The sequence below is a fragment of the Lemur catta genome, chromosome 17, assembly GCF_020740605.2.
Source record: "Lemur catta isolate mLemCat1 chromosome 17, mLemCat1.pri, whole genome shotgun sequence".
Classification (NCBI taxonomy): Eukaryota; Metazoa; Chordata; class Mammalia; order Primates; family Lemuridae; genus Lemur; species Lemur catta.
Genome location: NC_059144.1, coordinates 51,488,750 through 51,632,928, shown reverse-complemented (window position 1 = coordinate 51,632,928; position 144,179 = coordinate 51,488,750). Strand labels below are relative to the sequence as shown.

At 47.2% G+C, this 144,179-nt stretch overlaps 4 long non-coding RNA genes across 5 annotated transcripts; 1 reads left to right on the top strand and 3 right to left on the bottom strand.

The window, feature by feature from the left end:
• Positions 1–21,286: 21,286 nt before the first annotated feature.
• On the bottom strand, positions 21,287–30,567 carry LOC123622485. 2 transcript variants are annotated; one of them, XR_006729510.1, is made up of 3 exons: positions 30,472–30,567; positions 30,017–30,102; positions 21,287–21,305 (listed from the first exon to the last, which is right to left on the bottom strand). It is a non-coding gene; the product is annotated as an uncharacterized LOC123622485 (long non-coding RNA). The 2 variants fall into 2 exon arrangements; XR_006729511.1 differs by lacking the exon at positions 30,472–30,567 and adding an exon at positions 30,197–30,211.
• A 46,549-nt stretch (positions 30,568–77,116) lies between these two features.
• Positions 77,117–110,158, top strand: LOC123622817. Its single transcript, XR_006729636.1, has 3 exons — positions 77,117–77,503; positions 102,827–102,961; positions 109,762–110,158. It is a non-coding gene; the product is annotated as an uncharacterized LOC123622817 (long non-coding RNA).
• Positions 110,159–110,792: 634 nt separating this feature from the next.
• LOC123622819 lies at positions 110,793–113,497 on the bottom strand. The gene is made up of 2 exons (XR_006729638.1): positions 113,359–113,497; positions 110,793–110,962 (listed from the first exon to the last, which is right to left on the bottom strand). It is a non-coding gene; the product is annotated as an uncharacterized LOC123622819 (long non-coding RNA).
• A 1,887-nt stretch (positions 113,498–115,384) lies between these two features.
• On the bottom strand, positions 115,385–143,826 carry LOC123622818. The gene is made up of 6 exons (XR_006729637.1): positions 143,811–143,826; positions 143,132–143,281; positions 141,213–141,289; positions 141,031–141,093; positions 138,620–138,696; positions 115,385–115,744 (listed from the first exon to the last, which is right to left on the bottom strand). It is a non-coding gene; the product is annotated as an uncharacterized LOC123622818 (long non-coding RNA).
• Positions 143,827–144,179: the final 353 nt, after the last annotated feature.

Genomic DNA, 144,179 nt, shown 5'->3' with positions numbered 1-144,179 from the left:
ACCCTAAGCCTTAGAACCCTAACCCTAACTCGTAACCCTAACCCCTAACCCCTACCCTAACTCTAACCCTAAGCCTTAGAACCCTAACACTAAACCTAACCCTAACCTTTACCGCTTACCGATACCCTAACCCCAACCCCTAACCCCTAACCTCAACCCCTCACCCTGACCCCTAACCCCAACCCCGACCCCTAACACCTAACCCCAAGCCCAACTGTAATCCCAACCACAATCCCAACCAAATCCCAACCCTAACCCTAACCCTAGCCTTAGCCATAACCTTAGGCCTAGCCCTAACATCCTCTCAAACAGATCATAGTGGCCCCACCTCCTCTAACAGTGTGGCGGGCCCAATGGCCCGCCTCCTCTCACACTCAGCAGGCAGGACAGCCACACGTGCTCTCACCTGTATTCCGGGGTCCAGGTCCTCTCATGCAGGGTACAGGGCTGCAGCTCCTCTGCTGTGCGGCATGCGGTCTCCACTGTCTCCTACGATTGGTTCAGGACTCAATGCTTTTACCACATGGGGTGTGGCCACCCATCTCCCCTCATGCAGGGTGCGCTAGCCCGACCTTCTCTAATGGGGTGCATGCTTGGGCTAAAACTCCTCTCACTCTGGCCAAGTGGCCCTGCCTCCTCTCAAACAGAGCATTTTGGCCCCACCTCCTCTAACAGTGGGTGGAACACCATGGCCCCTCCTCGTCTCAAGCAGTGCACAGCAGCCACACCTGCTCTCACACTGGATTCGGGCCCTCACCTCCTTTCAAATAGGGTACAAGGCTCAATCTCCTCTTCTGCGGGTTATGGGGGCCCCACCTCCTCCCAGAATTCACTCAGGGGTCCCAAGTGCTCCCCCATAGAACACGGCCTTCCCACCTAACCTCATACAGGGTTCGGTAGCCCCACCTGCTCTAACGGCAGGGGGTGCATGGGATAAACCTCTTTTGACTCTGCGAAAGATGCCCTACCTCCTCTTCCATGGGGCATGGGTCGCACTGCCTCCCAAGATTGGCTCACGAGTCCCGGCTCCTCCCCCATAGGGCATGGCCAACCCAGCTCCCCTCACGCACAGCGCCGCATCCCCGCCTGCTTTAACAGTAGGGGGATGCATTGCCTAAACCTCCTCTAACTTTGGACAAGGGGCGCCACCTCCTCTGATAGTGGGTGGGATGCATAAGCCCCTCCTCCTCTTATGCAGGGCATGGCAGCCCCACCTCCTCTCATGCTGCATTCGGGCCTCCACCTCCTGTCATGTAGGGTACACGGCCCCACTTCACCTTTCATTGGTCATGGGGGGGCCTACATCCTCCCAGGATTGGCTCAGGAGTCCCAGCTCCTCCCCCATAGGGAATGGCCATCCCACCTCCCCTCATGCAGGGCCTGGCAGCCCAGCCTGCTCTAAGGTGGGGGGGGGTGCATGGGCTAAAACTTCTCTCACTCTGGGCAAGGGGCCCTGCGTCCTCTCACGGAGGGCACTGCAGGCCCATCTCCTCTCACAGTACATTTGGGCCCCCACCTCCTCTTCTGTGGGGCATGGGTCGTCACTGCCTCCCAGGATAGGCTCAGCAGTCTCGGCTCCTCCCCCATACGGCGTAGCCATCCCACCTTCCCTCATGCAGCATGCAGCAGCCCCGCCTGCTCTAATGCTAGGACAATGCATTGGCTAAACTTCCTGTCACTCTAGGCAAAGGCCCCCGCCTGATCTCACGCAGGGTATGGCAGTTTCACCACCTCTCACGCTGGATTCGGGCAACCACCTCATCTAATCTGGGGTACGGGGCCCCACCTCCTCTACCTTGGGGCATGGGGGCCTCCCTCCCTCACAGGACTGGCTTAGGATTCCCGGCTCCTCCCCCATAGGGAGTGTTCATCCCACCTCCCTTCATGCAGGATGCACAAACCCCACCTGCTTTAACGATCTCAGGATACGTTGGTTAAACCTCCTCTCACTCTGGACAAGGGGCCCTGCCTCCTCTCAAACTGGGCGTTGTGGCTCCAACTCCTCTAACAGTGGGTAGGATGCATTGGCCCCTCCTCTTCTCACGCAGGGCACCACAGCCCCACCTCCTATCACGCTGGTTTCAGGCCCCCGCCTCCTCTCATGTAGGGTATGGGGTCCCCACTTCCTCCCAGGATTGGCTGAGGAGTCCCAGCTCCTCCCCCGTAGGGCATGGTCATCCCAGCTCCCTTCATGCTGGGCACGACAGCCCCGACTTCTCTAACAGCGGGGGCGTACGGGGGTACGTGGGCTAAAACTCCTCTCACAATGGGCGAGAGGCTCTGCCACCTCTCACCCAGGGCATGGCAGGCCCCCATCCTTTCACGCTGCATTTGGGACCACACCACCTCTCATGTAGGATACAGGGCCCCACCTCCTCTTCCGTGGAGCATGGGGGCCCCAATTCCTCCAAAAATTGGCTCAGCAGTCCTGACTCCTCTTCCATAAGGTGTGGCCATCCCACCTCCCATCATGCAGGGCACAAGAACCCCACCTGCTCTAATGGTGGGGGTGTTGCATGGCCTAAACCTCACACTCTGGGCAAGGGTCCCCGCCTCCTCTAATAGTGGGTGGGACACATTAGTCCCACCTCCTCTCACGCAGGGCACGGCAGGCCCACCTCCTCTTACACTGCAACTGGGCCCCCACCTCCTCTTCCGTGGGGCATGGGTCCCCACTGTCTGCCACGATTGGCTCAGGAGTCCCAGCTCCTCCCCCATAGGGCGTGGCCATGCCACCTCCCCTCATGTCCAGCGACGCATACCCGCCTGCTCTAATGGTGGGTGGATGCATGAGCTAAACCTCCTCTCACTCTGGGCAAGGGGCCCCACGTCCTCTCACGCAGGGCACGACAGGCCCACCTCCTCTAATGCTGCATTTGTGCCCCCATGTCCTCTTCCGTGGTACATGGGTCCCCACTGCCTTTCAGGATGGGCTCTAGAGTCCTGCCTCCTTCCCTAGCGTGAGGCCATCCCACCTTCCCTCATGCAGGGCACAACCACCCCTCCGGCTCTAACGGTGGAGGGGGGTGCATTGGCAAAACCTCCTCTCACTCTGGACAAGGGGCCCCGCCTCCTCTCAAGCAAGATGTTGTAACCCCGCCCTTTCTAACAGTGGGTGGGACGCGTTGGCCCCACCTCCTCCCACGCAGGGCACCAGGGGCGACTCCTGTCAAGCAGGGCGTTGGTGCGTTGTTGTCTCCTTTCACAAAGGGCAGAGTCCCCGCACTCCTGTGATGCAGGCCATGAGGCCTTTCCTCTTCTGTGTGGTGGGGCGCCTTGGCCCCTCCTCCTCTCTTGCAGGGCACGGAGAGCTACCTCCTGTCAAGCACGGCACAGGTGCTCCGCGTCCTGTCACGCAGCGCTTGGCAGCACCGCCTCCTCCGATGCAGGGCATGAGGCCCCTCCTCTTCTGTGACGGAGGGCTCATCGGCCCCTCTTCTCCTCACACAGGACACAGCAACTCCACCTTGTCACGCAGGACACGGTGAGTCTCCTCACATCAACCAGTTCGCAGGTGCCACACCCCCTCTGATGCAAGCACAGGGCTCCCCCTCCTCTCACACATGATTCGAGCCCCCACCTCCTCACATACAGGGTATGTGGAACCCCCTCCTCTCTGGTAGGGAATGGCAGCCCCAATTCCTCCCATGCATGGCTCAGGAACCCTGGCTCCTCCCCATAGGGTGTGGCCATCACACCTCCCTTCATGCAGGGCGTGACAGCCCGGCCTGCTCTAACGATGGGGGCGTGCATTAGGTAAATCTCCTCTCACTCTGGGCAAGGGGCCATGTCTCCTCTCAAGCAGGGCACTGTGGCCCTATGTCCTCTAACAGTGCGTGGGACGCATTGGCCCCACCTCCTCTCCCGCTGGATTAGAGCCCCCAACTCCTGCCATGTAGGCTACGACGCCTGGTCTCCTCGTCCATGAGCCCTGGGGGCCCCACTTCCTCCCACAACTGGCTCAGGAGTCCTGGCTCCTCCGCCATAGGGCATGGCCATCCTACCTCCCCTCATGCAGATTGCGACAGCCCTGCCTGCTCTAATGGCGGATGGAGGGGGGTGGGGAAGCATTGGTTAAACCTCCTATCACTCTGGGCAAGGGGGCCCTGCCTCCTCTTAAGCAAGGCATTGTGACCCCGCCCCTTCTAACAGTGGATGGGACACATTGGCCCCTGCTCCTCTCACGCAGGGCACAGAGGGCCGCCTCCTGTCAAGCAGGGCATAGGTGCGTCGCCTCGTCTCACGCAGGGCACGGCAGCACCACCTCCTCTGATGCAGGGCATGGGGCCCCTCCTCTTCTATGTGGCAGGGGTGTATTGGCCCCTCCTCCCCTCACACAGGACACAACCACCCAACCTCCTCTCACGCGGGGAATGGAGGGCCGCCTCCTCTGATGCAGGGCACGGGGCCACTCCTCTTCTGTGTGGGGAGGCGCATTGTCCCCTCCTCTCCTCACACAGGACACAGCAACCCCACCTCTCACACAGGGCATGGAGGGCAGCCTCATATCAACCAGTTCGCAGGTGCCACACCCCCTCTGATGCAGGCACGGAGCTCCCACTCCTCTCACACATGATTCGGGTCCCCACATCCTCATGCAGGATACGGGGAACAACCTCCTCTTCCGTCGGGCATGGGGGCCCCAATTTCTCCTAGGCATGTCTCAGGAGTGAAGGATCCTTCCCCCTATGGCGTGGCCACCTCACCTCCCCCCATGAAGGATGTGGCAGCCCCGCCTGCTCTAACATTGTTGAGAGTTCATTGGCTAACTCTCCTCTCACTATGGGCAAGGGTCCCTGTCTCCTCTCAAGCAGCGAGTTGTGGCCCCACCTCTTCTGAGAGTGGGTGGGATGCGTTAGCCCCTCCTCCCTTCATTCAGGGAAAGGGTCCCCACTCCTCACGCAGGACACAGCAGCCCCACCAAGGTTCATCTGTTGGCTGTCCAACGTTCTCTAAATCCCAGGGGTGGGGACTGGCCTACAGAGCAGGGCTCATCTGTGGGCTGTGTCAGGGTCCCTAAGTCCTTGGAAGGGACTGGCCTACAGACCAGGGCTCATTTCTGGGCTATATCAGTTTCCCTAAATCCCTTGGGGTCTGGCCTACAGACCAGGGCTCATCTGTGGGATGTCCCAGGTTCCCTAAATCCCAGGGGGGCCTGGCCAATAGAACAGGGCTCATCTGTACGCTGTCCCAGGTTCCCTAAATCTTGGCGGGACTGGCCTAAAGACCAGGGCTCATCCTTGGTATATCCCCGGTTCCCTAAATCCCTGGGGGGACTGGCCTACAGCCCAGGCCTCGTCTGTTGGCAGTCCCACATTTTGTAAATCCCAGGTGTGGGGACTGGCCTATAAAGCACGGCTCATCTCGGCAGTCCCAGGTTCCCTAAGTCCCTGGGGGCCTGGCCTACCACCAGGGATCCTCTGTGGGCTGTCCCATGTTCCCTAAATCACTGGGGGGACACGGTTACAGACCAGGGTCATTTGTGGGCTGTCCCAGGTTGTCTACATTCAAGGGGAGATAGGCCTACAGGCCAGGGCTCAGGTGTCGCATGTCCCAGCTTGTGCAAACCCCTTGAGGACTCACTTACACAGCAGGGTTCATCTGTGGACTGTCCCAGTTCCCTAAATAACTGGGGCAGACTGGCCTACAGATCAGGAATCATATTTGGGATGTCCCAGGTTCCCTGAATTCCTGGGTGGACTGGCTGACCACCAGGGATCCTCTGTGGGCTGCCCCAGGTTCCCTAAATCACTGAGGGGACAAGCCTACAGACCAGGGTCATTTGTGGGCTGTCCCAGGTTGCCTAAATTCAAGGGGGGACAGGCCTGCAGGCCAGGGCTCAGGTGTGGCTGGTCCCAGCTTGGGCAAACACCTTGAGGACTCACCTACACACCAGGGGTCATCTGTGGGCTGTCTCAGTTCCCTAAATCTCTGGGGCAGACCGGCCTACAGACCACGGCTCATCTGTGGGATGCCCCAGGTTCCCTGAATCCCTGGGGGGACTAGCCCTCAGACCAGAGCTGTCCCAGGTTCCCTAAATCCCTGGGTAGACTGGCCAAAAGACCAGGGCTGATCAGTAGGATGGCCCAGGTTGCCTAAATCCCTTGGGTATGGGCCTACACACCAGGACTTAACTCTGGGATGTCCCAGTTACCCCAAATTTCTGGCAGGACTGGCGTACAGACCAGGGCTCACCTGCGGGATGTCTCATGTTCCCTAATCCTCAGGGGACTGGCCTACACACCAGGGCTAATCTGCAGGCTGTCCCAGGTTCCCGGAATCCCTTGTGAACTGGCCCACAAACCAGGGCTTAATTCTTCGAATTCCCATGTTCCCTAAATCCCTGGGGGTTTTCCTTACACACTACGTCTCATCTGCAGGATGTCCCATGATCCTAAATCCCTGGGGGTAACTGCCCTACAGAACATGGCTCATCTGTGGGCTCAACCAGGTTCCCTAAATACAAGGGGGGACTGGCGTACAGCCCAGGGCCCATCTGTGGGATCTCCCATGTTCCCTACATCGCAAGGAGAACTGGCCTACACACCAAGGCTCATCTATGGGCTGTCACTGGTACCCTAAATACTTGGGAGGGGTCTGATCTACACACCAGGGCTCATTTGTGGGCTGTCCCAGGTTGCTAAAATCACTGTGGGACTGTCTACAGACCAGGGTTCATCTGTGGGCTATCCTAGGTTCCCTAAAACCCAGGGGTGTCTGGCCTACACACCAGGGCCTATCTGTGGGATGTCTGACATTCCCTACATTTCAAAGGGGACTGGCCTAGAAACACGGCTCGTCTGTGGCCTGTCCCAGGTCCCTAAATCCTTGCGGAGGGACTGCCCTACACACCAGAGCTCATCAGTGGGCTGTCCCAGGTTCCCTAAATCCCAGGGGAGACTGGTCTATAGACCAGGACACATGTATTGGGATGTCTCAGGTTCCCTAAATCCCTGGGATACTGGCCTACAGACCAAGCCTCAACTGAGGGATGTCCCATGTCCCGTAATACCCTGGGGAGGACTGGCCTAAGACCAGGACTGATCTGTGGGATGTCCCGTGTCCCTAAAACCCTTGGGGTACTGATCTATAGACCAGGGCTCATCTGTGGGCTGTCCCAGGTTCCCTAAATCCCTGAAGAGACTGTGTAGACCAGGGCTCATCTGTGGGCTGTCCCAGGTTCCCTAAGTCCCTGGGATGACTGGTCTACAGAACAGGGCTAATCTGTGTGGTGGCCCAGGTTGCCGAAATTGCTGGGGGACTGTCTACAGACCAGAGCTCATCTGTGGGCTCTCCCAAGTTGCCTAAATCCCTGGAGGAATGGGACTACAAACCACGGATCATCTGTGGGATCTCCCATGTTCCCTAAATCCCTTGGGTACTGGCCTACACATCAGGGCTTGACTCTGGGATGTCCCAGGTTCCCTAAATCCCTGGGGTAACTGGCATACAGACCAGGGCTCACAAGTGGGTTGGCCCATGTTCCCTAAATTCCTCAGGGGACTGACCTACACACCAGGGTTCATCATCTGTGAGATGTCCCAGATTCCCTAAATCCATGGGGGGAACTGGCCTACAGACCAGGGCTTATCTGTGAGATGTCCCAGGTCTTTAAATACCTGGGGGGACTGATCTACAGACCATGGCTCCTCTGTGGGCTGTCCCAGGTTCCCTGAATCGCTGAGGGGACTGACCTACAGACCAAGGCTCCTCTGTGGGAGGTACCAGATTCCCTAAACATCTGGAGAGGACAGGCTTATAAACAAGGGCTCATTTGTGGGATGTTCCAGGTTCCCTATATCACTGGGAGGACTGGCCTACAGACCAGGGCTCATCTGTGGGTTGTGCCAGGTTCCCTAAATCCCTGGGGAGAACTGGCCTACAGACCGGGCTCATCTGTTGGCTGTCCCAGGTTACCTAAATCATAGGGGGAGACTGGCCTATAAACCAGGGCTCATCAGTGTGATGGTCTGAGGTTCCCTAAATCACAGGCGGGGACTGGTGTACAGAACAAGGATCAACTGTGAGATGTCCCAGGTTGCCCAAATCCCTTGGGGACTGATTTACAGAGCAGGACTCATCTGTGGGATGTCCCAGTGCCATAAATCCCTGGGACTGACTGGGCTACTGACTAAGGCTCATCTGAGGGATGTTCCAGATTCCCTAAATCTCTGGGGGGACCAGCCTACAGAACAGAACTGTCCCAGGATCCCAAATCCCTGACAGAACTGGGCTACAGAGCACAGCTCCTCTGTGGGCTGTCCGAGGTTCCCTAAATCCCGGGGGGGGGGGACTGGTCTACAGACCAGAGCTCATCTGTGGGCTGTCCCAGGTTTCCGGAATCCCTTGGGTACTGGCTTACAAACCAGGGCTTAATTCTTGGATGTCCTGTGTCCCTTAAATCCCTTGGGGGACTGGCCTACACACAAGGGATCATCTACGGGATGTCCCATGACCCTAAATCCCTGGGGGGAACTGGCCTACAGACCAGGGCTTATCTGTGGTCTCTACAGGATCCCTAAATCCAAGGAGGGGACTGGCCTACAGCCCTGGGCTCACCTCTGGTATGTCCCAGGCTCCCTAAATCCCTTGCAGGACTGGCCTACAGACCAGGGCTCATCTGAGGGTTGTCCCAGCTTCCCAAAATCCTGGGGGCACAGGCCTATGAACCAGGACTATCCTATGGGATGTCCCAGATTACCCATATCCCAAGGGGGACTGGCCTACAGACCAGGGCTCACCTATGGGCTGCCCCATGTTCCCTAAATCCCTGGGGTGACTGTCTATAGATGATGGATGATTTGTGGAATGTCCCAGGTTCTCTAAATCACTGGGGGGACTGGCCTACAGACCAGGGCTCATCTGTGGGATATCCAAGGTTCCCTAAATACCTGGGGGAACTGGTTGACAAACTAGGGCTCATCTGTGGGATGTCCCAGGTTCCCTAAATCTCTTGGGAGACTAGCCTACAGAACAGAACTGTACCAGGTTCCTAAATCCCTGGTGGAACTGAGCTACAGAGCACAGCTCCTCTGTGGGCAGTCTGAGGTTCCCTAAATCCCTGGGGAGGACTGGTCTACAGACCAGAGCTCATCTGTGGGCTGTCCCAGGTTTCCGGAATCCCTTGGATACTGGCTTACAAACCAGGGCTTAATTCTTGGATGTCCCATGTCCCTTAAATACCTCACGGGACTGGTCTACACACAAGAGATCATCTGCGGGATGTCCCATGACCCTAAATCCCTGGGGGCAACTGGCCTACAGACCAGGGCTCATCTGTGGTCTCTACCAGGATCCCTAAATCCAAGGGGGGGACTGGCCTACAGCCCTGGGCTCACCTGTGGTATGTCCCAGGTTCCCTAAAACCCTGGGGGGACTGTCTATAGACCAGGGCTCCTCTGTGGCCTGTCACAGTTTCCCTAAGTCCCTGGCGTGACTGGCCTACAGACCAGGGCTCATCTGTGGGGTGTCCCAGGTTGCTGAAATTGCTGTGGAACTCTCTACAAACCAGGGCTCATCTTGGGCTGTCCCAGGTTCCCTAAATTCCAGAGGGGGACTGGCCTACACACCACAGCTCATCTGTGGGCGGTCCCAGCTTCCCTAAATTCCTGGGGGGACAGTCTATAGACCAAGGCTCATCTGTGGGCTGTCCCAGGTTCCCAAACACCCAGTGGGGTCTGGCCTATGCACCAGGGCCTATCTGTGGGATATTTGAGGTTCCCTACATTTCAAAGGGGACTGGCCTAGAGACAGGTCTCATCTGTGGGCTGTCCCAAGTTCCCTAAATCCCTGGGGGGACTGTCTATAGACCACGGCTGATATATGGGATGTCCCCGGTTCCCTAAATCCCAGGGGAGACTGGGACTACAGACTAGGGCTCATCTATTGGGATGTCCCACATTCCCTGAATCCCTGGGGTACTGGCCTACAGACCAGGCCTCAACTGCGGGATGTCCCATGTCCTGTAAATCCCTCGGGGGCCTGGCCTACACATAACAGCTCATCTGTGGGACGTCCCAGGTTCCCTAAATCACTGGAGGGACTGGCTTACAGACCAGAGCTCATCTGTGGGATACCCAAGGTTTCCCAAATACCTGGAAGAACTGGTCTACAAACCAGGGCTAATCTGTGGGAGGTCCCAGGCTCCCTACATCTCTGGGGGGACTGTCTGTAGACCAGGGCTCATCTTTGGTTTGTCACAGGTTCACTAAGTCACTGGGGAGACTGGTCAAGACACCAGAGCTCATCTGTAATGTGTCCCAGGTTGCTGAAATCGCTGAAGGACGGTCTACAGACCAGAGCTCAACTGTAGGCAATCCCAAATTCACTAAATCCCTTGGAGGCCTGGTCTAAAAACCAGGGATCATCTGTGGGATGTCCCATGTTCTCTAAATCCCTTTAGGGACTGGTCTACAGAACAGGGCTCATCTGTGGGCTGTCCAACGTTCCCGAAATGCCAGGGCTGGGGACTGGCCTACAGAGCAGGGCTCCTGTATGTGCTGTCCCAGGTTTCCTAAATGCCTGGGTGGGACTGGCCTACAGACAAGGGCTCATCTGTGGGCTGTTCCAGGTTCCCTAAATCCCAGCATGGACTGGTCTACAAACCAGGGCTCATCTGTGGGATATCCCAGAGTCCTTGAATCCATGGAGGGAATGGCTTACAGACCAGGGCTCATCTATGCGATGTCATAGGTTCACTACATCCCGAGGAGAACTGGTCTACAGACCAAGGCTCATCTATGGGCTATCCCAGGTTACTTAAATACTTGGGGGAGTCTGACCTACACACCAGAGCTCATCTGTGTGGTGTCCCAAGTTCCCCAAATCCCTGAGGGCACTGTCTATAGACCAGGGCTCATTTATGGGATTTCTCAGGTTCCCTAAATCACTGGAGGGATTGGCCTACAGACCAAGGATCATCTTTGGGATGTCCAAGGTTCCCTAAATACCTGGGGGAACTGGTCTATACACCAGGGCTCATCGATGGGATCTCCCAGGTTCCCTAAATCCCTGGAGAGACTGTCTGTGACAGGGCTCGTCTATGGACTGTCACAGGTTCCCTAAGTTCCTGGGGTGACTGGTCTACAGAGCAGGGTTCATCAGTGGGAAGTCCCAGGTTTTCTAAATCCCAGGGGGTCTGTTCTACAGTCCAGGGGTCATCTATTTGGATGTCCCAGATTCCCAAAATTCCTGGGGGGAACTGGCCTCCAGACCAGTGTTCCTTTGTGCTATGTCCAAGGTTACCTACATCCTAAGCGGGACTGGCCAACAGACCAGGGCTCATCTGTGGGCTTTACCAGAATCCCTAATTTCTTGGGGGATAAGGATTTAGATAAGGATTTAGAGTGATCCCAAATCCTGATACTGCTTTACAACTATATGGTAGGGCTGATGGCAAAACCAGGGGGACCGATCTACACACCACAGTTCATCAGTGGGCTGTCCCAGGTTCCCTAAATACCTGCGGGGATGGCGTATACACCAGGGCTTATTTGTGGGATGTCCTAGGTTCACTAAATTACTGGAGGGACTTACCTACACACCAGAGCTCATCTGTGAGATGTCCCAGGTTCCTTTAGACCCTGTGCTGACAGGTATACAGACCAGGGCTCACCTGTGGGGCACCCCAGGATGCCTAAATCCCTTGGGAGACTGGCCTACAGACCATGGCTCATCTGTGTGATGTCCCAGGTTCCCTAAATCCTTGGGGACTAGCCTACAGAACAGAGCTGTCCCAGGTTCCCTAAATCCCTGGTGGGACAGGGCCACAGACCAGCGCTCATCTGTGGGATGTCCCAGGTTCCCTACATCCCAGGGGGGACTGAGGTATACACCAGTGTCCATCAGTGAGGTGTCCCAGATTCCCTAAATCCCTGGGGGGGACTGGCCTACAGACCAGGACTCATCAGTGGGCAGTCCCAGGTTCCCTAAATTCCTGGGGGGACTATCTATACATAAGGGCTCATTTTCTGGATTTCCCAGGTTCCCTAAATCACTGGGGGGACTGGCCTAAGGACCAGAGCTCATCTGTGGGATGTCCCAGGTTTCCTTAGTCCCTGCGGTGAGAGGTCTACAGACAAGGGCTCATCTGTGGGGTGTCCCAGTTTGCCGAAATCCCTGGGGTACTGACTACAGACCAGAGCTCATCTGTGGGCTGTCCCAACTTTTCTAAATCCCTGGGGGGACTGGCATGCAAACCAGGGTAAATATGTGGGATGTCCCAGGTTCCATAAGTCCCTTGGGGGACTGGCCAACAAACCAGGGCTCATCTGTGGGAGTCCCAGGTTCCATACATGGCAGGGGGGACCAGTCTACAGACCAGGGCTCATCTATGGGGACATCTCACGTTCCCTGAATCCCTGGGGTATAGGCCTACAGACCACGGCTTAACACTGGGATATGTCAGATTCCTTAAATCCCTGGGCAGACTGGCCTACAGACAGAGGCTCATCTGTGCGATTTCCCATGTTCCCTAAATCCCTCAGCGAACTGGACTATACAACAAAGCTCATCTCTGGGCTTTCCCAGGTTCCCTAAATCCTTGGGGGGTAGGACAGACCAACACACCAGAGCTTAGCTGTGGGCTGTCCCAGGTTCCCTAAATTATTGGGGGGACTGTCTATAAATAAGGGCTCATCTGTGGGATGCACCAGGTTCCCCAAATCCCTGGGGGGGACTGGCCTAAAGACCAGTGCTGATCTTTAGGATGTCCTACATTCCCTAGATACCTGGGACAGACTGGCGTACACACCAGGGCTCATCTGGGGGTTGTCCCAGGTTCCTTGAATCCCTGACGGACTGGCCTAAAGAGAAGTCCTCCTCTGCGGGCTGTCTCAGGTTCCCTAAATCCCTGGGGGAGCTGGCCTTCAACCAGGGATCATCTGTGAGTTGTCCTAGGTTCCCTAAGTCCCTGGAGGGGACTGGGCTACACACCAGGGCTCCTCTGACGGCTGTCCTAGGTTTCCTAAATGCCTGGGGGACAGGCCTAAACACCACAGTCATTTTTGGGCTGTCCCAGGTTGCCAAAATCCAAGGGGGGATAGGCCTACAAACCAGGGCTCAGGTGTGGGCTGTTCCAGGTTGCCCAAACACCTTGGGGACTGATTTAGAGACCAGGCCACATCTGTGGAATGTCCCAGTTTCCCTAAATGCCTGGGGGGACTAGCTTACAGACCAGAGCTGTCCCAGATTCCCTAAATCCCTGGGGGGACTGGCCTACAGAGCAGGGCTCCTCTGTGGCCTGTCCTAGGATCCCTAAGTCCCTGGATGGGACTGGCCTACAGACCAGGGCTTATCTCTGGGCTGTCCCAGGTTCCCTAAATCCCTGGGGGGACTGGCCTACAGAGCAGGGCTCCTCTGTGGCCTGTCCTAGGATCCCTAAGTCCCTGGACGGGACTGGCCTACAGACCAGGGCTTATCTCTGGGCTGTACTAGGTTCCCTAAATTGCTGGGGAAACTAGCCTACAGACCAAGCTCATCTGTGGAATATCCCAGGCTGCCTAAATCCATGGAGGTCTGGCCCACAGACCAGGGCTCATCTGTTGGGATGTCCCAAATTTTCTCAATCCCTGCAGGTGACACGCCTCTACACCAGGGCTCATTTGTGTGATGTTCCAGGTTCCCTAAATCCCTGTGTGGGACAGGCCTCCAGACCAGGTCTCATCTGTGGAATGTCCCAGGTTCCCTAAATCCTTGGGGGGACTGGTCTACACACCAGGGCTCATCTGTGGGCTGTCCCAGGTTACCTAAATCCTTGGGGTGTCTGGCTTTTAGACCGGGGCTCATCTGTGGGCTGTCCCAGTATCCCTAAATCCCTGGGGAGGGGATTGGCCTAAAGACCAGGGCTGACCTTTGGGATGTCCTACATTCCCTAAATACCTGGGACAGACTGGCGTACACACCAGGGCTCATCTGGGGGTTGTCCCAGGTTCCTTGAATCCCTGGGGGGGGTGGGTGCTGGCCTTCAACCAGGGATCATCTGTGGGTTGTCCCAGGTTCCCTAAGTTCCTGGAGAAGACTGGGCTACACACCAGGGCTCCTCTGTGGGCTGTCCCAGGTTCCCTAAATGCCTTGGGGAACAGGCCTGAAGACCAGGGTGATTTTTGGGCTGTCCCAGGTTGCCTAAATCCAAGGGGGAACAAGCCTACAGACCAGGGCTCAGGTGTGGCCTGTTGCAGGTTGTCAAAACCACTTAGGGCTCATTTAAAGAGTGGGGCACATCTATGGGATGTCAAAGGTTCCCTAAACACCTGAGAGAAGTGGCCTACAGACCAGGGCTCATCTGTGGGATATCTCCGGTTCCCTAAATTCCTGGGGGGACTGTCTATAGACCAGGCCTCCTCTGGGGCCTGTCACTGGTTCCCTAAGTCCGTGGGGTGACTGGTCTACAGACCAGGGCTCATCTGTGGGGTGTCTAAGGTTCCCAAAATCGCTAGGGGACTGTCTACTGACCAGGGCTCATTGGTGGGCTCTCCCAAGTTCCCTAAATCCTTGGGAGGACTGGCCTACAAACCAGGGATCATCTGTGGGATGTCCCATTTTTCATAAATCCCTTGAGGGACTGGTCTACAGACCACAGCTCATCTGTGGACTGCCCCACGTTCTGTAAATCCCTGAGGGGGACTGGCCTACAGAGCAGGGCTCATCTGTGGCCTGTCCCAGGTTCCCTAACTCCCTTGAAGGGACTGGCCTACAGATAAGAGCTGATCTCTGTGCTGTATCAGGTTTCCTAAATCCCTGGGGGGGATTGGCCTAAAGACCAGGACTCATCTGTGGGATATCCCAAGTTCACTAAATTCCTGGGTGGCACTGGTGTACAGACCAGGGCTCATCTGTGGCCTGTCCTAGGTTTCCTAAATCCCTTGGGGTCTGGTCTACAGGCCAGGGCTCATGTGTTGGGATGTCCTAGATTCCCTCAATCCCTAGGGGGGACACAACTCCAGACCAAGACTCATCTGTGGGATGTCTAAGGTTCACTATATCCCTGTGTGGGTCAGGCCTCCATACCAGGGCTCATCTGTGGGATGTCCCAGGTTCCCTAAATCCCAGCGGGGACTGGTCTACACCCCAGGGCTTATCTGTGGGTTGTCCCAGGTTACCTAAATCCTTGGGGGGCCTGGCCTACAGACCAGGTCTCATCTGTGGGCTGTCTCAGGTTCCTTAAATTTCTGGAGCAGTCTGACCTACACACCAGGGCTCATCTGCGGGCTGTCCCAGGTTTCCTGAATCACTGGTGGAGCTGGCCTACAGACCAGGGCTCATCTGTGGGATATCTCCGGTTCCCTGAATCCCTGGAGGAACTGGCCTACAGAGCAGGGCTCACTGGTGGGCTGTCCCAGGTTCCCTAAATTCTTGGGGGGGGAATGACCTAAACAACAAAGCTCATTTGTGGGTTGTCCCAGGTTCTGTAAATTATACGGGGGACTGTCTATAGACCAGAGCTCATCTGGGGTATGTCCCGGGTTCCCTAAATCACAAGGGGACTGGCCTAGAGAACAGAGCTCATCTGTGGGATGTCCTAATTCCCTATATACCTGGGGGAACTGTTCTACAAACCAGGGCTCATGGGTGGGATTTCCCAGGGACCCTAAGTCCCTGGGTGACTGGTCTACAGACCAGGGGTCATCTTTGGGATGTCCAAGGTTGCCAGCATTTCTGGGGGTCTGTCTACAGACCAGGGCTCATATGTGGACTCTCTCAAGTTCCTTAAATACCTGGGGGCCTGGCCTACAGACCAGGGCTCATCTGTGGCACTGTCCTATGTTGCCGAAATCCCTTTGGGTCTGACCAGCAGACCAGGGCTCATCTATTGTGATGTCCTAGATTCCCTAAATCCCTGGGGGGACAAAACTCCAGACCAGATCTCATCTGTGGGATGTCCCAGGTTCCCTAAATCCCAGGGGGGAATGCTATACAGACCACAGCTCCTCTGTGGGTTGTCTCAGGTTACCTAAATCCTGGGGGTATGTGGCCTAGAGAGCAGGTCTTATCTGTGGGCTGTGACATGTTCCCTAATCCTTGGGGTAGACTAGCCTAAAGACCAGGGCTAATGTTTGGGATGTCCTATGTTCCCTAAATTCCTGGGTCAGTCTAGCATACACACCAGGGCTCATCTGTGGGCTGTCCCAGGTTCCCTGAATCACTGGGAGGCCGGCCTACAGAACATTGCTCCTCTGTGGGCTATCCCAGATTCTCTAAATCCCTGGGGGGGTGCTGGGCTACAGACCAGGGTCATTTGTGGGCTTTTCCAGATTGCCTAAACTCAAGGCCAGACAGGCCTATAGACCAGGGCTCAGTTGTGGGCTGTTCCAGGTTGCCCAAACCCCTTGGGGACTGGTTTACCAACCAGGGCTCATCTGTGGGCTGTCCCTGGTTCCCTAAATCTCTGGGGAGACTTGTCTATGAACCAGAGCTTTCCCAGGTTGCCCAAATCCCTGGGGGGAACAGTGAACCGACCAGGGATCATGTGTGGGATGTCCAGAGGTTCCCTAAATCCCTGGAGTACTGTCCTACAGACCAGGGTTTAACTCTGGGATGTCCCATGTTCCCTAAATCCCTGGAGGGAACTTATTTACAGACCAGGGCTCATCTGTGTGATGTCTCAAGTTCCCTAAATCCCTGAAGGGGCTGGCCTTATGACCAGGGCTCATCTATTGGGATGTCCCAGGTTCCCTGAATCCCTGGGGTACTGGCCTACAGACCAGGGCTCATCTGTAGGATGGACCATGTTCCATAAATCCCTGGGGAGAACTGGCCTATAATGCCAGGTCTCATCTGTGGGCTCTCCCAGGTTTGCTAAATCCCAGGGGGGACTGGCCCACAGAGCAGGGTTCATCTATGGGATGTTCCAGGTTCCCTAAATACCTGGAGAGACTGGCCTTATGACTAGGGCTCATCTATTATGATATCCCAGGTTCACTGAATCCCTGGGGTACTGACCTAAAAATCAGGGATTAACTCTGGGATTTTCTGGGTTCCCTAAATCCCTGGGAGTACTGGCCTACAGACCAGGGCTCATCTGCAGGATTTCCCATGTTCCCTAAATTTCTCAGGGGACTGGCCTACACAGCAGGGCTCATCTTGGGATGTCCCAGGTTTCCTGAATCCCTGGTGTACTGGCCTACAAATCATGGCTTACCTCTGGGATGTTCCAGGTTCCTTAAATCCCTGAGAGGTCTGGCCTACAGATCAGGGCTCATCTGCAGGATTTCCCATGTTCCCTAAATCCCTTGGGGGACTGACCTACTCACCAGGGCTCATCTTGGGATTCCTAGGTTCCCTAAATCCCTAGGGGGACTGGCCTGCAGACCAGGACTCATCTGTGCGATGTCCCAGGTCCCTAAATTCCTGGGCGGACTGATCTATAGACCATGGTTGATCTGTGGGCTGTCCCAGGTTCTCTGAATCCCTTGTGGGACTGGTCTACAAACTAGAGCAGATCTGTGGACTGTTCCAGGTTGCCTAAATCCCTGGGGGTACCGGTGCACACACCAGGCCTCAACTTTAGGCTGTCGACTTTCCCTAAATCCCTGAGGGGCACTGGATTAAGGACCAGGGCTCATGTGTGGGCTGTCCCAGGTTCCCCAAATCCCGGGAGGACTGGTCTACAGACCAGGGCTCATCTATGTTATGTGTCAGGTTTCCTAAATTACCTTGGTGGAACTGGTCTACAGACCAGGGCTCATGTGTGCGATGTCCCAGGTTGCCTAAATACCTGGGATGCCTGGGCTACAGACCACAGAAGATCTGGGGACTCTCTCAGCAGTCCCAAATTGTGGGTGACTGTGACAGCCTCTTAGGTTACCTTAATGCATGTCTTTCTTCCTTTTCTGTAAGAGATCAGGAACTTGCTGGGCAAGGCATCTAAGAAGGCTTTTTCTCCCTGGCTCCTGCACATCCCAGGGTGGGAACAGGACTCAGTGATGAGCGGAGGGCCACTGGAATTCCTGCACTGACCTGGAAGGGAGGAGAAGCCATTACCCATGTCTTCTTTGTTATCAGGTGTGGAGCATGTGTGTGATGGCTGGAGCCCTTGCTGATGTGGGCCAGGAGGAAGTTGCAGCAGCAGCTGTGGTAGGCAGGAGGAAGGCGATAGGAAACCAGGGTTGGCTCTCTCTGCCCACACAGGGTACCTCAGTCATTTCTGGACACATCCAGGCTCCTGTCTCCCACCCTGAAGTCTCACTCCTCTGAGCTACCCTGAGCTCGCCTGTCTGTAATGTGGCTACATCTACCCTATATTCTGTACTGAGGGAGGTGAATTGCATTAAAAACTTGAAAAATTTTAGGTAAAAGGGCTCCTCTCCTGTTTTGTATCCAAGTGTCTTCCCCAAACTTCACTTGAATTCAGAAGAGGAACATGCACACAGCCCCCGGGCTGTCCCAACCTCACACAGTCCTGTGTCACTGCAGGTGCCCTGGGCAAGGAAGTGGCCCAGGGTGTGCAAGGTTGAGAGTGGGCCCCCCGCCTCCTGGTCACTCCCTGACAGATACCAGCAACTGCGCCTGGGCAGACTCTGCACCAAGGTCACAGGTCACAGATTGTCCTGCAAGACTCCACCAACTGTGACTGCTCAGAGTCCAGGCCAGGGTCACAGCTCATCCTGACTGCAGCAACTGCCCCTGCTCAGAGTCCACGCCAAGGTCAGAGGTCATCCGAAATTCAAATTCCAACTACAATGACATACCCACTTGCACACACTAGAAAGGCTATTGTTTAAAAAATTTAAACATATCTCCTGGCAAGGATACAGAAAACCTGGATACCCTTAAACACTGCTTGTAGAAATATAAAATGGTACAGGCTGTGTGTAAACTAGTTGAATCTTCCCTAAAAAATTTACATGCAGCATTACCATAGGTCAACAATTTCATTCCAAGGTACATACTCCAAAGATTAGAAAACAAGTGTTCAAACAAGAACTTGTACATGAATATTTATAACAGCCCTGTTCACAATAGCTGAAAGGTGCAAACAAACCAAACGTCTGTCAACAGATGGATGGATAAGCAAAATTAGGTATACCATAACCTGATATATTATTTAGACATAAAAAGGAAAGAGGAAACTGAAATGGAGCAGTAGTTACGGAACACAGTATGGCAGTACCTGAAAAATTAAGCACGGAATTCACTTACAATACAGTGATTCCACTTCTGGGTATATATTGAAAAGAACTGAAAACAGGGACTCGAACACCCACGTTCAAGGCAGCATTATTCACTGTGCCAAAAGGTGGAAGCAATACAACTGTCCAATGACAGATGAGTAAATACACAAAACGTGGTCTATCCACACAATGAAATATAATTCAGCCTTAAAAAATGAGGAAATTCTGACATACGTGACAACATCGTGCTAAGTGAAATAACCAAGGCACAAAATGACAAAGAGAGTATGCTCTACTTATGAGGTAGCTGCAGTAGTTTCCAGGGACTGAGGGAAGAGAAAATATGAAGTAAGTGTTTAACGAGTACAGGGTTCCACTTGGGGAAGATGAAAGAAATTCTGGAGATGGATGGTGGTGATAGTTACAAAAAAAATGGACGAGGTTTGTGCCACTGAAGTGTGCACTTAAAAATGGTGAATGCTGTATGTATTTAATCATACAGAAAAAAGGAATGAAGTAATGATGTGTATCGCAACATGGATGAACCTGGAAAATGTCCTAAGTGAAAGAAATCAGACACAAAAGGCCACATATTATATCAGTCCATTTGTATAAAATGTCCAGAGCAGGCAAATCCACGGTGATGAAAAATAGATTAGTGCTTGCCAGGGACTTGGGGGACAGGGAATGGAAAGTAACTTCATAACAGGCTTTGAGTTTCCTTCAGAGGAAGGAAAAAAAACATCTGTAACTATTAATAAATACATGGTTGCACAACACAGGCAATGTATGACACTCCACTGAATTATATATTCACAAGTGGTAAAAATGGTGAAATTTTAAAAGGTGCTTTCAAATATTTATATACATTGTCATAATATGGACTAGGACTTTATCAATTAACTACATCGATTGGTGATGTAAACATAAGTGTGCAAACCTGAGATACCTTGCAACTGCTGTGCATGCACATGCGCACACATATGGCTAGAGAATTACAGTAAGGTAATATGTGGTTCAGTAAACTCTTATGAAATTTTCATGATCAATTGGGCCACTTGCCTTGTATTGGACAGGGAGATTAAAATATTCTTTAGTAATTATCCCAAATATAAACCCTGTGTTTAGGTATTTCCCTGGTTGATATATAAACTGAAGGTGATTCTTACACATGATATATCAAATAATAATTTTTTCTTTTTTGGGCCAGGAGCAGTGGCTCACACTTATAATCCTACACAGGAGGAGGACGAGGTGGGTGGATTGTTTGAGCTCAGGAGTTTGGGACTGGCCTGAGCAAGAGTAAGACCCCATCTCTACTAAAAATAGAAAGAGACTGGATGGACAACTAAAGATATACAAAAAAAATTAGCCGGCTATGGTAGCACATGCCTGTAGTCCCAGAAACTTGGCAGACTGAGGCAGAAGGATGGCTTGAGCCCAGGAGTTTGAGGTTGCCGTGAGCTAGGCTGATGCCATGGCACTCCAGCCTGGGCAGCACAACGAGACTCTATCTCAAAACAAAGAAAGAAAAAAAGAATGCTTTTTGCCTTTTGAAAAATCACATCATCCATTTTTTCTACTATTAGACATTACAAACTCCTGTGAGTTTAAGGGTCTAGCTGGGCAAAGCCTTAGAAAATTTGCTAAGGGTGTCCACTGTGTGGACACTGACAGAATCCGAATAAAATCCCTGAGACACCAAACTCCTGCTGTGCACCTAAAAATGAAAGCAGAGTAGACTGCAGGCAGCTGGGGTAGACTGCATGGGAGAGGGTAACAGGCAGGACCGCTCAGGGTCTGCAGGCCATGGCAGTCCTGTGCTGCTCAGGAGGAAGCGCTGCCCATACCCACCCTGGAGTCATGCCTGCTCTTTAGATCTGCCAAGGCTGGGAAACTGAGGGATAGTCTCAGAAGCAGTTCCAGAATAAGAAAACTGGAACCGAAGGGAAAGACACATTTTTCTCCCAGTTAGGGAAGGTGGTGAAGCAGGCCTGGTGGATTGGACTGTCAGGGAGAAAGGTGTATTTCCTGATTCGGGGTTAACGGTGATGACCTGGGAGCGTGTGGCTGCTGCAAAACACATGGTAAAACACATAGGAGTACTTACCATGAAGTAGCAGACCTTACACAGCAATGACGCTGGAGACTCTGAAGGCAGGACACAGAGGACTTTGCGCTGCAACAGCACGTTCCCTGGAAGGATGATACTCCCGTAAGGAAACTACATTTATGAACAATGACCTGAACACCCTGCCAGTGAAACAGAGATGACAACAAACTCCCTCACAGAGGCTGAGCAAGACCCACGTCCAGCCAGAGTCTGATACCCCATTAGGGTGGAGAGACCACCGCTTGGACATCACACCCGTGGCCACCACGTCCTGGGCTTGGGGATCTCAATGTGGTGGAAAATGTGGGTTCCCCGTTTCCAAATATCCACAAGGAGCCCCTCCCAGTTCTCTGAGGACTGGCCGCCCCTCAGCAGGCGGCTCCGGACAGGAAGGCGGTGCTCGTGGGGCTCGGACAGGAAGGTTTAACTCACCCTCGAGGCCTCATGTCTGAGTGGGGACAAGGAGATCCCACTCGCTTCGGGTCTGAGGCAAGGCTGGCAGGCGCCAGGAAGGCGGCGCCTGCGGGGGCTAAGCTAACATGGCGGCACTGCGTCCTCTCACGGCACGTGCAATGCTGCGTACAAAGCCTCGTGAAAACCCGCAGGGCATGACGGGTGCTCCGCCCTCTGCCAGCCCGCACCGGCACTGAAGCCCTTGGTGCTCATAGGGCGGGGCCTACAGTGGCGAGCACTTCCTCCTGGCCTTGCTGGGGAACCAGTTAAATTCCAAGTTCAGCGTCTTCGGAGCCAGGATCTGCAAATTCAAACTCAGGTGGCCTCACTGTCCTGTGTCTTTCAGAAAAAAACGGGAAGGAGGGAACAATTAAGGGAAAAACATATGGAATGAAATAAGTGTAGATATAAACTTTACAACTGACATCAAAATTCATTCAAAATCATCCTCAGACTTCAACTGCAATGCAAAACTTTACAGATTCGGGGAAGAAACAAAGAAGAAAATTTACATGGCCTTGGGTTTGGTGATGGGTTTTAACACACAACAACAACAAAAAGAATCTGATCCACAACAGAAAAAATAATACCATGGCTGTTATAATGTTCAATATTTATACTCTGTGAAAGACCAAGTTCAGAGAATAAAAAGACAAGCCAAAGAATGATAAGAAATATGTGCAAGATACATACTGAAGGAATAATTCACATTCTACATATAAAAAGAAGTCTTAAAACTCAACAAGAGTTTTAACACCCCAATTAAAAAGGGGTACATATCTCAACACACACCTGACCAAAGAAGATACATACATGGCAAAGAATCATACAAAGAGATGCTCAGCATCACATATCGTTAGGGAATAGCAGATTACAGCAGCAATGAGATACCACAGCACGCCTGCTAGAATGAATAAACTCTTTAAAAAAAAAAAAAAGGACAAACCATTGCTGGAGGAAGGGCAGGAATTCTCATTCATTGCTGGTAGAATGCATAATGGTATACAGTCACTTTGGAAGCCAGTGTAGAAGACTAGAATATGTCACTCCAAGATATAGCTCTTTTTATCATTGTTAGTATTTTGGACAGGGTCTCTGTCACCCAGGCGGGAGTGCAGTGGCACAAACGCAGATCACTGCCACCTTGAACTTCCAGGCTGAAGTGATCCTCAGCCTCTCAAGTAGCTGGGATTACAGGCATGAGCTACCACTGCCAAATAACTTTGTATGTGTGTGTACAGATGGGTCCTTGCTGTATTGCCCCAGCTAGTCTTGAACTCCTGGGCTCCATGGAGCCTCCTGCCTTGGGCTCCCAAAATGTTGGGATCATAGGCATGAGCCAACATGCCCAGCCCAATGTAAGCATTATTTTGAGCTGATAATTTTGAAACACTGCACACCCAGGAGAAGCGCTGAAAACAGGCCAGAAGTTACCTTTTTGTCACGGAAATTTACATCTGTGAAGGAGACCTACTTCCATTTGTAAAGGTGTCTCCCTCTCATACCAAGAAGAGAAGAATGACTATATCATGAGGGATTCTTAGCAATGCGGAAGGCAGGCACCACTTAAGTCTGAACAACAATGCTTGCTCTTGCTTACCTTGCTTTTCCTGGTTACCTCCTCAGTACTGACCCCCATGATACCCATTCTTTCTTTGTTTCACTTGAAGATAGTATGCAAGCCTGAACTCAGAGCCACCTCTTGGTGATTTAGTCATTTTTCCTGGCTGTTTCCTCCCACGCATACATAAAGAAAGCATTACTAAATTATACTAGTGAAAGCATGGTAATGTAAATTAAAATAAAACCCTAAGCCCCATGCCAACTGAATGGACCCCTCTTAGCCAGGCAAACCTCAGAGAAACCTTACAACTGAGTTCCAGGACTTTAGATACAAATGACCAGCATTTATGTTAGGAAAAAAATAAACATAGATCATAAGACTAACAAAACAGAATCCTTGTGACCAAAAGATACTGAATTATTAACAGGACCCAACCCCAACTCTAACACTAACCCTAACTGTAAAAACCCTAAGCCCTAACCACAGCTTTTGCCACTAAGATCAGGGACAAAGCAGAGATGCTCACTTTCACCTCTGCATGCAACATTATACTGAAAAACAAATCTGGAGGTAAGACATTACATGACATCAAATTATATTACAAGGCTACAGGAACCCAAACACCATGGTACTGGTGTAAAAAACTGAGACTAATCCAAGAGAACAAAATAAAGAACCCAGACATTAAACCATCTACCTAGCACCAACTAACTGATTTTTGACAAAGCAGAAAACATGCACTGAGGAAAGGAAGCCCTATTCAATAAACAGCGCTGGGAAAATTGGATATCCATATGCAGAAAAAGGAAACAGGGTACCTCTCTCACTATATACAAAAATCAATTCAAGGTGCATTGAAGAGTTAAATGAAAAGTATGAAACCATAAAAATTCTAGGGAAAAAGTAGGCAAACCTTTTTAGACATCAGCCAAGTCAAAGAATTTATGACTAAGACCCCAAAGCCAAATATAGCAACAACAAAAATAAATCAACAGGACTTAAGTAAATTAGGAAACTTGTGCACAGCAAAGGATATAATCAAAGCAGTGAATACACAGCCTACGGAATGGGCCAAAATATTTGCAACTATGCATCTGACAAAAGACTGATATCCAGAATATGCAAAGACCCAAACAAATCAGCAAGAAAAAAGTAAACATCCTCATCAAAAAGTGGGCAAAAGACCAGAAGTTTTTGAAAAGAAGATAGACAAACTGCCAAAAAACATGAAAAACTGCTAAACATTGTTAATCATGGAGAAATGCAAATTAAAACTACCATAAGGAAGCGCCTTGCCCCAATCAGAATGGCCATTATTAAAAAGACAAAAAACATGGCCAGGCGTGGTGGCTCACTCCTGTAATCCTAGCACTCCGGAAGGCCGAGGCCGGTGGATCGCTCGAGGTCAGGAGTTCGAGACCAGCCTGAGCAAGAGCGAGACCCCGTCTCTACTAAAAATAGAAGGAAATTATCTGGACAACTAAAAATATATAGAGAAAAAATTAGCCGGGCATAGTGGCACATGCCTGTAGTCCCAGCTACTCGGGAGGCTGACACAGTAAGATTGCATAAGCCCAGGAGTTTGAGGTTGCTGTGAGCTAGGCTGACGCCACGGCAATCATGCTAGCCTGGGCAACAAAGAGAGACTCTGCCTCAAAAAAAAAAAAAAAAAAAAAAAAAACACAAAAAACAACAGATGCTGCCACAGATGCATAGAGAAAGGAACGCTGATGCACTGGTCAGTCTACAAAATAGTAGAACCTCTATGGAAAACATTATGGAGACTCCTCAAAGAAAGAAATGTAGACCTACCATTCAATCCAGCAATCCCACTCCTGGGTATCTAGCCAAAGGAAATGAAGTCATTTTATCCAAAAGACACCAGCATCCAAATGTTGAGCACAGCACACTTCACAATTGCAAAGATGTGGAATCAACTTAAGTGCCATTAAATTCATAAGGGGACAAAAATGTGTGTGGGTGTGTGTACACACACACACACAAATACATGTATAAATATCACAGTGTGCTACTCAGCCATGAAAAGGAATGAAATACCAGCCTGAACAAGAGTGAGACCCAGTCTCTAAAAAAATAAAAATATTAGCTGGGGAATGTGGCATGTATCTGTAGTCCCAGCTACTCAGGAGGCTAAGACAGGAGGATCAGTTGAGCCCAGAGGATCACTTGAGCTTCGAGTGAGCTATGATCATGCCACTGCACTCTATCACGGCCACTAGAGGGAGACCCTATCTCAAAAAACAAAAGAGAATGAAATAATGTCATTTGCAGCAATGTGAGGGGAACTGGAGACCATTACCCTAAATGAACTATCTCGGGAATGGAAAACAAAACACCCTATGTTCTCACAAATAAGTGGGAGCTACTACATGGATACACAGAGGCACATGGCAATATAAGGGACATGAAAACCTAGAAGGGGGAGGAATGGACAGTGGGTGTAGAATAAAAACTTGCCCACATGAACACTATATTCTGATGACAGACACACCACCACCTCTGACTTCAGCACTACACACATAGCCATGTAACAAAAATACTTGTACCACCTTAATTAGTATTTTGAAAGAAAAAAATAAGATTGCACTGACAGTTCTATACAGAACAATTAGAGAAGAATGGGAAATAAAAATGCATCCATACATGAATGGAAAGTAAATCTATTCACAGATTCCAAATCACATCACCTTAAATATAGAAAATCCCAAAGAATTCAAAAAATTTATTTGAACCAGCAAACAAAAATGGATAGGTAACAGAACAACCTTTCAATACACAGAAATCCGTTTTATTTCTGTACTCTGGTGATCAAGAACATGGAAATGAAATTAAGACAAAAATTCCATTTGAATTATATCAACAAAAATAACCCACTCGAGAAAAAAATTAACAAATGTGCAAGACCTGTATGTGGAAAACTACAAAACATTATTGAAAAAAGCTAAAGAAAATCTAAACAAATGTCAAGACACTCCATGTTCATCGACTGGAGACTTAATATGTTTCAAGATGGCCATACGGCACAGGTGATCTCAAACCCAATGCAATCCCTACAAAAATCCAAAAAGGCCTCTCGGCAAAAAGGGACAAACTGATTCTAATATTAAAATGGAATTTTAAGGGCATACAAATAACCAAAACCTTCTTGAAAAAGAAAGACAAACATGGAGGTTCACACTTCCCTATATTGAATGTTAAATTTTACTGCAAAGCAACAACAATCAAAATAGGATGATACTGGCATGAAGGTACGCACATAGATCAATGAAATTGAACTGAGGGTCCAGATATAAATTCATACCTCTATGGTCAATTGATTGTGTACAAGCCCTGAGGTCCCTAAATTCCACAAGCAATGTCAGACAACTATCCACACGCACAGGAATGAAACTGTACCCTGACAGCATACCAAACAGAAAAATTGACCTCAAAATGGTCCACAGGCCTAAATGTAAAAGGTGAAAACATAAACCCTAGAAGAAAACATGGAGATAAACTTTCATAACGTTGGGCATAAGAATGGTTTCTTTGATCTGACACCACAAGCACAGCCATTAAAGAAAAATTTCCTCAAAATTAAAAACCTTTGGAAATCCAAAGACACCACCCAGAAAGATGACAACTGACAGAAGCATGTTATATATCTGATGAGGATCTCCTATCCAGTATATATAAGTAGCTTTTAAGACTGAACAGGAAAAAGTCAAACAACCAAATAACAACATGGATAAAGAGCCTAAAATTCACACTACACACACACACACACACACACACACACACACACACACACACACACAAAATAACAAATTGGCCAAAAAGCACATAAGAAGATATTACACGTTATTAGTTATTATGGTAATTCAAATTCCAACAACAATGACATAACCACTCACACACACTTTAAAAGCTATTGTTAAAAAAAATTAAAGATATCTGTCAGCAAGGATACAGAAAACCTGGATACCCTTAAACACTGCCTGTAGAAATATAAAATGGTACAGCCTGTGTGTAAACTAGTTGAATCTTCCCTCAAAAATTTACGTGCAGAATTACCATAGCTCAACAATTCCATTCCAAGGTACATACTCCAAAGATTAGAAAACAAGTGTTCAAACAAGAACTTGTACATGAATATTTATAACAGCCCTGTTCACAATAGCTGAAAGGTGCAAACAACCCAAACATCCGTCAACAGATGAATGGATAAGCAAAATTAGGTATATCATAACCTGATATATTATTCAGCCATAAAAAGGAAAGAGAAAACTGAAAGGGAGCAGCTGTTATGGGCACAATATGGCAGTACCTCAAAAATTAAGCATGGAATTCACTTACAACACAGTTATTCCACTTCTGGGTATATACTGAAAAGAACTGAAAACAGGGACTTGAACACCCATGTTCATGGCAGCATTATTCACTGTGCCAAAAGGTGGAAGCAACACAAGTGTCCACTGACAGATGAGTAGAAAAATAAAATGTGGTCCACCCACACAATGAAATATAATTCAGCCTTAAAAATGAGGAAATTCTGACAAATGCAACAACATTGTGCTAAGTGAACCAACCCAGGCACACGACAAATAGAGTATGCTCTACTTATGAGGTAGCTGGAGTAGTTTTCAGGGGCTGGGGGAAGAGAAAATATGAAGTAAGTGTTTAACAAGTACAGGGTTCCACTTGGGGATGATGAAAGAAATTCTGGAGATGAATGGCAGTCACAGTTACAAAAAAACATGGACGTGGTTCGTGCCACTGAAGTGTGCACTTAAGAATGGTGAATGCTGGCCCGGCGAGGTGGCTGAGGCCTGTAATCCTAGCCCTCTGGGAGGCTGAAGTGGGTGGATCGCTCGAGGTCAGGAGTTCAAGACCAGCCTGAGTGAGACCCCGTCTCTACTAAATATAGGAAGAAATTATCTGGCCAAGTAAAAAAAATACATATAGCAAAAAATTAGCCGGGCATGGAGGCGCATGTCTGTAGTCCCAGCTACTGGGGAGGCTGAGGCAGTAGGATCCGCTTAAGCCCAGGAGTTTGAGGTTGCTGTGAGCTACACTGATGCCATGGCACTCACTCTAGTCCGGGCAACAAAGTGAGACCCTGTCTCAAAAAAAAAAAAAAAAAAAAAAAGAATGGTGAATGCTGTAGTTACTCATACAGAAAAAAGGAATGAAGTAATGATGTATATCACAACATGGATGAACCTTGAAAACATCCTAAGTGAAAGAAATCAGACACAAAAGCCCACATATTATGATTCCACTTGTATGAAATGTCCAGAGCAAGCAAATCCATGGTGATGAAAAATAGATTAGTGCTTGCCAGGGACTTGGGGGACAGGGAAAGGAAAGTGACTTTGTAACGGGCTTTGAGTTTCCTTCAGAGGAAGAAAAAAAACATCTGTAACTATTAATAAATAGATGGTTGCACAACACGGGCAATGTACGACCCTCCATTGAATTATATATTCACAAGTGTTAAAATGGTGAAATTTTAAAAAGTGCTTTCAAATATTTATATACATTGTCATAATATGGACTAGGATTTTATCACTTAACTATATCGATTGGTGATGTAAACATAAGTGTGCAAACCTGAGATACCTTGCAACTGGTGCACATGCACATGTGCACACACACGGCTAGAGAATTACAGTAAGGTAATATGTGGTTCAATAAACTCTTATAAAATATCCATGATCAATTGAGTCATTTGCCTTTCATTTGGCAGGGAGATTTAATTTTTCTTTACTAATTATCCCAAATATAAATCCTGTATTTAGCTATTTCCTTGGTTTATATATAAATCAAAGGTGATTCTTACACACGATATATCAAATAATAATTTTTTTGGGGGGGGCCGGGAGCAGTGGCTCACGCCTACAATCCTAGGCTCAGAGATGTCGAGATGGGTGGATCCTTTGAGCTCAGGGGTTCGGGACCGGCCTGAGCAAGAGCCAGACTCCATCTCTACTAAAAATAGTAAGAGACTAGCTGGACAACTGAAAATATATAGAAAAAATTAGCGGGGTATGGTAATGCATGCCTGTTGTCCCAGATACTTGGGAGGCTGAGGCAGAAGGATGGCTTGAGCCCAGGATTTTGAGGTCTCTGTGAGCTAGGCTGACACCATGGCACCCCAGCCTGGGCAACACAGTGAGACTGTCTCAAAAGAAAGAAGAAAAGAAAGGTTTTCTGCTTTGAAAAATCGCATCATCCACTTTTTCTACTGTTAGATATTACAAACTGCTGTGACTTTAAGGGTCTAGCTGGGCAAAGCCTTAGAAAATTTGCTAACGGTGTCCAATGTGTGGACAGGTTGATGGAACCCTAATAAAACCCCTGAGATACCAAAAGCCTGCTGTGCACCTAAAAATGAAAGCAGAGTAGACTGCCAACAGCTGGGGTAGACTGCATGGGAGAGGGTAGCAGACAGGACCGCTCAGGGTCTACAGGCCATGGCAGTCCTGTCCTGCTCAGGAAAAAGTGCTGCCCACACCCACCTTGGAGTTATCTCTGCTCTTTAGATCTGCCAAGGCTAGGAAACTGAGGGATAGTCTCAGAAACAGTTCCAGAAAAAGAAAACTGGAACTGAAGGGAAACACACACTTTTCTCCCAGTTGGGGAAGGCGGTGAAGTAGGCCTGCTGGATTGGACTGTCAGGGAGAAAGGTGTATTTCCTGATTCGGGGTTAAAGAGGATGACCTGGGAGTGTGTGGCTGCTGCGAAACACATGGTAAAACACATAGGAGTACTTACCATGAAGTAGCAGACCTCACACAGCAATGACGCTGGAGACTCTAAAGGCAAGGCATAGAGGACTTTGCGCTGTGATGGCACGTTCCCTGGAAGGATGAAATTCCTGTAAGGAAACTACATTTATAAACAACGACCTGAACACCCTGCCCGTAAAACAGAGATGACAACGAACTCCCTCACAGAGGCTGAGCCAGACCCACATCCAGCGCAGAGTCTGATACCCCATTAGGGTGGAGAGGCCACTGCGTGGACGTCACAACCGTGGCCACCACGTTCTGGGCATGGGGGACCACAGTGTGGTGGAAACTGTGCGTTCCCCATTTCCAAATGTCCACACGGAGCCCCTCCCGCGTCTCTGAGGACCGGATGCCCCTCAGCAGGCGGCTGCGGACAGGAAGGCGGCTGCGGCCAGGAAGGCGGTGCCTGTGGGGCTCGGACAGGAAGGTTGAACTCACCCTGGGGGCCTCAAGTCTGAGAGAGGACCAAGAGGTCGCATTCCCTTCGGGTCTGAGGCCAGACAGGCAGGCGCCAGGGAGGCGGCGCCTGCGGGGGTAAAGCTAACATGGCGGCACTGCGTCCTCTCACGGCACGTGAAATGCTGCGTACAAAGCCTCGTGCAAAGCCGCAGGGCATGACGGGTGCTCCGCCCCCTGCCATCCCGCCCCACCTGAGAGCAGAGGTATGCGCCAGCTGAGACTCTGCCCTGTGTCGGGAGCCCCCCACTCCTGTTGGGAGCTGGGTTCTGGTGCAGACGGGGGCGGGGATGGAGAGAACTCTCAGCAGGCCCCCGGGGCCTTTTCCCCTTTGTTCCCTGCACTGCAGTGTGTGTGTATAGGGCCCTGTCTCCCTCCCTGGAAACTACACCCCCTCCTCATTGTCATGTAGGGGCTGAGCCTAGAGACCGGCTGCCCCCCAGGTGGATGGGACTTGGGGATATCTACATGGGACATGCACACCGGGGGTCTGACGGTGGGGTCCCACCAAGGCACTCGCCCTATCCTGGGAGGATCAATGTGCCCCCCGCCTGCCCACTCCATGGTCAGCCTGTCGCCCTTGACAGTTTTTAGAGGCCAGAGACCTCTCCTGGGGGGCTATGGTCCCGACCCGCAGGGAGCCACTCCTGTTGTGGGTGGGGGTGGAGCTGCCCGGTGCTTGGGGGCTTTTGGGGACACCTATGGCAGCATAAGCCCACCTCCAGCCCCCAGCCCAGAAGGACCCTCAGCCCCCAAGAGCCTCTGCTCCTTCAGGGGCTCATCCCAATAGGCCTGGGTGACCTGAGGACCTGGGCCCAGCATACGCTATTGGGCTGATGGGCACGTGTGCACCACGAATGCAGGCATGGGGCCAGCGGGGCCTGGGCCTGAGGCCCTGGGACGCGGGTGGGTGAGCCTGGGCCCTGGCGCTCAGGGGCCTGCAGTACAGTATTATTACGGCACCAAGGACGTCAGCACCGGCGGCCTCTGCGTCTGCCATGGCCACGCGGATGTCTGCAATGTCAAGGACCCTTCGGACCCTCTCAGGAAAGGCCATTTCAGGTGAGGCCCTTCAGGTGAGGCTGCTTTCAGCTGGGCCCCCCCCCCTCAGGTGAAGACCTTTTCAGGTAAGACCCTGTTAGCTAGGTCCCTCCAGCTGAGGCCCTGTCAGGTGAGGCCCCTTTCAGTCCTTTTCAGGTAAGGCCCCTTCAACTTTGGCTGCTTTCAGGTGAGTCACCTCTCCGATGAGGCTCCTTTAGGTGAGGTCCTCTCAGTAGCTACTTCAACTGAGGCACTCACAGCTGAGGCCCCTTTAAGCTGAGGTCCTTCCCAGGTGAGGCCCCTCTCAGTTGGGGACCCTGTCAGGTGATGTCCTTTTCAGCTGAGGGACGCTCTCAGCCGAGACCCTTTTCAGCGGAAGCCCTTTCAGCTGAGGGGCCTCTCAGGTGAGGGGCCTCTGAGAAGAGAAGAGGCCCCTTACAGGTGAGGCCCTTTCAGCTGAGGACTCCCCCCCCCAGGTGAGGCTCCTCTCAGGCGAGACCCACTCACCTGAGAACACTTTCAGTGCAGGTCCCTGTATGGTGAGTCCGCTTTAGGTGAGGTCCTTTCAGCTGAGGGCCCTTTAAGCAGAGGCCCCTCCCAGGGGCCTCCCCGTTTTTCTGAAAGTCACAGGACAGTGAGCCCATCTGAGTTTGAATTTCCAAATCCTGGCTCCAAAGATGCTGAACTCGGATTTTAACTGGTTCCCCAGCAAGGCCAGGAGGGAGTGCTCTCCACCGTTCCCCCGCCCCATGAGCACCTAGGGCTGCAGGGGAAGTGCGGGCTGACAGGGGGCGGCACGACCGTCATGCCCCGCGGCTTTGCACGCAGCGTTGCACGTGGCGTGAGAGGACGCAACGCCGCCATGTTAGCCTCGCCCAGCAGGCGCCAGTTCCCTGCTGCCTGCCGGCCTTGCCTCAGACTTGAGCGAGTGCGACCTCCTTGTCCTCACTCAGACGTGAGGCCCCGAGGGTGACTTCAACCTTCCTGTCCGAGCCCCATGAGCACCGCCTTCCTGTCTGCAGCCGCCTGCTGAGGGGCGGCCGGTCCTCAGAGAACCGGGAGGGGCTCCGTGTGGACATTTGGAAACGAGGAACGCACAGTTTCCACGGCACTGAGGTCCCCCATGCCCAGGACGTGGTGGCCACGGGTGTGACGTCCACGCGGTGGCCTCTCCACCCTAATGCGGTATCAGACTCTGAGCTGGACATGGGTTTGGCTCAGCCTCTGTGAGGGAGTTCGTTGTCATCTCTGTTTTACTGGCAGGGTGTTCAGGTGGTTGTTCATAAATGTAGTTTCCTTATACTAATTTCATCCTTCCAGGGAACATGCCATCACAGCACAAAGTCCTCTGTGGCCTGCCTTCAGAGTCTCCAGGGTCATTGCTGTGTGAGGTCTGCTACTTCATGGTAAGTACTCCCGTGTGTTTTACCATGTGTTTCGCAGCAGCCACACACTCCCAGGTCATCCCCTTTAACCCCAAATCAGGAAATACACCTTTCTCCCTGACAGTCCAATCCACCAGGCCAGCTTCACTGCCATCCCCAACTGGGAGAAAAATGTGTCTTTCCCTTCGGTTCCAGTTTTCTTTTTCTGGAACTGTTTCTGAAACTATCCCTCAGTTTCTCAGCCTTGGCAGATCTAAAGAGCAGAGATGACTCCAAGATGGGTGTGGGCAGGGTTTCCTCCTGAGCAGCACAGGACTGGCCATGGCCTGCAGACCCTGGGTGGTCCTGCCTGCTACCCTCTCCCATGCAGTCTACCCCAGCTGCCTGCAGTCTACTCTGCTTTCATTTTTAGGTGCACAGAAGGCTTTTGGTGTCTCGGGTCTTTTGTTCATGTTCTGTCAACCTGTCCACACATTGGGCACCCTTAGCAAATTTTCTAAGGCTTTGCCCAGCTACACCTTTAAAGTCACAGCAGTTTGTAATATCTAACAGTAGAAAAAGTGGATGATGTGATTTTTCAAAAGACAAAAAGATTTCTCTTTTTCTTTCTCTCTTTTGAGACAGATTCTCACTGTGATGCCCGGGCTGGAGTGCCATGGCATCAGCCTAGCTCACAGAAACCTCAAAATCCTGGGCTCAAGCCGTCCTTCTGCCTGAGCCTCCCAAGTATCTGGGGCTACAGGCATGCACTACCATAGCTGGCTAATTTTTTCTATATATTTTTAGTTGCCCAGCTAGTCTCTTACTATTTTTAGTAGAGATGGGGTCTCGCTCTTGCTCAGGCCGATCCCGAACTCCTGAGCTCAAACGATTTTCCCACCTTGGCCTCCCAGAGTGTAGGATTATATGCATGAGCCACCACTCCCAGACCCCCCCTAAAAATTATTATTTGATATATCGTATGTAAGAATCACATTCGATTTGTATATAAACCATGGAAATAGTACCTAAACACAGGGTTTATATTTGGGATAATTAGGAAAGAAAAATTAAATCTCACTGCCAAATGAAAAGCAAATGACTCAGTTCATCATGGAAATTTCATAAGAGTTTACTGAACCACATATTACCTTACTGTAATTCTCTAGCCCTATGTGTGTGCACAGCAGTTGCAAGGTATCTCAGGTTTGCACATTTATGTTTACATCACCAATCGATATAGTTAAGTGATAAAGTCCTAGTCCATATTATGACAATGTATATAAACATTTGAAAGCACCTTTGAAAATTTCACCATTTTTACGACTTGTGAATATATAATTCAATGGAGTGTCGTACATTGCCCGTGTTGTGCAACCATCTATTTATTAATAGTTACAGATGTTTTTTTTTCTTCCTCTGAAGGAAACTCAAAGCCCGTTACGAAGTCACTTTCCTTTCCCTGTCCCCCAAGTCCCTGGCAAGCACTAATATATTTCTCATCTCCGTGGATTTGCCTGCTCTGGACATTTTATATAAATGGACTCAGGGCAAACGTCATGTAGGACGTTTTTGAGGTTCATCCATGTTGTAATATACATCAGTACTTCATTCCTTTTTTCTGTATGATTAAATACATACAGCATTCACCATTCTTAAGTGCACACTTCAGTGGCATGAACCACATGAACATTGTTGCATAACCATCACCTCCATCCATCTCCAGAATTTTTTTCTTCTTCCCCAAGTGGAACCCTGTACTTGTTAAACGCCCACTTCGTATTTTCTCTAGTCCTAGCCCCTGGAAACTACTCCAGCTACCTCATAAGTAGACCATACTCTATTTGTTGTTGTATGCCTGGGTTGTTTCACTTAGCACGATGTTGTTATGTATGTCAGAATTTCCTCATTTTTAAGGCTGAATTATATTTCGTTGTGTGGATGGACCACATTTTATTGTTCTTTCTTTTTTTTTTTTTTTTTTGAGACAGAGTCTCACTTTGTTGCCCAGGCTAGAGTGCCGTGGTGTCAGCCTAGCTCACAGCAACCTCAAACTCCTGGACTTAAGTGATCCCACTGCCTCAGCCTCCCAAGTAGCTGGGACTACAGGCATGTGCCACCATGCCCGGCTAATTTTTTCTATATATATATTTTTTAGTTGTCCATATAATTTTTATTTCTATTTTTACTAGAGACAGGGTCTCACTCAGGCTGGTCTCAAACTCCTGACCTCGAACGATCCACCCGCCTTGGCCTCCCAGAGGGCTAGTATTACAGGCATGAGCCATCACGCCCAGCCACATTTTATTTTTCTACTCATCTGTCAGTGGACACTTGTGTTGCCTCCACCTTTTGGCACAGTGAATAATGCTGCCATGAACGTGGGTGTTCGAGTCCCTGTTTTCAGTTCTTTTCAGTATATACCCAGAAGTGGAATCACTGTGTTGTAAGTGAATTCCATGCTTAATTTTTGAGGTACTGCCATATTGTGCCCATAACAGCTGCTCCCTTTCAGTTTTCTCTTTCCTTTTTATGGCTGAATAATATATCAGGTTATGATATACCTAATTTTGCTTATCCATCCATCTGTTGACGGATGTTTGGGTTGTTTGCACCTTTCAGCTATTGTGAACAGGGCTGTTATAAATATTCATGTACAAGTTCTTGTTTGAACACTTGTTTTCTAACCTTTGGAATATGTACCTTGGAATGGAATTGTTGAGCTATGGTAATTCTGCACGTAAATTTTTGAGGGAAGATTCAACTAGTTTACACACAGGCTGTACCATTTTATATTTCTACAGGCAGTGTTTAAGGGTATCCAGGTTTTCTGCGTCCTTGCCAACAGATATCTTCAGTTGTTTTCAACAATAGCCTTTCTAGTGTGTGCGAGTGGGTATGTCATTGTGGTTGGAATTTGAATTTCGGACGACCTGTGTCCTGTGCGTGGACTCTGAACAGGGCCCGTTGCTTCTGTCAGGATGACCTGGGACCCTGGCCTGGAATCTGAGCAGTCACAGTTGGTGCAGTCTGTGAGGACAACCTGTGACCTGTGACCTTGGTGCAGAGTCTGCATAGTCACAGTCTCTGCTGTCTGTCAGGAAGTGAGCAGGAGGCAGGGGGCCCCACTCTCAACCATGGGGTGCACACCCTTGCACATCCCGGGCTGCTCCCTTGCCCAGGGCACCTGCAGTGACACAGGACTGTGTGAGGTGGAGATGGGCCTGGGGCTGCATGCAGGTTGCTCTTCTGAATTCAAGTGAAGTTTGGGGAAGACACTTTTATACAAAACATGAGAGGAGCTATTTTACCTACAGTTTTTGAAGTTTTTAATGCAACTCACCTCCCTCAGTACAGAACATAGGGTAGATGCAGCCACATTACAGATGGGCGAGCTCAGGGGAGCTCAGAGGAGTGAGGCTTCAGGGTGGGAGACAGGAGCCTCTATGTGTCCAGAAATGACTGAGGTACCCTATGTGGGCAGAGAGAGCCAACCCTGGTTTCCTACCACCTTCCTCTTGCCTCCCACAGCTCCCACTGGAACAGCCTCCTGGCCCACAGTAGCAAGGGCTCTGGCCATCACACACGTGCTCGACACCTGATAATGAGGAAGAGATGGGGAATGGCGGCTCTTCCCTTCCAGGTCAGCGCAGGAATTCCAGTGGCCCTCTGCTTATCACTGAGTCCTGTCTCCACCCTGGGATGTCCAGGAGCCAGGAAGAAAAAGCCTTCTTAGATGCCCTGTCCAGCGAGATCCTGATCTCTTACAGAAAAGGAAGAAAGACATGCATTGAGGTAACCTAGTGGCAATCACAGTGGACCACAAATTGGGACTCCCGGGAGAGTCCCCAGAAGATCTGTGGTCTGTAGCCCAGGCACCCCAGGTATTTAGGCAACCTGGGACATCCCACACATGAACCCTGGTCCACGGGCCACTTCTGCCAAGGTGATTTAGGAAACCTGATACATCACACAGATAAGCCCTGGTCTGTACACCAGTCCCCCCCAGGGATTTAGGGAACCTCGGACAGCCTAGAGATGAGCCCTGGTCTGTACACAGGTACCCTCAGGGATTTAGGGAACCTGGAACAGCCCACAGATCAGCTCTGGTTTGTAGACCAGTCCCACCAGGGATTTAGAGAACCTGGGACAGCCCACAGATGAGCCCTAGTTTTTAGATCACTCCACCCACCTTGTAGGGACCTGGGACATCCCATAGATGAGTCCTGGTCTTTATGTCAGTCCACCCTGGGATATAGGGAACCTGGGAGAACTCTGTTCTGTAGGCTAGTCCCCCCAGGGATTTAGGGAAGCTGGGACATCCCACAGATCATCCCTGGTCTCTAGGCCATTCTTCCAAGGGATTTAGGGAGCCAGGGACATACCAGAGATGAGCTCTGGTCTGTAGGCTAGTCCCACCAGGGATTTAGGGAACCTGGTACAGCCCAGAGATGAACCTGGTCAGTAGGACAATCCCCACCCCTGGAATTTAGGGAATGTTGGACAGCCCACAGGTGAGCCCTGGTCTGTAGTCCAGTCCCCCTAAGGGATTTACGGAACCTGGGACAGCCCACAGATGAGCCCTGGTCTGTAGACCAGGCCCTAAAGCAATTTAGGGAATATGGGACATCCCACAGATGATCCCTGGTTTGTAGGGCAGTCCTCCCAAGAATTTGGGGAACTTGGGATTTCCCACAGTTGAGCCCTGGTATGTAGACATTCCCTCAGTGATTTTGCCAACCTGCGACACACCACAGATGAGCCCTGGTCTCTTGACCAGTCTCCTCAAGGACACAGGGAACCTGTGACAAGCAGCAGATGAGCCCTGGTTTACAAACAGTCCACCCATGGATTTAGGGAACCTGGGACATCCCACAGATTAGCCCTGGTTTCTAGATCAGGTCTCCCAGGTATTTGGGAAATCTGGGACATCCCACAGATGAGCTCTGGTCTGCAAGTGAGTCCCTACAGTGATTTAGGGAACCTGGGAAATCCCACAGAGGAGTCTCGGTCTATAGACAGTCACGCCAGGGATTTAGGGAACCTGGGACAGCCCACAGATGAGCTCTGGAGTGGAGGGCAGTAATCCCCCAAAGATTTAGGTAACCTGGGACAGCCCAAAGATGAGCCGTGTCTCTATGTTGGTCCCCCTTGGGATGTAGAGAACCTCGAGCATCCCACAGATAGGCCCTGGTGTGTAGGCCAGTCCCTCCCTGGGATTTAGGGAACCTGGGAAAGCCCACAGATGAGCTCTGGTCTGTAGACAGTCCCACAGTGATTTCAGCAGCCTGGGACACCCCACAAATGAGCCCTGGTCTGTAGACCAGTCACCCCAGGATCTTAGGGAACCTGTTACAGGCCACAGAGGAGCCCTGGTCTGAAGACAGTCCCCCCAGGGATGTAGGGAACATGTGACATCCCACAGATGAGCCCTTCTTTGTCAACCAGTGCCCCCAGATATTTAGGTAACCTAGGGCATCCCATAGATGAGCCCTGTTCTGTAGGCCAGTACCCCTAGCGATTTAGGGAACCTGGGACAGCCCACAGATGACCTCTGATATGTAGGTCTGTCACCCCCCAAAAAATTTGGGGAACCTGGGAGAACCCACACATGAGCCCTGGTCTTTTATCCAGGCCCCCTTGGGATATGGGGAATCTGGGATATCCCACAGATGAGCTGTGGTCTGTAGGCCAGTGCCCCCAGGATTTGGGGAACCTGGGACATCACACAGATGAGCCCTGGTCTGTAGGCCAGTCCTGCAAGGGATTTAGGGAGTCTGGGACATATCACAAATGAGCTCTGGGCTGTAGGCCAGTCCCCCTCTTGGATTTAGGGAACCTGGTAGAGCCCACAGACGAGCCCCTGTGTGTAGACAAGTTCCCCCCAGAGATTTAGGGTCATGGGACATCCCGCATATGAGCCGTGGTCTGTAGGCCAGACCCCCTGGGATTTAGGGAACCTGGGACATCCAAGAATTAACCCCTGGTCTGTAGGCCAGTACACGAGGGATTCAGAGAACCTGGGACAGCCAACAGATGAGCCCTGGTCTGTAGGCCAGTCTCCCCCAGGGATTCAGGGAACCTGGTACAGTCCAAAGAGGAGCTGTGCTCTGTATCCCAGTTCCACCAGGGATTTAGGAACCTGGGACAGTTCTGTTCTGTAGTCTAGTCCCACCAGAGATTTAGGGAACCTGGGACATAACTGAGATGAGCCCTGGTTAGTAGCCCAGTCTGTCCCAGGGATTTATGGCACTGGGACAGCCCACAGATGAGCCCTGGTCTGTAAATCAGTCCTCAAGGGATTTGGGCAACCTGGGACATCCACAGTTGAGCCTCAGTCTGTATGCCAGTCCCCCATTGTGGTTTAGGGAACCTGGAACATCCCACCGATGAGCCCTGGTTTATAGGCCAGTGTCCCCCTGGGATTTAGGGAACCCAGGACAGCCAACAGATGAACCTGTTCTGTAGGCCAGCTTTTTCCAAGGATTTAAGGAACTGGCACAGCCCACAGATGAGCCCTGGTCTGTAGGCCTGTCCTCCCAGTTGTATAGGGAACCTGGGACATCCGACAGATGAGCCCTGGTCTATAGACAGTCCCCCCAGGGATTTAAGGAACCTGGGACAGCCCAGAGATTAGCTCTGGTGTGTAGGTCAGTCCACTGCCAAGGATTTATGGAAACTGGGACAGCCCACAGATTAGCCCTGGTCTGTAGACCAGTCCCTCAAGGGATTTAGGAAAAATGGGACATCCCACAGATGATGTCTGGTTTGTAGACCAGTCCCCCAAGGGATTTAGGGAACTTGGGGGAGCCCTGAGATGAGCCCTCATCTGTAGACAGTCCTCAAGCAATTTTGGCAACCTGGGACACCCCATAGATGAGCCCTGCTCTGTAGAGCAGTCACCCCAGGGACTTATGGAACCTGGGATAGCTCATAGATGAGCCCTGGTTTGTACACCAGTTCCTCCAGGTATTTTTTGAACTTTGGACATCCCACAGATTTTCCCTGGTGTGTAGACCAGTCCCTCCAGTGAATTTAGGGAACATGGGACATCCCATAAATGAGCCCTGGTCCATAGACAGTCCTTTCAGGGATTTGGGGAACCTGGGACAGCCCTCAGATGAGCTCTGGTGTGTAGGTCAGACCCCCCCCCAAGTATTTAGAGAATCTGGGAAAGCCCATAGATGAGCCTTGGTCTGTAGGCCAGTTCTCTTTGGGATGTAGGGAACCTGGCACAGCCCACAGATGAGCCGTGGTCTGTAAGCCAGGCCCCCAGTGATACAGGGAAACTGGGACATCCCAAAAATCAGCCCTGTTCTCCAGACACTCCTCCTAGGGATTTAAGGAACTTGGGACAGCCCACAGATTAGCTCTCATGTGTAGGTCAGTCCACCACCAAGCATTTACGAAAATTGAGACAGCCCACAGATGAGTCCTGGTCTGTAGACCAGTCCATCAAGAAATTTAGGGAACATGGGACATCCCACAGATGATGCCTGGTTTGTATACCAGTCCCTCCAGGGATTTAGGGAACTTGGGGGAGCCCTGAGATGAGCCCTGGTCTGTAGGCCAGTACCCTCAGTGATCTAGGGAACCTCTAGCACAGACCACAGATGAGCTCTGCTTTGTAGGCCACTCCCCAACAGGAATTTACGGAACCTGGGACAGCCTATAGATTAGCCCTTGTGTGTAGATCGGTCCCCCCAGGGATTTAAGGACCTGTGATATCCCACAGATGAGCCCTGGTCTGTAGGCCTGTCCCCCCATGGATTTAGGGAACCTGGGACGTCCCACAGATGAGACCTGGTCTGTAGGCCAGTCTCCTGAGGAATTTAGGGAAAATAGGACATCCCGCAGATGAGGCCTGGTCTGTAGGCCAGTCTCCCCTGGGATTTAGGGAACCTGGGACATCCCAAAGTTAAGCCCTGGTCTGTCGGCCAGTACATCAGGGATTCAAGGAACCTGGGTCATCCCAATAGAAGACCCCTGGTCTGTAGACCAGTACCCCCTGGGATTTAGGGAACCTGGGATATCCCACAGATGAGTCCTGGTCATAAGGACAGTCCCTCCAGGAATTTTGGGAACTTGGGACATCCCACAAAAGAGGCCTGGTCTGCAGGTCTGTCCCTCCAAGGATTTAGGGAATCCGGGACATCCCAACAGATGACTCCCGGTGTGTAGGCCAGACCCCAAGGGATTTAGGGGGCCTGGGACATCCCACAGATGAGCTCTGTTCTGTAGGATAGACCGCACAGGGATTTAGGGAACCTGGTAAGCCCAGAGATGAGCCCTGGTCTGTAGGACAGTCCCTTCCAGGGACTTAGGGAACCTGGGACAGCCCAGAGATGAGCCCTACTCTGTAGGCCAGTCCCCACCTCTGGGATTTAGGGAACATTGGACAGACCACAGATGAGCTCTGGTCTGTAGTCCAGTCCCCTTACGGGATTTACGGAACCTGGGACAGTCCATCTCTAGACCAGTCCCTCAAGCGATTTAGGGAACATAGGACATCCCACAGAATATCCTTGGTTTGTAGGCTCATAACTCCAGGGATTTACGCAACTTGGGAGAGCCCACAGATGAGCTCTGCTCTGTAGACAGTCCCCCGGTGATTTCACGAACCTGGAACACCACACAGATGAGCCCTGGTCTGTAGACCAGTCACTCCAGGGACTCAGGACACCTGTGACAGGCCTCAGATGAGCCCTGGTCTGTAGTCCAGTCCCCTAGAGGGATTTAGGGAACCTGGGACAGCCCACAAATGAGCTCCAGTCTGTAGACCAGTCCCCTTAGGGATTTAGGGAACCCAGGAGAGCCTACAAATTAGCCCTTGTTTCTAGACCAGTCCCCCAAGGGATTTTGGGAACCTGGGACAGCCAAGAGATGAGCCCTGGTTTGTAGATCAGTACCCCAAGGGATTTAGGGACCTGGGACATCCCACAGATGAGCCCTTCAGTATAGGCCAGTCCCGTGAGGGATTTAAGGGACATAGGCCATCTCACAGTTGAGCACTGGTCTATAGGCCAGTAACCCAGGGATTCAGGGTACCTGTGATATCCCAATAGATGAGCCCTGGTCTGTAGACCAGTCTCCCCTGGGATTTAGGGAACCTGGGATATCCCATATATCAGCTGTGGTCTACAGACACTCCCCACAGGGATTTAGGAAACCTGGGGCAGCCCACAGATGAGATCCAGTGTTTAGGGCAGTCTCCCCCAACCAATGATTTAGGGAACCTGGGATAGCCCAGAGATGATCCTTGGTCTATAGGCCAGTTCTCCTTGGGATGTAGGGAATCTGGGACGTCCAACAGATGAGCCCTGGTCTGTAGGCCAGTCCCTCCAGGGATTTAGGGACCCTGGGATATCCCACAGATGAGCCCTGGTCTGGAGGCCAGTCCTGCCAGGGATTTAGGGAGCCTGGGACATACCACAGATAAGCCATGTTCTTTAGCCCGTGCCCCCAGGGATTCAGGGAACCTGGGATATCCCACAGAACAGCCCTGGTGTGTAGGCCAGACCCCCCTGGGAATTAGGGATCCTGTTACAGGCCACAGAGAAGCCCTGGTCTATAGACAGTCCCCCCAGGGATTTTGGGAGCCTGGGACATCCCACAGAGGAGCCCTAGTTTGTCATCCAGTTTCCCCACGTATTTAGAGAACCTTGGACATCCCACAGATGAGCCCTGGTCTGTAGGCCAGTCCCCCTTGGGATATAGATAATCTGGGGCATCCCACAGATGAGCCCTGGTCTGTAGGCCAGTCCTGCAAGGGATTTAGGGAGCCTGGGACATACCACAGATGAGCCCTGAGCTGTAGGCCAGTGCCCCCCCCCAGGGATTTAGAAAACCTGGGACTGCCCACAGAAGAGCTCTGCTGTGTAGGCCAGTTCCCCCCAGGGATTTAGGGTCATGGGACATCCTGCAGATGAGCCCTGGTCTGCAGACAGTCCCACAGTGATATCAGCAACCTGGGACATCCCACAGATGAGCCCTGATCTGTAGACAAGTCACCCCTAGCAGTTTAGGGAACCTCAGGCATCGCACAGATGAGCCTTGGTGTGTAAGCCAGGCCTGCCAGGGATTTGGGGAACCTGGGACATCCCAGATTTAAGCCCTGGTGTGTTTACCAGTCCCCCCTGGGATTTAGGGAACCTGGGACAGCCCACAGGGGAGATCTGGTCTGTAGGCCCATCGCCCCAAGGATTTAGGGAACCTGGGACAGCCTACAGATTAGCCCTGATCTGTACACCACACACCCTGCAATTTAGGGAACCTGGGACAGCCCACAGATGAGCCCTGGTCTGTAGGCCAGTACCCCAGGTATTCAGGGGAAACTGAGACATCCCAATAGATGAACCCTGGTCTGCAGTCCAGTTCCCCCTGGGATTTCAGGAACCTGGGAAGTCCCACAGATGAGCCCTGGACTGTAGGGCAGTCCCCCTCCTGGATTTAGGGAACGTGGGACATCTAAGAATTAATCCCTGGTGTGTAGACCAGTACCCTAGGGATTCAGGGAACCTGGGACATCCCACAGATGAGCTCTTGTCTGTAGGTTATTTTCCCCCAGGGATTTAGGAAACCTGGGAACACCCACAGAGGAGCTGTGCTCTGTAAGCCAGTCCCCCCCCCCCAGCGATTTAGGGAACTTGGGGCATCCCACAGATGAGACCTGGTCTGTAGCCCAGTGCCCCCAGGGATTTAGAGAACCTGGGACAGCTCTGGTCTGTAGGCTAGTCCCCCCAGTGATATACAGAACCTGGGACATCCCTCAGATGAGCCCTGCTCTGTAGCCCAGTCTTTCCCAGGGATTTATGGTACTGGGACAGCCCACAGGTGAGCCCTGGTCTGTAAATCAGTTCCCCAAAGTCTTTGGGCAACCTGGGACATCCCACAGTTGAGCCTTGGTCTGTACGCCAGGCTCCCCCTATGATTTGGGAACCTGGGACATCACACAGATGAGCCCTGGTTTATAGGTCAGTGCCCCTCTGGGATTTAGGTAACCAGGGACAGGTCACAGATGAGCCTGCTCTGTAGGCCAGTTACCCCCAGGGATTTAGGGATCCTGAGAGAGCCCACAGATGAGCCCTCATGTTTAGGCCAGTCCCCTCAGTCATTTAGGGAACTTCGTACAGCCCACAGATGAGCCCTGGTTTGTAGCCCACTCCCCAACAGGGATTTAGGGAACCTGGGACAACCATAGATGAGCCATGGTCTCTAGATCGGTCCACCAAGGGATTTAAGGATCTAGGACATCCCACAGATGAGCCCTGGCCTGTAGCCCAGTTCCCCCAGGGATTTAGGGAACCTAGGACATCCCACAGATGAGCCCTGGTGTATAGGCCTGTCCCCTGAGGGATTTAAGGGACATGGGACATCGCAGAGTTGAGCCCTGGTCTGTAGGCCAGTACCCCACGGATAGAGGGAACCTGGGAAATCCGAATAGATGAGCCATGGTCTGTAGACCAGTCGTCCCTGGGGTTTAGGGAATCTGGGATATCCCATAAAGCAGCCCTGGTCTATAGACAATCCCTCCAGGGATTCAGGGAACCTGGGATATCCCACAGATGAGCCCTGGTCTGTAGACAGTGCCACAGTGATTTCAGCAACCTGGGACACCCGACAAATAAGCTTTGGTGTGTAGACATGTCACCCCCAGGGATTTAGGGAACCTGGGACATCCCAAAGAGGAGCCCTGGTTGTAGGCCGGGCCCCCAGGTATTTTGGGAACCTGGAATAGCTGTAGTCTGTAGGCTAGTCCCCCAAGACATTTAGGGAACCTCGCACATCCCTCAGGTGAGTCCTGGTCTGTAGCACAGTCTTCCCCAGGGATTTAGGGCACTGGGCCAGCCCACAGATGAGCCCTGGTCTGTAAATCAGTCCCCAAGGTCTTTGGGCAACCTGGGACATCCCACAGTTGAGGCTTTGTCTGTACGCCAGTTCCCCCCACTGTGTTTTAGGGAACCTAAGACATCCCACAAATGAGCCCTGCTTTATAGGCCTGTCCTCCCTAGATGTTTAGGGAATCAGGGACGTCCCACAGGTGATCCCTGGGCTGTAGGCCAGTCCCCTCAGCAATATAGGGAACCTGGGACAGCCCACAGAGGAGCTCTGGTCTCTAGATCTGTCCCTCTAGGTATTTAAAGACCTGGGAAATACCAAAGATAAGCCCTGGTCTGTACGCCAGTCCCCCCAGGGATTTAGGAAACCTGGGATACCCAGAGTTAAGCCCTGGTGTGTATGGCAGTACTGAAGGGATTCAAGGAACCTGGGACATTCCACAGATGAGCCCTGGTCTGTTGGCCTGTACCCCCAGTGATTTAGGGCACCTGGGACAGCTCTGGTCCTTGGGCCAGTCCCCCCAGGAATTGATGGAACCTTGGAAATCCCACAGATGAGCCCTGGTCCTTAGGCCAGTCTGCCCCAGGGAATTAGGGAACTTGGACAGCACACAGATGAACCCTGGTGTGTAAATCAATCCTCAAGGGGTTTGCGCAAGCTGGGAGAGGCCACACCTGAGCCCTGGCCTGTAGGCCTGTCCCCCGTTGAATTTAGGCAACCTGGGACAGCCCACAAATGACCTTGGTATGTAGGCCTGTCCCCCACAGTGATTTAGTGAAACTGGGAGAGCCCACAGAGGATTCCTTGGTTGTAGGCCAGGCCCCGAGGGATTTTGGGAACTTGGGAGTACCCAGTGATGAGCTCTGGTGTGTATACGAGTCCCTTCCAGGGACTTAGGGAACCTGGGACACTGCACAGATGAGCCCTGCTTCTTAGCCCAGTGCCCCCCCCCAGGGATTTAGGAAACGTGGGACAGCCATCAGATGAGGCCTGGTCTATAGGCCAGTCCCCCCAAGGGTTTAGGGAACCAGGGACAGCATACAGATGAGCCCTGTTCTATTGGCCAGGCCCCGCTGGGATTTAGGGAACCTGGGATATACCACAGATGAACCCTGGTCTGGAGGCCTGTGCCCACCCAGGGATTTAGGGAATCTGGGACATCCCAACATTTGATCCCTTGTCTGTATGCCAGACCCCAAGGGATTTAGGGAACTTGATATAGCCCAGAGATGATGCGCTGGTCTGTAGGCCAGTCCCTTCCAGGGACTTAGGGAACCTGACACAGCCCACAGATGAGCCCTGCTCTGTAGGTCAGTCCCCACCCCTGAGATGTAGAGAATGTTGGACAGCCAACAGATGAGCCTTGGTTGGGCTGCCATGTCCTGCGTGCGAAGTGGGGACCCGTTCCCTGCATGAGGGTAGATGGGGCTAACACATGCCACCCACTGTTAGAAGAGGCAGCGCCACAACGCGCTGCTTGAGAGGAGACAGGGACCCTTGCCCAGAGTGAGAGGAGTTTCAGACAATGCACTTTCAACGCTGTTAGAGCAGGAGCAGCTGTGGCTGTGGTGGGATGCCCACGCCCTATGGGAGAGGAGCCAGGGCTCCTGAGCCAATCCTGGGAGTAAATGGGGCAGCAATTTCGCACGGAAGAGGAGGTAGGGCCCCATACCCTGCATGAGAGAAGGTGAGGGCCTGAATCTTGTGTGAGAGGTGGGGGGGGGGCCTGTGCCCTGCGTGAGGGTGGAAGGGGCCAACATATCCCACCCACTGTTAGAAGAGGCAGGGACACAACGCCCTGCTTGAGAGGAGGCAGGGCCTCTTGCCCCGATTGAGAGGAGGTTTAGGCAATGCACTCTCAACACCCTTAGAGCAAGTGGGGCTGCCGCGTCCTGCATGGGGGGAGGTATGATGGCCACGCCCTATGGGGGAGGAGCCGGGGCTCCTGAGCCATGCTTGGGAAGAATTGGGGCCCCCATGCCCGACGGGAGAGGAGGTGGTTCCCCATACCCTGTATGAGGATGTGGGGACCCGAATTATGTGTGAGAGGAGGGCGAGCCATGTGCCCTGCATCAGAGGAGGCACGGCACCTGCGAACTGGTTAATATGAGGCGGCCCTCCCTGCCCTACGTGAGAGGAGGAGCGGATGCTGTGTCCTGCGTGAGGAGAGGAGGGGCCAATGTGCCTTCCCCCACAGAAGAGGACGAGCCCCGTGCCCTGCATCCGAGGAGTCCGTGCCGGCCTGCCCTGCATGACAGGAGGCTGGACACCTGCGCCATACTTCACAGCAGGCGGCCCTCCGTGCCCTGCGTGAGAGGAGGTTGGGTGGTTTTGTCCTGCGTGGGGGGAGGAGGGGCCAATGCACCCCCCACCCAACAGAAGAGGAGGGGCCCCATGCCCTGCATCAAAGGAGGCGGTGCTGCCATGCCCTGCCTGAGAGCAGGCGATGCACTCGCGCCCTGCTTGACAGGAGGCGGCGCTCTGAGCCCTGCGTGAGAGAAGGGGCTAATGCGCCCCACCCACTGTTAGAAGGGGCGGGGTCACAACGCCTTGCTTAAGAGGAGCCAGGGCCCCTTGCCCAGAGTGATAGGAGGTTTAACCAATGCCCCCCCCACCCCACCATTTGAGCAGGTAGGGCTGTGGCGCCCTGCATGAAGGGAGGTGGGATGGCCACGCCCTATGGGGGAGGAGCCAGGATTCCTCAGCCAATCGTGGGAGGAAGTGGGGCCCCCATGGCCCACGGCAAAGGAGGTGGGGCCCCGTACCCTACATGGGAGGAGATGGGGGCCTCAGTCTAAAGGGGGGGAGGTGGGGCCAATGCGTCTCACCCACTGTTAGAGGAGATGGGGCCACAACGCCCTGCTTGACAGGAGGCATGGCCCCTTGCCCAGAGTGACAGGACGTTTACCCAATGCACCCCCACCATCGCTAGAGCAGGCGGGGCCTTCGTGCCCTGCAAGAGTGGAGGTGTGATGGCCACACTCTATTGGGGAGGAACCAGGACTCCTAAGGCAGTCCTATGAGGAAGTGGGGCCCTGAAGCCCCAAGGAAGAGGAGATGGGAACCCCATACCCCAGAGGAGATGAGGTGGGGGCCCGAATCCACCATGAGAGGAGGTTAGGCTGCCGTACCCTGCGTGATATCAGGCGGGGAACCTTGCCCAGAGTGAGACAAAGTTTAGCCAATGCATGCCTCAACCATGAAAGCAGACGGGGATGCCGCACGCTGCCTGAAAGAAGGTGGGATGACTATGTACTAGGGGGAGGAGCCGGGACTCCTGAGCCAATACTGGGAGGAAGTGGGGCCCTTATGCCCCACAGAAGAGGAGGTGCGGCCCCGTACCGTACATGACAGGATGTGTGGGCCCGAATCCAGCCTGAGAGGAGGTGGGCCTGTTGTGCCCTGAGTGAGAGGAGGCGGGGCCCCTTGCCCAGAGTTAGAGGAGGTTTAGCCATGCACCCCCTACCATTAGAGCAGGCGGGGCTGCGGTGCCCTGCATGAGCGAAGGTGGGATGGCCACGCCCTATGGGGAGGAGCCAGGACTCCTGAGCCAATCCTTGGAGGCAGTGGAGACCCATGCCCCACGGAAGAGGAGGTGGGGGCCCAAATGGAGCGTGAGAGGAGATAGGCCTGCAGTGCTCTCCATGAGAGGACGTGGGGCCCCTTGCCCAGAGTGAGAGGAGGTTTAGCCCATGAACATCCCCACCATTAGTGCAGGCGGGGCTGATGGAACCCTGCACGATGGGAGGTGGGATGGCCACGCACTACGGGGGTGGAGACAGGACTTCTGAGCCAATCCTGGGAGGAAGTGGGGCCCTTTGCCCCACGGAAGAGAAGGTGGAGTCCCGTACCATATATGAGAGGAAGTGGGGTCCCAAATCTGGCGTGATAGGAGGGGGGGGGCTGCCGTGCCCTGCGTGAGAGGAGGGACCAATCCGTCCCACCCACTGTTACAGGAGGTGGAGCCACAATGCCCTGTTAGAGAGGAGGCAGGGCCCCTTGTCTAGAGTGACAGGAGGTTTAGCCAATGCACCCCCCACCGTTAGAGCAGGCGGGGCTTTTCACCCTTCATGAATGGAGGTGGGATGGCCAGGCTCTATGGCGGAGGAGTCAGGATTCCTAAGCCAATCCTGCCGGGAAGTGGGGCCCCCATGCCCCACGGAAGAGGAGGTGGGGCTACATACCCCAGATGAGAGGAGGTGGGGGCCTGAATCCAGTGTGAGAGGACGGGCCAATGCGTCCTACAGGCTGGTAGAAGAGGTGGGGCCACAGAGCCCTGTTTTAGAGGAGTCAGGACCCCTTGCCCAGATTGAGAAGAGGTTTAGCCCATGCAACACCCCCCCCCGCCAGCCGCTAGAACAGGCGGGGCTACCGCACCATGCAAGAGAGGAGGTGGGATGGTCACGCCCTATGGGGCAGCACCCTGGACCCCTGAGAGAATCCTGGGTGGAGATGGGGCCCCCATGCCCTGCAGAAGAGGAGGTTGGGCCCTGTATCCTATATGAGAGGAGTTGGGGTCCCGAATCTTGTGTGAGAGGTGGGGGGGGCCTGTGCCCTGCGTGAGGGTGGAAGGGGCCAACATATCCCACACACTGTTAGAAGAGGCAGGGACACAATGCCCTGTTTGAGAGGAGGCAGGGCCTCTTGCCCCGATTGAGAGGAGGTTTAGGCAATGCACTCTCAACACCCTTAGAGCAAGTGGGGCTGCTGCGTCCTACATGGGGGGAGGTATGATGGCCACGCCCTATAGGGGAGGAGCCGGGGCTCCTGAGCCATGCCTGGGAGGAATTGGGGCCCCCATGCCCGACTGGAGAGGAGGTGCTTACCCATACCCTATATGAGGATGTGGGGACCCGAATTATGTGTGAGAGGAGGGCGAGCCATGTGCCCTGCATCAGAGGAGGCACGGCACCTGTGAACTGGTTAATATGAGGCGGCCCTCACTGCCCTGTGTGAGAGGAGGAGGGGATGCTGTGTCCTGCGTGAGGAGAGGAGGGGCCAATGTGCCTTCCCCCACAGAAGAGGACGAGGCCCGTGCCCTGCATCCGAGGAGTCCGTGCCGGCCTGCCCTGCATGACAGGAGGCTGGACACCTGCGCCGTGCTTCACAGCAGGTGGCCCTCCATGCCCTGCGTGAGAAGAGCTTGGGTGGTTTTGTCCTGCGTGGGGGAGAGGGGCCAAGGCACCCCCACGCCACATAAGAGGAGGGGCCCAATGCCCTGCATCAAAGGAGGCGGTGCTGCCATGCCCTGCCTGAGAGTAGGCGATGCACTTGCGCCCTGCTTGACAGGAGGCGGCGCTCTGAGCCCTGCGTGAGAGAAGGGGCCAATGCGTCCCACCCACTGTTAGAAGAGGTGGGGTCACAACGCCTTGCTTAAGAGGAGGCAGGGCCCCTTGCCCAGAGTGATAGGAGGTTTAACCAATGCCCCCCCCCCCACCATTTGAGCAGGTAGGGCTGTGGCGCCCTGCATGAAGGGAGGTGGGATGGCCACGCCCTATGGGGGAGGAGCCAGGATTCCTCAGCCAATCGTGGGAGGAAGTGAGGCCCCCATGGCCCAGGGCAGAGGAGGTGGGGCCCGGTACCCTACATGGGAGGAGATGGGGGCCTCAGTCTAAAGGGGGGGAGGTGGGGCCAATGCGTCTCACCCACTGTTAGAGGAGATAGGGCCACAATGCCCTGCTTGAGAGGAGGCATGGCCCCTTGCCCAGAGTGACAGGACGTTTACCCAATGCACCCCCACCATCGCTACAGCAGGCGGGGCCTTCGTGCCCTGCAAGAGCAGAGATGTGATGGCCATGCTCTGGGGGAGGAACCGGGACTCCTAAGGCAGTCTTATGAGGAAGTGGGGCCCTGAAGCCCCACGGAAGAGGAGATGGGACCCCATACCCCAGATGAGATGAGGTGGGGGCCTGAATCCACCATGAGAGGAGGTTAGGCTGCCGTACCCTGCGTGAGATCAGCCGGGGAACCTTGCCCAGAGTGAGACGAAGTTTGCCCAATGCATGCTTCAACCATGAAAGCAGACGGGGATGCCGCATGCTGCCTGAAGGAAGGTTGGATGACTACGTACTAGGGGGAGGAGCCGGGACTCCAGAGCCAATACTGGGAGGAAGTGGGGCCCTTATGCCCCACAGAAGAGGAGGTGCGGCCCCGTACCGTACATGACAGGATGTGGGGGCCCGAATCCAGCCTGAGAGGAGGTGGGCCTGTTGTGCCCTGAGTGAGAGGAGGCGGGGCCCCTTGCCCAGAGTGAGAGGAGGTTTAGCCATGCACCCCCTACCATTAGAACAGGCGGGACTGCGGCGCCCTGCATGAGCGAAGGTGGGATGGTCACGCCCTATGGAGAGGAGCCAGGACTCCTGAGCCAATCCTTGGAGGCAGTGGAGACCCATGCCCCACGGAAGAGGAGGTGGGGGCCCAAATGGAGCGTGAGAGGAGATGGGCCTGCAGTGGTCTCCATGAGAGGACGTGGGGCCCCTTGCCCAGAGTGAAAGGAGGTTTAGCCCATGAACATCCCCACCATTAGTGCAGGCGGGGCTGATGGAACCCTGCACGAGGGGAGGTGGGATGGCCACGCCCTATGGGGGAGGAGCCGGGACTCCTGAGCTAATCCTGGGAGAAAGTGGGGCCCCCATGCCCGACAAAAGGGGAGGTGGAGCCCCATAACCTATGTGACAGGAAGTGGGGACCCGAATGCAGCGTGAGAGGAGGTGGGGCTGCTGTGCCCTGCGTAAGAGGAGGAGCTTATACATCCCACCCACTATTAGAGGAGGTAGGGCCCCTTGCCCAAAGTTAGAAGAGGTTTAGCCAATGCATCCCCCTACCTTTAGTGCAGGCAAGGATGCCGCACTGTGCCTGAGGGGAGGTGGGATGGCCACCCCCTATGGGGGAGGAGCCGAGACTCCTGTGCCAATCCTGGGAGGCAGTTCTACCCATGCCCCACGGAAGAGGAGGTGGGGGCCCAAATGCAGCATGAGAAGAGGTGGGTTTGCTATGCCCTGTGTAAGAGGAGGCGGGGCCCCTTGCCCAGAGTGAGAGGAGGTTTAGGACATGAACCACTCCACCATTAGAGCAGGCGGGGCTGTCGTGCCCTGCATGATGGGAGGTGGGATGGCCACGCCCTATGGGGGTGGATCCAGGACTCCTGAGCCAATCCTGGGAGGAAGTGGGGCCCTTTGCCCCACGGAAGAGAAGGTGGAGTCCCGTACCATATATGAGAGGAAGTGGGGTCCCAAATCTGGCGTGATAGGAGGGGGGCTGCCATGCCCCGGGTAAGAGGAGGGACCAATCCGTCCCACCCACTGTTAGAGGAGGTGGAGCCACAACACCCTGTTAGAGAGGAGGCAGGGCCCCTTGTCTAGAGTGACAGGAGGTTTAGCCAATGCATCCCCCCACCGTTAGAGCAGGCGGGGCTTTTCACCCTTCATGAATGGAGGTGGGATGGCCAGGCTCTATGGCGGAGGAGTCAGGATTCCTAAGCCAATCCTGCCGGGAAGTGGGGCCCCCATGCCCCACGGAAGAGGAGGTGGGGCTATGTACCACAGATGAGAGGAGGTGGGGGCCTGAATCCAGTGTGAGAGGACGGGCCAATGCGTCCTACAGGCTGGTAGAAGAGGTGGGGCCACAGCGCCCTGTTTTAGAGGAGTCAGGGTCCCTTGCCCAGATTGAGAAGAGGTTTAGCCCATGCAACCCACCCCCCGCCCACCGCTAGAGCAGGCGGGACTACCGCACCATGCAAGAGAGGAGGTGGGATGGTCACGCCCTATGGGGCAGCACCCTGGACCCCTGAGAGAATCCTGGGTGGAGGTGGGGTCCCATGCCCTGCAGAAGAGGAGGTTGGGCCCTGTACCCTATATGAGAGGAATTGGGGGCCCGAATCTAGTGTGAGAGTAGGTGTGCCTGCTGTGTCCTGCTTGAGAGGAGGAAGGGCCATTGCGTCCCACCCACTGTTAGAGAAGGTGGGGCCCCTTTGGCAGAGTGAGAAGAGGTTTAGCCAATGCACCCCCACACTGTTAGAACAGGCGGGGCTGCCGCGCCCTGCATGACGGGAGGTGGGATGGCCACACCCTAGGGGGAAGGGTTTGGGAATCCTGAGCCAATAGTGGGAGGAAGTGGGGCCCCCATGCCCCCCGGAAGAGGAGGTGCGGCCCTGTACCGTACATGACAGGATGTGGGGGCCCGAATCCAGGCTGAGAGGAGGTGGGCCTGCCGTGTCCTGCGTGAGAGGAGGCGGGGCCCCTTGCCCAGAGTGACAGGCGATTTAGGCAATGCACCCTCCCCACCATAAGAGCAGGCTGGAGTGCCGGTCCTTGTTGAGAGGAGGTGGGATGGCCACGGCCTCTAGGGGAGGAGCCAGGACTCCTGAGCAATCCTGGGACAAAGTCTGGCTCCTATGCCCCGCGGAAGAGGAGGTGGGGCCTCGTACCGTACACAAGAGGAGGTTGGGACCCGTATTCAGGTGAGAGCAGGTGTGGCTGTTCTTCCCTGCATGAGAGGAGGAGGGGCCATTGCGTCCCACCCACTGTTAGAGGAGGTGGGGCCACTACAATCTCTTTGGGAGGAGGCAGGGCCCCTTGCCCAGAGTTAGAGGAGGTTTAGCCAATGCAATCTCACACCGTTAGACCAGGCGGGGCTGCCACGCCCTGCATGAGGGAAGGTGGGATGGCCACGCCATAGGGGGGAGAGTTTGGGACTCCTGAGCCAATAGTGGGAGGAAGTGGGGCCCCCATGCCACACGGCAGAGGAGGTGCGGCCCCATACCGTACATGACAGGATGTGGGGGCCCGAATCCAGCCTGAGAGGAGGTGGGCCTGTCGTGTCCTGAATGAGAGGAGGCGGGGCCCCTTGCCCAGAGTGAGAGGAGGTTTAGCCAATGCATCCGCACACCGTTGTTAGAATAGGCGGGGCTGCCGCGCCCTGCATGAGGGGAGGTGGGATGGCTACACCATAGGGGGGAGGGTTTGGGACTCCTGAGCCAATAGTGAAAGGAAGTGGAGCCCCCATGCCCCACAGAAGAGAAGGTGGGGCCCCTTGCCCTACATGAGAGTAGGTGGGGACTCAAATGCAGCGTGAGAGGAGGTGGGGCTTCCGTGCCCTACCTCATAGTAGGGGGGGCCCCTAGCCCACAGTGAGAGGAGTTTAAGCGAGTGCACCCACCCCACTTCTAGAGCAGATGGTGCTGTTGCGCCCTGGATGAGCGGAGGTGGAATGGCTATGCCCTATGAGAGACCACCCTGTCATGTGGGCTCTGGGCTTGTCACATGGCTGGTCACCTGGGCCCTGGGCTGGTCACGTTCCTGGTAACATGGGCTGGTTATGTAGTCACGTGGCTGCTAAGGTGATGGTTACCCAGCAGTAATGATTGTCAGGTGAAGATCATGTGATCATCACGTGGCTGCTCACCTCGGCTAGTTACATGGTCACGTGATTGTCACATAGCTGGTCATGTGCAGGTCATGGGATGATCATGTGGTGGTCACCTGAAGGTCACGAGGAGGTGACGTGGAGGGCACAAGATGGTCACGTGGCAGTCATGTGATGGCCTCCTGAAGGTCACGTGATCATCGTGTGGCAGTTACAGGGCAGTCACGTGATGGTCATGTGGCCGGTCCTGTAGCGATCGTGTGGCAGTCACGTGATAATCAGGTTATGGTTACAGGGCCAGTCACGTGGGCAGGTCACGTGACCTCAACATGACCATCACGTGACATCAACGTCATTGCTATGTGACCTCCATGAGACTACCACGTGATCACCAGGTGACCTCGACTTGACAGCCACGTGATTGCCACGTGACTGGCCACGGGAGCATCCCGTGACCACCAGGTGACCCTCATGTGAACAACATGTGACCGCCAAGTAACCATCACGTGGCCACATAACCAGCCCATGTAAGCAGCCCACGTGACCGTTACTTGACCAGGTGACCTCCCACGTGACAATTCCACAGCCATTGACCTTGACCCAACCCTAACTGTAACCGTAGCCCTAATCCTAGCCTTAACCCTAAACCGTAACCCTAAACCACAGGCCACGTGACCAGCCACCTGACCAGCCCACAGCCAACATAACCAGCCATGTGACCAGCCCACAGCCCACATGACCGGGTGGTCCCTCATACGGCATAGCCATCCCACCTCCCCTTGTGCAGGGCGGGACAGCACCCTCTGCTCTAGCAGTGGGGGGGGTGCATTGGCTTTACCTCCTCTCACTGTAGGCAAGGGACCTCCCATCCTCTCACGGAGGGCACGGCAGCCCCCCCCCTCCTGTCACTCTGGATTTGAGCACCCACTTCCTCTAATGTAGGGCAAAGGGCCCCACCTCCTCTTCCGGGGGGGATGGGGGCCCCACTTCCTTTCACGATTGCCTCAGAAGTTCCGGCTCCTCCTCCATAGGGCGTGGCCATCCCACCTCCTCTCATGCAGGGTGCAGCAGCCTCACCTGCTCTAACAGTGTTGAGACTGCATTGGCTAAATCTCCTCTTACTCTGCACAAGAGGCCCTGCCTCTTCTCAAACAGGTCATAGTGGCCCTACCTCTTCAAATAGTGGAAGGGACGCAATGGCCCCTCCTCCTCTCACGCAGGGCACGGCAGCCACACCTGCTCTCACGCTGGATTCAGGGCCACACCTCCTCTCATATAGGGTATAGGGCCCGATTTCTTCCTCCAAGGGAAATGGGGACCCATTTCCTCCCAGGATTGGCTAAGGAGTCCCAGGTGCTCCCCTATAGGGCATGGCCATCCCACCTCCGCTCATGCACGGAGCGAAAGCCCCACCAACTATATGGTGGGGAGGTGCATTGGCTAAAGCTCCTCTCACTCTGGGCAAGGGGCCCTGCCTCCTCTCACGCATGGCACAGGAGGTCCACCTCATCTTACGCTGCATTTGTGCCCGCACCTCCTCTCCTGTATGGTTCAGGTCCCACCTCCTTTTCCGTGGGGCATGGGGGCCACACTTTCTCCCAGGATTCGCTAAGGAGTCGGCTCCTTCCCCCATAGGGCGTGGCCATCCCACCTCCCCTTAGGCAGGACGCGACAGCCCCACCTCTCTAACGGTGGAGGGGTGGGTAAAACCTCCTGTCACTCTGGGCAAGGGGCCCTGACTCCTCCCACGCTGCATTTCGGCCCCACCTACTCTCATGTAGGGTACGGGGCCACACCTCCTCTTCCATGGGGCATGGGTGCCTCACTTCCTCCCAGGCTTGGCTCAGGAGTCCCGGCACCTCCATCATGGGGCGTGGCCATGCCACCTCCCTTTATGCAGGGGTGTGACAGCCCCGCCTGCTCTAACGGTGGGGGTGGTGCATTGAGTAAACCTCCTCTCACTCTGGGCAAGGGGCCCTGCCTCGTCTCAAACAGGGCGTTGTGACCCCACATCCCTCTAACAGTGCGTAGAAAGCATTGGCCCCTCCTCCTCTCACGCAGGAAATGGCAACCCCACTTCCTCTCATGTAGGGTATGGGGCCCCACCTCCTCTTTCGCTCGGCATCGGGGCCCCACCTCCTCCCAGGATTGGCTCAGGAGTCCTGGCTCCTCCCTCATAGGACGTGGCCATCCCACCTCCCCTCAGGCAGGGGCCCAGCAGCCCCGCCTGCTCTAACGCTGGTGGCGTGCTTTGAACAAACCTCCTCTCACTCTGGTCAAGGGGCCCTGGCTCCTCTCAAGCAAGGCGTTGTGGCACCACCTCCTCTAAGAGTTGGTGGGAGGCATTGCCCCTCCTCCTGTCACGCAGTGCACGGCAGCCCAACTTCCTCTCATGCTGGATTCCGGCCCCCATCTCCTCTCACATAGGCTATGGGGCCCCACCTCTTCTTCCGCGGGGCAAGGGAGCCACACTTCCTCCCAGGATTGGCTAAGGGGTCCCGGGTGCTCCCCCATAGGGCACTCCCATCCCACCTCCCCTCATGCAGGGAGTGAAAGCCCCGCCGACTATAACCGTGGGGGGTGGTGCATTGGTTAAACCTCCTCTCATTCTGGGTAAGGGGCCCCGCCTCCTCTCACACAGGGTACAGCAGGCCCACCTCCTCTTACGCTACATTTGTGCCCGCACCTCCTCTCATGTATGGTTCAGGTCCCACCTCCTCTTCCGTGGGGCATGGGGGCCCCACTTCCTCCAAGGATTGGCTAAGGATGCCCAGCGCCTCCACCATAGGGCATGGCCATGCCACCTCCCTTCATGCAGGGTGTGACAGCCCTGCCTGCTCTAATGGTGCATGGTGTGCATTGACTAAACCTCCTCTCCTTCTGGCCAAGGGGCCCTGCCTCCTCTCAAGCAGGGCTTTGTGGCCCCACATCCTCTAACAGTGGGTGGGAAGCATTGGCCCTCCTCCTCTCACGCAGGAAATGGGAACCGAACCTCCTCTCATATAGGGTACGGGGCCCCACCTCCTCTTCCGAGGGGCAAGGAGGCCACACTTCCTCCCAGGATTAGTCAGGAGTCCCAGCGCCTCCCCATAGGGCGTGGCCATCCCACCTCCCCTCATGCAGGGCGCGAAAACCGCACCTACTCTAATGGTGGGAGTGTGCATTGCCTAAAACTCCTCTGACTCTAGGCAAGGGGCCCGGCCTCCTCTCACGCAGGGCAAAGCAGCCCCACCTCCCCTCACGCTGGATTTGGGCCCTCACCTCCTCTTATGTAGGGGACGGGGACCCATGTTTTCTTCCGCAGGCATGGGGACCCCACTTGCTCCCAAGATTGGCTCAGGAGTCCCAGCGAATCCCCCAAAAGGCATGGCCATATCACCTCCCCTGATGCAGGGCGCGACAGCCCAGCCTGCTCTAACGCTGGGGCGGTGCATTGTCTAAACCTCCTCTCACTCTGGGAAAGGGGCGCGGCCTCCTCTCATGCAGGGCACAGCAGGCCCACCTCCTGTTATGCTGCATTTGTGCCCACACCTCCTCTCATGTATGGTTCGGGCCCCAGCTCCTCGGGCCCCACCTCCTCTTCCGTGGGGTATGGGGGCCCCACTTCCTCCCAGAATTCGCTCAAGAGTCCCGGCTCCTCCCCCATAGGGCATGGCCATGTCACCTCCCCTCATGCAGGGCAGAACAGCACCTCCTGCTCTAACAGTCGGGGAGGGGCGGTGGATGGCATAAACCTCCTCTCAGTCTGAGCAAGGGGCCCCACGTCTCTTCCGGGGGGTCATGGGGGCCCCACTTCCTTCCACTATTGACTCAGGAGTCCCTGCACCTCCCACATAGGGCGTGGTAATCCCACCTCCCCTCATGCAGGGTGCGGCAGCCCCGCCTGCTGTAACGCTAAAGGGGTGTATTGGCTAAACCTCCTCTAACTGTGGGCAAGGGGCCCTGCCTCCTCTCACGCAGGGCACGGCAGCCCCACCTCCACTCAGGCTGGGTTCGTGTCCCCACGTCTTCTCATGTAAGGTATGGGGCCCCACTTCTTCCGAGGATTGGCTCAGGAGTCCCGGCTCCTACCCCCATAGGGCGTGGCCATCCCACCTCCCCATATGCAGGGTTCGGTAGCCCCGCCTGCTCTAACGCCGCGGGTTGCATGGGATAAACCTCTTCTGACACTGCGCAAGGGACCCCCGCCTCGTCTCACAGAGGGCACAGCTAGCCGACCTCCTCTCATGCCGCATTTGGGCCCCCACCTCCTCTTCCGTGGGGCATGGGTCGCACTGCCTCCCAGGATTGGCTCAAGAGTCTGGGCTCCTCCCCCATAGGGCGTGGCCATCCCACCTCCCCTCACCCACAGCGCGGCATCCCCGCCTGCTCTAATGGTAGGGGGATGCATTCGCTAAACCTCCTCTTACTTTGGGCAAGGGGGACCCACCTCCTCTAACAGTGGGTGGGACGCATAAGCCCCTCCTCCTCTTACACAGGGCATGGCAGCTGCACCTCCTCTAACGCTACATTCGGACCCCAACCTCCTGTCATGTAGGGTACGGGGCCCCACCTCATCTTTCCTGGGGCATGGGGGAGGGCCTACTTCCTCCCAGGATTGTCTCAGGAGTCCCGGCTCCTCCCACATAGGGCGGGGCCATCCCACATTCCCTTATGCAGCCTGAGGCAGCCCCACCTGCTCTAACGGTAGGGGTATGCATTGCCTAAACCTCCTCTCACTATGGGCAAGGGGCCCCGCCTCCATCACGCAGGGCATGGCAGGCCCCCATCCTCTCACGCTATATTTGGGACCACACTACCTCTCATGTAGGGTACAAGGCCCCACTTCCACTTCAGTGGAGCAAGGGGAACCCCACTTCCTCCAAGGATAGGCTCGGGAGTCCGGGCTCCTCCCCCACAGGGCGTGGCCACCCCACCTCCCATCATGCAGGGCGCAACAACCCCACCTGCTCTAACTGTGGGGGTGTTGCATGGCCTAAACCTCCTCTCCCTCCGGGCAAGGGGCCCCGCCTCCTCTAATAGTGGGTGGGACACATTAGTCCCACCTCCTCTCACGCTGCATTTGGTACCCCATTGCCTCCCAGGATTGGCTCAGGAGTCCCGGCTCCTCCCCCATAGGACGTGGCAATCCCACCTCCCCTCACGCACAGCAGGGCATCGCCGCCTGCTCCAATGGTGGGGGAATGCATAAGCTAAACCCCCTCTAACTGTGGACAAGGGGCCCTGCGTCCTCTCACGCAGGGTACGGCAGGCCCACCTCTTCTCACACTGCATTTGGGTCCCCACGTCCTCTTCCGTGGGACATGGGTCCCCTCTGCCTTTCAGGATGGGCTCAGGAGTCCTGGCTCCTTCCCCATAGGGCGTGACCATCCACCTCCCCTCATGCAGGGCGCGACAGCCCCGTCTGCTCTAAGGGTGTGTGTGTGGGGGGGGTGCATTGGCAAAACCTCCTCTCACTCTGAACAAGGGGCCCCGCCCTTTCTAACAGTGGGTGGGATGCATTGGCCCCACCTCCTCCCATGCAGGACACAGGGGGCCGACTCCTGTCAAGCAGGGCGTTGGTGCGTCGTCGTCTCCTTTCACAGAGGGCAGAGTCCCCGCCCTCCTCTGATGCAGGGCACGGGTCCCCTCCTCTTCTGTAGGGGGGGCGCCTTGGCCCCTCTTCCTCTCACGCAGGGCACAACCACCCCACCTCCTCTCACGCAGGGCACGGAGAGCTGCCTTCTGTCAAGCACGGCCCAGGTGCCCCGCGTCCTGTCACACAGGGCTTGGCGGCACCGCCTCCTCTGATGCAGGGCATGAGGCCCCTCTTCTTCTGTGCGGGAAGGCACATTGGCCCCTCCTCTCCTCACGCAGTACACAGCAACCCCACCTTCTCTCACGCAGGACACGGTGGGCGGCCTCATATCAACCAGTTTGCAGGTGCCACACCCCCTCTGATGCAGGCACAGGGCTCCCCCTCCTCTCAAACGTGATTCGAGCCCCCGCCTCCTCGTATATAGGGGACGGGGAACCACCTCCTCTCCAGTCGGGCATGGTGGCCCCAATTCCTCCCAGGCATGGCTCAGGAATCCTGGCTCCTCCCCCATAGGGCGTGGCCATCATACCTCCCCTCAAGCATGGCGCAACAGCCCCGCCTGCTCTAACGATTGGGGGGTGCATTAGGTAAACCTCCTCTCACTCTGGGCAAGGGGCCATGCCTCGTCTCAAGCAGGGCGTTGTGGTCCCAACTCCTATCCCGCTGGATGAGGGCCCCCAATTCCTCCCATGTACGGTACAGGGCACCGCCACCTCTTCCGTGGGCCATGGGGGCCCCACTTCCTCCCACGATTTGTTGAGCAGTCCTGGCTCCCACCCCATAGGGCATGGCCATCCCACCTCCCCTAATGCAGGTTGCGACAGCCCTGCCTACTCTAATGCGGGGTAGGGGTGCATTGGTTAAACCTCCTATCACTGTGGGCAAGGGGCCCTGCCTCCTCTCAAGCAAGGCGTTGTGACCTCGCCCTTCTAATAGTGGGTGCGACACATTGACCCCTGCTCCCCTCAGGCAGGGCACAGAGGGCCGCTTCCTGTCAAGCAGGGCGCAGGTGCGTCGCATCCTCTCACACAGGGCATGACGGCACCGCCTCCTATGATACAGGGCAAGGGGCCCCTCCTCTTCTTTCAGGGGAGGCGCATTGGCCCCTCCTCCCCTCACACAGGACACAACCACCTAACGTCCTCTCACGCAGGGAATCGAGGGCCGCCTCATGTCAAGCAAGGCGCAGGTATCCAGCCTCCCGTCATGCAGGGCATGGAGGGACCGCCTCCTCTGATGCAGGGCACGGGGCCACTCGTCTTCTTTGGGGGCAGGCACATTGGTCCCTCCTCTCCTCATGCAGGACACAGCAACCCCACCTCCTCTCACACAGGGTAGGGAGGGCCGCCTCACATCAACAAGTTCCAAGGTGCCACACCCCCTCTGATGCAGGCACAGGGCTCGCCTTCCTCTCACACGTGATTCAGGTCCCCACATCCTCATGCAGGGTATGGGGAACCACCTCCTCTCCTGTCGGGCATGGGGGCCCCAGTTCCTCCCGGGCATGGCTCAGGAGCCACCGCTCCTCCCCGATAGGGCATGGCCGTCACACCGCCCCCCATGCAGGACGCAGCAGCCCCACCTGCTCCAACGGTGTTGAGAGTGCATTGCCTAAACCTCCTCTCACTCGTGGCAAGAGGCCCCGCCTTCCCTCAAGCACGGCGTTGTGTCCCCGCCTCTTCTAACAGTGGGTGGGATGTGTTGGCCTCTTCCACCCTCACGCAAGTCACGGGCTACCCCTCCTCTCACACACGATTCGGGCCTTCACCTCGTCTCATGCAGTATATGGGGCCCCACCTTCTTTCCGCGGGGAATCGGTGCCCCACTTACTCCCAGGATTGGCTCAGGAGCCCTGGCTCCTCCCCCATAGGGCGTGGCCATCCCACCTCCCCCATGTAGGCTGCGACAGCACCGCCTGCTCTAAGGGTGTTGAGAGTGCATTGCTTAAAATGCCTCTCACTCTGGGCAAGGGTCCCTGTCTCCTCTCAAGCACCGTGTTGTGGCCCCACCTCTTTTAACAGTGGGTGGGACGTGTCAGCCCCTCCTTCCCTCAAGCAGGGAATGCGTCCCCACTCCTCACGCAGGACACGGCAGCCCCACCAAAGCTCATCTGTTGGCTGTCCAACGTTCTCTAAATCCCAGAGGTGGGAACTGACCTACAGAACAGGGCTCATCTGTGCGCTGTGTCAGGTTCTCTAAGTCCCTGGAAGGGACCAGCTGAAGACCAGGGCTCATCTCTGGGCCATATCAGGTTCCGTAAATCCCTTGGGGACTGGTGTACAGACCAGGGCTAAACTGTTGGGATGTCCCAGATTCCCTAAATCCCTGGGGGGACAGGCCTCCAGGCCAGGACTCATCTGTGGGATGTCCCAGGTTCCCTAAATCCCAGGGGGGCCTGGCCAATAGAACAGGGCTCATCTGTACACTGTTCCCTAAATCTTGAGGGGACTGGCCTACAGACCGGGGCTCATTCTTGGGATATCCTAGGTTCCCTAAATCCCTGGGGGGACTGGCCTACAGACCAGGACTCATCTGTTGGCTGTCCCACATTTTGTAAATGCCAGGAGGGGGGACTGGCCTACAAAACAGGGCTCATCTCGGCAGTCTCAGGTTCCCTAAATCCCTGGGGGCCTGGCTTACCACCAGGGATCCTCTGTGGGCTGTCCCAGGTTCCCTAAATTACTGGGGGGATGGGGATATAGAACAGGGTCATTTGTGGGCCATCCCAGGTTGCCTAAATTCAAGGGGGGACAGGTCTACAGGCCAGGGCTCCGGTGTGGCCTGTCCCAGCTTGCGCAAAACCCTTGAGGACTGATTTATACACCAAGGTTCACCTGTGGGCTCTCCCAGTTCCCTAAATCCCTGGGGCAGACTGGCCTAAAGACAAAGGCTCATATGTGGGATGTCCCAGGTTCCCTGAATCACTGGGGGGAGTGGTCCACGGACCAGAGCTGTCCCAGGTTTCCTAAATACATGGGGGGACTGGCCAAAAGACAAGGTCTCATCTACAGGATATCCCATGTTCCCTAATTTCCTCAGGGTCTGGCCTACACACCAGGGCTCATCTGTGGGATGTCCCACGTTCCCTAAATCCAAAGGCGCAACTGGCCTACATACCAGGGCTCATCTGTCGGATGTCCCAGGTCTTTAAATACCTGGGGGGACTGATCTACAGAACAGGGCTCATCTGTCGGAGGTCCCAGGGTCCCTAAATCCCTGTTGGGGAGTGGCCTACAGCCCAGGGCTGCTCTGTGGGAGGTCCAAGATTCCCTAAATATCTGGATAGGACAGGCCTATAAACCAGGGCTCATTTGTGGGATGTTCCAGGTTCTGTAAATCACAGATGGGGAGGAGTGGCGTACAGACAAAGGCTCAACTGTGGGATGTCCCAGGTTGCCCAAATCCCTTGGGGACTGATTTACAGATCAGGGCTCATCTGTGGGCTGTCCCAGTGCCCTAAAACCCTGGGGGCTTACCCACCAGGGCTCATCTGTGTGATTTCCCAGGTTCCCTAAATCCCTGGGGTGGACTGACTTGGAGAGCAGGGCTCTTCCGTAGGCTGTCCCAGGTTCCCTAAATCCCAGGGAGGGACTGCCCTACAGACAAGGGCTTATCTGTGGGCTGTCCTAGGTTCCCTAAATCTGTGGGGGGACTAACCTACAAAACAGAACTGTCCCAGGTTGCTAAATTCCTGGCAGGACTTGGCTACAGAGCACAGCTCCTCTGTGGGTGGTCCCAGGTTCCCTGAATCCCTGGAGGAGACTGGCCTAAAGACCAGGGCATAATTCTTGGATGTCCCAGGTTCCCTAAATCCCTTGCAGGACTGGCCTACAGACCAGGGCACATCTGTGGGATGTCCCAGCTTCCCAAAATCCTAGAGGGACTGGCCTACAGACCAGGGCTCATCTGTGGGATGTCCCAGATTCCCCATATTCCAAAGAGGACTGGCCTAGAGACCAGGACTCATCTGTGGGATGTCCCAGGTTCCCTAAATCCCTGGGTGGGAACTGTCCTACACATCAGGGCTCACCTGTGGGATATCCCAGGTCCTTCAATCCCTCAGTGTACTGATCTAGAGATGAGGGCTCATCTATGGGCTGTCCCAGGTTCCCTAAATCCCTGTTGGAGAGTGGCTTACAAACTAGGGCTTATCTGAGGGCTGTGCTAGTTTCCTTAAATCACTGAGGGGACTAGCCTACAGACCAGGGCTCATCTGTGGGCTGTGCCAGGTTCTGTAAATCCCTGGGGGAAACTGGCCTACAGACCAGGTTCATCTGTTGGCTGTTCTAGGTTCCCTAAATCCCAAGGAGGGACTGGTCTATTAGCCAGGGCTCATCTGTGGGCTGTCCCAGGATCCCTAAATCCCTGGGGAGACTGTCTGCAGACCAGGGCTCATCTGTGTGATGTCCCAGGTTCCCTAAATACTTGGAGAGAATGGCCTTATGACCAGGGCTCATCTGTGGGCTGTTCCAGTTTCTGTAAATCCTTGGCAGTGAACAGACCTACACACCAGAGCTAATCTGTGGGCTGTCCCAGGTTCCTTAAATCCCTGGGGGGACTGTATAGACCAGGGCTCATTTGTGGCATGTCCCAGGTTCCTTATATCACTGGGGGGACTGCCCTACAGACCAGGGCTCATCTGTGGGCTGTGCCAGGTTCCCTGAATCCCAGGGGGGAACTGGCATGCACAACAAGGCTCAACTGTGGTATGTCCCAGGTTGCCCAAATCCCTTGAGGACTCATTTACAGACCAGGGCACATCCGTAGGCTGTTCCAGTGCCAGAAATCCCTGGGACAGACTGGGCTACAGACCACGGCTCATCTCAGTGATGTCCAAAATCTCTAAATCTCTGGGGGGACTAGCCTACAGACCAGAACTGTCCCAGGTTCCTCACTCCCTGGCAAGACTGGGTTACAGAGCACAGCTCCCCTATGGGCGGTCCCAGGTTCCCTAAATCCCTGGGGGTGGGACTGGGATACAGACCAGGGCTCATCTGTGGGCCATCCCAGGTTCCCAGAATCCCTCCCATACTGGCTTAAAGACTAGAGCATAATTCTTGGATGTCCCATGTTCCCTAAATCCCTGTGGGTCTGTCTTACACACCACGTCTCATCTGCAGGATGTCCCATGACCCTAAATCCCTGGGGGGAACTTGTCTACAGACCAGGGCTCATCTGTGGGTCTACCAGGTTCCCTAAATCCAACAGGGGACTGGCCGGTAGGCCAGTCTGTAGACCAGGGCTCATCTGTGGGATGTCTCATGTTCCCTACATCCCAAGGAAAACTGGCCTACAGACCAAGGCTCATCTATTGGCTGTCCCAGGTACCCTAAATACTTGCGGGGTCTGACCTACACACCAGCGCTCATCTGTGGGCTGTCCCAGGTTGCTGAAATCATTGTGGGACTGTCTACAGACCAGGGCTCATCGGTGGGCTTTCCCAGGCTCCCTAAAACCCAGGGGGGTCTGGCCTACGCACCAGGGCCTATCTGTGGAATGTTTGAGGTTCCCTACATTCCAAAGGGGACTGGCCTAGAGACAGGGCTCATCTGTGGTCTGTCCCAGGTTCCCTAAATCCTTGGGGAGGGACAGCCATACACACCAGAGCTCATCTGTGGACTGTCCCAGGTTTTCTAAATCCCTGGGTGGACTGTCTATAGACCACGGCTGATATGTGTGATATCCCACGTTCCCTAAATCGCAGAGGAGACTGGTCTACAGACCACGGCTCCTCTATTGGAATGTCCTAGGTTTCCTGAATCTCTGGGATACCGGCCTACAGACCAGGCCTCAACTATGGGATGTCCCACATCCCGTAAATCCCTTGGGGGGCTGGCCTACACACAAGGGCTCATCTGTGGGATTTCCCAGGTTCCCTAATAATTCCCTGGGGAGGACTAGCCTAAGAACAGGACTCATCTGTGGGAAGTCTCAGGTCCGTAAATCCCTTGGAGTACTGATCTACAGACCAGGGCTCATCTGTGGGCTGTCCCAGGTTCCCTAAATCCCTGGGGAGACTGTCTGTAGACCAGGACTCATCTGTGGCCTGTCACAGGTTCCCTAAGTCCCTGGGGTGACTGTTCTACAAAACAGGGCTCATCTGTGCAGTGTCCCAGGTTGCCAAAATCGCTGGTGGATTGTGTACAGGCCAAAGATCATCTGTGGGCTCTCCCAAATTGCCTAAATCCCTGGAGGGAGGACTACAAACCACGGATCATGTGTGGTATGTCCCATGTTCCCTAAATCACATGGGGGCCTGGTCTGCAGACCATGGCTCATCTGTGGACTGTCCCAGGGTCCCTAAATCCCTGAGGTGACTAGACTACAGACCAGAGTTGTCCCAGGTTTCCTAATGCCCAGGGGGCATGGGCCTACCCACCAGGGCTTATCTTTGGGATGTCCCAGGTTAACTAAATCCCTGGGGTGGACTGACTTGGAGAGCAGGGCTCCTCGGTGGGCTGTCCCAGGTTCCCTAAATCCCATTGAGGGACTGCCCTACAGACCAGGGCTTATTTGTGCGCTGTCCTACGTTCCCTAAATCTGTGAGGGGGTACCAACATACACAACAGAGCTCATTTATCGGCTGTCCCAGGTTCCCTAAATCCCTGGAGGGACTGGCCTTATGACCAGGGCTCATCTATTTGGATATCCCAGGTTCACTGAATCTCTGGGGTACTGGCCTATAAATCAGGCCTTAACTCTGAGATGTTTCACGTTCCCTAAATCCCTGGGAGTACTGGCCTACAGACCAGGGCTCATCTGTGGGATTTCCCATGTTCCCTAAATGCCTCAGGGAACTGGCCTACACACCAGGGCTCATCTTGAGATGTCCCAGGTTCCCTGAATCCCTGGTGTACTGGCCTACAAATCAGGGCTTACCACTGGGATGTTCCAAGTTGCCTAAATCCCTGGGAGGTCTGGCATACAGACTAGGGCTCATCTCTAGGATTTCCTATGTACCCTAAATTCCTTGGGGCAGTGACCTACTCACCAGGGCTCATGTTGTAATGTCCCAGGCTCCCTAAATCCCTGGAGGGACTGGCCTGCACACGAGGACTCATCTGTGAAATGTCCCAGGTCACTAAATTCCTGGTCAGAATGATCCAGAGACCAGGGCACACCTGTGGGATGTCCCAGGTTCCCTAAATCCTTGGGGGTACCTGTATACAGACCAGGGCTCATCTCTGGGCTGCTAAGTTTCCCTAAATCTCTTGGGGGCACTGGCCTAAGGACCAGGGCTCATCTGTGGGCTGGACCAGGTTCCCTAAATCCCTGGGGGTACCTCTATACAGATCAGGGCTCATCTCTAGGCTGTTGAAGTTCCCTAAATCTCCTGGGGGCACTGGCCTAAGGACCAGAGCTCATCTGTGGGCTGTCCCAGGTTCCCTAAATCCCTGGGGGGACTGGTCTACAGATCACGGCTCATCTATGCAAATTATCAGGTTTCCTAAATCACCTTGGTGGAACTGGGACACTGAGGGACAGTCTCAGAAACACTTACAGAAAAAGAAAACTGGAACCGAAGGGAAAGACACATTTTTCTCCCAGTTGGGGATGGTGGTGAAGTGGGCCTGGTGGATCGGACTGTCAGGGAGAAAGGTGTATTTCCTGATTTGGGGTTAACGGTGATGACCTGGGAGCATGTGGCTGCTGCAAAACACATGGTAAAATACACGGGAGTACTTACCGTGAAGTAGCAGACCTCACACAGCAATGACGCTGGAGACTCTGAAGGCGGGATACAGAGGACTTCGCGCTGCGAAGGCACGTTGCCTGGAAGGATGAAATTCCTGTAGGGAAACTACGTTTGTGAACAACCACCTGAACACCCTACCAGTAAAACAGAGATGACAACGAACTCCCTCACAGAGGCTGAGCCAGACCCACATCCAGCTCAGAGTATGATACCCTATTAGGGTGGAGAGGCCACCGCGTGGACGTCAGACCCGTGGCCACCACGTCCTGGACGTGGGGGACCTCAGTGTCGTGACAACTGTGGGTTCCCCATTTCCAAATGTCCACACGGAGCCCCTCCCGGTTCTCTGAGGACCGGCCGCCCCTCAGCAGGCGGCTGCAGACAGGAAGGCGGTGCTCATGGGGCTCGGACAGGAAGGTTGAACTCACCCTGGGGGCCTCACGTCTGAGTGAGGACAAGGAGGTCGCACTCGCTTCGGGTCTGAGGCCCGGCCAGCAAGCGGCAGATGGCTAGTACTGGGAAAGCTAACATGGCGGCACTGCGTCCTCTCACGCCACCTGTAACGCCGCATGCAAAGCCGCGGGGCATGACGGGCGCTCCGCCCCCTGCCAGCCGGCACCGGCCCTGCAGCCCTCGGTGCTCATGAGGGGGGGGGCGGTGGAGAGCACTCCCTCCTGGCCTTGCTGGAGAACCAGTTAAAATCCAAGTTAAGCGTCTTCGGAGCCAGAATCTGGAAATTCAAACTCAGATGGTCTCACTGTCCTGTGTCTTTCAGGAAAATGGGGAGGCCCCTGGGAGGGGCTTGTGCTGAAAGGGCCCCACCTAAAAGGGGTCTCACCTGGGAGGGGGATCACCTTTAACAGTCTCATCAGAAAGGGGCCTTATGTAAAAGAGGCCTCTGCTGAAAGGACCCTCAGCTGGAAGGGCCTCACCTAAAGGGGACTCACCTGACGGAGACCTGCACTGAAAGTGTTCTCAGGTGAGTGGGTCTCACCTGAGAGGAGCCTCACCTGGGGGGGGGGTCCTCAGCTGAAAGGGCCTCACCTGTAAGGCACCTCTTCTCAGAGATCCCTCACCTGAGAGGCCCCTCAGCTGAAAGGGCTTCAGCTGAAAAGGGTCTCGGCTGAGAGCGTCCCTCAGCTGAAAAGGACATCACCTGACAGGGTCCTCAACTGAGAGGGGCCTCACCTGGGAAGGGCCTCAGCATAAAAGGGCCTCAACTGAGAGGTGTCACACCTGAAAGGGGCCCTCAGCTGTGAGTGCCTCAGCTGACGTAGCTACTGAGAGGACCTCACCTGAGCAGGCTTCACTGAGAGGCCTCACCTAAAGGAGCCTCATCGGAGAGGTGACTCACCTGAAAGCGGCCAAAGTTGAAGGGGCCTTACCTGAAAAGGACTGAAAGGGGCCTCACCTGACAGGGCCTCAGCTGGAGGGACCTAGCTAACAGGGCCTCACCTGAAAAGGACTTCACCTGAGGGGGCCCCAGCTGACAGCAGCCTCACCTGAGAGTGGCCTCAGCTGAAAGGGCCTCACCTGAAATGGCCTTTCCTGAGAGGGTCCGAAGGGACCTTGGCATTGCAGACAACCACGTGGCCATGGCAGATTCAGCGGCTGCCGATGCTGACGTCCTTGGTGCCGTAATAATACTGCACTGCAGGCCCCTGAGCGCCAGGGCCCAGGCTCACCCACCCGCGTCCCAGGACCTCAGGTCCCGGCTGCCCCCCAGAGCCGGCTCCCCCCCCATCCGCCAGGGGCTGCCCCACATGCTAGACAGGGTGGGCTCACCCAGTGCATGACTGTGGGGTCCCGCAGAGCCTTGCCCATGAGGTGACCCAGCAGTGTGTTGGTGCGCAGGAAACGTAGGCGGACGTTGGTGGCTTTGGTGAAGTTGCGCAGCAGTGGCGAGTAGGAGTAGTTCATGGACCCTGGGCACTCATTCACCAGGGACACCATGATCTGCAGAAGGTGTGGACGGTGAGGCCAGGTGTGGCCGCCAGGAGCAGACCGGCAGAACCCACCACTACGCTGTCCTCGGACTCACCTCGCCATTCTCCAGGGACACTATGCGTGAGTACTCAGTGGTGCAGATGGCGTCGTCATCCCACGTGACCGCGGCCCAAACCGCTCCAGGCAGCCCCTCTTGGAGGCTGCAGGAAAGGGCTGGAAAAGGAGTGCTGAGGCCACCAGAAAAGCCCGTGGGCCAAGAGGCAGGGCCCCTGGGCTCCCTGACTTCCCTGAGCCTGAGCACCTGGAAGGCTGCCTCTTGGACTGGTCACCTGAGCCTGAGCCCAGCCACCTCATCTTGAGGTGGGAATGCTGTGCCCTCGACGGGTCACCCAGCCAAGGCTCCACCAGCCAGTGGGACTTGGGGAAAAGGTCACTGAACCCTGCTGAAGGAGGAGCTCCTGCCCCGCCGGCCACGCTGGGTGTGCACAGCTGCACCGGCTCACCACCTACACCCCTGCACCCCTCTCCCTGGGACATGTCTAGACAGCAAGTATCTCCCGCTCCCCTTGGAGGACTGTCTTCATGTCCTTCCTTGGGGCAGTCCCCCACTGCCTGTGAGAGAACTGCCCCTCCTCCACTCTCGGGCCAGGGAGTTTTGGGGGACACGTGACCAGGCCGCCAAACTGGAGCATCCCCATCCTGCCAACCTGACCCATCAGGGTGGCAGGTGGCCAAAGGCAGCCGGTGAGTGAGTTCCAGGACCCGGCTCTCCTGACACAGGCAGCTGAGCTGGGAGGAAGCCAGCTGGGAGCCACCAGGGACCTGTGTCACCACCACAGGGAGCTGTCAAACATGAAGGCAGCGCAGAGGGAGCCAGGAGATGGCACCGAGATTCCTGCCACCACCAGCCCCTGGGCCTAGCTGTGCTGAAAGTCGGGGGTGACCTGATGAATTCCCCTTTGCTTCTCGGTCCTCACACAGATGGTCCTGACCCACACAGGGGTTGGGCATGAGGGCCGGGCTGGTGACCGAGACCTCAAGAAACCATGGTCACAGCGGCCCCGCTGCCCAAGTTTGCAAACTTGATGAGCACATAGGCCACGTGGAAAACTTGTGGGGACCGAGGGTATCAAGGTGCCCCTGCCAATCGGGAGGGCCACAGCAGGTGATGCAAGACACAGGTGCCCCACAGGGGCATATGTGGATTTGCCTGCCAGGGGCAGAAGGACCCAGGGGACAGGCCTGCACTGTGGACAGTGATGAAGATAGTTACCATCCCTCTGAGAAATCCCCTCCCGAGCCTGGGGTGTGTTGGCCGGAAGCTCGGGGTCACACTGATCCTTCAGGCTCTGTGGTTGCAGACAGGGCTCACTGGGGGAGGTCCCAGGCAGTGGGCCTGGCCAAGGTGGAGACACAAGCACATTCCAGTGTCCCCACAGCATGATGTCTGGCCAGGACAGGTGGCCAGACAGTGCCCCCACCACCAAGCAAGTCCAGCCCCCAGAACATCTGACAGTCAGTGCCGTCCCAGGACGGGCTCTGTCCTGTCACCCACTGACTGGCCCCCAGCCACTGAGTCCCGGGCCAGGTGGAATGAAGCAAGTTGGGACCCAGTGCTGCCATCAGAGCCCTGGGGGGAGACAGATTGGCAAATGGGCCCTTCTAGTGCTGAGCCAAGCTGGGAGGCCTCACTAGCCCAGGACTGGGGGCTGCAGCTTCCCTGTGGCCCTGGGCTCATGGGATAGCCCTGGCCCAGGGCAAAGGGAAACTGTTCCTCGAGATGCACCTGGAACCCCCAGGCCCTGCCCAAGGGGCCTGGGCCACCTCTCCTGCTTTCTCCCCATGTTGGCCCTGCCTGATCCCAGGGAGGTGCCCGTAGCCTTATTTCTCATTGTTCTAGCTGGAGGACCACATCTTGGGCCATCTCCTATGCCTGTGCCTGGGACTTAGTAGGGTCATTCCTCAGCACAGCCTTCGTAGGGCACTTTGGACACTGCCTCCAGGAAGCCCTCCCTGACTGCAGCCCATCCACCCCACCCTCGGCCCTGGGCATCCTCTCGCTGGTCATCACTGCCCCAAATGGGCATCTGCACACACCCATGATTGTCCCACTGGCCCCATGCCTACATCCAAGGCGCACACGCGCCCATCAGCCCAACAGCGTATGCTGGGCCCAGCTCGTCAGATCACCCAGGCCTGTTGGGACGAGCCCCTGAAGCAGCAGAGGCTCTTGGGGGCTGAGGGTCCTTCTGGGCTGGGGGCTGGGGGTGAGCTCATGCTGCCACAGGTGCCCCCCAAAGCCCCCAGGGACTTAGCACTGGGCAGGTCCACCCCCACCCACCACAGTAGTGGCTCCCTGCGGGTGAGGGCTATAGCCCCCCAGGAGAGGTCTCTGGCCCCTGAAAACCATCAAGGGCGACAGGCTGACCATGGAGTAGGGTAGGGGGGCACAGAGATCCTCCCAGGAGAGGACGAGTGCCTTGGTGGGACCCCACCGTCACAACCCCGGTGTGCATGTCCCATGTAGATGTCCCCACGTCCCATCCACCTGGGGGGCAGCCAGTGTCTAGGCTCAGCCCCCACATGACAATGAGGAGGGGGTGTAGTTTCCAGGGAGGGTGACAGGGCCCTACACACACACACTGCAGTGCAGGAAACAAAGGGGAAAAGGCCCCGGGGGCCTGCCGGGAGGTCCCTCCATCTGCCCCCCATCTGCATAAGAACCCAGCTCCCAACAGGAGTGGGGGGCTCCCAACACAGGGCAGAATCTCAGCTGGCGCGGACCCCTGCTCACAGGTGGGCTCTGAGCTGCCCGCCAGGCCTCTGAGGGTGACTTCAGACCCCAGGGTCCCCCGGCACCTTCTGTTCCAGGGGATTTCTCTGCGTAGGTGCTGCCGGGGACCTGGAGGTGCTGTTGGCCTATGGGTCTGCAGGAGAGAGTGGGGGTCCCTCCAGGGCTGCTCAAGGCCCGCAGTCACCCTTCCCAGACTGAGTTGGCTTGCGGCTGCTGTGCTGTCCCCTATGGAAGGACCACAGGCCCCTTATGGCTCCAGCCCTTGAGGGGCACATGCTGCCCAGAGTCCAGGCAGGACAGGGTTCCAGGACCCCAAGACACACCAGGCCTGAGTCCTGCTGGGAAATCTTGGCATTGCAGGGACACCGAGTGGAACCCAGCGTGGCCCCCAGGGGGTGGGGGTGGGGGCACAGCTTATTCACCCGCTGCTAGGCTCTGAGGTCATCCTCCCCTCCCCCATGGGTGGGGACAGAGGGACCAGCACTGTCCGGCCAGGCAGGGCTTCCAGTGTCTTCGGGAACCAACCCTACACCCAGCCTCACACCTTGGGCTCAGCAGACCCCTGTGGGCCCAATGCAGAGGCACTCCAGGAAGCCCGCACGCTGGGGCATTGACACAGCCTGTTCCTGGGGAACTGGCAGCACAGCCCCCCACCAAAGTCTCCCTAGGAGAAGGAAGGACCCCGCGGGCCCTGGGACCTGCCCCTGTCTTTTCCTGAGCACTGGGAAGGCTGCACCCTCCGATGTCCCTCCCCTCGCCTTTCCTGCAGGCTGGTGGCATTTTTCCCAGCTGAGAGCACTTGCACAAAGATTGACTGGCAGACACCGATCAATTGGCAGGGAAGGGCAGCATGGAAACTTTGCCCCCACACTGCTGGGATCCCGGCATGGGAGTACAAATACTTGTTAGAATTCTTGCTTTCACTTCTTTTGGGTATATACTCAGAAGTAGAATTGTTGGATTATATATTAATGCCATGTTAATGTTTTGAGCTACTGCCATATTGTTTTCCACAGCAGTGGTGCTATCTCACATTACCACCAGCAATGCACAAAGCTTCCAGTTTCTCCATAACATTATTATCTTCTCTTTTTTGGGTAATAGCCATCCTAATGCCTAGGAAGTGGTATCTCAGTGTATGTGTGTGTGTGTGTGTGTGTGTGTGTGTGTGTGTGTGTGTGTGTGTGTGTGTGTGTGTTTTGAGATGGGGTCTTGGTATGTTATCTACGCTGGTCTTGAATTCCTGAGCTCAAGCAATCCTCCTGAGTAGCTAGGACTACAGGAGCATGCCACAGCGCCTGGCTTCTCATTGTGGTTTTTTTTTTTTTTTTTTTTTTTTTGAGACAGAGTCTCATTTTATTGCCCAGGCTAGAGTGAGTGCTGTGGCATTAGCCTGGCTCACAGCAACCTCAAACTCCTGGGCTTAAGCGATCCTACTGCCTCAGCCTCCCGAGTAGCTGGGACTAAAGGCATGCGCCACCATGCCCGGCTAATTGTTTTTCTATATATACTTTTAGTTGTCCAGATAATTTATTTCTATTTTTAGAAGAGACGGGGTCTCGCTCAGGCTGGTCTTGAACTCCTGACCTCGAGCGATCCACCCACCTCGGCCTCCCAGAGGGCTAGGATTACAGGTGTGAGCCACCACGCCCGGTCCTCATTGTGGTTTTGACTGCTTTTCCCTAATAAGTAGTAATATTGAACACCTTTTTGTGTGCTTATTGGCAACTTGTGTATCTTCTTTGGAGAAATATCTACTCAGATCCTTTGCCCATTTTTTATTTCGGTGATTTTCTTGTTGAGTTGTAGTTCTTTACATATTCTGAGTATCAATCCCTTATCAGATATATTTAAGTCATTAAATATGAAATGTCTGACTTTTTAATCAAAAGTATTGTTTATTATATCTTAAACAAGAAGTAGTACAATTAATCAAAGTATGTGCCTAAACTACTGACACAGTTTTGCCATCTTAATGGTAGCTTCTTTATGCCAGCAACGAAGAAGCCTGGAGAGCAAATGGCAATGAAATCTCAAAAGGTGTTTTCCATAGCTTGTTGAGAATTGAGTATTTTTCCTCACAAGATGTGGTCCAAACCCTGAAAGTGGTAGTCAGTTGGTACAAGGTCTGGTGAATACGGTGGATGACAGAGTTTCCAAGTCCAGCCTCTGCAGTTATAGCAGTGTTGTTTGTGCAATGTGTGGTTGAGCATTGTCTTGCAAGAGGACTGGCCTGTCTCTATCAACCAATATCACTGCTTAATTTCAAGCATCCTCATCATTTCATCCAATTGGCTGCAGTAGACATCCACTGTAATCCACTGACCAGGCTTCATGAAGCTGTAGTGGATAATACCAGCGCTGGACACCAAACAGGCACCATTAGCTTTTTTTGATGAATATTCAGTTTTGGACTGTGTTTTGGCACTGCATCTTTATCCAACCATTGTGCCAAATGCTTGCAATTGTCAAAAATAATACATTTTCCATCACACATAACAATATGGTGTAAAAATGGCTCATCTTTATGTTGTGACAGCAAAGAAAAGCAAGCTTTGGGGTGATTTCTCTCCTGACACTCATTTAATTCATGCAGAACCCATTTATCCAGCTTCTTTACCTTGCCAATTTGTTTCAAATGATCCAATGCCACTGGAACAGTAACAGCAAACCTTGCTGCTGGCTCATTCACGCATCCATTGAGATGGATTCGTCTCCACTACAACTTTTAGCTCATCATTATCCACCTTGGTCTCAAGTTGCCCACGTGGCTCATTAGCAAGTCCTAAGAAATTTGAGTTGGTCTTTATTATACAAAGAAAGTAGGAGAAAGGGTATTACAAGAAACTTCTTATGGACATATTTTAGAGTAGGACTATACTTGTTTTTCACATATAGGATTTATAAAGTTTTACATACTCAAATTTATCAGTCTTTGTGTGCGTGTGATTTTTTTCCCCATTGCTTTAGGGCTTTGGATATTCTTCTCCATGCTCAATCTTACAAACAGGTGCCTATATTTTCTTATAGCTTTTGAAAAAAATCTTGTGTTTTTACAGTTGTATTACTTAAGTGATTTGGACTTTGTAAAAAGAGTGTAGTGTAATGTAAGGATATATTTAATTTTTACAGAGACAAATTTTCCACTCCAGTTTGTTGACTAATCCATGCTTTCTCTATTTATATAACATTTCTCAATGCAGAATCTGGAGAAGTGGTATACTGGTCAGGTGTTATGAAACACAGAGAGTGGGCCGGGCGCGGTGGCTCACGCCTGTAATCCTAGCTCTGGGAGGCCGAGGCGGGTGGATCGCTCGAGGTCAGGAGTTCGAGACCAGCCTGAGCAAGAGTGAGACCCCCGTCTCTACTAAAAATAGAAAGAAATTATCTGGCCAACTAAAAAATATATATACAAAAAAAAAATTAGCCGGGCATGGTGGCTCATGCCTGTAGTCCCAGCTACTAGGGAGGCTGAGGCAGTAGGATCGCTTAAGCCCAGGGGTCTGAGGTTGCTGTGAGCTAGGCTGATGCCACGGCACTCACTCTAGCCCGGGCAACAAAGTGACACTCTGTCTCAAAAAAAAAAAAAAAAAAAAAAAAAAAGAAACACAGAGAGTGTTCGTTGGGGCAAGGAAGAATTTGGAGGGCCATGCCTAGGGGTCCTTCCCTAGGTGGTCCCGGCTCTGAAACTAGTTGATGAAAAACCATACCTCATGCCCCATTACTCTCCCTTTCCCTTCCTTCCCCTCACCACCTTAGTCTCTTGCCCTCTCTTCACAATCTAGTAGATAAATTCATAAATTCAACCTAATCCGAATTAGGTTGCATGGAAATAACTCTTTTGGTCTTCTGGACTTCCCCCCAACCTCCAGCCCCTGGCCACCAGACCCACACACACATTCACTCAGCTGAAGGACAAAAGAGATAAATAGAACCATTGTAAAGGGAAAACAGAGCCAAGGGTTAAATGCTAGGCAAAACCATTTAGAAATTCATAGATAAGTTACCTAATTTACATTAGGTTGAATGAGAGATGGTATGTGGGTACAAAAATTGAAATGATGCCCACAAAGTATAAGAGGAGAAAAATGTGCAGTTATGCAGCCACTACTTTCCTACACATATATGATGCTGTCTTACTCGAGTGGTCTCTGTGAAATATTAATATATAGAACCATACAGTCCTCTATTTTATAAATTAAGTACCAGACTTAAAAAAAAAGAAAGGCGATTCACTTAAAGCTTTTCATTGTTGGAAGTCCAATGTTCAAACCAGTTATGGCTTGCTTTTCTTCTCACATTCTTTAACCTCTCTACTAAATTTTAATGGCGTATATTTATCCTTAAAATCAAAATAAGTTAAAATTATTTTGTGATGGTCTTTGAGATAGACAAAAACTCTGGGATGTATGAGAACAAGGGCTGTGAATGGTTTGAAAGATCATGTTTGACTGATGTACATCGTAGACCTATTCAAGTACCACCTGTTTCTAAGTTCTAACTTAATCTTAGAGACCAGCAATGAAAGCTAATTGATAAATTGGATTAGATTCCCAAAATTTCTAGAACAGTCTCTTTCTGATGATTCTCAGGTATAGTGGTCCCCCCTTAAGCTGTAGGGGTTCCAAGACCCCCTGTGGACGCCTGAAACCAGGATACTATCAAACCTTACTTATACTATGATTTTTTCCTACACATACATGTTTATGATAAAGTTTAATTCATAGATTAGGCACAATAAGAGATTTACAACAATAATAATAAAATGGAAGAGTTATAACAAAATACTATAACAAAAGTTATGTGACTGTGGTCTCTCTCAAAATATCTTACTGTACTGTACTCGCCTATTTTCAGACCTCACTTGACTGCTGGTAACTGGAACTAAGTATAGGTGCACGTGCCCACTGATGACGAGAGCAAGACGTCTTAGCCGAAATGTCTTCCTTCCAAACTCCTGGGAGAAAGGACAAGAGGGAAAATATGCGAGCATTATAAAAGTATGCCTATCGCTGATACTTTCTTAAACCACAGGTGTGCGGGGTCTCCTCCCGTTAGATGTCAGATGCAGACTGACTGACTGATAGACAACCTACTTGGAACGCAAATTTGCGGTGCTCTTGCCAAATTGGCAAGGGCTGGTCCTGTTCTTGTTGAGGTGCTGCTTGCCTGTGCACGGAACGGGAGTGCAGCACCTGTCTGCAATTCCTCCTGACGACGGATTAAAAAGATGCTAGAACCAGGTGGCCGGTTTTGTGGCTGCAGAACCAGCGGCGCTGGGACCGCGGAGCCGGCTGCCCCTCGGCGCGCGTGCGGACGGAGGGCGCGTGCGGCTGCGCGGGAACGCGCTGAAGCGGCTGCGGGCAGCGCGCCGGAGCCGGGACGGAGCGGAGGTAGGAGCGGCGCGCGGGGCTCTGGCGGGCACAGCCCGGCCGGGCGGCAGGGACAGGCGGCCCGCGGGGACGCCAACCTTTCCGGCGACGGCGCCGAACTTCCTGCCTGGCCGCGGCCACCGCTCGGAGGACACACAGACAGTGCGGACGCGCTGCCAACATGGCGCCCCCCGCGCCCGCCTGGCGCCGGCTCAGGCCCCAGAGGCGCCGGGCGGCGGGAACCGGCGGCTCCGGAGGGAGGGCCGGGCGTGGCGGCGGCGGAGCCGGAGTATAATGGTGGGGAAAGCTCGGCGGCGCGGGGCGGAGGCCCGGGAGGACGGCGCGGGGCCTGGTCGGGCCGGGAAGCTGCATAGTCGCGTGATCACGTCCGCCGGGCCCCAAGCCGCCCACCCGGCCAGGCCTCCGGCCGTGTGCGGTGGGGCCGGCAGCAGCGCGGGCCCGGCGTGTGGACGGCGGAGAGGAGAGGATGCTTCGCAGTCTCCGGGCGCTGTGGGCGGTGGGAGCCGCGGCGCAGGGTTGGGCCGAGGCAAGGCGGGGGTCCGTGCCTGTCCCGGGGGCTGCGGGCGATCCCGGGGGTGAGGCCGCCGCTGCCTCAACGGGTCCTCGCAGGCCTCCGGGACTGTCCCGTGGGGTCCGCCGCCCTCCTCCCGCCGGAGCTCTGGGGAGAAGCTGCCGGGCCGCGCTGGGACGAGGGGGCTCCTTGGGGACGGCCGGGCCGCGAACTGTCCTTTGCTCTGTCCTCCCTCGCGGTTTTCTTCAGAGCCAGGCTGTGGAGGCGCTTTGCGGTGTGTGCACAGCACCTGGTGTTTTACACGGCATCCTATGCGGGGTTGTATGTGGTGTGTACTCAGAGTCATGCTGTGTGTGCACGGCATCCTTGTCCTTAAGCTGTGTATGCAGTACCGAGTGTCATATAGAGTATTACACAGTACCCAATGCCATGTACAGTGTGTTCATAGTACCTAGTGTTCTGTACTGTGTGTACACACTGTCCTTGTCACGCTGTGTATGCAAGCGCTACCGGTTGTCTCATACAGTGTATACAAAGTACTTGGTGTCATATACAACAGTGTATACATAGTTCCGCATGTCATACATGGTGTGTAGGGAGTATTCTCGTCACTTATGCTGTGCATACGGTACTCAGTGTCATAAATAGAGTATATACATAGTACTTGGTATCATGGGGTATGTACATAGTACCAAGTGTCATATAACGTGTAGATGGTATCCCTGTCATGCTGAGTACGCAGTATACAATGTATCGTATATAGCATATACATAGGACTGCTGTGTATGCAGTATCTTTGTCATGCTGGGTACACAGTACTCGGTGTCATATACATTATATACATAGCATCTGGCATCACATACAATGTGTACATAGTACTTGGTGTTATATACAGTGTGTACACAGTATCCTTGTCACTTTTGCTGTGTACCCAGTTCCCATTGTCATATACGGTGTGTATGCAGGACCCACTATCCTATACATTGTATATGTAATAAGTGTTGTCATATATGGTGTGTACAGTATCCTTGTCACTTCTGCTGTGTACCCTGTGTACATAACCAGTGTTATATACAGTGTATGTGCAGCATCTGGTGTTCTATGCTGTACACATACAGTACCAGTGTGCATGCAGTACCCAGTGTCATATACAGTGTGTATGCGGTACCTGATGCTCTATGCAGTGTGTACAAGGTACCCTGCTGTCATGTACAGTATGTATGCAATACTCAGTGTCATACAGTGTGTACCTAGCACAGTACCTGGTGTCACATATAGTGTGTCTGTAGTACCTGATGTCATATTTGGTGTGTATGTAGTATCCTTGTCACATAAGCTGTGTACCCAGCACCCACTGTCAGATGCAGTGTGTACACAGTCCCCAGTGTCCTATCCTGAGTATGTAGTACCCTATGTCATACAAAGTGTAAACATTGTCCCTGGTAATAAGGATGTTTGTGAGGTTGGAAGTGATGCCCAGGTGGCCCCCTCAAGGAGCGGGCATCCTACAGGCAGGCTGGGTTTTTAGGAAGGTCCTGGGTCCTTGCTCTGCCTCACTGTGGCATTCTGCACCCCACAGTCGCTGTGTCTCATGAGGCAAGACAATTCTTAAAAATAATCTAATTTGTTTGTCCACAGGCAGAAAATTAATGTTTACTTGTTTACTTTTAAACTGAGAAGCACAGTAGTATCAGCTTACTAATAATGGAACGTTTAAACTTTTCAGATTTTGGGGTCATTGGTTCTAATTAATGGTCTGAAGTTATCAGAGAGAGAATGTTGGTTGTACTTTAAAAGTTTAAAGGTTTGAGTGCTTTCTGGTAGGCAAGGTCATATTTGTAATTCTTCTGAATGTCTGATTTGTACATGCAGGAGATAAAATATGATTTTCTGTACAGGCATATTATTTTACTTGTCTTTGACTAATTGATGCAGATTACATTACAGTCATTATTTTTGGTTGACTCATCTTTATAAGATGAATAGGATACAGAATCAGATCAGAAGATATAGTTTGTAATTATGACAGAATCAAAATATTTTTCTTATTTAAGTATGAGATTAAGAGGATTTCTGTATTTTACAATGTCTTTGTTTTCTGTAGAAATTGCTGATGTGAAAACTGAATCTCCCTTTTACATTCTCTAAATTGGGCACCTTATTTTTGCAATTACCATTTGTGAGGTATTTAAATAAGCATACATGTCCTTCCAGCTTTACAAAGAAAAATCAATTAAAATGTTAAAATTTAGCTCTTTAGTTCATACTAAACCTTCCTAGGATGTGGTTATGTTGGTGCTTTGAATAGATATCATCTTGCATGCTTCAGTAAATGACATATGTTTGTTTGAACTCTTACCGTTTTGTAACCCCCCCTTTTTTCTTTTTAGGGTTGCTCAGATAATGTATAATATGGGCATTCATACCCTTTGGCATACCTTAATTGAGACACTAATTGGAGCGAACTAAGAATTTTAACATTTGTAATAGAAGTATGAAATGCTGCTCTAACTTGCTTACTTAAAGCCCTAATGCTCTGATGTCAGATTGTCTTTGTCTTCCTTGTCCTTCAATTGAATTCTACACAGAGACCATCATTACATTTAAGCAAAGAGGCTGTGTCTTAAAAAAAAAAAAAAAATGGAGAAAATAGTCTTATCCTTGATAGTTAAAAACTTTTCACTGTTTGCAAACCTTAACTTGGATTTACTATTTAATTTTTTTTACAGGGTGATAGGGGTTTTTTTGTTCGTTTGGCTTTTTTTTTTCTTTTCCTTTGTCATTAGAGGTAGCATGGCAAAATGATGAAGAGCACAGACTTTGAGACACAACAGCTCAGGTTTGAATCTCTCCTCTGTCCTTTACTAGCACAGTGACCTTGGGCAAATCACTTTAACTTGCCATGCCTTGTCTCAGTTTCCTTATATGAAAAACAAGGGGGATAGTAATTGCAGCAAACTCATAGGGTTATTGTGAAGATTAGATGAGGTACCATTTTTAAAGCACCTGAAACAGTGCCTGGCTCATAATGAGCACAGCAAAGATAGGTAAACACAAGTTGAGCTCCTTCTTACAATACATTAATTTCAAGTTGATTTAGGAAACACAGATCCTCAACCTGTAGTCTCAATAAAGGTATTTCCGTACTGTGTTCTGATATAGGCTGTCTTGTGTTCCCAGTGACAGTCTAACCTTAAGAATTCTTTCTAAATTTATTTGTTTTTTCTTCATTCTACTAGGAGAAGGAATATGTGTAATGCATGCCCGTCACTATTTTTTAAAAGCTGCCAGTATAAAAGTTGCCTATTAGAAATGGTAGTTTTAGTATTTGGAGCTCAAGTACCATGTACCTTAGGTTTTGAAACCTCATGTGCCCAAAGCATGGATTTAAATGAAATTCATAAATAACCTAAAACCTCATTCATCATTGATTTTGACTGTTGTTTCCTATGATAGAAGTTAGACAGTTTCTGTGTTTAGTTTGCTTTGTTTCTGCTTTGCTTTTCCTAGTGTGCTCTTATTATTTTTTTATAAGTCATATTAAGAATAGAAGGAAGAAGAAAATGGACTGTCACATACATAGAAGGTACTCAAGGTGGTTTATGAGTCAAATCTAATTCAGGAAAATAGTAATTAAACTAGTGTGGAAAGGGATGAGATCTGAAATTATGGTATGATATATTCACATACGATATGCCTTGTCTTATTAATTTGTATTTAACTCTCATGACATACATCTGAATCTCTGCTTTTGCACAGTAGTTATCTCAGAATGTTGGAAAATAAGCATTCCTTACACTCCTGAGGGCTTGTTTACCTGAAGCAATTTTAATGTTTTTTATCATGACTCAATCTTTGACGAATAATACAAATATCTGAAATACGCATTGTGAGAGTTCTTATTTTAACCATTAGTTTTAAATTAATATTTCCCCCCACATCTGTCACCCTGTCTGTAATTGTTTCAGGTTGTATGTTTTATATTTGTTTGAAACAGACTTTTTGAATAAAGAAAATCTTTGTCACCTCTTCATTTGATCGTCCTTAATCCCTTACCAACATTTTTACTAGGAATTTTCACAAGAAGTAAAAAGTAACTGATTTGAGTTCAGTGTCTACCTGTATCTGTCATGTAATAACTTTGAGTTAGTTACTTGCAGTACCACTGTCACATTTCAAAACAAGTATGAATCTGCTTTGGTGCAGAGACTTTGTGCAGAGGTTGCACTGCAGGTTATCAGTGTTTTGCCCCCCAGTAGTCTTGGTTTTTGAAATGTTTTGGTGTCTACAATTTTATGACACAGATGAGTTATAATGATATATATTAATATCATGTATTGTCCATCTACTGTATGTCAGCCACTGTGCAATTATTTACATACATTATCTCACTTAAAACCCTTATGTATTATCATCTTAAAAGCATAGCAGTCCTCCTTTAAGTTATGGAAGGTTCACCTTGTAGCACACCCCTCATCCCCTCCCATTGCAGGACAAACAGAAAAACACACAAGCAGAAGAGAAGTGGGTGAATCAGATGTTTTGAGAGAGAATGTGATCCATGTCACATGAAAGTTTGAGAATCCCTGGAATAAGAGGTAAATGATAGAAATGAAGATAATGGGAGGGACATAAGACTCTAAATCTAAATACTCAATAAAATAGTCTTTTTGAGTAATCACGGCTTAACTTTAATTTTTAAAACATACAGAAATGAATTATTGCTTTAAAGAAAGAGCTTATGTGTGTGTAGGTACCTGCTGTTATGTTTTTTCTGTAGGAAATTCATAAAAAGTTATTTAGTTTGTATTGTGAAAATGCTATATAAGCTTTAATATCAAAATTAGTTACAAATGGAAAGAAATAGTCTATAAAATAAAAATTATTTGGAATTTTTTTTAGTACTTGTATAATCCATTACATATTTTAGGAGGGAAATTTAGCAAATTAGATATTTAACTCAATTCAACAAATTATTTAGATATTTAGTTAATCTTTGTTTTTTGTATATTTTCTATTTCAGAGTAGTATTCTGATTTTTAACACAGGTTTCTTTTAGGGGAAATTTAGCATCTTGGAATGTATTTTCACAATTAAGGTGCAGGGTAAGATCTTTTAAATGTGTTTGATCAGATAGCAGTAGAAATACCCTTATGTGCAAACACTGAAGTAATTTATTCACACTATTAAGACATTGGAAAGTTACGTTTGCACTGGGTATGTGGCAGATTGCACTTAAAGTTGGTAACATCAGCAATTGTCCAGAGTGTTTGCTCCATAAATGGCTAAAAGTTTGTCTTTATGTAAAATTAAAAAGAGAAATGATGAGGGTAATAGAATACTGTTGCATCAGAGTTTTAAAGGAGTCATATAGACTCTTATCTATGTGTTCTTCAGAGATGAGAGTGATATATTTCCAGATCACATTATCTTATACATTAGTTGGAAAATGTGTTGCTGAAAACTTGTACACAAAGTTTTATTTTTTAAACTGAATAATAAGTATAGTAGGTAAGCTAGTTTTATTTTAAATAAATGCTTTTATAGTTCAAGTTGCTTCATAATTAAATCTTTCATAAAATCACATTAAAAATTGCATTTTTGTACAAGTAGAATATATGCAATTTTAATGTCTTAACTTCATTTATTAATACATTGTTATTTATTGGAACTCTGCTATGTGCCATACACTTGCTAGGTGCTGAGGTGAACAAGATAAGAGAGTTCTTGCCATTGCAGAGTTTATAGTTCAGAGTAACACAATTACTGAAGGAAGCACAATAAAGTGTAACAAAAGAGAGTAAGTGCAGGGTACTGTGGAACAGAATCTGAAGTAAGATACATTGTATTTGAGTTAAGATTATTTGTGAGGTGTTACCACTGATGACTTAAAATTTATTCTAATTTGTAACTTTGAGATTTTACCGTATTAACCACCTGCGGGTTTTTTTTTTTTTTTGAGACAGAGTCTCACTCTGTTGCCCGGGCTAGAGTGAGTGCCCTGACGTCAGCCTAGCTCACAGCAACCTCAAACTCCTGGGCTTAAGCGATCCTACTGCCTCAGCCTCCCGAGCAGCTGGGACTACAGGCATGCGCCACCATGCCCGGCTAAATTTTTATATATATTTTTTTAGTTGGCCAGATAATTTCTTTCAATTTTTAGTAGAGACGGAGGTCTCACTCTTGCTCAGGCTGGTCTCGAACTCCTGACCTTGAGCGATCCACCCGCCTCGGCCTCCAAGAGGGCTAGGATTACAGGCGTGAGCCACCGTGCCCGGCCCACCTGTGGGTTTTTAAAAGCAACTTTCTTTCTTTCTTTTTTTTTTTTTTTTTTTTTTTTTTTTTGAGACAGAGTGTCACTCTGTTGCCCTGGCTACAGTGTTCTGGCATCAGCCTGGCTCACAGCAACCTCAAACTCCTGGGCTCAAGCAAACCTACTGCTTTAGCCTCCCAAGGAGGTGGGGCTACAAGCATGTGCCACCATGCCCAGCTAATTTTTTCTATATATTTTTAGTTATCCAGATCATTTCTTTCTATTTTTAGTAGATCCGGGGTCTCGCTCTTGCTCAGGGTGGTCTCGAACTCCTGACCTCTAGTAGTCCATCTATCTCAGCCTCCCAGAGTGCTAGGATTACAGGCATGAGCCACCACTCCAAGCCTAAAAGCAACTTTCTTATGTTAATTTTTTACAGTACTCTGTTAAAAAGTAGACCTGTATTAAATATCAAACATATGTTCTCCAGATATTATCTGAGCATTTAAGTGAAACATAGACCCATTTAAAAGTTTTAGTGCTTTTTTTTCCAGTTTGGTCAGCTTGTATGTTAAATAAATTTAAAATATAATTCAAAGAATGTAGGATCTTCTTTCTTAGTTTAAGCATTTATCATATGGACATAAAAGCAAGATATACAAATATTTTTCAATGGATTTCTGTTGAGAGTTTGTCACATTCTCATAAGTGGAATTAAAAATACTATTTAAAAAAATTCAGTTAGATACGATGGTTTATAGCAAGAGAATCTGACTTATATACATTTTAATTTGACCATGCACATTAGATCACTTTGCAAGTCCACTTTGCAAGCAGTTTCTAGCAAGCTAAGTTTTATCACAAACAGTGCCTGTGGCACTACGGTCTTTTTTTAAAGATGTCCATCATTGAGCATCTTCCATACTAGGCAATGTATATTTTCCATTTAGTCTTCACAACAGCATCATGAAGGGAATGTTGTTACAACGATTTTACAATAAGGGAAGACACACAGTTAAATTGCTGGCACCCAAGTTCACACAGAGATAATCAAATTGGTTTAAATCCATGTGTATGATGACTACCAAACCTGTAGTATGTTATGCTACTCTGTCTCCCTAAAACCCATCAACCTCTTGGGTCTTTGTACTGATATGCCTTCATCTTCCCAATGTATCTTTATAAGTCTGCAAAAGTATGTAATATTAACAAAATGTAAAAACTATGCTCATTCTACCTACAGAAGCAGAAGGTGGAAAGGCAGGGATATTAGGAAACTCCTGATAATCAAAACATTCCTCACATAAAATTCTGGTTAATTCCAGTTTCACTGGTGATGATAGCTGGCAATCTAAGAACAAGTGTGGGTAATTGGCTCATTTTCTTGCTGTCACTATGGTAGCTCATGTTATAAAGATAACTTGAGGCAGGAGCAGTGGAGGTGGGGAGACCTATGATCTTTATTTTAATACTTATGTAATGGAGAAAAATGTTTGAAAACACTTGGAATTAACTCCAACATTAAAGCATTCTTGTCTTCAAAGGGGAAGTCATTGTCTTGAGGAGTCTTTTAACATGCCTTCTACTGGATAAGTTCAATTTAGATTGAAATAGCTAATTTCTTGAAAGCTGCGGTAAATGCTAAGGCTTCAGAATTCCATTAGGTGTGCACTGTCATCTAAAATAAAATACCCTTTCATGAGAAGCATGTGGTGAAGAGAGTAACAGACCAAGTGAGTTATAGCATCCACAGATCCAGAGCATCCTGACAGCCATCAATAGCAATGTTCCAGTGGGTTATTAAATGATTTTCTCATATTTGATAGCTATGGAAAGATTTTTAAAAAGAAATTTTTTAACAAAGGCTAAGTATAGAGAAGCTCTCTGAACTTGAAAGCTATTATGAATTTTTTACTTTTCTCTTTTTGTAGATTCTTGATTTACTTGCTTATTGTTTGTTTTTTGTATCTCAAAAGTGCATCTGAAAAATGCTGTTTGAGAGAGCAAGTCCTTAATTTTCAAATGAATTTTGACATGGGGCACTTCCCCAATTAATATAAAATATGCCTGTTTTAACTTTCCAGTCAAAAAATAAGAATAATTTATTTGGGGTTTCCATTGATGGCAAATTTAATAGGTTTTGGAAGGAGGTGTATTTACCATTAGAGATGTTGTCTTTTTAAATTATAGACAATATAAAGTCTAAAGTAATTTTTTTCTACTGTACTTATAATTTATCATTTCTCTTATGTGTTTGGAAATACCAAGTTTAATATCACTTAATATCAACATACCTGAAATGTTTCTTTTGAAATACCTACTTATTTACCACTCTTCACATATATGTTCTACACAATCTTAAGAAGCCTCTTACTTGTGATTAATATTCATGTTGGTTTGTTTCAGGCAAGAAACTGCCATTTCAATCATTTGAAAGTTAAATTTTATTTTTTTTAAGGACTATTCAAATAAAATTAGTTTTAGTCCTAGTTACTTTGTTTTTTTTGTTTGTTTTTTTTTTTTTTTTTTGAGACAGAGTCTCACTTTGTTGCCCAGGCTAGAGTGAGTGCCCTGGCATCAGCCTAGCTCACAGCAACCTCAAACTCCTGGGCTTAAGCGATCCTACTGCCTCAGCCTCCTGAGTAGCTGGGACTACAGGCATGTGCCACCATGCCAGGCTAATTATTTTTCTATATATATTTTTAGTTGTCCAGATAATTTTTATTTCTATTTTTAGTAGAGACGAGGTCTCACTCAGGCTGGTCTCGAACTCCTGACCTTGAACAATCCACCCTCCTCGGCCTCCCAGAGGCCTAGGATTACAGGTGTGAGCCACCACGCCCGGCCAGTCCCAGTTACTTTCAAGTGACTTAAAAGCCAAACGACCAGCACTCTAACATAAAGTTGGACTTTCTCTCGGTTCATCTGCATTTTTAGACAAATGCTGATTAAAAATGTACTATTGTAAGCCTTAGTTACAGTAGTATTTGTACCATATTGTTTTAAATGAATTCTTTGGGATTTTAGGTGACAGTGCTACACAAGTCACATTAGGAAGAAACAATATTTAGCATGCTGGTTCTCAATCATGAGTAAGCATCTAAATTGCTTTTTAAATTTTGTTTTATAAAAACATTAAACCAGAATCTCTGGGGATGGATCTAAGCTCTAAGTTTTAAAAGTTACACTTTTTTAAACGTTTACATTTCAAATTTTTTATTTTTCTAAGTGGTATTCATGCTTTCTTTTTAAATATTTCTTTTTGGAATAGATTATAGAAAATGGTGTACCCTGGGACCTTTAGCTCTAAATCTCAGAAATTCTCTTTCAAGAATCAGATCAATTAAGTTTCCTAGGGAAAAAAAGATGATAATCAAACAACCTGGGGGGAAAAAACACAACCTGAAAAATAAGTGCATCCTGGAAGAAAGCCTTAAGTCTTTTCAGGTTCCTCGGAAATGCTACTGTGTTGCTAGGTAAGATGGATAGCAAAAGTATCATTGACTGATGTTCCTTGATGGGCTCAGATATAGCTATAATCACAGGTAAATACGTACCATATCTTGAGGTAGGTAATATTCAGGAGATAGGCTGACATCCAGTTTGAATGTCTGGGCATTCCAGTAATTGGACTGAAAAGCAGCAGTGTGGTGTTCCTGCCCCTTCTGCCCTCAGTGCTCTGGATTCCTCATAATCCTGTACGAAAATCAGAAAAGCTTGAAAGCCTTTCCCTAGGGCAGTCAGACCAGCCGTCTTGGGGTCACATCTGCAGTCCATGATGAGACAACCTCAGAAAGTTTTCCAGGCTCTGCCCTGCTCTCTGGCTAGCCCCCTCTTTTCCCTGGCGTTTGTCTGGGTTTCAGATGATTCTTCCTGTCCCTTCAGATTGGGGGTGGCATTTCCACCTACAGGTGGTTCAGTGGGTATGGCCATCCAGAGGAGGAGACTCAAAGTCTTTCAGCTGAGCTCTAGAAGATTACTTACTTCCTTTGCCCTGGGAAGAAGTCCTTGAGCTGCAAGACTTACTGTGGCTTCAGCCACTACTGGACAATATCTGTGTTCACTCCTCACTAACTGTATTTCTCATACAAGCATTTTGAGGCTTCATAGTGATCCTAGGACCTAGACAGTTGTGATAATTTCCACAGGTTTCTTTAATTCCTCTTTAATATAGGTTCATAATTCTCCACCAGTTTCACAAAGTCAAGGTGCATGGCAGATGGGTTTTAAAGGAGGAGGGACATCTGGGAAGTGACAGGGAAGCCTCCCTGGGCTGGCACTGTTGACAGGGTGTTCAGCAGAGTCTGGTCCATGTTCTTTATTTGCTTCTCCCACTGCATGACATGGCCCTTCCCCAGGTGGCTGGATTCCCAGTGGTGTTAGTGTTCTGTCTTCTCAGTTTGCCTCGGGGATAACACACAAAGTTCTGTGTTTTTAAAGTGTGTTCAGTCAAATTTTCTAAATACACATCATTTTCTCAGTCTCAGATTATCAGATACAGTCAAGAATTATATTCTTAATTGCTGCTGTTAGAATTACATTTTAAAGAGAATATTTTTATAAAATTTGATCTTGAACAGAGTAGAAAATGTTAGGTGGCTATACTATTGTGAGTCAGTATTCTTAAGTAGGTACCATTTCATAGAATTATCCTAAATATTGTAAATAATAGGAAAGCAAAAGAATCTGAAGTATTAATCATAGAAAATAATTGGCTTTGAAAAATCTGAATTCTCTGAAAAAAGGCTAAACTGAAAATTGGCCACTTCAGTCTCTGGTCTCTGTCTCTGCAACTCAGTCCTCAGACTCCTTTTGGATTCTCTGTCCCTGCACTGTGGCCTGAGAACTGCTTCAAGGCAGTAAACTGGTTATTATTTTAAAAATATAGTTTACATTTGGAAGAGCAACACACTAGTAAAGTATAACTAAATATATTCAGTTACCTTACATTTTAAATATTTGTACTCTACATTCTGGGTATGTTTTAGTGTATATGGGGATGGATTTTATACTTTATCAAGCCTTACCCTTTAACTAGACATTATATCACTTAGGAGAATGGCACTTTATTGTGAGAAAGGACAAAAGCTGAAACAGTCTAACGACGTGCATTGTTTTCACTCTTTCACTTCCTTTTTTATGGAATCCTGCTCCTTAGGTGATGTAATGGTCACTAGTTACCTTGCCCATCCTATCTTCAAAGATAGTGAAGGGGAAATGTGAGAAATGTCATTGTGAGTGAAGGAAATAGTTTGCCAGAATTCACCCAAAGTTAGCCTGAAAGTGTTACATGACTGGCCCAGCACCATCCTGGCAGGTTTGAGTGATTAGCCATGCCTCAGGCTGTGGCCTGGGTCTTGGCAATTTCAGGAAAATAATTTAGATTTAAAATACATGGCACATGTTAATGAACTATTGTAGCACAAAAGGCTTATATAATTCTCTCTACTTTTGTGCTTGAAAAATGTCCATAACAGATACTTTTAAAAGTTAATAGTAACAGTAACAATGATGAAAACTTTCCTAGAGGGTGGGGGAAAGTCGCAAAGGAAGGGGAGACACATGGAAAAATCAGGAATCATTGAAAATTCTTTGTAAATTGATAATTTTAAATAGAAGCTACAAAAATAATCCTCTGCTGACTCCTCACTTGAACAAAGTGACATGTAAATTGGCTCCAGTGACTTTTTTCTTTAAATATACAGTTCAGTGGTTTCTAGTATATTTACAAGGTTTTGCAGCTGTTACTAGTATCTGATTTTAGAACATTTTCACTGCCCCCAAAAGAAACCCCAGATGCAATATCAGTCGTCTCCCATTCTCTTCTCACCCCAGCCCCTGGCACTCACTATTCTACTATTTGTCTCTGGATTTGTCTATTCTGGACATTTTATATGTGTGAAATCATATAATATATGGCCTTTTGTGTCTGGTTTCTTTTACTTAGAACGTTTTCAAGGTTCATCCATGTTGTAGCATGTATCACTATTTCATTCCTTTTTATGGCCGAATAATGTTTCATTGTGTCAATAATATTCCATCTGATGTAACACATTTTTTTTTTTTTTTTTTTTTTTTTTGAGACAGAGTGTCACTTTGTTGCCCGGGCTAGAGTGAGTGCCGTGGCATCAGCCTAGCTCACAGCAACCTCAGACTTCCGGGCTTAAGCGATCCTACTGCCTCAGCCTCCCGAGTAGCTGGGACTACAGGCATGAGCCACCATGCCCGGCTAATTTTTTTGTATATATATTTTTAGTTGGCCAGATAATTTCTTTCTATTTTTAGTAGAGACGGGGTCTCACTCTTGCTCAGGCTGGTCTCGAACTCCTGACCTCGAGCGATCCACCCGCCTCGGCCTCCCAGAGCTAGGATTACAGGCGTGAGCCACCGCGCCCGGCCACATTTTGTTTATCCATTCATCAGTTGATGGACATTTGAGTTTTTCCCACTTTTTGGCTATTATGAATAATAATGCTATGAATATACATGTACCTGTTTCTGTGTGGACATATATTTTCAGTTCTTTTGGGCATATATATAGAAGTGGAATTGCTGTGGTCACGTGTCAACTCTGTTTTCTTTTTGAGGAACTGCTGAACTGCTTTTGAAAGCAGCTGTACCATTTTACATTCCTACCAGCAATGTATGAGAATACCAGTTTCTCCTCATCTTTGTCAGCACTTGTTATTGTCCGGATTTCCTGACTATAGCTACCCTGGTGGTTGGGAATGGCATCTCATTGTGATTTTCATTTGCATTTCTCTAATGACTAATGATGTTGAGCATCCTTGTGCTTATTGGCTGTTTGTTGATCTTTGAATAAATGTCTGTTCACATCGTTTGTCCATGTTTTAGTTGGGTTGTCTTTATATTGAATTGTAAAAACCTTTTATGTGTTTTGAGTAGAAGTCTTTTATCAGATGTAGGATTTGCAGGTCTTTTTGACCATTCTGTGGCTGTCACTTTCTTGATGGTGTCCTTTGAAGCACAAAAGTTTTTAATATTGACGTAGCCCATTTTATCCATTAAATTTTTTCTTTGGTTGCCTTTTGACATGATATGATCTCTTTTTTCTAGTTTGTTTGCATTCCACTGTGTAGATGCCTTGCACTGTATTCCACCAGTTCCTTGTGGATTTACTATTACAAATACTGCCATAAGACATGAATGTGTATGTATATCATTTTGTGATTTTGCCAGTGGGATTGCTGGGTCAAAGAGAAAATGCATATGTAATTTTGGTGGTTATTGCCACATTCCCCTCCATAAACATTGGGACATTTTCTGTTCCCACCACTGCTATATGAGAATCCCTGTTTATAGTTTTGCTAGTCTGATAGGTATTAAATAGAAATGCTATATTAGATGTAGTTTAGAAATTGGTCTTCTCTAAGAGAAATTGTCTTTCCATAACTTGACCTTTTGTGTTGTGTTTTCTGTTTGTATCTTTTGCTCATTTTTTTCATTGGGTTTTTGGGGCTTTTTCTGAAATTTTAGAAGTTTCTTTTTTTTTTTTTTAACATACCGAGGATACTAACCCTTAATTCATAATTTAATTTGCAAAAATTTCTTTTACTTTTACCTATCCCATTTGTCATGCATATTTTTGTGTTGTTTATGGTGTATTTTGGACATGTAAAAGGTTTTAATTTTGCTTGTTTGTTTTTAGGTTTTGTGGGGTTTTTTTGTGTTTTTGTGTGTATGTGGTGGTAGTCCCATTTTTCAGCCTTTCGCTTGCTTTGTTTCTGGATTTTGAGTCATAGGAAAGGGTGAAGCAGGAGGATCTCTTGAGGTCAGGAGTTTAAGACCAGCCTCAGCCACATAGCAAGACCCTGTCTCTATAAAAAATAGAAAAATTATCTGGGTGGGGTGGCATGTGCCTGTAGTCTAAGCTACTTAACAGGCTAAGGCAGGAGGATGGCTTGAGCCCAGGAGTTTGAGGTTGCAGTGAGCTATGATGATGTCGCTACACTCTAGCTCAGGAAAGAGTGCAAGACCCTGTCTCCAAAAAAAAAAAAAAAAAAAACTGGAGTCTGTCTTCTCAAGCCCTGCTACTGCTTTATCAATTAAATTTATTAAATCCTTTGTTGTCATTTAAATGATGTTCACTGTATCTTCACCAGGAGTAGATTCTATTTCAAGAAATCACTTTCTTTGCTCATTCATAAGAAGCAACTTCTCATGTGTTAAAGTTTTATCCTGTGATTGTGGCAATTGAGTCACATCTTCATCTTCCACTTCTGTTTTTTTTTTTTTTAATTTAAAAGGCATTCTCCATGATTTTCTAGCTTCCAGGTTGCTACTGAGAAATCTGATACCAGTTTGTTTTATGACCTCTCCTGTCACCCACCCTGCGGAGCCTTTCACCTCCTCTTCGTACCACCAGTGTTTGACTTTCCAGGTGGATGTGCTTTGCGCTTCCTTCCATTCATATGCTGGGCATTTCATGGTCTTTGTCCATTTGCAGATGCCTATTTTTCATTGGCAGGTACTTTTCTTGAATAATTTTTCCCGTTTTCATTTTGTAACTCTTGTTAGTCAGATATTGTATCGCAAAGTTTTTTTCTCTTATCTCCTATTTGTGTATTTCTTGTCTTTTGTTTCTACTTTGTGCAAGATTGCCTCAATTTTATTTTCTAACCCTTTTACTGAATTTGTTTATCATATTTAAAGTTTTTTGAATATTTCTATTTAGAGTATCGTATTTATGGTTTATACGTGCAATTCCATTTCTTACTTTTCCATGATATCAATTATATGTATTCTGTTTGCTCCATGTGGCCTCTTTCTCTCCTTTGCAGAGAAGCTGGTCTCAAATGTCTGGTGATTCCTGGCTGTCTGTTTGTATTTATGAGTGAGACATTGGGAAGCTAGTTGGACATTCTTTGTGTGGGTTTTACTGTTGGGATGTCAGGTGGTCAGATGGCTTTTTCTTTAGGTTCCTTCAAATGTCAGTGTCTGAAAATTCTTTCTCTGGGATCATTTAATTTCTCCAGAAAGGTACTGTTTGGTCTCTTGTCTGCGCCTGAGATCAGGCAACTGGAATTTGGTGGTAGAAAGGGACTTTACCTGTTCATGATTCATTAGGTAGCTTTTCCCTTAAAAGCCCCCCGATGCCCATCCCACCCACTCCAGCTTAAAATCCCCACCTTGCTCACCTATCGAAATGGTATGAAGCCCAAGCTGCCCACAGTCTGCCTTCAATCCTGCGTGGCCTGATCTGAGTACAGTTCTCCACCTCCTTCATACTGATTCTCCTTATTCGCCACACTCCCTCTACTGTCCTTTCTCAGTTATGTCTTTGCATGTGTTTTCCCCTTGGTGTGTCTAGCTCTTTTTCATCATTTAAGTTTTACTTCATTTATGATCCCCCTAACTTTCTATGATAGGCAGGATTGGTTAGGTTGTGCTCCAAAACAAGCAACCTCAAACCTCAGTGGTTCAAAAAATGGGTCATGCTCATTCTACCCATCCATCATGGGTTAGTGGGAGCTCTGCCTTGAATGGTCCTCATTCTGGTAGGAGGCTGACAGCAGCCACCATTGGGGCATTGCCATTGCCCGTGGTATATAGAAAAAGCGTAGCAAATCAGAGTAAGATTCATGAATCTTCAAATGCCAAGTGTCATAAATCACTTTTTTAGGGTTGTGGGGAAGTGTGACAACCCAAATAGGTGGCCAGGCAAAGATCTCAATCAGTGGAGGATTACGAAGCCAAAGTTCAAGGACAAACCACAGAAGCACCTGTGCTATCTGAAGAGGGATTTGGAAACTCAGTATTTAAAGAGTGAGGGCATATAGAAAGAAAAAAGGGGAGAGGGTGGGCCATGATGCAAATGGTGACATTCTTGTGTTAGTGCCAGGAAATCTTCATTTTACACAAGATTAGGTAAATGTTTGAAGAGAAAAGGGAGTAAAGGAAGAATCAGTTATGCAGATGTCCCTGGGTAGCTGGAAGAAAGAATGGTCTTGTCTCTGTTCTGCACTTGGGAAGATAAACTTGTAATCCACATTATTAGTGTGGAATCAAAGTGGACTTTAGTTTTAGGAACTAGAGTTAGCCTGCAGACCTGGAAGTTACAATTTGCATGTCCTCATTGATGGGAGGCCAGCAAACAGTGTCCTTATGGATGATCTGTGGGAACTGTCCATGTAGATGCCTGAAGCCTTTTACCTTTCTGTGACAATCTGGCTAGTAGTGTTAGTAACAGCTGTTCATTTGCAAGAGGGCGTTGCATGACTCAGCATCTGGGCTTGACCTTCCCTTTTGGCATAAGGAGTTGGAGGGTCCTGAGGTTTTGATTTTCCTTTACAAGTGCAATACTGCTGTTGCTTAGGACAACTAGAAGTATTTAGTGAACAACACTGATGACCACCACAGCAACCTTGACCACCCAATCTAAAGTGGCCCTTCCCATTGCCTGCTGTTTTTTTCCTTTTCTTTTCTTTTTTTCACAGGACTTGTCACTATCTGAAATCATCTTTTTGTTTTCACATTTATTGTCTGTTCCCTCAGTAGCCTCAAATATTAACACTAAGCCATATAAGTATAGGAACCTTTCTGAATCATTCACCACTATATCCTGAGTACCTAGAGCAGTGCTTAGCAAATAGTAGGTGCTCAAAAACATTGGATGAATGATTCTAGGTTAATTTTTGAAATAAGCAAAATTTTACACTTCCCACTAACGGGAATACGCACTTTAATAGAACTGGGCCCTTTTCCTATTTTCTTTAATGTCCATTAAACAAAATTAGGTGTGCTTTTGATATGAATTGCTATAGACAACTGAGAGTAATTTTCTTTGATAGTAATAGAGTTATTTTTTAAGTATTCAAAAACATTTTAGGAAAAGTCTTTAGAAATGACCATCATTAATCAATACAAACCAGAAAGTTATCGCAAAAATACAATGTATTATGCTTATAATTCCATAAACTTCCAATTGCAGTATTGATTTAGATCACTGGTAAAAAACTTCGCTGGCCCAACAACGTGGAGTGCAAAATGATGCAAAATTAGTAGTGTTGTCTAACAGCAAATATTTTCAGCTCTTAGCTATATTTTTATGAGAATACCTGTTTATCTTTGCTGAATAGGGAGATATTTATGTTATATTTAATCATAATTTTACATGACAAGATGTAAAAAAAAAAACACCTTTTAACTTCCTTCTAGTTCTTTCTGTCCCTGCAGAAATGAATAGTCACTAATAATTATTACTCCCTTTTGCTTGTAAATGACATTCTTCCTTATGAAAGAGTTTTTCCTTCCTGTGAATAAAGAATTTTTTACATTTTGAAATTTTAACTTTATATACTTATAGGCTGCTTTCTATTAGAAGTGTAAAATATTAGAGTTTTTAATGGAGGAAGTTTGTAACTTAATATTTGTTAGGTTTGGACACATAACCCACTTTGGATAAAACCAAAATAATTTATAGCAAGTAGAGAAACTAACAGCCTAGGTTTCATAATGTAGTTCTAAAATTTTTAGATTAACGTGATATACTCATCTTTTTAATGTAGTAAATTGTTGATAAGCTATTACAACTCAAATCTCTTCCATAATTTATGATTTTTTGTAGACTTCCATTTTTATGGAGAAATGTGTAGACAGCAAAACTGCTTTAGGTCATTTTTGTATGTGATAGTGTTTTTGACATGTTCAGAATGCAAAAATTTGGCTCACACCTGTAATCTTTGCACTCTGGGAGGCTGAGGTGGGAGAATTGTTTGAGGCCAGGAGTTCAAGACCATCCTGAGAAAGAGCGAGATCCTGTCTCTACAAAAAATAGAAAAATTAGCCAGGTGTAGTGGTACACGCCTGTAGTCCCAGCGACTCAGGAGGCTGGGGCGGGAGAATCGCTGGAGGCCAGTAGTCTGAGGTTGCAGTGGGCTGTGATGACACCACTGTACACTGGCCCAGGCCACATAGTGAGACTCTGTTTCAAAAAAAAAGAAAGAAAGCAAAAATTTGAATTATGCAATCTGCACCCAAAATTTCTGTTTATATGGATTTATTTGCTTCCCCAGGATACAGTGTTGTACAGTGTTTTGGAATTATTAAATTCAGACTTTTCCATGTTAAGCTTGGATCCCATACTGAATGATGTAGGGTCTCTGTCCCACAGAATGTAAAGAAAGTGTCAAAACAAACTAACTCTTATGGGAACTGTGCTGTGCTCTGGCAGGTACAGTGCAGGTTGTATAGGTACATAGGACATTTTTATGCATCAAATACTTGAGGCTAACAGAGAAGCCCTTTATAGTTCCCCACTCTTTATGATTAAGCAGGAGAAAATTGAATACTTTCTTTTCACTATTCTTTTATATTGATTTCAATAATTTTATGGCGTATTCCTGAATTTCTATTTAGGAGAAGATAATTATTTTCCTTAGGATTCTTTAGATTTATAAATATTAATAAATTTTTTCAAATATGGCCAAAGTTATTAATTTGCATGTGATATACTTTTTTTGTTCTTATTAAAAACTATGTTTTCTCTGGCTTGAATTTGATCTTCTGGCTTTAAAAAAAGTTTATGTGTGTCTTTTCTCTCTTATATAGTCAACCTCATCCTCTCAACTGAATCTTTTTATAGGATCTCAAGCATTTTGAAGCCTTTAGTATTTGAAATGAATCCTTTGTTGAAACATGATTAACTGAATGTGCATTCTTTCCTGAAACCCTATTGAAATGAGTGTTGGTGTGTGTGTGTGTGTGTGAATCCATATATAGAGACAAAAAGAATGAGATAGACTAGAGTGTAGAAAAGATGACATTTTGGAAACTGGAAAGAAAGTGGTGGAAGTGTCTTTTGATTTAGCAGGAAAGGTAAGTGCCTGAGAGGGAAGGTCAAGGAACATGCCAGTTTGAGCCTCAAAACCATGGAAATCTCAAGAATTAGAGGCACCAGGTCCCTCTGGGGGTGGGGAAGTGAAAGGGCTGAGAATGGGGTGATTTCTCCCAGTCTGTAGTAGTTACATGCGCAGAGTCCTTCCCTAGCACCTGCAGCCAGCTCGCCACCTTTTTCTATACTGCAAAAGCCTTGAGGTGTGTTTTCTGAAAAGGGCAAATGAGAACAGTTCTCATTTAGACTGTCTTGAAAGTGGGTGATGCCCTTCTAGAAACAGGGGTACTAGGAAACAGTCTAGACTTCTACTTCTGGCCATGGCAGAGCAACTGCTAATGGACTTACACTCCCACCATCCATGATGAAACTGGGTAAAATACACGAGGCTATTGTTTTCCAGCACTGGGCGATAGACAGTATAAGACTGCAGTCTCGAGAGGAAGTAAATAGAGGAGATGAGCCCACAGTTGCCCTGCTCTGTGTCTGGGGAAATGTCTTGACTGGGTCTTGGGGCACTGGAGATGCGATAAGAGTTCAGAGCAGTTGTGAGTGTCAGCACGTTGTCCTGGTAGTTAAAACAGTGAATGCTGGGCCGGGCGTGGTGGCTCATGCCTGTAATCCCAGCCCTCTGGGAGGCCGAGGCAGGTGGATCACTCAAGGTCAGGAGTTCGAGACCGGCCTGAGCAAGAGCGAGACCCCCATCTCTACTAAAAATAGAAATAAATGATCTGGACAACTAAAAATATATATATATAAATTAGCTGGGCATGGTGGTGCATGCCTGTAGTCCCAGCTGCTCGGGAGGCTGAGGCAGTAGGATCGCTTAAGCCCAGGAGTTTGAGGTTGCTGTGAGCTAGGCTGACGCCAGGGCACTCACTCTAGCCCGGGCAACAAAGCGAGACTCTGTCAATAAATAAATAAATAAATGAATGAATGATAAATAAAAACAGTGAATGCTGGTTTAATTAGAAAGTCGGGTATGACTTTATTGAGAAGATAAGAGGAAGGATAGTGTATGTGCATTTCTGTTGGGGGTGGGTGTATGTGGAAGAGATTAATTGACTTGAGGTAGGACCTCAGTAGGTAAGGGTAGGGCTTATAAATACAGAGGTAAGTACCAAAAAACAAAACTAAAATAGAGGGCAGGGATTGCCGTAGGTTAGCAGCAATAGAGGTACAGGGTTTGGGATTGTTTGATTTTTGAAAAATCATACGTACGTATTTGAATTAAAATGAGGATAAAATTTGCATAACCATAGACCTTCCTATGCCTTCTCATCTCTTTCCAGGTCCTTTCTCATCTGCCTCCTCCCTTTGTTCAGCCTGTCTTCTGGGAAGAGCTCTATTTCTGTTTCAGTTTCGCCACCTGTCACTCACTCCTTCACCCACCCTGATCTGATTTGGAACAATATTATTTCAACAAAATAATATTACTCTTGCTAAAGTCACCAGTGACCAACAGTTTACTAAATCTAGTGGACTTTTCAGTTCCTTTTGCTTTTTGACTTTTCAGTGATACTCTGCACTTTTTGAAACCCTATCTTCACTGGATTTCTATAGGATAGCTCTCCTGGATTTGCTCTTAGTTCTTGGGGCCTAGGTCTCTTTCTGCCATATTCTATCCTAGGGAAGTCAAATCTGTAGTTATGGTTTTGGTTACTATTCTTGGGTGTCTCACAGATCTTCATCATGTGCTCTCCTGAACTCCCCAGCTGTATCTCCACATAGCTGCTTGGCATCTTCCCTTGGATTTCTAAAAGGCATCTGAACTTGGTCTGCCCCAAACTGAACTCAGCACACACACGCACACACCACTGCCTTCTGCAAACTTAGTCTTCATCCCACAGTCCTTACTTCAGTACCCCGTGTAAGCCAGAAATGGAAGCTTTGTCCTTGAGACTTGCCTCTCCCTCATTCCCTGTCCAAAATTAAGTCCTGGTGATGTTTTCTCTAGGCTTTTTTTTTTTTTTTTTTTTGTAAGGCAAGCATGGAAATGAGGTTTATTGAGGAGAGAAAGATAGGATTATAGGGCAAGAGCAAGATACAGGTTTACAGTGTGATACGTATGCCACAGATGACGACCAGACCCATTGTCACAGCAGAAAAAGAGAGCTAGGCTTTTTTTTGCTTGACTTGTTTTATGACGAAATAAAATAAAAACCTTATATGAGTTAACTCCAGAAGAACTCTCTGATACATAATCCTCTTGGGATCATTGTACTTTATTCTTGATCCTAACATAAAAATATATGAAGAAAAGACCTCTTAGGACTTTTCTGGCCCCCCATGGCTCTTTAACAGTAAAATTTAGTATGTAATTAAAAAATAGCATCCAAGATTCATAGGTCTTAATATATTTAGTAACTCTTATCTATTTATCTTTATAAATTCTCTTCCTTTGTGCATGACTTATTTCTTATTAGCTTCATGCTCTTATTTTATACTGATCTTGAATTAAATTGCTGAAGGGGATGTTACAATAGGGTTATTAAAAATACTTCAAAACTGTTAAAGTGGAAATAATTAAACTCTTCAAAACAGTTTCAAGAACAGTACAAAGATATCCTGTGTTCCCTCAGCCTGATTTCCCAGTTGTTAGAAATTTACCATATCTGCCTTATCACTCTCTCTTTCTCTGTAGATACAAGTCATTTTTTTTGGAACCATTTGACAGTAAGTCACAGATATGATGTCACAGGACCCCTCAATACTTCAATGTCTGTTTCCTAAAAAATAGAGACACTTTTCTACATGAATCACATTATGCCCATCAAAATCAGGAAATTAATATAATAGCACATTCTAATCCACAAACCTCATTCAAATTTTACTGATTTTCTCCAATAAAGTCTTTTATAGGCCGGGCGCGGTGGCTCACGCCTGTAATCCTAGCTCTGGGAGGCCGAGGCGGGTGGATCGCTCGAGGTCAGGAGTTCGAGACCAGCCTGAGCAAGAGTGAGACCCCGTCTCTACTAAAAATAGAAAGAAATTATCTGGCCAACTAAAAATATATATTCAAAAAAATTAGCCGGGCATGGTGGCTCATGCCTGTAGTCCCAGCTACTCGGGAGGCTGAGGCAGTAGGATCGCTTAAGCCCAGGAGTCTGAGGTTGCTGTGAGCTAGGCTGATGCCACGGCACTCACTCTAGCCCGGGCAACAAAGTGAGACTCTGTCTCAAGAAAAAAAAAAAAAAAAGTCTTTTATAGATCCAGGATCCAATATAGGATCACATGTTGCATTTAACTGTCATGTCTCATTAGTTTCCTTCTATCTTGAACAGTTCTGAGTCTCTCCTTCCTTTCATGACCTTGATATTTTGGAGAGGACAGGCCAATTACTTTGCAGAATGTCTATCAGTATGTGTTTGCCTGATGTTTCCTCATGACTGGATTTAGGACATGCATTTTGAAAGGCAGCTGTGCTCACCACTATACCACCAATGTACTCAGGACATACATTTTTGGCAGGAATACCACAGAAGTGATGCTGTGTTCTTCTCAATGCATCCTATCAGAAGGCACATGATGTTGATTTGTCCCATTGCTGATGACATTTACTTTTATCATTTGGTAAGATGATATCTGCCAGACTTTGCAATGGAAAGTTAATGAATAAATATTGTCTGGAGATATTTTGAGACTATGTAAAAATCCTGTTCCTGATCACACTTTCACCCATTTATATTAGTATCCAGTTTTGCTCCTTGACCAAAACAATTATTATAAGGGTTACCAAATGGTAATCATCCCTTCCATCATCGTTCTACATTTATTAGTTGACCTTGTACTGTAAGGGAAAGCTTTCCTGCCTCTGTATCCACCCCCCATTTATTTATTAATTGATATCAGTATGGGCTCCTAGGTTCCTATTTTATTCAATGGGTTATAGACAATTGCTCTCATTATATCATTTCTTTGATGTTCAAATTGTCCCAGATTTAGCCAGTGGGAGCCCCTTGGTTAGCTCCAGTGTCATTTTGACATATCTCCATGATCTTTTGGGAATTTCCATACTTTATGGCACATGATGTTCTAGGCTTATTCAATACTTTCCCTGCCTGAGCCCTGAAATTAGCCATTTCTCTGGTTCCTTTTGAGGAGAATAGTATTTAGAAACCAAAGTCTGGATGTCTGGCATGCTCATTGCTGCTGGTATACTCATCTTTGTGTTTATGTGTATATGTATGTATGTGTGTGCATGTATACATACATATACATTTGTCCCTTGTTCCTTAGTGGGGGATTCAGTCCAGGACCTCCTATAGGTACCAAAATCCATGGATGCTCAAGTCCCTGATATAAAATGGTGTAGTATTTGCATATAACCTATGCACATCCTCTTATCTACTTTAAATCATATCTAGATTACTTATAATACCTATAATACCTAATGCAATGTAAATGTTATGCAAATAGTTGTTACATGGTTTAGGGAATAATGACAAGAGAAGAAAGTCTGTACATGTCCAGTACAGATACAATTTTTTTCTCAAATATTTTTGATCTACAGTTGGTTGAACTGTGGGGTTTACTTGGGTTTGTCAAGGAAAGGGAGGACTGAGGGGGCTGTGAAAGGAAGTGTGGAGGTGGGGAAAGAGGAGATTCACAGGGCTCAGTTGCAACCATGGAATACAGTGAAGTGCTGAGAATGAGCTTCTCTCGCTCATTCTCTTCCCTTATGGGACGGAAAAGGTCCGGGCAAGGAGATTTTAGGAATCCCAGAAGCTTTAATGTTTACTGTATTTTTAAGGCCTAGAATTTAAACAGTATTATGATCTGTAAGATTTAGAGATATGTTTCAGTTGTTCCCAAATGCTGGGGCTCATGATCTAACACAAGGTTCGTGGTGAAGGTTTCCTAGGCTCATGCTGTTCCTAACAGACGAGTCCCTCCAAGCTGAGTCAGGAGAGGCCTCTTCTGTGAAACCCTCAGTCATCAGACACCCGAGTGTAGCCCCAGGGTTTTCCCCAGTCTTGCCAGGCACAGGTGGAAAATCATCTGGAGGTCGGGTGACTGTTTTCTTCTGTTAATCCAGAATACTGAAATTTGAATAAAATAGCAATGTTGTTTCTTAATAATGTAATAAATACCCCTGAAACTAACATCTATTCAAGAATATGATTGTTCCTAATAATTTGTGGCCCTCTGGTATCCTGTTTGCCAGCTTTTCCCATCTTACCCCAGAAGTAACTATTAATACTTTTTGCATTTTCTGTTCATGGTTTTATTTTATTGAAATGCTTTCGTTTATCAATATATGCATATACAATTGGGTTTTTTAAGCCATGATTATAATAAAACAAAGTACAAACAATTAGGGCATTTAAATTCCATTTTCTATTGATCAAATTACAAACAATGCATATTGATAAATGTTGTCTTGTAATATTTCTGTGCATTAGAATAAAACTTAAATTTATTTAAAAAAACATGTTGGCATAAGGTAGCCATTTGTTCTCCTTGGGAAAACCTTAACCCTTTCATTTTTAGACTCTCACTTTTTATGAAGTAACGAAGCAAATGGTAACTTGTATGAAGAAAGTGATGAGGCGGATGGTAGGGAATGAGGCAGAAAGTTGGCAGAGCTACCTGCTACCTTGGTATGATCAGTAGTCAAGAGGCACTGATGATGTTACTCGCTTGTGTTAATAATAATTCAATTTGTAATCTTTTTTTCCCTTATGTTTTTATGTATTACTACAGCTAAAGAAGTAAACAGCTCATGGCACGTTTAACAAAAAGATGACAGGCGGATACAAAAGCTATCCAGCATCTTTGGGCAGCCATTGAGATTATATGGAACCAGAAGCAAATTGCCAACATAGACCGTATTACCAAGTAAGTAAATTTAAACAGACAAAAAAATCCTTGTAAAATTTCATGTGAGACCTTGGGGGAAAAGTCCAAAAATACTTTATTATGCTAATCAACATATATTACAAAGGACTGAAGTCACTTTCTTTGCAGGAGTATATAGTTGTTAGAAAAACAAACATAGAAACATACACAAGCAACTTGTGTTTATAAAATAAATATTAGATAAGTAAAATATCAGTATGTACTATTTATAATAGTTTTGCAGTTATCAGAATTTTTAACTCTTGGTAACTTTATTTAGGTCTTTTATTAAAATGGCTTTTAGTTAATCATTTGCTTTTATGTAGTGAAGCTGTCTAAAAATAGTATACTGTTCATTACTCATTGTAATACAGGACAAGCATGGTATGTGCAGTAAGTAAATAACATCTTGGCTGTGTGCTCACGCTTGTAATACTAGCACTTTGGGAGGCTGAGGCAGGAGGATATCACCTTAGCCCAGGAGTTGGAGGCTGCAGTGAGCTATGATGATGGCACTGTACTCTAACCAGGGCCACAGAGCCCCTCAAAGACCCTCAAAACAAAACAAAGCAAAATTGTATTAGGTCATAGCCCACTGACAGCATTTTTAACAATTTCATTCTATATTTTAGAAATTATTAAATAAACCACTCGGTTTTGGTTTTTTTGTTTTTTGAGACAGAGTCTCACTCTGCTGCCCAGGCTAGAGTGCCGTGGCATCAGCCTGGCTCAAAGCAATCCTTCTGCCTCAGCCTCCCAAGTAGCTGGGACTACAGGCATGCGCCACCATGCCCGGCTAATTTTCCTATATATATTTTTAGCTGTCCATATGATTTCTTTCTATTTTAGTAGAGACGGGTCTCGCTCTTGCTCAGGCTGGTCTCGAACTCCTGAGCTCAAACAATCTGCCTGCCTCGGCCTCCCAGAGTGCTGGGATTACAGGCATGAGCCACTGCGCCTGGCCAAACCACTCAGTTTTTAAAAAGAAATTTCCTCCCCACCCCAGTTTGTAATGCTATTTATATTGGTAGACAAAGATTCAGGATACAAAAAAAAAAAATCAAACTAATTCATGACTCTTCTATTTACTTGTTATATACTAATTATAAGGATGTCTTAAAATTAGAACTTGGTTTTATTTTGTTTCTCTGGGTATTTTTAAAGGAATAAAGCCAAATTTATCCTAGCACTCTGGGAGGCCGAGGTGGGCAGATTGTTTGAGCTCAGGAGTTTGAGACCAGCCTGAGCAAGAGCAAGACCTGTCTCTACTAAAAATAGAAAGAAATTATATGGACAGCTAAATATATATATAGAAAAAATTAGCCGGACACGGCGGCGCATGCCTGTAGTCCCAGCTACTCGGGAGGCTGAGGCAGGAGGATTGTTTGAGCCCAGGAGTTTGAGGTTGCTGTGAGCTAGGCTGATGCCATGGCACTCTAGCCCGGGCAGCAGAGTGAGACTCTGTCTCAAAAAAAAAAAAAGTCAAATTTATCTTTTTAAATGTTTGGAGGTTGGTTTTTTGTTGTTGTTGTTGTTAATTTAGATAAAATTTCTTTATACCTATTTCTCCATATTCTTTAAATGCTATTTGTAAAAATGGAAACAGATAATTTACAAAAGCTCACTTAAACACTTTTTGTTGGCTTTTGTTAATAAGTAACAAAATTGAATTCCATATATTTTTGTCCTTTCCCTGTATTCTGGTGAAGAAGATCATAAAATTACCTGCAAGGGAAAGAACAGAAGATGGAGAAAGGGTTCGGGCTCTGTGTGGCTCTGACTCTACACTCACCCTCAGAATACTTTGATGCTGACCATGTTCAACTCTTAGCTCCTGTAGGTTAGTGGAAGGAACAAAATAATACTGTATGAAAAGTAAGAATAAAATAAATAGTACATTGTTTTAATTATTATAGTTTTAATTAAATAATTTGAGGTGTGGTAGCTAAATACAAATTACAGAGAGGTGATGTTGATAATAAAAACATTTAAAGAAATCTCAAAGAATAAAAAGTATTTTCTTATGGTTGAGACTTTTAAGAAAACAGTTTTTGTATATCAAATTGCTCATAGAAGACCGCTGAAATAAAATACTGTTCTTTGGATTTGTTTTTAAAAATTAAAATCATGTAAGCTTGACTGAAACATTTCAGTTTTTCAGACTATTCCTTTTTCTCACGTGTAGCATCTTTCTAGATCTCACGTGTAGCATCCTTCTAGAAGCTCTAGGGATGTTCCCTAGGAAGCTGTCAGACTCTCCTAGTGAATGTTGCTGTTAGATTGTGACCACCTGCTGTGTGGGAGTCAGAGAATTAACCCCACAGTGCCGGGTGCAGACGTCTGTTGGATTATCACAACACTTATGTGTGTACGTGTGTGCGTGCGCAAGTTAAACTGTGACAAAAGATGCGAAGGTTGTTAAACAGGATTGCACACACCTTCTCCTTTTGTATCGCAGCTTGTCGGTAAGTGTTCCTTTCTCTCCTTGCTTCATCGGTATAGCCTGAAATGATGCCAAGGCTTATTTTCCTTCATGTTGTGAGGTCCATAGTTCCTAATTAAATATCAATAAATTTATTTTACCTAGTAAATGGTCTTAGTTTTATTAGTGTCATCTAAAGATAGATGAAAAGAAAGGAAGAAAATCGGAGGTTAAGTGCTCAGGAGGGGTTCCCCGTGTGTCCTCTGCCTCGTCCCCTCTGAGAGCTGTGTCATATTTCCTCCCATCGCAGTGGCTCACGTCTCAGCGTTCTGTGCTTTTTTCCCCAACATCAGTCACAGTCGTAACTATTTCCCTGCTGGACAGTTGGCTCCAGGGGGGACTGTGCAGAGAACTGCCTGACCCAGTGCCTTTGCTTCTTGGTTAACGTCAACTTTCTTGCCTGTTGCGCTTTCCTGAGGTCAGTTAGGAAGTAGCGTGGGATGAGGACAGGCACTCTGATCTTTTGCTGTAAAGCCTGATATTCCTATTCTGCACTCTCAAGCCTTGGATTCATTTTAAGTCAAGTTGTTCTGCTTATTTACAGGTAAGTCTGAACATAGAGGTGTCTTTTAAACTTTAGAAATGGCAGAAGTTACAGAAGGCTGCAGAAGAATTATTGTTAGGATTGCATACGTAGTCATTAAGTTTCACTCTTTATTTTGACTGGTGACTCCGTTATAAAAAAAATTGAAAGCTACATAGTTTGAGTCATGCATTCAAAGTTATGGGAGTTGGTGTGACTCCCTCTTAGGCTATCCTGCATCCTGCATCCTAAACATTATCATTTACTTTGGTATAATGGCTCCATTCTGCTTGTTTCTGTTTTGATCTGTGGATTTCTCATCCATCTTTTTTGTTGTGGCTTTCATTTGGGATTTATTGATTGGGGAAACTGGGTCATTTGGTTTCTCGCAGTCTGGCTTTTGAGGATCGCAGCTCTGTGGTCCAGTTTGACCTGCTGCTCAGTCCTCTGTATTTCCCGGAAATTGATGGTTGGTCCAGAGGCTGTGGGGTGGGTCGAGGCTGTTGCACAGGCTGTGGAAAGTTGTGTTTTCAGGAGGCACACGTGTCAGTTATCTCGTTTTGTGATATATGTAGCTATTGATGCTAGATCCAGTAATTCATTAAGAATTGCAAAATGGTGGTAATCTAATTTTCTTTCCTTTGCTAACTGGAATGCCTCTGTAAGGACATAGGCTTCCCATTATCTGCTATTTGGTTATGCTGTGGTATGGTTCACATGGGAAAAGTAGGAGAAGTGTTTAATTCCTTCTCTTTATGTATTTACCAGTTTTCAAAATAGCATCCTCCAGTGGTAACCAGCTAGGTTTTTTCTTTTAGTTGTCATTTTTTGTCAAAATCCTTTCTGATGCTGAGGTTTTCCCATCTTTGACCAGTGGGGGCCTCTGTGTTGGATCCCAAAGTTTGTTCCTGCTTTCTCGGGTGACAAGGTTTAAGGCCCATTTTGTACACATCCTAAACCACTGCTTTCTTCCAAGGGCTCCGGTTTTTTTTAGTTTGAAATTGTATTTCAAGAGTACTTTCTGGCCACTCCGTGTTGCTACTGTGTTGTCTCTCTAGGCCTTGGAATGGACAGAGTTAGGAAATCAATATACTTTTAAAAGATAAAAATACCTCATTAATTCATACTGATATTTTCCATTGAAATTTATGGCTACTGGGTTTTATGTATCTCTTCTATCTAAAATCTTACCTCCTCTCTGACATGGTGAGAATTGTGGATATCTTGAACAACAAAATTTTAGAATATCATATAATTAGTCAATATTTTATGCAACATTATATACACAGCTATCTGAGAATAAGAAACAAAATTGTATTATATATAGTTATGATTATATTACTATTATATATATTTAGTTTATATTATTTGAGGCCTGTCTTAGTGTGTTCAGTCTTCTTTTCCTGTCTTCTGTTTGTAATTTTCAACTGAATTCTTTTCATCTTTTTTTCTTTTTGATTTTTAATTTTTTCATTCTTTGCAACTTATGTTTATCTGATATTATCTGCTGTATAATCACTCTTGTGTAGCTTCTAGTTTAGACTTCACTTCTGAAGTGATTTCTTTTTCATTTACTTCAAATGTTTAACCCATTCCTGAGTTTTTCTAATTCTGATTTACAGCATTCCTATTATATCATTTTCTTAATGTCTTTTCTCATTTCTTGAAACAGTGGATCCTGGTTTTCTTCTGTTTTGCAGGCATATCTTTCTGACATGCCTTCATCTAAGGGTGTCACTCTGTCCTGTGAGCCGCAGTCCTTCCTGTTGTCATTCTGGTGTGAAAATCTGTTTTCCCAAACTTGTAGCAGGTAGAAGTGGGTCTGAATCCTTTTACTAGATTTATGGCTCTAATGCTCTTCTTATGCCAGTTTTGTGAAGTGCCAAAAATATAGCCTCATATTTCTTGAGATTTCCTAGGTTTTTCTCTATCTTTCCCCCATTTTTCCTTGAACCACCCTTTCTTATACTAAAGGTCTTTTTAACTGACTCCAGTAGTATTTGATATTTTAATTCCTCACACTTCTCTATAATGTGGGGCTTTGTCCTGGAAGGGAGCTTTGCCTAATTTTGGGTGTTCAGAGGACTGTCGTGATCCAGCTCCTGAGGACTTTACCATGGATCCATGCGTTACTGTGAATCGTCTGATGTGAGGGTGTCTCACCCTGTCCATTGCAGCTGCAAGGTTGGTCCTCCTGTGCTCAGCTCCCCTAGATCCCCACTGTGTCCCTCCTTGTCCTCTGTAGCTGTCAGTACCGATTGCAACTGTAGCTCTTGCAGATTTGTCCTGACTGCTCAAATTTTGGGATTCACAGGACTCCTTATCACTTAATTTTTTTGGTACTGTATATGTTGCCCCAGGGCCTTTTGCTTTGTTTTGTTTGCTTCTCTTCCAGTAACTCTGTCTAGGAGGTTCAGGGGCGAGTTTAAAACTGTTACCTCCACCATCTTCCCAGCTGACAACAATCTTGTGATTTATCTTTAAAAAAAAAAAAATTTGTTGCTAAAGGCACTGGATATTTTCTGAAGTTCAAAAGCAGAGCTAAAAGCAATAAAAAAAATCCCTTTTAGCAGAAACAAACCCAAGGCATGTTCTTTATGTTTGTATATAACACTGGACGCCTCAAAATCCACAGCAATCTCATCATCAAATACAGGATCCTGAATGTTGTAAGACTTACATTGCAATTTTAAAAGGAAATTCTATGAGTAGAATTTGTGGCCTTTTAAAGTAGTTAAGCCTCAGATCCTCATAATTGATTGAACTCTTAGGAATTAATAATAATCTTTTTTTTTTTTTTTTTTGAGACAGAGTCTTGCTGTGTTGCCGGGGCTAGAGTGAGTGCCGTGGTATCAGCCTAGCTCACAGCAACCTCAAACTCCTGGGCTTAAGCAATCCTACTGCCTCAGCTTCCCGAGTAGCTGGGACTACAGACATGCGCCACCATGCCCGGCTAATTGGAACTAATAATAATCTTCTTATCTCAATAACAAAATAGGAGAACGTATCTGTGTTCATTCTAGATGTTTATTCCACCTAAGTATGATGATATCCAACATTCAGAGTTCATAGCAGTACCTGTCCATGATACCTCCCAAGGAAAGAGTGTTCTGAGTCCTTTTTACCATTTTCTTTTAATTTTCCTTTTTTAAAAGAACTGCTAGTGCTGTATCCAAGAAAGTAGGAAAGGTGCTGTAAGTTACAGAATCACTGCTGAGATTTATTCAATAATTCAAATCTTTAAAAATATATACCTAAGGGAAACTTCTTTCACAAGTTTTATTATTTTGCTATGGAAAGTATTTTTACTAAAAAGATCAATCTGAGCTCAAAATACATATCTGGGATTAAGTCTGATGTTTTGATTAATGGTGAAGCTGTCCCTCTGATTTACAGCTCATGTTTATAAATTAATGATAACATAAATTCTATAGATGACTTCATTTGGGAACTAAATAAGCATGAATTTTGGCCTCTCAGTAAAAACGTTTTACATTTCTAGAAATGGAAGGATGTCTTCTAATGTTTAATCATCGTAAAATTGAAACAATTGAGTCATTTTATTATTAAAAAAGGAAATACAGTAGTCAGTTGAGGGTTGTATGAAGATACGCATGATAATAGTAGTCCTCTTTTCAGTTTAAATGTCTAAACACTATAGTTGTCACACGAATTCATCACTTTTATGTAATTTGGATAGGTGTCATTAAAGCTTTGAAATACTCAGTTACTTAACATTTCTATTAAATATTTATAAAATATTTTTATGCTTCAGATGATGCCCTTGTTTTACAGATTTCCAATCAAGATGTAAAGGGTGAAGAATCAAAGAACAAAGAATCAGTAACAAGTGAAATTTAAGCCTTCAGTCATTCAGATTCCTAATATTCATAACTCATTGTCATGTTATTTCTCTAAATGCCATGTATAGTTTAATGTCCAATAAAATCAAGTTACATATATCACTTCCTTTTCTTTAATCCAAACAAATTATGCACATCTAATTTGGGTAATTATAACATGGCATTAGAAGTTTATAATTATTTTAAGTAATAGTTATAGTTTAAAGACATGCTTTTGAAACAGTTATGGATTTTTTACTAGTCTCTGCTGGCATTATTAGCTAGGCAGTGTGATTGGGGAGGTTAACTTATTTTTTATTGACTACTGGGAAAAAGCAATCAAAATAGTCAACCTATGTGTTTCCTTTCTGTCTTGAGTAACTTTGACTTTGTGTTTTTAGAGGTGATCACATTGTGACTAGCATGATTAGACTAACAGCGGATTGGTAGACTAGTCCCAATCAAGTTAATGTTTCAGAATAGGGCATCAATTAATTACATGTATTGCTTACTTTAGGGTCAAACCCAAGTTAGAAAAATGTGACCTCTGACCTCTTGTGACATGTTTGGCATTGAAATTTCTGAGTTCTCCTGGAGTTCTTCCTGTTGCTACAGATACACATAAGCCCAAACTGTAAGTCCTCTTTGTGTGTAGCTTGACTTTGAAGTTGCAACTAGGTACATATTATTTCTTTTTTTATGTATTATAATTTCACTTGTTGAAGCCCAATTTCCAGAAACTGTTTATTTAAGTTAAAGTTTGCTATGTCTCTCTCTCTTAAAATTATTAGAGAGGAGGAGAATGGCCACTCCTAAATTACTTCTTTGTAAATAAGTTAGTTTGGAAAACTACTTGTTATTATGCTGCTTATGTAATTCCAAGGATTCTTCATGGAATTACTCATTGTATTCTCCTTTCAATCTATATTGATTTATTCTTCTTACGTATCTTATTGTGAAAGTGGATTGGCAGGTATACTTTACCACTGTTATCATTACTATTTTATTTTACCTGATAGCCTTACAGAAGAAGTAGCTAATTCTGAATAACCAAAGTCCATGGTGAGTTTTTTCCAGGAAGCCAAAATCTTCTGATATTCATCTTGCCTTGGATTGTCTAGCTGCAGTCATGTGCTTGACATTTCTTTGCAGTTCTATGAAGGAAACATACAGACAACGCACATAGAAATGTAAACAGTTGTTAAAGAATCATACAGTAGTACCTAGTAATAGGAGAGGGTTGTTACCACATGATGAGGGTTTATTAATTTACAACACTGGAGGCTTTGTTTGAGGGGAGAGGCACCAGGAGAGCTCGGAAGGCCTTGTGGGTGGCATGGAATTAGTCAGGCCTCAGTCGTCAGATGGGGTTTGACATGGCAGAGAGGACAGTCCAAGTAGAGGGACCGTGGAGTGTAAGGAAAGTGGATAAAAAGGCAGAGAGGTCAGACTAGGAAGGCTTTGAATGCTAGCATTGACATTTTAATCCATAGGTAGAAGGGAATAGTGAGTGCTTTTTGAATAGAAAAATGGTAAAAAATAGAACATACTCATTTTTTTCCCTCTCAGGCTAGACTGAATGGTCCCCTCAAATGTCTCTTGAGTCCATCTGCTCTTCCCTCTTCTGGGCTGAGTTTTCACTCTTGTGATTTCCTACCTGTTCCTCCAGCCCCTGTTTTTCCACGTCATCTTCTCAGATCGCTCTACCATTGCAGGCCTTTCTCTCTTGCCCTCGAAGCCCACATTCCTGGGCAAAGGTGTCGCTGTCTTGGCCCGTGTCTTCCACATCACCTCCGCCGCCCCCACTCTGCTATGCTCCAGAAGCCAGAGATGCGCTTGGCAGGTCCTCAGGTCTGTGTCTCCCACATGCCACCTGGGATGACCTTCCCAGACTCTTCTTCCAAATGTCATCCCTGGGAAGTCTTTCCTGGGACTGTTAAGTCAACCTAATTTTACCAGTTATTTTTCCAAATTTTAGGTCTGATTGTGTTCTTTAATCCTCTTTTGATTTCCCTATTGTGCATAAAGTCCAAATAATGGAGCAGGGCATTTTTATAAAGCTCTTCACAATTAGATCATAATATTTCTTCTTTTTACAGCCAGCCTTTCCCCTCTCAGTGTTCCATCTGATGAGACAAGTCTCAATGGCCTGAGCACTCTATAGATTTTTTTTTTAAGAGATGGGATCTCGCTAGGTTGCCCAGCCTGGACTCGAACTCTTGGATTCAAATGATCCTCCCACCTCACCCTCCTGAGTAGCTGGGATTACAAGCATGTGCCATCATGCCTGGCTTGGATTTTTAATTTTGTACTTTTCCTTCATTAATGGACAAAATCATACCCAGTCTTTCAAGATCCAACTAAAATATCATCTCCTTTGAGATTTTGATACATTCCTCATTGTAACCAATCCTGTTCCCCTTTGTCTTTATTCTCATAGTAATAGATATAAAATTTGATTTTATTAGTTATTGTAGTCTCCTATGATCTTTGAAATATATTTCCATTTCTTTTATTGACTGTGAGAACCTTAAGAGTAGGGAATATGTCTTTTCTATTTTTGTATCTTAATGTGAAACAGTGATTGAGACGTTAATAATAATATTCAGTTTCATTATCTGCAGAAGTGGTTTTAAGGAGGATTATAATAATTGGTAACATTAAATGAGCCATTATTTTGTGACAAGCACTGTGCTATACATAAGTTATTTATCTCATTTAATTTTCACAGCAACGCAGGCATGTGGTCATTACCCCCACACTGCTGAGAAGGTACTGTAGTGAGAAGGTGAAGTAGTTGCCCAAAGTCATCCAGGTTGTTGGTGGCAGAGCTAAAATTTGAATATAGGTCTATCTAATGTTGGAGTTCAAGCTACTAAACATTTAAAATTTTTTCTTCTGGTATTTAAGGGGTTTCTATTTATATCTTTGCAAACTTTGAAGTTTTCAAAACATGATCCATCTCCATGGTACTTACATATTATCTCATTTCATCCTCACAACTGAGTTAAAACTAGCCCCACTTCATAGGTGAAGAATGCAGCTCTCAGAGTAAATTCTTTGTCCCAGGTTAAGTGTTAGAATTAAGAAGAACCTAGTGCTTCAGAATATATTCTAGAATTTTAAAATTAAATTCATTTGATAGAGAATCTATAAAGATGCTGTTTAGGTTTTGAAGTTTAACACTTTTTGTTCAATGCAATTTTAAAGTAAAATATTTGTTTGCCATGACATATTACATTTCTAAAAGTAACATAACCACATAACAGGATACTCGGAAAATAGAAAAACAGAAAAATAACCACCTATAATTTCTCCACCCAAATTCAACTTAGGTACTCATTTTGATGTTGTTCTTTCTAGTCATTTTCTGTATATGTATGTGTTGTCTCAGCATGGCTGAGTCGTCCTCCATGTTGTCGCGTGGCCACCGCAACATGTGATGGTGGCACGGGGCTCCCCCTGGTAAGACAGCGCCTCCCCATACCTGGGAGGGAGGAGAAGCGAGGTGAACGAGCACTTGTTATGAGGTTTGCATTATCTCATTTACCCACAACACAGCCACATGGCACTGGCTTTAATGATTCTCTAGGTGCGCAGGTGGAGATGCGGGCGGGATGAGGGCTTGTCCTGCCGTACAGCGGCCGCTGTGCACAGGGGACCCGCAGACTCCAGAGGCCTCGCCTCCCCCGGGCACTCATGTGGCCGCCGCATCTTCTATTAAGTTCTCGTAACAAAGCTCCATGCTCCAGCTGCACAAATAAATAGTGGGGTGAAAGCTCAGAGGGGTAACCTATACCAAGGAGCAGGAATTACTTTTGTAGGACTAAGGGCAAGGGACTGGGCACTTTACGTGCATTACCTCGTCTGGCTCTGTCTACAACCCTGAGGTGAGTGTCCTCTGCCTTTTTCATCACGGTGCCATCACCGTCGCATGCTAGGATAACCTGGGTGTTTTCACCATGCTCCGTGTCCCCTCGCATCATACCCTTGCCTTGTGCTTTGAATTATTTCCCTACTGTGGACACGCAGGCGAGTGTCTCTGGCTTCCTTCCAGCACAGATAACTGTGCATTGCCCCAGCTCTTCACGGCCACTCACTGGGATGTACGTCCAGAAAGAATTCTTCCGTGGTGATGCCATACGCATATGGGTACTTAATTTGACTAAGCTCTTAAGAAAGGATGCCTCAGTCTACAAGTTCGGTAGCACTGTACACATTGGGTTTTGTTTTCCTGTACATCTGCATATACTTGACATTCACTTGCCCAAATTTTGTCATTCAGAGGGATGTTTTAATTTGCATTTCTGTATTTGGTTTAAGCAGCTCATGGTGTTCTTATATGGTTCTGGGCTTCCTTTGCTGCGGGTGCCTGTTACTGCCTTCTGCCCATTTCCCACTGGGATTGCTGTCTTTTCCTGTTGATTTGCAGAAGCTCTTGTTACACTGGACAATAATTCCTTTATAGGTTTTATGGTTTGTAAATCTTTTCTCTGTCATCTGTTTATTAATTTTTTCCATAGTTTTCTTTACTGAACAGAAACTTCTAATTTGGATGTGATCAAATTCAGTCTAGTTTGCCTACTGTTTTATGCTTTTGAAATTTTATTTAAGAAGTCCTTAAGGCAACAAGAATATTCCCTACATTTTCCTTTACTAACTTTATAGTTTTACCTTTCATAGGTCTTTAAACCATCTGTAGTTATCTTTTTATGTGTTAGGTAAGGATCTACCTTACTTTATTGTTTGTTGTGAGTCTACCTTCTTCTTTAGACTTTAAACTTAAAAAAAGTCTTAACAACTCTTGTGGGAGATACTTTAGGGGCCCCTGTAGCAGACCATGTGGTTGAATTGCTTGTTGGCAGTGCCATAGTGTTCTTTGCCCTCTGCCGTGAAACCTCTTCCCACCGGTGTGTGGTCTCTGTGAGGTAGGGGTCTCTGTCGTGTGTGGCTGGCATGTGGCCCTCACCCAGCTGTCTCCAGCAGTGTTTGTTACATGCTGGGTGCACGTGAGCTCTTTTCCTGCAGCCAGTTTGTCCTTCTGAGAGAAAGCTTGAAAATGTTAATAGACCGAGACTAATGCTAATATTACTCTACTATTAACTGGCTGTGTTTTCTCGAGGAAGTCATTTTTCTTACTTTGTCTGTAAATCGGTGCCTCTGTGTCACCACCATCTCATTCAAGATACAGGAAGTTACCTGTGCTCCTGTGTGGCCAGCCCACCCTGCCCTCCAGCCCCACTCCATCACCAATTTGCTGTCACAGTGATGATCTTTGCCTGCTTTGGAATTTTATATAAGTGGAATTATACAGTGTATTACTTTCCATGATTGGCTTTTTTGATCAACATGTTTTGAGATTCATCTGCTTAAGGATGTTGGTGGTTCATTCTTTTTCATTGCTGAGTAGTAGTCCATTGTGTGCATATATATATATACCATGATTTTTTAAATCCGTTTAGCTGCTGAAGGGACATTTGGGGGTTATTATGACATAAGATAGAGTGTGCTTTTATGTACAGGTGTAGGCGTGTATTGGGATAAATACCTAAGAGTGGAATCACTAGGCCATATGATAAATGTATGTTTAACTTTATTAGAAACAGCACAACTGTTATCCAAAGTGAAGAGTTTACATTTCCACCAGCAGTATATGAGAATTCCAAGTTTTCTACACCTGGTATTGTCCATCTTATAAAATTTATGTCATTCCAGTGGGTTTGTTATGGCATCTCACAAAGTTTACGTTTGCATTTTCCTGATGTAAGCACCTTTTAATGTGCCTATTGACCAATGATATCTTCTTTCACAAAGTGTTCAGTTCCTTTGCCCATTTCTTAGTGAGTTGGTTTATTTCAGCATTCTTACTGAAGTGTTATAGAGTTCTTCATATGTGCTGGATACGAGTTCACTGACAGATCTATATATCTGTGGTTCTAGAAGGAGATAATAGAGGAAATGAGGAAGAATCACTATTTATAGAGAGATTGGGTAAAAGATACTAGTACTCAATCCAGGAAGCCCAGTGCAGAACAAATCAAAAGGATATCCACATTTAGCCATATTATAGTGAAAACTGCAGAATTTACTAGAGGGAAAGAGAAAACCTTAAATACAGACAATAGATTTTTGAAAAGACATCATTTATAAAGGTGTGGTAGTTAGACTCATGACTGACTTCTTAACTGCAGCACTGGAATTCAAATGACTGGAACAATAGCTTCAATATGTCTTGAGAGATATTAACTCTCAGCCTAGAATTACTTACCTTTCAAGTAAGAAATTGAAATAAAGGCTTTTTTAGACAAAGTCTGAGAGAAAAGAAATTCTTAATGGTTTACATTAGGTAGAAAAAAAATGATCCCAAATGAAAGTTCTGAAATGTAAGAATGAATAAGGAGCAAAGTTGATAAATGTGGTTAAAATTAAAGCATGAACTATAAAATATAAAAATAACATTCAATTTGTGAAAAATAATTCGGCCAGAGCAACTGTAACACCAGCAGCAGAATATAGAAACAACAAAGGATCATTAGCAGCAGAACAGATAGTCATATGTTTATATAACAGGCTATTACACTACAATAAAAATAAACTGTCACGTCACACATCAATATGGATTAATTGAAAAAATGTAATGTCAAAGAAAGGAATCAAATTACAAAAGAATACTTGGAGAATGACTCCATTTCTGTAAAGCTCAAAAACCAGCAGCACAGACCAACGTGTTTTTAAGGGATGCACATACACCGGACCCAACGGTATGAAGACAAAAACGGGGAGATGGTTAACACAGAATTAAGGACACTGGCGGTGGTGGCGGGAGCCAGCAGGAGGGGCCTATCCAAGGAAGTTCTGCTCTTTCTGAGGCGAGGTGGTGGTTTCTCTGGTGTTTCTTTTATTCTTCAAACTGCACATATTTTAAAATACTTCCTTGTATGAGTAATTTCTAAATGAAAAATTTTAAAGAACGAGTAAGTGGATGGCACAGAAGCCTGTTGGGGAACGTGGATGATAAACAGGGGTCAGGAGGTGGGATATGTAATGAAAGGATTGATTATCCTGCCTGGTCGGATCACTGTTGTGTTGCCAGCAGAGCTTTCCTTCTGTTCCCAGATGTGCACATCTCAGTCACATTCAGGCATTGACAGCCTATTCCACTATGTTTTAGGGAACCGGTTCATTCAGTAGTAATCATCATCATTTAAGTCAACTGCTTCTTTTTAGGTATTTCTCTTTTCTTCCACTGAAGACTTTTCTATGCGAGATTATCAAACTGAAAATGATATCCTAATTACATGGAAACTACATTATTTGAATGCTGTGTGTTTTTGAATACTTGGCACTATAGAAAGAAGTGTATTTGGCTGAGTGTTGTTGTGAGTAGAATTCTATCAAGTGTTATCAAGAGAAATTTCATACAGAATTGAAAAAGAAGGCCTAGTATTTACCATGAATTATTTTTCTCTGACAAATGGACAAAGCATATAATTTTATTGTGACTTTTTTTTAGTTTTTTTTTTTATTTCAATAGATTTAGGGGGTACAAGTATTTTGGGTTACATGGATGAATTATATCATTGCTGAGGTTAGGGCTTTTCAGGTACAATGTACATTATTATGATAATGTTTTATAATTGAGTTTAAAATGAAAATAGAAGTTTTAAAAATGTATATGATTTAGAAAGATGTAATTTTCTAATTTTTAATTACATAATTTATTTTGAAAGAAAATCCATTCAATAAAATTAGTAGGTTATACATCATAAAGTTTGCTAATCATTGAAAGTTTGTCTTAGAGTTCTGTTAAAATAGATTGTGTACTAAATGTTGTACAAAATACAGTTAGATTTGGTTTAGGGCTAGTAAATGTATATAATAAGAAAAACATATAACAAATATTTTCAATGGTGGAATTGAGCTTTAATGTAACATTTTGAAACATCCCATTTCATTATGAGACATTGATTAATTCCTATTCTCAACTGCTGAGGAATGGAGAAACAAAAGAGATGGGAATATTTGCCACTGGCCAAGAGTGAGACTGGCGCTGTCACCAGTGCTGTTGGTGCAAGACGCAAGCCACACAGCGCAGGAAGCAGGGTCCCCATCATCCTGAAGGAAGAATAAAATTCGGTTGGCTTTTAATCCATGTGTGTGCGTGTGTGCACATTGTCCTCATGTGTATCAATCAGTATACACGGTATATTTTATTAGAGCTTTTGTTCCAAAAATATTTTGAGGACAATTAGAAAAGAAGATACAGAGTAAGGCTATATATATTAGAAGGGGATGAGAAGGATGAGGAAAAGAGAAATGAAGTTTAGGATCTAAAATAGAGCCAGGAGGAAACCTAATAGGAGAAAGTCTTCCATGAATTCCTACAGCTTGTTAAAGATGTGTCACAAATTTGGGTTTTGGTATAAAAGGGCAAGCTCAACATTTTAGTGATGGCCATAAAGCAAATTTGTTGCCCAGGTGAACCGTAGCTATTATTCACAATGCTAAAACCAGAAAGAAATTTATCCTGAGGGTTTTCAGAAAGGTAACCATTTTCTAATTGATGGCAGAGCATAGCCCTGTGTCTTGAGTAGTCAAGATTGGGCTTTTGGGTGCAATTTTGACTAAACTGTCACTGGTTGTGTGATGAAGAGTGTCCCAGGACAGTCCTCTGCTGTTGCCTGTGCTCTTTTTCCCAACTACCAAGGAAATGGACTGCACAACTTACAGTATATTTTAGGCCTGGTGCAGTGGCTCGTGCCTATAATCCTAACGCTTTGGGAGGCCAAGGAGGGAGGACTGGTTGAGGCCAGGAGTTCAAGACCAGTCTGAGCAAGAGCGAGACCCCATCTCTACTAAAATGGGAGGGGGGGGAGAAAAGCCAGGCGTGGTGGCATGTGCCTATAGTCCCAGCTACTGGAGAGCCTGAGGCAGAAGGATCACTTGAGCCTAGGAGTTTGAAGTTGCAGTGAGCTGTGGTAGTAACACTGTACTGTATCCCAGGTAACACAGTGAGCTGTGGTAGTAACACTGTACTGTATCCCAGGTAACAGAGCGAGACCTTGTCTCCAAAAAAAGAAAAAAGAAAAAGACACCCCCCCCAAATTTACAATATGTTTAATCTTCAGATATGAAACAAGTACATTATTCTTGAACCTGTGGTGAGTTTTGCATCATTACACAGATATGTCATTTTCATCAGTTGTGTCACTGTTATAGACTGGTAAGTTTTTAAAAAGTTGGTAAAACTTGGGGATAGGTCCAATTTAATTGTGTAAAAAGATTAGAGCAAGCTATAAAATGTACAATTCATCATTACTGAAATCACAACTTAGAATTAAAAATACTCTTTTTATAAAATGGAACCAATGTTAATAATATAAGTAGTGTATGTGTCACAGTAAAAACGGTTTATTTCTCCCAAATGAAAACTCTGCCTGTTATGGAAGGGATAGTTAAGTCTCTACTAGCTTTAAAATAAATAAGTGTTTTACTTTTCTACTTTTAATTAATGTCACTGCATAAATAAGAGGTCAAAATCTAATGTAATTATTTGCAGTGTAACCTTTGGGACAATCATAATAGAGAAACTTTTTAAAGAGAAAGTATTTGTAATGCCTTCACTATTCATGAAAGATATAATGGAAAGAAAAGGGATTTTATTGGTTAATCCCCATAAAATCTACATAATCTTTCACATATATTTTTATTTCTCTTGGGTATACACCTAAGCGTGGGAATGCTGGGTCCTACGGGAGGTAAACACTTAACTTTTTAAGACATTGCCCAACTGTTTTCCAAAGTGGTGGTTCCATTTTACATTCCTACCAGTGGTGTATGAGAGACCCACTTTCCCCCATCCTTGCTAACATGTGGAGTCGAGACTGGCTATATAATTTGCTGGGTCTGGGGCAAAATGAAAACGCCGGGCTCCCTGTTCTCAGATCATTAAGGATTTCAAGATGAAAACAGGAGGGCATGAAACAAGGCGCAGGGCCCTCCGTGCAGGGGCTCTGTGTCACTGCACAGGTCACAGGCCTGCAAAGCCAGCCCTGCGTGGCCCGCCAGTCTTTCTTTCAGCCACTCGGGCAGGTGCACAGCAATTCTCACTGTGGTGTAAGTCGCAGTTCCCCCACAACTAATGACATTGAGCATACTTACTTGTCTTCTGAGCATCTTCTTTGGTGAAGTATCTAGCCAAATTTTTTGCTCATTTTGTTATTGGGTTATTTTTTATTACTGAGTTTGAGACCTATTTACATATTCTGGATACAAGTCCTTTATCAGGTACAGGCTTTGCAAATATTTCCTGCCAGTCTATGGTTGGTATTTTCACTCTAACAGTGTCTTTGGAAGAATATAAGTTTAAAATCTTGATAAAATTCTGCGTGCTCTTTCAGAAAACCATGCTTCAGGTGTTATATTTAAGACGTCTTTGCCTAGCCCAAGATCACAAACATTTTCTATTTTCTTCTGGAAGTTTATAGTTTTACATTTATATTTATGGCCCATTTTAAGTTACTTTTCGTATATGTATGAGATGTGGAATGAGTTAAATTTTTTTTTTTGATACACGAATAGCCACGTTTTCCTGCACACTTTATTGAAAAGACAATCCTTTTTCCACTGCATGGCCTTTGCTCATCTGTAACACATCTGTTTTCCATGCATGAGTGAGTCTATTTCTTTTCCTTTTTTTTTTTTTTGAGACAGAGGCTTGTTCAAGTCGCTGGGCTAGAGTGACATGGTGTCCGCCTAGCTCCCTGCAGCCTCTAGCTCCTGGGCTTGAGTGATCCTCCTGCCTCAGCCTCCTGAGTAGCTGGGACTGCAGGTGCCACCACCACACCTGGCTAATTTTTTTTCTATTTTTAGTAGAGACGGGGTCTCAGTCTTGCTCAGGCTGGTCTCAAACTCCTGACCCCGAGTGATCCTCCCTCCTTGGCCTCCCAGAGTGCCAGGATTGCAGGAGTGAGCTACTGCGCCCGGCCGTGAGTCTGTTTCTGAACTCTCTATTTCATTCTATTGATCTATTTGTCTTTATACCATGGTCTTGATTACCACAGCTTTATTAAAAATCTTGAAATTGAGTGGTATTAGTCCTCGAACTTTGTTCTTTTTTTTTTTTTCTGGAGGACTTATTCTATGTCATTTGCATGTCCACATGAATATTAGAATCAGCTTGACAATTTCTATAACAGAGAACACTTAGATGTTGACTGGGCTTGTGCTGAATCTGCAGATCAATTTGGTCAGAACTGATGTCTGAGTGTTTTTCTGACCTGCGAAGAAAGAGTGTCTCTCCCTTTGCTAAGGTCTCCTTTATTTTTGCTCTGCAATGTTTACAGTTTTTATAGTACAGGTCTTTTGTAGTTTTGTCAGATTTATCTGTAAATATTTCTTTTTAAATGCTATGACAATCTAATGCCACCAGTGGTATGACAAGAGGTGGAGCCCAGGTGGCAATGTGAGCAATGGCTTCCTCCAGAGCAAATGTTCCAAGAGACAGACAGTGGAAGCTGCTGGTTTCATGAGTCCTGGGCCTGGAAGCTTGATACCATGTCATTTCCACCATGTTCCATTCACCAAAGACGTCCTGTACGTTTTCTCTTCATCTCATCAGCTCTTTGCTCTGTTTTCTTTTATGACTTCATTTGCATTGAGTATTTTTTCATTCTTATTTCCTTTGTGGCCCATTAGCTATAACTTTTTGTTTTACTGTTTTAGTTATTTAGCTTTAGGGCATGGTTTCTCAACCTTACATTTTGGGTTGGATAGTTCTTTGTGTGGACACCTGTCCTGTACAGCGCAGGATATGAAACAATACCGTTGGTTTCTACCTTCCAGTGATATGACACCACTTTCTGTGCCGCGTAAGAGCCATACAGAATGCTCCACACTTGCGTCGCTTCCCCTCGGGTTTCTATGGTATTGTCATACATGTTACTTACACATGTGTTATACACCCCAATTTCATTATTGTTATTTTTGTTTAAAGAGTCAATTATCTTTTAAAGATGTTTTAAAAAGAAAAAAAGTCACATACTACCCATTTGGTTACCATGGGCAGATCTCTAAACATAATCTCATCTAGTATCATTTTTCTCCTGCCTAAAGTACATCTAACATTTCTTACATTTTAAGAGTGTGTTGCTGATTGATTCTTTCAGCTTTTATGTATCTTAAAAAGTATTTCACTTTAAACCTATTTTTCTTCTGATATACACAATTTGCCACTGTAACCATTTGTAAGTGTAGTTCACTGGCGTTAAGTAAATTCACAATGCTGTGCAACCATCATCATTATATATTTCCAATTTTCTAATCATAACAACCGGAAGCTCTGTAACCATTAGGCGATAACTCCCATTTCCCCTGCCCTCAGCCCCGGGTAACCTCTAACATACTTTGTCTGTGTGAATCTGCCTATTCTAGATATTTCACAGAAGTGGAATCATATGGTATTTGTCCTTTTGTGCCTGGCTTATTTCATTTATCATGATGTTTCCAAGATTCACCCATGCTGTAGCAGGTGTCATATAACTCCATTCCTTTTCATGGCTGAGTAATATTCCTCTGTGTGTACTTGCCACATTTTCTTTATCCATTTATCATCTGTTGATGGACATTTGGGTTGTTTCTGCCTTTTGGTTAGCGTGAATACAGTTGCTATGAACATTAGTATGCAAATGTAAGTTTGAATCTCTGTTCTGAATTCTTTTGGTTACACACCTGTAAGTGGACTTGCTGGGTCATACGGTAATTCTATGCTTAACCTTTTGAGGAACCACCAAAGTGTTTCAACAATAGCTGCACCATTTTTCACTCTCATCAGCAATGTATGCGGTTTCCAGTTTCTCACAGGCGAGGGGGATGGAGGGATGGGATGGAAGATGCCTGGGCTGGGAGTCGGTACCCAGTGTTCCCTCCTGGTCTTAGATCAGGCTCCTCAGCTTCTTGGCCATCGGAGCAGGGCTGCTCCCCATACCCACTGTGGCAGTCCCCTGGAGTCCCTCAGGCTTCACCAAGCAGCGCCCAGGTGACAGGTCCCCAACAACCCCCTTGGACCCGCTCAGACACTCTGGGGCTTTCAACAATTAGAAGCCTGCCCTCTGCTGGCTGCTCAGTGACACAGACCCCAGGAACCGGCAACGGAAACAGGAACGCGCAGGCGCGGCTCTCGCAGGGCAGAGTCTGTGCTCCACTGCAGGCTGGGGCAGAGCTTTCGCTCCACTGCCGGCTGTGGTCGTGGCACTTCCGGCTTCTGAGGGAAAGAGGCCGAGGCTGGGGCCGAGCCCGGAGCCCCAGCGCTGGCTCAGCTGGGGGCGGGCTCCGGTCCAGTCACCGCCGCACCCAGGGCAGAGGCTGCGCCCAAGGATCAGGCAGGCTCAGCTACGGAGAAGGGAGCAGGGCCCACCCAAGCCGCAGCCGCCGCTGCCGCATCCCCCACGTCCCCCACGTGCCTGTTGCTCCCTGGCTCAGGCGTCCCCCTCAGGCTCCTGCCTTTGCCCAGAGCCCCTTGCTACCACCCGCTCGGTTTCCAGTTCCCCCTTCCCCGTGCAGCCCATTCACCTGCTGGGGTAAAGCCCTGGAGGTGGCACCGCCTTAACCTCCCTTCTTCCCAGTGACAGCCTTTCCACGTTCTCTTTGCCACCGTCTCCCCATCCTTTAACCCTGACCCTTTCTTCTTTTTCTCTTCCATTTTATCTTTCTCTCTCTTCTGTGATCCTCACTCCTTTCTCCCTGTTTTTTTGCTCTTCCTTCTCATCCCCCTCACTGTTTTATCTCCACTGACCCCTCCTCTCCATGTCCCTTCTCCCATCTGTCCCCTCATTGGACGTCCTTCCTCGCTCGCTGCCACACCTGTCCCCATCTCCTTCTCCAGGCTTCAGGGGTCTAGGCAGGAACAATTTGAGGACCATCTCTTCCCAGGAACCGCAGGGCAGGCAGATGGGGATTTGTAGTTTTCTTCTTCCTTTTGTGTTTGGAGAAAGGGGAGCTTGGAGGCGTTGAAGAGAGCCTGGAAGCCTTGTTACCTACTGTCACGGCAAAACCCAAGAGATGGTGTGTTACAGCGTGATAAAGAGAGGGCCGACATGCATATTGAGACCTTACGAAATATTTAGCTTTTTGACAAAAGTAGCTAAAAAATATTTTGATTTATTGTTTTTTTTAATTTTGAGCATCTTTTAGTGGGGAGATACAGCTTCGGAAATTTAAACATATTTATTTACAGGCTTGACTATTGTAACTTAGAAAAAAATGATTCTTTTTTTTTCTGAGGCAGAGACCAAGGGCATTTGAGGACTGACAACGACCTTGCTTCGCAGTCAGATTGTGACAGTCTCTTTAATACCTTCCAAAGGGTTCATATGTTTTGCCTTCTCTGCTTTAGTTGGGAAAACCTTATATTTGCAAATTTTCTCCCTCCTGTTTCAAAATAGCTTGAGATTTCTGTTGGTTTTTTTCATTGAGTTGGATTACACGTGGTTTGCAGTACATTTATTAAAAACATTGCTCCATAATACGCAACAAGCTAAATGTTGGTCTCCTAGAGGGACAGACATTCTAGTCAAAACTAAATCCCAATAATCATATTCTCATAGAATGTTAGTCATTTCCTATTTTCCCTCCATCTGTTCTTTAGGAAAATGGATTACTATAAAATCTTTTAATCTGTGAACTTTCCCTAACTCACTGGCTCCTGCATTTTTAGGTTGTCATTTTCCTGTGTCTGTCTCCTTGGTTTTCACAACCCATCACCCTGTTATTGTGTGCTGACCTCTTTCTCTTTGTGGAATATGAGTTCCTATAGGCAGCAGCTGTGCCTTAGTCCTGCTATTACTAGTGCTCAGGCCAACAAGGTGCTTGAATGATTTACTTTATGGTCTCATTTTCCCTCCTGGCAAGTATAATCTTAAACTGAAATTTGAGGCAACTGGACTACTCAGAGTGAGTTTGAGAATCTTATTTTTGGTGCAAAAAGAAATTTTAGTGAGATATAATGATACTCTATTCAGAATAACAAGCCATCCTCCTGAAGACATGAAATAGCTAGGTTTTTGGAAGTGTAAGCCCTTTGGTTTTTAATAAAATTATAAGTAATGAGGGAGGAGTTACGTTACTCCTACTTGGGTATTTAGGGCCCAAAAGTGTCATTTGGGCTGGGCCTGAAAGACAAATAGGATTTATCTAGATCATTTTGGGAAGAGAAAGAATGCTGCATTGTGAATGTGAGTACAAAGTGCTAAGGAATTAGGATGCATTGTAGGAAGCAGGATTACCATTACATAGAGTGGAAGGATGCAAGAAAGAAGATATATAGTAGGAAATGAAGCTAGAAAGATACTATCTTAGTCCATTTAGGCTGTGGTAGCAAATGCCATAAACTCCTTGTAAAAAAAAGAAATTTAATTTTAGGATAAAAACACAAGGGAGAAGACCCTTCAGGATGCACCTCCAAATCTAAGTTAGGATCCCAAACAACAATTCCTAGGAAAAGAACCAGCTCAGAGTAAACCAGGACCATCAACCAAAAACGATGCTCGGGGACGACCCACCAGTCCCAGCAGAGGAGAAGCTCGGAGTTGGAGGGCCCAAAGGGGCCGTGCCAGTACTCGGTGCCGAGTTCGGGCTGCTGACTCTTTGGTGGTCCTGAGTCTTCCCTGAGCCCCGAGCTCCACACCCGAGTATCAATCTCGTCAACGGAAAACAAACCAAACTCTGTAACATAATTTGAAAGAGATTTAATCTGAGCCAAATTTGAGGCTCATGACCCAGAACCACGCCCAAGAGGCCTTGAGAAAGTGGACTCGCTGTGGCAGGTATGTTCTACTTTGGTTTTATACATTTCAGGGAGACAGGGGTCATAGGTAAAGTCATAAATCAATATGTGGGAGGCACACATCGGTTTGGCCATCTCGAAGAGGGCGGGAGCTCACAGGTTATAGGCGGCGGCAGCAGTCTGTGTGTGGGGGGGTGAGCCTCAAAGCAAGTTCCCCCGCTTTTGGCCAAGATATGTCAGAGAGATGGCATCTATGGCCAAACTTTTATGACCTTTAACTTTCACATCCACTTAATTTTTAATGACCATTGACATATTGAAGTTCAGTGAATTAGACAAAATCATCTTTTCACAAAATACTGATATCTTATATTTTCATTAAAAAATTTTGTATGGAATTATTTTCCTTTCATCTACAAGTTTTAAATACTACAAGTTTTAAATACATACATATACAGACGATCACATCAACTCTTAGAAAAACCTAGAAAGTTAAAGTAACTTTGAAGTGTTAGTCGCCCATTTTATTGGCATTCCTAAATACAAAGATAACAAGGTATAAGCTTTAAACTTAACCAATGTTGTAGTATTTTACCTTATAAATGATCCAAACATTTTATGATTATCTCTTTTAAATTAACATAATGACGTTAAGATTTTCAATTATAGGAAAATTTTATTCATTTGTATTTACCTACTTTATCTTATCTATTCATTTACCTTAGCATTTTACGTAGATTCCAGCTATTAATTTAAGTTACTTTTGTGTTTGCCATTTTTGTACCCTGTAAATTAGATCTGCAACACGGAACAGGGATTAAAATATAGTTTCAGTTACTGGCTTTTCAAACTTAAACTCGTAAATCTTACCGAGAAAAGCAAATAAGTCCTTCAGTAAGACTTAGTAAACAAATATGACATCACTTTTAAATGTTATAAACGTACTAGACATTTTAGAACATCCCATTAGTTCATTAGATCCTTCCAAAACATCACGTCCCAAAATAGAATTTATTCACATCATAGGGATCAAAGTGTCTCTGGTCCCCAAAGTCTGGGAGCAAACGCCCTCAAAAGGTCCCCGTGAAGACCTGTTGAGAATTTACTGCCGTGAAGGTTACTAGGAGAAAGGATTAAAACTTATGAATGGACACCTTCAGAACGAACACTCAAAGGTGCAGGGGAAACTGTCCATTATTTATGTTGAAAGCATGGACAGTGCAGTAGAAATGACTGGCCCAAAAAGGGGTGCGCTCATTCTAACAGGCCGAGTGGCAGAACCAGCAAGGCTTTTACATTGAGATTCTGCTTGGCCTCTCTCCAGTGTGCCTTCCTTCCGGGCTGCAGGGCGGCAAGGCCCTTTCTGGCACGGGGTTTTACGGTAAAACAAAGAACAAAGAGGGTCAGGTAATTACTTCATGGCCATTTTACATAGACTAAGTTTGGGTTTTAAGTCCAGCTTTTGAAGAACAAAAAAAAAAAGTGTGCTCTCCTTGATTCTAACAGATGCTAATTGCTTCTGTAAATATGGCTTGCTGACCTAGCTTAAGTGAAGCCGAGATGGACTTGACAGGCCAGGGAGAGATAACTGCAAGTTACTTCCTGATAAAGGGCTGGAGAGTCCCTGGGCCTTCCAACCAATTAACCAGATAAGAAGGGCAAGGCGTAATCAGAAGCCTGTCCTGCTACTTAAAAACCAACCAATCAAAAGCCAGTCCCACGGCTTGAAAACCAACCAATCAGGAGCCAAGACAATCAGCCACTTTTGAAGGAGCAAATGAATTAAGGGAGGGAGGGGGGATGGCATACCCCGTGCATGTAATCTGCTGAAAAGTATAAAAGACATTCACCTCCGCTGTGCGGGGTCCCTGCCCATGGAACGAGACCACTGCGTTGGTGCTCGGGGCTTGGACCCCAGCTCAAGCTAGTCAATAAAACTCCTTTGCCTTTTTGCAGCCTCAGTGACTCTGTCTTTCTGTTCCTGGGGACGAGGGGAACCAGCTTTAACACTTTCACAAAAAAGGGGTTCTGGGTTGTACGACCTGCCTACGGTACAGGGATTCTGGTTTTTATGGCCGGCTTCAGGGAGGGATTGGTATAAGAGGCAAGCAGACGAGCCAAGGTCAGAACATCTTTGCTCCTGAAGCATTCATTTAAAGTTAAGTTTTCTGAATCCCATATCAACATAAGATCACCTGAGTGTAGACTGAGAGGGAGACACAGAGAGAGAGGAAAAAAAAAAAAATTCTCAGTGCCAGTCCTCAGCACCTCAAACAATGCTACAAAGAAGTAGCATGCTTTTTCCGTGAGGATCAAGATTAAGCTGTCCGGAAAACAATCTAAATGGTTTCAGAACAATTTTTTTTTGGGGGGGGCTGTACACTTGAGTACACGCAATATTCATAAAGAGTAAGACTGTTTTGAGATTCCCTGGATTGTAATCATCATTCACTTTTCATCTTAAAATAAATTACTACACAAAAATTAATAATTTACAAACGTTTTCCCCAGGCACAAACTTTGTTACAGCCACATAATGTACACATAACCGGCTCGCTTGTAAAGAGTGGGAGAAAAAAGAACAAGACCAAGGGAAAACTGAAGCTTTCAACTTAAGCTCTCCTAACCACAACTTCTAGGACAACTCTGAGTCCCTGACACTCCCGTTAACATTACATGACAGTGCATTTAGAAACACCTTCTGTGTACCTCTCTATACACACTGAATCAGTGGAGGTAAACTCTATCTGCCTTTAGGGTTAAAAGACCAAAACGGAAAAATTTTCATACCCCTTTGACCAATAACTTGCATCAGGATCTCCAGGTAGCCTTTCCATTGTAAATGCTGTAAACAGTGAGTTATCTGAACATCAACAGAAAAACTTAGCAGGGTTTAGAGTACCCAGAAAAGAAGAGAGAGAAATAGCTCGAGACACTTCAACTCTATAGTGCGGTAGGTCTACCGTTTCAGCTCTGAATTTTTCTGGATGCAATTTGCCATTTCGTAAAAATTTGTGCACAAGCATTAGCTATAACCAGCTGGAGCCCTAGCAACAGCTGGCATGCCTTCAACTCTTTTCATTTCTGGAACTACTTGCAAGTAGAGGCACCACACACCAACTGCGGTGCCCCATGGGGGTCATTCTCTGTTGTCTTTCCTCGATTTTAAAGGATGTCCCATTTTTTCTTTAAAAGAAGCAACCGAAGTGTAACACGGGGTTTGGTGTCGTGGATCAGAGTGTGCTGCTTGTGGGTGGGGCTTCTCAAAGTCTCACCACTGAGTCACTCCCACCCTCTTAGGTGTCTCAGGTTTCTCTCTCGGAGGTCTAGCACCTCCTAGAGGGCTCCAAACACTGAGTGATCAGCTCTTATATGCGTTTCCTGGACGAGGCTTTTAATTAAGGTGTGTGTGTGGGGGGGGGTCCCTATGGGGCCACTCGCGCCTCGGGGAATCGCCCCAGGCAACTCCCACCAGGGACCCCGGTCGCCTGGGGCTCCCAAGGCTGGGAGGAGTAAGGTTGCCCCTTCTCTTCGGAGCTGAGGAACTCAGTCTCTCATTTATCTACCAAGAAGACAGTTCAGTTTTCTCTTTCAAAAATGCACAGCAAAGCCAATTGAGATTAATTTTAGGATAAAAAGACAAGCCAGAAGACCCTTTAGGATGCACCTCCAAATCTAAGTTAGGATCCCAAACAACAATTCCTAGGAAAAGAACCGGCTAAGAGAAAACCAAGACCATCAACCAAAAACGGCACTCGGGATGACCCACCAGTCCCACCAAAGGAGAAGCTCGGAGTCGGAGGTCCCAAAGGGACCATGCCGGTACCCGGCGCCGCATTCGGGCTGCTCCTTCAGTGGTCCTGAGTCTTCCCCGAGCCCCACGCCCGGGCGTCAATCTTGTCAATGGAAAAGAAACCAAACTCCCTAACAGAATTTGAAAGAGATTTAATCTGAGCCGAATTTCAGGCTCATGACCTCGAACCACGCCCAAGAGGCCTCTAGGTAAAGTCATAAATCAATACGTGGCAGGTACACATCCCTTTGGCCTGAAGAGGTGGGCCATCTCGAAGCAAGGGCTTGCAGGTTATAGGCAGCAGTGGCAGTGTTGGGGGAGGGTGAGCCTCAAAATTTTATTTTAGTTCGCAAGTCCCCCCTTTTGACCAAGATATGTCAGAGAGATGGCATCTATGGACAAACTTTTATGACCTTTAACTTTCACATCCACTTAATTTTTAATGACCATTGACATACTGAAGTTTAGTTTCAAAGATCAGGAATTAGACAAAATCATCTTTTCACAAAATACTTATATCCTATGATATTTTCATTAAAGAATTTTGTGTGGAATTATTTTCCTTTCATCTACAAGTTTTAATTACACACATATACAGATGATCACGTCAACTCTTAGAAAAACCTAGGAAGTTAAAGTAACTTTGAAGTGTTAGTTGCCCATTTTATTGGCATTCCTAAATACAAAGATAACAAGGTATAAGCTTTGAGCTTATGTTTAAGAACCAATGTTGTAGTCTTTTACCTTATAAACGATCCAAACATTTTATGATTATCTCTTTTAACATAATGAATTTAAGATTTTAAAATATAGGAAAATTTTATTCATTTGTGTTTACCTACTTTATCTTATCTATTCATTTACCTTAGCAGTTTATATAGACTCCAGCTATTCGTTTAAGTTACTTTTGTGTTTGCCATTTTTGTACCCTGTAAATTAGATCTGTAACATGGAACAGGGATTAAAATATCGTTTAAGTTACTGGCTTTTCAATCTTAAACTCGTAAATTTTACCGAGAAAAGCAAGTAAGTCCTTCAGTAAGACTTAGTAAGCAAATATGACATCACTTTTAAATGTTATAAACGTAGTAGACGTTTTAGAACATCCCATCAATTCATTAGATCGTTCCAAAACGTCACGTCCCAAAACAGAATTTATTGACATCACAGGGATCAAAGTGTCTCTGGTCCCCAAAGTCTGGGAGCAAAGGCCCAAAAAGGTCCCAGGGAAGACCTGTTGAGAATTTACTGCCGAGAAGGTTACTAGGAGAAAGGAATAAAACTTATGCATGGACACCTTCAGAACGTACATTCAAAGGTGCAGGGGAAACTGCCCATTATTTATGTTTAAAGCATGGCCAGTGCAGTAGAAATGACTGGCCCAAAAGGGGGTGCACTCATTCTAACAGGCCGAGTGACAGAACCAGCAAGGCTTTTACATTTAGTTTCTGCTTGGCCTCTCTCCAGTGTGCCTTCCTCCCTTCTGGGCCGCAGGGCGGCAAGGCCCTTTGTGGCACAGGGCTTTACGGTAAAACAAACTAAGAACAAAGCAGGTCAGATAATTACTTCACGGCCATTTTACATAGACTAAGTTTGGGTTTTGAGGCTAGCTTTTAGAAAAACAGGGGTTCTGGGCTGTACGACCTGCCTTGGGTAGAGGGATTCTGGTTTTTATGGCCGGCTTCAGGGAGGGGTTGGTACAAGAGGCAGGCAGACGAGGCAAGGTCAGAACATTTTTGCTCCTGAAGCCTTTGTTTTAAGTTAAGTTTTCTTAATCCCATATCAACATAAGATCACCTGAGAGTAGGCTCAGAGAGAGAGACACAGAGAAAGGACAAAAAAAAAAAAAAAAAAAAAACTCTAAGCGCCAGTCCTCAGCAACTCAAACAATGACACGAAGAAGTAGCATGCTTTCTCCATGAGGTTCAAGATTAAGCTGTCTGGAAAACAATCTAAATGTTCTCAGAACAATTTTTTTTAGAGGAGGGCTGTACACTTGAGTACAAGCAATATTCATAAAGAGTAAGACTGTTTTGAGATTCTCTGGATTGTAATCATCATTCACTTTTCATCTTAAAATAAATTACTACACAAAAATTAATAATTTACAAACGTTTTCCCCAGGCACAAAGTTTGTCACAGCCACATAATGTACACATACCCTGCTCGCTTGTAAAGAGTGGGACAAAAATGGACGAGACCAAGGGAAAAACCGAAGCTTTCACCTTAAGCTCTTCTAACCACAACTTCTAGGACGACTCTCAGTCCCTGAGGGTCGGGTTAACATTACATGACAGTGCATTTACAAACACCTCCTGTGTACCTCTCTATACACACTGAATCAGTGGAGGTAAACTCTATCTGCCTTTAGGGTTAAAAGACCAAAACGGAAATATTTTCATACCCCTTTGACCAATAACTAGCATCAGGATCTCCAGGTAGCCTTTCCATTGTAAATGCCATAAACGGTGAGTTATCTGGACATCAACAAAAAAAGTTAGCAGGGTTTACAGTAGCCAGAAAAGAAGAGAGAAATAGCTCGAGACACGTCAACTCTATGTGCGGTAGGTCGACCGTTTCGGCTCTGAATTTTCCTGGATGTAATTTGCCCTTTCGTAAAAACTTGTGCACAAGCATTAGCTATAACCAGCTGGAGCCCTAGCAACACCTAGCATGCCTTCCACTCTTTTCATTTCCAGAACTACTTGCAAGTAGAGGTACCACACACCAACTGTGGTGCCCCATGGGGGCCATTCTCCCTTGTCTTTCCTCGATTTAAAGGATGTCCCATTTTTTTCTTTAAAAGAAGCAACCGAACTGTAACACGGGGTTTGGTGTCCTGGATCAGAGTGTGCTGTTTGTGGGTGGGGCTCCTCAAGGTCTCACCACTGAGTCACTCCCACCCTCTTAGGTGTCTCAGGTTTCTCTCTCGGAGGTCTAGCACCTCCTAGAGGGCTCCAAACACTGAGTGATCAGCTCTTATATGCGTTTCCTGGACGAGGCTTTTAATTAAGGTGTGTGTGTGGGGGGGGGGTCCCTATGGGGCCACTCGCGCCTCGGGGAATCGCCCCAGGCAACTCCCACCCAGGACCCCAGTCGCCCAGGGCTCCCAAGGCTGGGAGGAGTAAGGTTGCCCCTTCTCTTCGGAGCTGAGGAACTCAGTCTCTCATTTATCTACCAAGAAGACAGTTCAGTTTTCTCTTTCAAAAATGCACAGCAAAGCCAATTGAGATTAATTTTAGGATAAAAAGACAAGCCAGAAGACCCTTTAGGATGCACCTCCAAATCTAAGTTAGGATCCCAAACAACAATTCCTAGGAAAAGAACCAGCTCAGAGTAAACCAAGACCATCCACCAAAAACGGTGCTCGGGATGACCCACCAGTCCCACCAAAGGAGAAGCTCGGAGTCAGAGGGCCCAAAGGGGCCGTGCCGGTACCCGGCGCCACGTTCGGGCTGCTCCTTCAGTGGTCCTGAGTCTTCTCCAAGCCCCACGCCCAGGCGTCAATCTTGTCAATGGAAAAGAAACCAAACTCCCTAACAGAATTTGAAAGAGATTTAATCTGAGCCAAATTTCAGGCTCATGACCTCGAACCACGCCCAAGAGGCCTCTAGGTAAAGTCATAAATCAATACGTGGCAGGTACACATCCCTTTGGCCTGAAGAGGTGGGCCATCTGGAAGCGGGGGCTTGCAGGTTATAGGCAGCAGTGGCAGTGTTGGGGGAGGGTGAGCCTCAAAATTTTATTTTAGTTCGCAAGTCCCCCCTTTTGACCAAGATATGTCAGAGAGATGGCATCTATGGCCAAACTTTTATGACCTTTAACTTTTATATCCACTTAATTTCCTATGTCCACTGACATACTGAAGTTTAGTTTCAAAGATCAGGAATTGGACAAAATCATCTTTTCACAAAATACTTATATCTTATGGTATTTTCCTTAAAAATTTTTTATGGAATTATTTTCCTTTTCTCTACAAGTTTTAATTACACACATATACAGATGATCACGTCAACTCTTAGAAAAACCTAGGAAGTTAAAGTAACTTTGAAGCGTTAGTCGCCCATTTTATTGGCATTCCTAAATACAAAGATAACAACGTATAAGCTTTAAACTTATGTTTAAGAACCAATGTTGTAGTATTTCACCTTACAAACGAGCCAAACATTTTATGATTATCTCTTTTAAATTAACATAATGACTTTAAGATTTTCAATTATAGGAAAATTTTATTCATTTGTATTTACCTACTTTATCTTATCTATTCATTTACCTTAGCAGTTTACTTAGATTCCAGCTATTCGTTTAAGTTACTTTTGTGTTTGCCATTTTTGTACCCTGTAAATTAGATCCGTAACACAAAACAGGGATTAAAATATAGTTTAAGTTACTGGCTTTTCAATCTTTTTTTTTTTTTTTTTGAGACAGAGTCTCACTTTGTTGCCTGGACTAGAGTGAGTGCCATGGCATCAGCCTAGCTCAGAGCAACCTCAAACTCCTGGGCTTAAGCGATCCTACTGCCTCAGCCTCCCGAGTAGCTGGGACTACAGGCATGTGCCACTATGTCCGGCTAATTTTTTCTATATATATTTTTAGTTGTCCAGATAATTTATTTCCATTTTTTGTAGAGACAGGGTCTCGCTCAGGCTGGTCTCGAACTCCCGACCTCGAGCGATCCACCAGCCTCGGCCTCCCAGAGGGCTATGATTACAGGCGTGAGCCACCGCGCCCAGCCTTGGCTTTTCAATCTTAAACTCGTAAACCTTACCGAGAAAAGCAAGTAAGTACTTCAGTAAGACTTAGTAAACAAATAAGACATCACCTTTAAATGTTATGAACGTAGTAGACTTTTTAGAACATCCCATCAGTTCGTTAGATCCTTCCAAAACATCACGTCCCCAAACAGAATTTATTGATATCACAGGGATCAAAGTGTCTCTGGTTCCCAAAGTCTGGGAGCAAAGGCCCCCAAAAGGTCCCCATGAAGACCTGTTGAGAATTTTCTGCCGTGAAGATTAATTAGGACAGGGACACCTTGTCCCTGGTGCAAGGTGCAAGGACACCTTGAGAACGAACACTCAAAGGTGCAGGGGAAACTGTCCATTATTTATGCTGAAAGCATGGACTGTGCAATAGAAATGACTGGCCCAAAAGGAGGTGCACTCATTCTAACAGGCTGAGTCCAGAACCAGCAAGGCTTTTACATTGAGATTCTGCTCGGCCTATCTCCAGTGTGCCTTCCGGGCTGCAGGGCGGCAAGGCCCTTTCTGCCACGGGGTTTTAGGGTAAAACAAAGTAAGAACAAAGCAGGTCAGATAATTACTTTATGGCCATTTTACACAGACAAAGTTTGGGTTTTAAGGCTAGCTTTCAGAAAAAAAGGGGTTCTGGGCTGTATGACCTGCCTTGGGTAGAGGGATTCTGGTTTTTATGGCCAGCTTCAGGGAGGGGTTGGTACAAGAGGCAAGCAGACGAGGCAAGATCAGAACGTTTTTGCTCCTGAAGCCTTGGTTTTAAGTTTTCTGAATCCCATATCAACATAAGATAACCTGAGTGTAGACTGAGAGAGAGAGAGACAGAGAAAGAGGGAAAAAAACAAAACATAACCTCTCAGTGCCAGTCCTCAGAACCTCAAACAATGATACAAAGAAGTAGCATGCTTTTTCCGTGCGGATCAAGATTAAGCTGTCTGGAAAACAATCTAAATGGTGTCAGAACAATTTTTTTTGGGGGGGGCTGTACACTTGAGTACACGCAATATTCATAAAGAGTAAGACTATTTTGAGATTCTCTGGATTGTAATATCATTCACTTTTCATCTTAAAATAAATTACTATACAAGAATTAATAATTTACAAATGTTTTCCCCAAGCACAAACTTTGTCACAGCCACATAATGTACACATAACCGGCTCGCTTGTAAAGAGTGGGACAAAAATGGATGAGACCAAGGGAAAACCGAAGCTTTCAACTTAAGCTCTTCTAACCACAACTTCTAGGACGACTCTCAGTCCCTGAGGGTCGGGTTAACATTACATGACAGTGCGTTTACAAACACCTACTGTGTACCTCTCCATAGATGCTGAGTCAGTGGAGATAAACTCTATCTGCCTTTAGGGTTAAAAGACCAAAACGGAAATATTTTCATACCCCTTTGACCAATAACTGGCATCAGGATCTCCAGGTAGCCTTTCCATTGTAAATGCCATAAACAGTGAGTTATCTAGACATCAACAGAAAAACTTAGCAGGATTTAGAGTAGCCAGAAAAGAGAGAGAAATAGCTCAAGACACTTCAACTCTATAGCTCCGTAGGTCGACCGTTTCAGCTCTGAATTTTTCTGGATGGAATTTGCCCCTTCATAAAAATTTGTGCACAAGCATTGGCTGTAACCAGCTGGAGCCCTAGCAACAACTGGCATGCCTTCAACTCTTTTCATTTCCAGAACTACTTGCAAGTTGAGGCACCACACACCAACTGTGGTGCCTCATGGGGGTCATTCTCCCTTGTCTTTCCTCGATTTTAAAGGATGTCCCTTTTTTTCTTTCAAAGAAGCAACCGAACTGTAACACGGGGTTTGGTGTCGTGGATCAGAGTGTGCTGCTTGTGGGTGGGGCTCCTCAAAGTCTCACCACTGAGTCGCTCCCACCCTCTTAGGTGTCTCAGGTTTCTCTCTCGGAGATCTAGCACCTCGGAGAGGGCTCCAAAGGCCGAGTGATCAGCTCTTATATGCGTTTCCTGGAAGAGCCTTCTTTTAATTAACGTGGGGGGGGGGTTCCCTATGGGGCCACTCGCGCCTCGGGGAATCGCCCCAGGCAACTCCCACCAGGGACCCCGGTCACCCGGGGCTCCCAAGGCTGGGAGGAGTGAGATTGCCCCTTCTCTTCGGAGCTGAGGAACTCAGTCTCTCATTTCTCTACCAACAAGACAGTTCAGTTTCCTCTTTCAAAAATGCACAGCAAAGCCAATTGAGATTAATTTTAGGATAAAAAGACAAGCGAGAAGACCCTTTAGGATTCACCTCCAAATCTAAGTTAGGATCCCAAACAACAATTCCTAGGAAAAGAACCAGCTCAGAGTAAACCAAGACCATCCACCAAAAACGGTGCTCGGGATGACCCACCAGTCCCACCAAAGGAGAAGCTCGGAGTCGGAGGGCCCAAAGGGGCCGTGCCGGTACCCGGCACTGAGTTCAGGCTGCTCCTTCAGTGTTCCTCAAGCAAATTAATCTGTCAAACTGAAAATACTGTAGAGTCAGAATTAAGTAAAACAAAGCCAAATGGGGGCAGAAAACTGTCATGTGCAGAGAGGAGGAGGAGAATGAACACACAGAGATGCAGAGGCAAGAAACCATATTAACTGGTACATGAGAAGGGAGAGGAGAAGCCACAGTTCCCAAACCTTCTGTGTAGGTCCCCATGTAACCTAATTGTACTCTGTTTCCTTCCTTCCTACTGTGGAAGGAAACAAAAAATTCACCCTACATGTGAAGTGTCACTGAGATGAGACGAAAGGAGTTTCCAGAAAGAAATGACTAATTTAAAGAGGCCAAGGAGTCACGAAGGCCGATGGGGAAAGACCAATGAAAAGGTCACCAGTGACAATGGAAAGAGGAGGTCAAGTGAAATTGTAAAGACTGAAGACAGATTATTAGGACAAAGGAGAGAAGCAACCAAAGAAATTGAGACATTGGATATGAATCACTTCCTTGAGAAGTCTGGCAATAAGAACACAAGACAGATAAGGATAGTAACGTCAAAGGAATGCAAAGTCAAGTGAAAATCCTGTCGGGATAAAGAAGGGCTATGCCTGACTGAGAGTAGAGACAAAGGTCTGTGAATGGAAATGGTAATGCTATAGAAAAGGAATGTCCTAACTCCAGGAATTAGGAAAGGATTGGAAAACAGACAGAGTTGAAAGAGATCCCTTTATCTTATTAAGGGAAAAATTTAGATTCATTTATTCAACGAATATTTTTCTTTCATCAGTATATTAAAAAGGGATTTGTGCTGATCTGTAAATTCAAAGTAACTCCAGTAAAAATCCAAGTAAGATTTTTGTTGTAGATAGACAAGTTGAATTATAAAATTTATATACCAAGACAAAACAGACTAGAACAGCCACAATTTTAAAAAATAATAAAGTTAGAGGACTCATTCCACCTGATTTCAAGAGTTACTGTAAAGCTACAGTAATCAAGGCCATGTAGTATGGGTGGAAAAATAGATAAAGAGTTAAATGCAACTGTCACAGTCTAGAAATAGATCCACACAAATGGGGCAACTGATTTTTGGCCAAGGTGCAAAGGTAATTCAATGGACATTAGACAGTCTTCTCAACAAATGACACTGGCACAATTCCATATGCAAAATAGAAACAAATACAAAGAATCAAAACCACCACAATTCAACCTCAAACAATTTATAAAAATTAACTCAAAACCTTTGTGACCTTGAATTATGCTAAGAGCTCTTAGCTACAACACTAAAAAGTCATAAAAGCAAAATTGATAGTTTATACTTTATGAAAATTAAAAACCCCTGCTAAGAAAGACACTGTTAAGATGAAAAGACAAGGCACAAGCTGAGAAGAATTATTTGCAAATCACATATCTATCTGATAAAGAATTCAAAAGTCAGTAAGAAAATAACTGAATAAAAATGAGGAATACTTGAACAGGAATGAAATACTTACACACACAACAGCATGGATCAACGTCAAGTGCATTAAGCTAAGTAAAAGAAGCCAGACTACTGGGGATACATAGTATGGTTTCATTTACATGACATTCTGAAATAGGTAAAATTTTAAGAACAGGAAATATATCAGAGCATGAGAGAATTTTCTGGAATGATGAAACTGTTCTGTATCTTGATTATGGTGGAGGTTACTTGCCCGTATGCCTTCATCTAAAGTCATGGACACCAAAATGTGCATTTTACTGCACGTACATTGAAAAGAAAGGTCTATGGATGCCTACGGGATCCCAGGCATTTTGCTGAAAAGTGGAAGGAGTGAACAAAGCAAACTTCCATCATTTTCCACATCATGTTTAAAACTTCAGTGAGGTAAAGATGAGGGCATAAAAAAATAAAATGACTGCATTTTATGGTTTCAACAATTATGAGATAACGTTAGCTATAAAAAGTGATGAAAGTATAATAATTAGTCACTTATAGAGCAGCACTATTCAAGAATAAAGAATAAAAAAAAGACTGTAAAGCAGCAGTCCCCCACCTTTTTGGCATCATTCCTTTCACAGCCATCTTTACATCACTGTTTTTTTTTTTTTTTGGAAAGCAAGAGATGCATATCTAAAATACAAAAGCAGAAAACCAAAAGATTTTTCATTAACGACTTTAAATTACCTCAAACTTAATTTTGTAACCACTGGCTCAAATATAGTTTTCACAATAATAAATGCTCTTATAAAGGATGATATACTAAGCCGGGCAGGGTGGCTCACACCTGTAATCCTAGCACTCTGGGAGGCCAAGGCGGGTGGATCGTTCAAGGTCAGGAGTTCGAGACCAGCCTGAGCAAGAGCGAGACCTGTTTCTACTAAAAACAGAAAGAAATTATCTGCCCAACTAAAAATATATGTAGAAAAAATTAGCCGGGCACGGTGGCGCACGCCTGTAATCCCAGCTACTCGGAAGGCTGAGGCAGTAGGATTGCTTAAGCCCAGGAGTTTGAGGTTGCTGTGAGCTAGACTGATTCCAGGGCACTCTAGCCCGGGCAACAGAGTGAGACTCTGTCTCCAAAAAAAAAAAAAATGGTTGATATACTTAGCTTGAAATCAGGAAGAATGTTTATTTAGGATAACTAAATAAAAACCAAATTAAAGATGAGAAATAAAAGATAGTAAGCATTTCTCATGAATTATCTCCTATTAATTTTATATTAAAATTTAACGTAAAACATTTGCAAAGCTGATGTATGATAAAGTTGAAGAGATTAGCAATCTGGGGACTATTTATACTAAAAAAATTAAAATTAATTCCTATGTTCAAACATAACCTCCAGATGACTAAAAGGCCTGCAATGTGAAAGTCAAAATTTAAAACATTTACCAGAATATTTAAGAGAATATCTTTATGGCCTTGTTGTGGGGAAATATGTAGACCAAAAAAAAAAAAGAGCTGGAACATCTAATCAGAATTTTAGCCATATAATTGAGACAGTCGAGCAAGAGCTATTCCTATAAAAGCACAGACCTAGACAGTGGCAGGATACGTACCAAATCTGAAAAATGGTTGTTTTCAAATGATGCGACTATGGATAATTTTTTATAACCTCCTTGTATTTTTGCATTTAATTGTATTTTCTAAATTTCCACACAGTATGTATGATAATTAAGAAAAAAAGGCCGGGCGCGGTGGCTCACGCCTGTAATCCTAGCTCTGGGAGGCCGAGGCGGGTGGATCGCTCGAGGTCAGGAGTTCGAGACCAGCCTGAGCAAGAGTGAGACCCCGTCTCTACCAAAAATAGAAAGAAATTATCTGGCCAACTAAAAATATATATACAAAAAAATTAGCCGGGCATGGTGGCTCATGCCTGTAGTCCCAGCTACTCGGGAGGCTGAGGCAGTAGGATCGCTTAAGCCCAGGAGTCTGAGGTTGCTGTGAGCTAGGCTGACGCCACGGCACTCACTCTAGCCCGGGCAACAAAGTGAGACTCTGTCTCAAAAAAAAAAAAAAAAAAAAAAAAAGAAAAAAAACCCCACAGTTCGTTTTAAGGATTCAACAAGATATTGAAAGAATCTTTCACATCAGGTAATACTACTAGAATTATAATACTACTTTACTATAATGAAATGTATTAATACCACATTAATGAGTAAAATTTAAAAAGCACATACTCTTAGGTGACTCCATTAAATAAAATTAAACACCTATTTTTTAACAAATTTCAACCCCAACTATAAACAGGATTCTCTTAATTGATAAAGATTTTCATATCTGAAATGAACAGCCAGCACTTTTTATCAGAAGATAGTAAAGGTATTTCCATCACCACTGTGATTTGAATGATCTGAGAATGTCACAAAATAGAAAGTAGGAATGTATATATTGGAAGAGATTATATATAGATGATGTAGCTATCTACCTAAAAAGTATAAAAGTGTCATCTAAAAAGCAATTAAAATTAGAAATAATAGAATACAATTTTCTGCGCATCTACTATGTGCCAGGCTTTACTCCTAGTGCTTTCCATACTTAACTCATAGTTTCACAACAACGCTATGACAGTACTATTAACCTCACTTTATAGACAAAGAGGAGGCTGAGGTACAAAAAGATTAAGTTAATTGCCCAAGTTTATTCATAAAGTTGCTAACAGACCTGGGAATTGAGCCAAAGTTATCTATTTCTGGAGCCCATTCTCCTTAACTAAGGCACTCTAATAACAAGCTACAAAGTATAATCAAAGAAAGATCTGATTAAGAACAGCACAAACTAATGACTGCAGTTATTTGTCTATAATGACTGCAACTATTTGTCTACGTGTCCCCCTATACTAGCCTGGGACACTCCTGTGGGAATGGCCTTTGACTTTATCACCACTGTGGCCGATGTCTGCTACGGAACCTCTAGTGAACAGCAAGCACACAGTAATGCACATTTGACTGAATTTGGGAAACACACCTGTAATTAGTAGAAGAATCATAAATTGAAATTTCAGAAACTTGGTATTTCTGGAAATGAGACCTTCAATCAGCATAAAAAAAGAGAAATAACTTTGTGAAAAGTAGAAACACAACAAATAATCATAATATGAACAAATAACAAACTTAAAAATGAAGTTCAAAAAAGAAATCTCGGCATACCTCAGATACTGAAGGACAGAGACCACCAATATGTACCAAATAACCTTTATCTGTTCATAAGGGTTCGGCATTCATTTCTGCTTGTAGAAAAACACAATATACCACAGAAATGATCATTATTGTATTGAGAAGTTTAAGAGAAAATGAAAAATTGCTAAATATTTCATGGTTTCTTTTTACTATCACAAAGCTTATTATAAAGTTATCAGCAAATATCAGCAAGACCAGACTGAAGACCAAAAGCCTGGAGTACAGTGCTAAGATTTCTGGGCCTTAATCATATCTTAAAAAATAAATGGGTTGGATTAGTTAATATTAAGTCTCTCATAGCTCAAATAAATAAATTACATCTAAAAGGAGTAATCAGTTACAGCTGTCCCTTGGTATCCCTGGGGGACTGGTTCTAGGACTCTCTGCAGATACCAAGATCTGAGGATGCTCAAATCCCTTATATAAAATCGCATAGTATTTGCGTATAATCCACACACATCTTCCTGTATACTTTAAATCATCTCTAGATTACTTATACTACCTAATACAATGTAAATTCTATGTAAATAATTGTTATGCTGCATTGTTTAGCAAATAATGACAAGAAAGTTGGTTGAATCCATGAATACAGAACCCATGGGCTGACTGTACATCATGACTAAAAAAGTCTGTCATTTGTCCTTGGTTCAGAGAAGTGCTATGAGAACACTGGATGTACACAGGATCTTAACTCCTTAGTGTTAGCACTGGATAGAGCTAGTGGTTTCAGAGACCTCTTTACACACATTCCTTTGCTGGGGAAATAGCACACCAAGAAAACCTTTCAATCAGACAAATATCAACAGCAGGTATTATATAGCTTGTGATAATGTTAAGAGCACATACGAAAAAGAGACAAATTACTTGAGTTAGTATGATTTTGGAAACCACAAATACGAGGATTATAGATAATTTTTTTCTTGCTTGACAAAAAAAATTGAAAATTCTTAGACTGCAATCTCATAGTCAATATTGTGAAGGGAACCTGGTCTGAAGTCAAAAAAGATTCAGTAAATTGAGATTTGATGGCCGGGCACGGTGGCTCACGCCTGTAATCCTAGCACTCTGGGAGGCCGAGGAGCGCAGATTGTTTGAGCTCAGGAGTTCGAGAGCAGTCTGAGGAAGAGCAAGACCCTGTCTCTACTAAAAACAGAAAGAAATGACTTGGACAGCTAAAAATCTATATAGAAAAAAATTAGCCGGGCATGGTGGTGCATGCCTGTAGTCCCAGCTATTCGAGAGGCTGAGGCAGAAGGATTGCTTGAGCCCAGGAGTTTGAGGTTGCTGTGAGGTAGGCTGACACCACGGCACTCACTCTAGGCCGGGCAACAGAGTGAGACACTGTCTCAAAAAAAAAAAAAAAAAAAAATCCACACAAAAAAACCCGTACGTGAATTTTCATAGCAGCGTTGTTCATCACAGTTGTTTGGGTTCACTCACTCACTATCTATTCATTAGTGAATACATAAGTCAAATGTTGTATATCCTACAATGGAATAATATTTAGCCATAAAAGAGAATGATGTATTATTGATATACACTGTCCAGATCACAGTTGAAACATTATGCAAAATGAAAAAAAGCCAGTTGGCCACACAGCATATAATTCCATCTATATCACATGTCCAAAGAGGCGAATCTAGAAAGATGAAATATGTTAGTGGTTGCCAGGGGCTGAGGAGAGGGAAGAACGGGGAACGACTACTAATTTCTTTTTTTTGGGGGGGGGTGATGAAAATATTGTAAAATTAGATAGTGGCAAGGGCTATATAAACTCTCACTTATGTACTTTAAAAAGGTGTTTATGTTAAGTGAATAATCTCAATAAGGCTGTTACAGTAAAAAAATTATTTCTCCCCTCACTCCCGCAAAACAGAAAAATCGGTTACTTAGGATGTACTCTCAGAAGTACTAAGTTCTGCTCTGTGACATTGCCAAAGTGCTTCTGCAACAGGTTCCACAGATCTGTACTCCCTCCAGCACTGCATTTAGCACCTGTGTCACTGTGCGAATGTCTGAATCAGCACCATCTCTTAAATCTGATAAAAAAAATTTTATTATTGGTTAAACACTTTCTTCTCCTATTTTCATCATATATTTCTTCTCAAAGGGTCAGTTCTTAGCCTTTAAAATTTACCATCTTTATGCATACAGCACAAATGCTTCAATTTCTCAGGAAATGTAGAAATAGTTACTTTCTTGCCATTTTGGTCAGCAATAATTAACTCATCCCAATGGGTTCCATTTCAGCTTTTAACAATAAAACCTGACTTGAAGTCAAATATTTTGAACAGTTATAAGAACCACTCTGCTTCTCAGACAGGGAAATTAAGAGGGTCACTACGAGTCCACCTGGGTTATGTCTATTTCCAGTTTCCTGACTACAATTCACTTTCAAGTGAAATGTCCAAGTGGCTCCCAAGATATTTTAAAACCATAAGGTGTAGCAGAAAGGAAATGAAACATTTATCGGCATCTTCTACAAGCCAAGTGCTTTATGTGTATTACTTCATTTAATCTTAATAAGCCTATTACCCTCACTTAAATGAAAAGAAAAATAAAAATCACCAAGGGTAAGAACTTGCCACGCAGCAAATATGTGCCAGAGTTAGGGATCAAATTGAGGTGTGTCTAACTCCAAAGTCCATATTCTTTCTGCCACTGTACAGCGCTTCCCAAGCTTACTGACTCTGAAAAATCAGAAAAGACTTCAAATGTGAGTTCTGCCACTTACTGTGTGACCAGTTTCTAAGCTTCTTTAGAACAGTTTACAAAAACAAAATAAATGTAAAAAGAGGAGGCTAAAAACTCACTGTGGAATGAAACTTTTTAAAAAATAACACTTTTTTAAAACAGCAAAATGTATGGAATAATTCTAAACATTTTTCTCGAATTTATCTCAAGATTCACTTTACCTTCCAACAAACATAGACACCT